The sequence below is a fragment of the Triticum urartu genome, chromosome 7A, assembly GCF_056163025.1.
Source record: "Triticum urartu cultivar PI428250 chromosome 7A, HENAU_Tu73, whole genome shotgun sequence".
NCBI classification, from domain to species: Eukaryota; Viridiplantae; Streptophyta; class Magnoliopsida; order Poales; family Poaceae; genus Triticum; species Triticum urartu.
In genome coordinates, this window is record NC_141879.1 from 98,619,093 (window position 1) to 98,762,735 (window position 143,643).

The 143,643-nt window shown below is 46.0% G+C and overlaps 6 protein-coding genes, 1 long non-coding RNA gene and 5 other non-coding genes across 12 annotated transcripts; 10 read left to right on the forward strand and 2 right to left on the reverse strand.

Annotated features, from left to right (window-relative positions):
• Positions 1-36,605: 36,605 nt before the first annotated feature.
• On the forward strand, positions 36,606-39,227 carry LOC125518405 (uncharacterized). Its single transcript, XM_048683258.2, has 3 exons — positions 36,606-37,621; positions 37,748-38,075; positions 39,118-39,227. The coding sequence occupies exons 1-3, from the start codon at positions 37,154-37,156 to the stop codon at positions 39,225-39,227; spliced, it is 906 nt and encodes a 301-aa protein (XP_048539215.2). The 5' UTR covers positions 36,606-37,153.
• A 1,233-nt stretch (positions 39,228-40,460) lies between these two features.
• LOC147958226 (uncharacterized) lies at positions 40,461-44,590 on the forward strand. The gene is made up of 3 exons (XR_015610362.1): positions 40,461-40,632; positions 41,424-42,639; positions 44,131-44,590. It is a non-coding gene; the product is annotated as an uncharacterized LOC147958226 (long non-coding RNA).
• A 17,342-nt stretch (positions 44,591-61,932) lies between these two features.
• LOC147958227 (uncharacterized) lies at positions 61,933-63,493 on the forward strand. The gene is made up of 3 exons (XM_087531999.1): positions 61,933-62,521; positions 62,645-62,972; positions 63,480-63,493. The coding sequence occupies exons 1-3, from the start codon at positions 62,024-62,026 to the stop codon at positions 63,491-63,493; spliced, it is 840 nt and encodes a 279-aa protein (XP_087388125.1). The 5' UTR covers positions 61,933-62,023.
• Positions 63,494-65,562: 2,069 nt separating this feature from the next.
• On the forward strand, positions 65,563-65,634 carry TRNAP-UGG (transfer RNA proline (anticodon UGG)). The gene has a single exon. It is a non-coding gene; the product is annotated as a tRNA-Pro (tRNA).
• Positions 65,635-66,058: 424 nt separating this feature from the next.
• Positions 66,059-66,130, forward strand: TRNAD-GUC (transfer RNA aspartic acid (anticodon GUC)). Its single transcript has one exon. It is a non-coding gene; the product is annotated as a tRNA-Asp (tRNA).
• Positions 66,131-68,083: 1,953 nt separating this feature from the next.
• On the forward strand, positions 68,084-68,155 carry TRNAP-UGG (transfer RNA proline (anticodon UGG)). The gene has a single exon. It is a non-coding gene; the product is annotated as a tRNA-Pro (tRNA).
• A 4,239-nt stretch (positions 68,156-72,394) lies between these two features.
• TRNAD-GUC (transfer RNA aspartic acid (anticodon GUC)) lies at positions 72,395-72,466 on the forward strand. Its single transcript has one exon. It is a non-coding gene; the product is annotated as a tRNA-Asp (tRNA).
• A 110-nt stretch (positions 72,467-72,576) lies between these two features.
• On the forward strand, positions 72,577-72,648 carry TRNAP-UGG (transfer RNA proline (anticodon UGG)). The gene has a single exon. It is a non-coding gene; the product is annotated as a tRNA-Pro (tRNA).
• A 568-nt stretch (positions 72,649-73,216) lies between these two features.
• On the reverse strand, positions 73,217-75,991 carry LOC125522270 (2-oxoglutarate (2OG) and Fe(II)-dependent oxygenase superfamily protein). Its single transcript, XM_048687345.2, has 3 exons — positions 75,434-75,991; positions 74,511-74,832; positions 73,217-73,645 (listed from the first exon to the last, which is right to left on the reverse strand). Exons 1-3 carry the CDS (start codon positions 75,901-75,903, stop codon positions 73,397-73,399), a joined length of 1,041 nt encoding a protein of 346 aa, XP_048543302.1. The 5' UTR covers positions 75,904-75,991; the 3' UTR covers positions 73,217-73,396.
• A 2,213-nt stretch (positions 75,992-78,204) lies between these two features.
• Positions 78,205-82,971, forward strand: LOC125519726 (TOM1-like protein 6). The gene is made up of 6 exons (XM_087535120.1): positions 78,205-78,350; positions 78,520-78,659; positions 78,769-78,850; positions 81,202-81,287; positions 81,682-81,933; positions 82,019-82,971. Exons 2-6 carry the CDS (start codon positions 78,631-78,633, stop codon positions 82,791-82,793), a joined length of 1,224 nt encoding a protein of 407 aa, XP_087391246.1. The 5' UTR covers positions 78,205-78,350; positions 78,520-78,630; the 3' UTR covers positions 82,794-82,971.
• A 9,399-nt stretch (positions 82,972-92,370) lies between these two features.
• On the forward strand, positions 92,371-99,589 carry LOC125522269 (protein NRT1/ PTR FAMILY 2.3). The gene is made up of 4 exons (XM_048687344.2): positions 92,371-92,578; positions 92,664-92,881; positions 92,976-93,535; positions 98,700-99,589. Exons 1-4 carry the CDS (start codon positions 92,380-92,382, stop codon positions 99,508-99,510), a joined length of 1,788 nt encoding a protein of 595 aa, XP_048543301.1. The 5' UTR covers positions 92,371-92,379; the 3' UTR covers positions 99,511-99,589.
• Positions 99,590-105,820: 6,231 nt separating this feature from the next.
• LOC125523532 (protein NRT1/ PTR FAMILY 2.3) lies at positions 105,821-111,778 on the reverse strand. The gene is made up of 4 exons (XM_048688556.2): positions 111,529-111,778; positions 111,235-111,452; positions 110,596-111,155; positions 105,821-106,911 (listed from the first exon to the last, which is right to left on the reverse strand). The coding sequence occupies exons 1-4, from the start codon at positions 111,644-111,646 to the stop codon at positions 106,098-106,100; spliced, it is 1,710 nt and encodes a 569-aa protein (XP_048544513.2). The 5' UTR covers positions 111,647-111,778; the 3' UTR covers positions 105,821-106,097.
• Between the last annotated feature and the right edge of the window lie 31,865 nt (positions 111,779-143,643).

Genomic DNA, 143,643 nt, shown 5'->3' on the forward strand with positions numbered 1-143,643 from the left:
CAGTCCAGCGGAGGCGAGCACCTCTCCGTCGAAGCTCTCTCCTTCGACCGGCGCCCTAGAGCTCGACGCCCAGGGGAGGTTGATGAAGACGCCATCGCCGGCCTTCAAGTAGACGCCTGGCTGGGGCTCTTCGGAGCCTGGCGCTGCGGCAGCGGCGGACGGGTCGGCGGTAGACGTAGCGCCTGGCGCTCCTGCGGCCTTAGGGCCGTCAGTGCGATCGCCAGACCCCTCGCCAGCTGTTGCGGCGGCAGCTTTGGCGGCCTCGTCGCCGGCGGGATCATCAGCGTCGGCTGCTTCTTCAGTGGCAGCGGCGTCATCAGCAGCAACCTCGGTCTCCATCGGCTCCGCAGCAGATGGGTCTGATGGCCGGAAAAGTGAGAAAAGTCAAGCAAATATCCAAAAAAAAGAAGATCAAAAGAAGAAGAACCCAAGGGAAGTTTTGAAGCGAGAGGATTACCTGTACCGGGTTCTGCAGTCGTGGTCTCCGCCGCCGGGGGGCCGCTGGTGCTGTCCCTTGCCGGAGAACTCTCCCTTGCCGGAGACTTCTCCCTTGCCGGAGAACTCTCCCTTGCCGGAGGACTCTCCCTTGGCATTTCGGGGGCGGCCTCCGGGCGCTCCTGGTGAGGCTGCTCTGCTCCTACACAAACCAACAGTCAGATGTCAGCAAAGAAAGAGTATCCATGCGCGCCTAACAGCGGAAAGTGAGCCATATACTTATGCTGGGGGCTGCTCTGGAGAACAGTTGCCGGGTCCGGCAAGGTTGTCTCGGACGCACCCCCTGCTGTCGCGGTGGGTTCATCCTTGATGATAATCACCGGGACCTTGGCCCTCTTCGCTGCTCTCTGGGCCAGAGTCCTAAAAAGGAATAAGTTCAGAGTAAAGCAAATGAGATACAAGACAAAACAGCAAGAATTGAAGAACTACAAGTACAACAAGAGAATCTTACTCTTCTTCTTCCTCGTCGGAGCTGAACGCGGAGAAGTCGGAGTCCGGCTCACGTCCGGCGCGAGGAGGCGGAGGAGTAGTTTCCCTTGGCCGCTTGGCGGGAACAGTGGCGGTGGTCTGAGATGACCCCGCTCCGGCTGCCGCCGCGGCGTGAGAAGCGGCAGGAGCAGAAGCGGTGGTCCGGGTGGACCCCGCTCCAGTTGCCGCAGCAGCGTGAGGTGCTCCCGCAGCAACAGTGCTTGCCGCGGTGGAGCGTGTCGCGCAGCGCGGCGGCTGTTCACTCGCCCGTCGCCCCGCTACGTCCCCGGCCTTGCGGAGACGCCTTCTTGGTGAGGATGGAAGCTCTGCTTGCGGCGAGCTGCCTGAAGATGAGGAGGAAGAGGAGTTGATCTCCAGCGAGCCGCTCGTATCCTCGGCGGGCTCGCTCGACTCGACGTTATGCCCGGCAAGCTCTTTCTCGCCGACGAGCTCCTCTTGCTCGGCACGGCTTGCCGCCTCTGCTGCCTCTGCCTCCTCCACGGTGAATCCAAATTCGCCCGCGGCTACGGCTGCCGCCGCCTCTTCCAGCCTAGTGGCGATGCGTGTCATCTCCACATCGGTGGTGTCGCGGGTGAGGCTATTCTTTTCGTCGGAGCGGACCGGCACTTCTACCAAGCCGTCGAAGAACTGCTGCACGACGCCGTCTGCAGACTCTTGCCAAGTTGGGACAATTCCATGCGAATCGCACAGCGGCATCATTGCACGGATGCGGTCGAGCGCGGAGTTGTTGCACAGTGGAACGACACCCCTCGGCAACCTGAACACTTCGGGATGTTGAGGGTCGTACTTGAACAGCTCCTGGAGCATCGTGTTAAGCTCCAGAACAGTGAAGTTGAAGTTGAGGCCCGGACGCAGCCTCATGATATCCGCCGCATTCTTGAATTCCCAGGCGGGTCTCCTCCGTTCCTGCAGGGGGGCGATGCGGCGGCGAAGAAAATCTGCGCCAACAGCGCCTACAGTGAGCCCGGCAAGCCTGAGGCGTTGGATCCGGGTGACGGCAATCTTAAGCCTATCATCTTCCGGGGCCACGTCACTCCAATCGCTGCCGCGTGCTACTGGGGCTTGGCGCCGGGCGGTAAATGGCTGCGGGTTCTCCTCGACAATCCAGCCCCAGTCTGCTCTCCATTCCTCCCACTTGCCGCGGAATTCTCCCTCCAGATAAGTTTCCTTCTTGCCGGCCCTCGAGATCCAGGCGATTCCGCCGGATAAAGGCTCTCCTCTCTCTACTCGGGGCATAAAGAAGTGGCGAAAAAGGGCTACATTGGGATAAACTCCGACAAAGTTTTCACAGAGATGTGCGAAAACTGCCATGGTCAGAACAGCATTGGGGGTGAAGTCAAGGAGGCGGAACCCGTAGGTGTTCATAATATCGCAGAAAAACTCAGAGAAGGGCGGGCAGAGCCCGCAGTAGAAGAACAAGGTGAAGAAAGGATATCCGCTTGGAGCCATGTTCCAAGCGGCGGCTGGAAGTACCTCCGTGCGCGGATGCGCTCGCGTCTCCGTCGACCAGAAGAGGTAGTAATTCTCCCTCAGCTCCCTCGCGGCGAGCTTGGGGGGGGGAGATTGCCCGCTCCTTTCGCAGCGCCGCAAGCCGCTGCGCCTCGGTCGACTTCACAACCTTCCCCTTGTCGGCTCTCGGAGCCATGGCGGAAGTGGTGGAGGAGGTCGACGGCGTTGGTGGTGCTGGTGGCGATGGGGGGAGGGGCGCTGCTCTCTTTCAGCTTTGGGAAGACGAGGGAGCGGCGGAGGTTTCTGAGATTGGAGTAGCAACCGGCGAATGGGCGAACTACCCCTGTTTCCCATGCTTATAAAGAGGGAGGGGGCGGACGTTCCACCTTTCCGAATAAAGAAACCACCCATGATCTCTCCCACGACGCCGCATTCAACGCGTGCCGTTCGGGAAGGGCGCGGTGGATACGGGGAGAGATACGGCGTAACCCAGGCCGCGCGTGCCCGTGCCCTGTTTTGGGCCTGGCCCAACAGCGCTCGGCATCGTGTATGGCCCAGGCCCGGGGGCTCCTGTCGGTGTACTAGAGTAGGGGTACCCTAGTATCCCGAACTTGTGCACGGGCAGTCGCAGCATCCCGCGGCAAGGCTTGCCGGGTGACCGCCAAGGTCCTCCGTGGTTCCTTTGGAGCCATTCAAGGACAAAGTATCCAGGCCAAGGAGACAAGACCCCGGCAAGAGGAGCTTGCTGGGAAGGCCAACCAAGGCATCTCAAGGAACTTGCCGCGACGCGCCACGCGTCCCGGCAAGGCCCGGTGAGCGGCGAGCTCCCGGACGCGACAAGACAACGACCGCGGCAAGGCGCTTGCCGCGGCAAGCCACCACTCTGTGTCCGCGCTCCAGCACATCCACCAACATGTCGCTCTGGGACCCTTCCAGGCGTACGTGGCGGGAGGCTGTGCAGCCAGCGGTGCGCGGTGGTAAGTGGCGCTGACAAGATTGCCATCGTGGCGAGCGGTGGCGTCCCTGACGGTCCCTTTTGCACTATTTAGGCGACGCAGACGGGCATTTAATGCCCTTGTCCCCTGCCGTCAGGGTTAGGTATGATACACTGTAGCAGGTAGCTGTACCAACCGCAACACCTTTCCATTTTTACCCTTGTCTACGTTGCCACCTGTCGGTGACCCCTTGAGCATATAAAAGGAGGCCCATGCGCAACGTAGGGAAAGGAGGAAGAGAACACTCACGCTCGGTCTCGTTAGCTGCTGGTGTGTACTGTAGCACTCCGCACTCCCGAGCAAGAACTCAATACAAACCACAAAGCAGGAGTAGGGTTTTACGCATCCGTGCGGCCCGAACCTGGGTAAACTGCTCATGTGCTTCGCCTCGATCCGCTCTTCGTGCGACCCTCGCCCCCGCCGAATCGAAAGGGACTCGGTCCGCCGGTCCCATAGGTGCTCGTGGGTTAGTCCCCCGACAGACTCCGGATGTCACCGCGTGACATTTCCCCAAAGGGACAGACACAGGAACAAAGTGAATCACATGCCGGCCAGTCAAGTGTTCCGGAGCAGTAGTGCTGGGCTAGCAGGACTCCGGTGAACCGGGCTGTAGCGGACTACTATGGCTCAGGAAGCACAAGACTACATTTCCCCATAAGAGAGGCTACCAAGGATAAACAACTAGGTTGTCGGATCCCACACATACCAAGCATTTCAATCATACACACAATATGCTCGATATGTGTAAATACAACATGGCATCACAACATAACTCTATGACTCAAGTATTTATTCAATATGCTTCTACTCTTCTGAGGTGGCGCACACGAGTCCACATATTCACCATATCAATACTCCAATATGGATCCGCTCCCGTCTCCCTACGAGAACGCCATCCATAGCACTCACACTTATCTTGCGCATTTTAGAGTATCCACTTCCACTTGTCTATGAACTATGCAAGGGGTCCAAGTTTCCATATCCGAGGAATTCGGCTATTCGAATAGATAATGATAACCCTGCAGGGGTGTACTTCTTCACACACGCTCTCGCCACTTATCTCCATGTACACGTCATGTACCTCGGCAACCTTCAAGCGGAAGCCGGGTGAGGGTGTCGGCCACGACCTGACTAACCACACAAGTCTCTCTTCCAGGTTTATCGCCTATTCGGGTTCCATCCGCAAGGAGATCCGGCCGGGGTGTCTCTCACGGCCCCAAACAATGTGTGCAGGGTTCCCAAGCCCACCATCCGGGTGCCACTTGGTACACCGTGCCACTGTGCCTAGTCTGTCCCAAGCCCACCTGTACCGGGTGCCACTTGGTAGACTACTAACACTACCTACAAACACCAGAAACTAGTTGCAACTCCTGGACAGAGATCGAGTTGATTAATAAGCCGAGAGGAGCCGAGTTACCGGAACCCAATGTGTGGTAGTAACAGTTCATGGATCACAAACAAAGAACTCAGTTCCTGAGAACGGCTGCAATGAGACAACCCACCATGTACTCCTACATGGCCTCTCACCGCTACCTTTACCAAATTGTGTTCACACACTTAGCTCTCAATAGTAGGACATCACTAGTGCAGAACCGGGCAATAGCACCGGTTCGTAAGGCCCTTTAGTGCCAGTTTGGTAACCGGCGCTAAAATGTAGGCACTAAAGGCCCCCTCCTTTAGTATCGGTTCAGCACAAACCGGTGCTAAAGGGCAACCACGTGGCACGAGCCAGCTTCGGGGGCAGGGAGCCCTTTAGTACCGGTTGGTGTCACCAACCGGTATTAAAATGTTGGGGGGGTTTTGGGTTTATGATTTCTTTTTCATTTAATTTTGTGTTTTCCATTTAATTCTTTTTCGTTTGCTGGTATTTTATGATACTACATATTGTACACGTTATGCATATATATAAATAGAATTTCTAGTAGAACCGATCATAATATATATATATCATCGAATGTCTCACAACCACCATTAATTAATTCACACATATATACACACATGTATATATATATACAATTTCTCCTAATTGGTGCCTTCGGAGACAGTGGCATTAGCCTAGCTAATTGGTGCCTGAGGGAGTCCTGGATTAGGGGGTGTTCGGGTAGCCGGACTATACCTTCAGCCGGACTCCGGGACTATGAAGATACAAGATTGAAGACTTCGTCCCGTGTCCGGATGGGACTTTCCTTGGCGTGGAAAGCAAGCTTGGTGATGCGAATATTCAAGATCTCCTACCATTGTAACCGACTCTGTGTAACCCTAACCCTATCCGGTGTCTATATAAACCGGAGGGTTGTAGTCCGTAGGACATCAACTCCATATACAACAATCATATCATAGGCTAGCTTTAGGGTTTAGCCTCCTTGATCTCGTGGTAGATCTACTCTTGTACTACCCATATCATCAATATTAATCAAGCAGGAGTAGGGTATTACCTCCATCGAGAGGGCCCGAACCTGGGTAAAAACATCGTGTCCCTTGTCTCCTGTTACCATCCGGCCTTGACGCACAGTTTGGGACCCCCTACCCGAGATCCGCCGGTTTTGACACCGACATTGGTGCTTTCATTGAGAGTTCCTCTGTGCCGTCGCAATCAGGAAGGATGCCTCCTCCCGTCTTTAAAGACGGCGCCGTTGCTAAGGGAGCCTTGGTTGTCGGCCAAACTCTCCGGCTAAGTGGTTTCCTCATGACCGCCTGTTCGGCTGTTGCACCGACGGTGACCTCTTGGGTCATCAAAAGCAACCTACACGTCAGCTCGGAGCTCGTCGAGCAGCTAGATGCAATGGAGCTCTCTTCCGTAAATGAGCTCTTGGATCGCATCGCCGCCCTGGGGGTCGCTACGGATTACGACCAGGTTGGGCTTAAACCCAATCTAAGAGAAATTAACTCTCCCCAAGTCACCCACCACGTTGCCGTGGTAGAGGCGCAGTGCGGCGACCCTTCATCTATTTTAAGGACTAGCTACGTCCGAATTCCCGACCCCTCCAAGCAGGATACCCGCGAAGGGGAGGATGTAACTCAAGGCCTGAGCTTAGGATCAGGCAACGGGCTAGATTCATTAGACAACATCCAAGAATCCGAATTTCAGAGTTCGGAAACTCTTCGGCCTCCGAATCTTGGATTGGGTGAGGTTTCAGATTCAACGACACCCGCCCACCCGAACATAAGCGATCTCTCCCAAATCAGGCAAAGGCCCGAGGAAACAGTACATCATTACTGGGCCAGATTCCTCCTGGTTATGAACAGGATAAAGGATTGCCGCGAGGGAGACGCAATCTCAATTTTCTGCAGTAATTTCACGGACGAGGGAATCCTTAACGCCGTAAGTCGTCGTGATATTACACGCTTCACTGACTTGGCGTCCATAGTACAAAAATACTGTGCGATGGAAAGCGCCTGGAAAACCGAAATAAAATTTTGGGATAATCCGGCCTTGAATAGTAATCCCGTCCGAACTAAGAGGGTGCATCATCATAGGACACCCGGGATAAACACCAAAAAGCCAAAACCCTCTACAGGGCATGGAACCGTACTGGAAAGGTGGCTTGATGGACCCTGTAGAATTCACAGTACAGAGGACGCCACACCAACTCACAGCCTTAGAGCATGTTGGATACTCTGGCAGGTGGCCAAAATTGGCGAGGACCTCTTAATTCTGGAGGCCACAGAAAGCCATCCCGAGGACACCAGTACCGTTCTCACAGTCTTCGAGACTTTCGCATCAAACAATATGCGAAAAAGAACACTCCGCAGCCTCGCCGAAGTCTATCAAGTTGCAACAATAAATCCATGGAGCGGCACTGCTATTACCTTCAACGCAAGTGATGAACCTAGATTCCGAACAGCCCGAGCACCAACCGCATTGGTCCTCAGTCCCATAGTTGACGGCTTTCGCCTCACCAAGGTGCTCATGGATGGAGGCAGCGGACTGAACCTCATTTATGAGGAAACCCTTCAAAAAATGGAAATAGACTGGAACCGCATCGAGCGAAGCAGCACAACCTTTAGAGGAATAATCCCCAGTCGGGAAGCGCGCTGCACAGGAAAAATCACACTAGATGTGGTGTTCGGCACGCCGGATAATTACAGGTCCGAAGAAGTCACATTTCAGGTGGCCCCGTTTAAAAGCGGATATCACGCTTTACTGGGGCAGGAAGCATTCACAATCTTCCAAGCAATACCCCATTACGGGTACATGAAGCTTAAGATGCTCGGGCCGAACAGAATTATCACTCTAGCTAGTGATCCAGACATAGCACTCCGCGCCGAAAACAAGACGGCCGCATTAGCCCTTGAGGCACTATCCGAAGCCTTAGCGGCCGAGGAACTGACTGCGCTGCGCTCCACGGTTAACAGGGATGATGTGATACTCGACAAGAGATCCAAATCCACATCCTTCAAGCCAGCTGACGAAATAGTCAAATTCCAGGTCCATCCAACGGACCCCAATAAAACAGCTTCCATCGGGGCACGACTGAACCCTGATGTAGACGCCGCACTATGAGAGTTCCTACGAGAGAACTGGGACATTTTCGCCTGGCACCCTTCAGACATGCCAGGGATCCCACGCAGGCTGGCCGAACACAGCTTAAATATCCTAAAAGGATTCAAACCTGTCAAACAAGCCCTTCGGCGTTTTTCCGAACCCAAGAGACAGGCTATGGGAGAGGAGCTAGCCAAGCTATTGGAGGCCGGATTCATTAGAGACATAAAACATCCGGACTGGCTAGCAAACCTGGTGATGGTACCAAAGAAGGACAAATCCTGGCGCCTGTGTGTCGATTTTAAAGACCTTAATAAGGCTTGCCCATAGGATCCCTTCCCCCTCCCCCGTATCGATCAAATTATCGATGCCACCGTAGGACACGATTCGTTGTGTTTCCTCGACGCATACTCCGGTTACCATCAAATCAAGATGGCAGAATCAGACCAAGCCGCAACAGCATTCATCACACCATACGGCCCATTCTGCTTCAACACAATGCCCTTCTGGCTGAAAAACGCCGGCGCAACATATCAGCGCATGATCCAGACATGTCTGGCAAACCAGATCGGTAAAACAGTGGAGGCGTATGTGGATGATGTGGTCGTCAAATCAAGACATGTCGAATCTCTAGTAGACGACTTGAGGCTTGCATTCGATAACCTCCGAAAATATGACATCAAGCTCAACCTGAAAAAATGCGTCTTCGGCGTTCCAGCTGGAAAGCTCTTGGGCTTCATTGTATCCGGTAGAGGAATTGAAGCAAATCCAGCCAAGATCCGAGCTTTGTCACAATTGGATATCCCAAAGGACCTCAAACAAATACAAAAATTAACCAGATGCGTGGCGGCTTTAAGCCGCTTCATCTCCCGCTTGGGAGAAAAGGCACTACCCCTCTATCGCCTCCTTCGGCGCACCGAACACTTCGAGTGGACGGATGCCGCCACGGCCGGACTTGATGAAATAAAAGCCATATTGGAAACAAACCCAGTCCTGGCCGCGCCGAACACTGGCGAACCAATGTTATTGTACATTGCAGCAACACATCAAGTTGTCAGCGCAGTGCTCGTTGTCGAGCGGGAAATGGATGGACACAAATTCCCCCTTCAAAGGCCGGTCTACTACGTGTCCACTGTCCTCACTCCATGAAAATCACGGTACCCGCATTATCAAAAGATTGCATACGCGGTATTCATGGCATCCCGGAAGCTACGACACTACTTTCAAGAGTGTTCCATAACAGTAGCCTTGGAAGTACCACTCAACGATATTATCAACAACCGCGATGCAACGGGCCGGATTGCAAAATGGGCCATCGAGCTTCTCCCGTTCGATATAACCTATAAGCCATGGCGATCTATTAAATTGCAAGTTTTGGCCGACTTCGTCGCAGAATGGACGGAGGTCGAGCTCCCTAAAGAGTACGGCACATACTCAAACTGGATTATGCATTTCGACGGCTCCAAAATGTTGGCCGGACTGGGGGCTGGCGTCGTCCTGACGTCCCCCACAGGAGACACGGTCCAATATGTGCTCCAGATCATGTACACGGATTCCAACAATGCAGCCGAATATGAGGCCCTCCTACATGGTCTCCGGATAGCAGTATCCATGGGTATCCAGCGCCTAGAGGTATGCGGGGATTCAAACCTCGTGATATCCCAAATAAATGGAGACTTCAACGCCAAGGACCCAAAAATGGCAGCTTACCGCAACGCCATCCTAAAAATGTCAGCTCGGTTCGAAGGGCTGGAGTTTCACCATATAGCCCGAGAAAACAATCAAGCAGCGGACGTCCTGGCACGCATCGGAGCAAAATGCGATGCAGTCCCCCCCAACATCTTTTTGGAAAGATTGTTCAAGCCATCCGTAGCATGGGAGGGGGAACCCGCAAATAACAGCCCGGACCCAGCCGCACCACTCGACGCCGAACAATCTGACATAATTGGAGGCTCTGCCAATGAAATTACACCTTCAGCCCACGTAATAATGGCCGTTATCGCCCCGTGGACAGAACCACTCCTAGCCTACCTTACTAGGCAGGAACTCCCGGAGGACCAAAACGAGGCCCGCTGCATAGTGCGGCGATCTAAAGCCTATAGAGTCCATGAGGGAGAGCTTTATAAGAAAAGCACTACCGGAGTCCTTCAAAGGTGCATCTCCGAAGAGGAATTGCAGAACCTTCTGGCTGAAATTCATGCCGGACTCGGTGGTCACCACGCCGCTGCTCGGTCCCTTGTTAGCAAGGCTTTCCGTACAGGCTTTCATTGGCCGACGGCCCGGGCAGACGCTCAGGACCTAGTCCAACGATGCGTTGGTTGCCAACTTTTTGCCAACCAAAGCCATATGCCACCCACCGCACTCCAAACTATACCCATCACCTGGCCTTTTGCGGTCTGGGGGCTTGACATGGTCGGACCCCTTAAAGGTGGGACCCATAGGAAAAATACTTACTGGTCATGGTGGATAAGTTCACCAAATGGATAGAAGCCAAGCCTGTTAAAACGGCCGAATCCAGACCTGTGATAGACTTCATATCCGGGGTTGTACACCGTTATGGCGTCCCCCACAGCATCATAACCGATAACGGTACAAACTTTACCGCCGACGAGGTAAAACTCTGGTGCAAAAACATGGGCATCAAGCTCGATTATGCTTCCGTCTATCACCCACAAACCAACGGCCAGGTCGAACGTGCAAATGGTCTTATCATGAGCGGCATTAAACCCAGACTGGTGCGGTCCCTCAAGGAATCTAACACGCACTGGGTAGAGGAGCTCGACTCCGTGCTATGGGGGTTGCGGACCATGCCAAATCGCACCACCGGATACACACCATTTTTTATGGTGTACGGCGCAGAGGCAGTTCTGCCCTGCGACATAATTCATGACTCACCTAGAGTGCGCATGTACGAAGAAAGAGAAGCCGAGCTCGATCGGCAGGACAACTTGGACGCCTTGGAGGAGGAGCGTGACGTGGCAAAAGCCCGTTCCGCATTTTATCAACAGCAGGCCCGAAGATATCAAAGCAGAGAAGTACGAGCCAAAAATTACAATGTTGGCGAACTAGTTCTACGCCTGCCGGATAAGAAAAAGGGCAAACTCAAGCCCAAGTGGGAAGGTCCATTCATAATCGACCAAGTCCTGACTGGTGGGGCATACCGCCTGCGAGATGCGTCGGATAACCGACTCGAGCCGAATCCGTGGAACGCCACCCGTCTCCGAAGATTCTATGCCTAGCGCCGGACTCTGTGTTCGTCTCCTTCCTCTGTCCATTTTTTGCATTTTTCTGTCTTACATTTCTCTCCTTCCCCTCTTTTCTTTTATAGCCCTTAAAGGCTCATCTAGTGACGCGCCACTCGCGCTCATTAAACCTGGGGGCTTCTTTAACAGAAGCTTATTTATACGGGCTTCACGCCCAACACATGCGTCAAACTTCCGCATGTACCTTTTTCTTCACCATTATATGCATCGATATGACTTAAATTTTGGCCAAGCTGGGTTGCCTGGCTCCTGTGCTTACCCCTACGTCCCCGATTGTTCGGCTAGGCGGTAAAGGGAGCACCTCTGCGATTGTTACTGCCGGGTCAGCCGGATGTGTACCTCAGACTGGGTGAAGCCGAAAGCTAGCGTTCTTAAGGGAATATTCGGTCGGTGAAATAAAAGATGATCTTTTTACTCATTTTATGCGCCCCAGATGCTTTTTTCTATGTCTTTTCACGCAGTCCGGACATGCACTTTAGGGCATGCCTCCCAGCGAAAGGAACCCCTAAAGGAACTATTCTCTCTGGAAGATGTTTCTTACTAACCATGTAATATAACATAACTAGTTGGGCACTTGTCTAATAAAGCACTAATGACCCCTACGCCTGGTCTCCACGCATACCCCGGTTCTTATATAACCGCTATGGTATTCGGACACACTCCGGACCGTCAGGTCCCGAGGTTGAAGCGAAAAGGTCGGCAACGACAAACGATCTACAATCCGGCTAGAAGGCATTACACATGTCAATTCAAAATTACATAGTCATTCTAACTGATTGTATTCCTCTTCTATACCATCTAACAGGCTGTCTAATTTACAGTCCTGCTGGGAATACTTTGCGGCCAACTCTACTTGGCCGTATACTAAGCTTACAGGGATCTCCTTCCCATCAGGCCCGACTGGTCCGACCTCGGCCATGTGGTTTGGGTCAGACTTCGTAAAACGGGTCTTCACCATGGCCCAGGCCTCCCTAGCGCCTTGTCGGCAGGCCGATATCTTCCACAACCGGAAGCGCCACCGAGCTCCCTTCAGCTTCTCCGCAAGCTCTCCAAGGCCCTCGGGCATGGAGTGGGCAGGCCATAAGGCTTGGGCAACGCCTCACATCGCTTGCCGAATTCGCTCGTGCAGTTGCAAGAGTTCGGGAAGAAGGTCACCCGTAGAACCGAGCATCTCCTCTACAAGAACGACCTGTGAGCATACCTACAAACATTACTCTGTTAGTCGACTTCCTCGCCGAACTCTTTTTACAAAGTTCGTTCAAGCACTTACTAAATATGCCGCGTCGAAGCCGCTGATTCTCCTTCGTGGAGTCCGACAGCTGGCCACGAACATCTTTCAGTTCGACGTCCAGCTTGGTGTTGGCATCCTGAAGATCATTCTTCTCTCGCCTCACCTTTGTCAACGTACTCTCACCGGCCTTTAGCCGGCGTAAGAGTTGTTGCTTTTCCGGATCGAGTCCGGCACCATCTGCAATATGATTTGTCAGATTTGCACCCACACCGCACAATACTAATCTTTCGAAGTGTATCTTACCTGAGGGGGTCTCTTTGGGCTCCCCTGCTGCGGCTAGTGCGGCCTCTAGTTGGGCCTTGCACTTTTCCAGCTCCTGGGACAGTACGGTATTCTTCTCTATAAGAACCTGCATATTAAATGATCCTTAAATCAGTTGCTCTAACTGTTTCAAGTCTCGGGGGCTACTGGTATATATATATTTGACCAAAATTTTCTTACCCGTATGTCTTTTACATACTGCTCCGTGGCTCTGGCTAAACCATTTTGAGCGGCATGGAGGTACGCATCTCCCGAATTAAAGGCATCTAAAGCCTCTTGGGAGAAACAAGCGTCGCGTAGAACTGTCCGGTGACGCCTGTGGTTCATGGCACTCTCCACTTCAGAATTTGTGGCAGACAGCCTGTCCGCATCCTCTATCGGAGGAGCGTCCGGTGCGTGCCTTGTGCTCGCCTCCGCTTCCTGGCCAGACGTTGGAGCCTGGCTGGTGGAGGCACGATTGGCAACCTCTCCGGATGTAGTCCGGCGAGGTCTCTTCGTTCTGAAGATAGCACGAGCATAAATATGCCCTGACAGAATAACACCAGGGAAACAGAGGGTGCGCTATACCTTTGCGCCGGCATCTCAGGACTACATTCCTTTTGCCCCACGGGGCCCTGCGGCCCCTCGTTGGCTAGCCGCCGCAGGTTCGGCCTCCTGCCTCGAAAATCTCCCCTGCAAAACACGGTTGTCGTCAGAAACACCGGAATACGCGAGAATGGAATCTCTCTCAAGGGAATGAGACTCCGGTTTCTGTCACCTGGGACGCCGGGATTAACCCTGGGTAATCAGCCGTAATGGCTACCAAGGTATTGTCCTTGCTTAGCTGATGGAACACCCCGTTGATAAGCTCCACCGATATGTCAGGATCCTCTTCGGAGTCCGGATCGAGGGACCGTTCTGGGTCCTCGGGCTGTGGAGGGCGGCTGTTTATATCCTTTACCTCCTGTTGCAGTTCCTGCATTGAAGTCGTTAGACTACATTTCTAACCATGGGAGTATAAAACAAACGGGCAAGCGCAATTGTTCACTTACCCAACTTGGAGGATCGTACATAGTAAATCCGGCCCGCGGGTTGACGCGGAGGAATTCCTCCTTTTCTCCCTTGTACAAAGAGGATAAGATCTTTACTAGGGCGGCGGCTGAGGCCGGCCCCTTACGACCGTAACGGGTGGCGTCATCCTCCCCGTTGAAATCCCACATGGGGTGGCCTCTATATTGAAGCGGTTGCACCCCCCGCATAATGCATGCGGCCATGACTCCAATCATGGTTAGTCCGGAATGAGCCAACAGTCTTATCCGGCTCATCAGGTAAAGGACGTCTCTGTCGCTTTCTCTCTGAGAGCTCCGCGGACGCCAGCTCAAGCGTTTCTTCAATGGAGCACTGTTGAACTCAGGGAGACCGACCCGGATAGGGTCCGGTAGCGGGACGTCATCTATGTAAAACCATTCCGAAGGCCAGTCCTCGGACGCCTTCTTTGGGGTTCCGGATAGGTATCCGGTCCCGGCGATGCGCCATACTTCGGCTCCGCCCACTTGGTATATAGACCCCTCTTGAGAACGGGGCACCAGGCAGAATAACCTCTTCCACAGCGCGAAATGAGCCTCAACACCTAAAAATAGCTCGCAAAGGGCGACGAAACCCGCAATATGTAATACGGAGGCGGGCGTGAGATTGTGCAGCTGGAGGCCGTAGAACTCCAGAAGCCCGCGGAGAAATGGATGAATTGGAAATCCCAGTCCCCTTATTAGATAGGGGACGAGGCACACCCGCTCTCCTTTAGAAGGATTGGGGGTGCTCTCCGCTTGTTTTCTGCCATTGTAGGTGGCGAGACCGGCTCGGACCGGGACCATGTATGCCTGGGGGAGAAATCCCTTGGCCTGAAGCGACACTAACTCGCTATGCGGGATGGTGCAACTCTCCCAGTCTCCGGGTTTGGGACCGGAGGGGCGAGGGGAGGAGCTGCGATGGCTGGTCATGTTGGAATGGACCTTTGCTGGAAGCGCTCTGATGATAACTCGCGGAGAGGAGAAGAGGTGGTTTGGACCTAAATCCCCATCCCGTTAAATAGGTGGCTCGTTTATACGGCTAGGGTGTGGATGTAAAAACGCACTGGCTTTTCGCATTCGTTTGACATGTGGAAGACGGCCATTATTGGGCGTGGAAGCCGAGGAGCACTACATTACAAAAATCGGACATTATTCCTACAGGTACACAGGATTTGGAGAAGAACCCGCCTTGCAATGCCGAACAATCTGCGCGCCGGACTCGTCATCATTGAAGCCTGGTTCGGGGGCTACTGAGGGAGTCCTGGATTAGGGGGTGTTCGGGTAGCCGGACTATACCTTCAGCCGGACTCCTGGACTATGAAGATACAAGATTGAAGACTTCGTCCCGTGTCCGGATGGGACTTTCCTTGGCGTGGAAGGCAAGCTTGGCGATGCGAATATTCAAGATCTCCTACCATTGTAACTGACTCTGTGTAACCCTAACCCTATCCGGTATCTATATAAACTAGAGGGTTGTAGTCCGTAGGACATCAACTCCATATACAACAATCATACCATAGGCTAGCTTTAGGGTTTAGCCTCCTTGATCTCGTGGTAGATCTACTCTTGTACTACCCATATCATCAATATTAATCAAGCAGGAGTAGGGTATTACCTCCATCGAGAGGGCCCGAACCTGGGTAAAAACATCGTGTCCCTTGTCTCCTGTTACCATCCGGCCTTGACGCACAGTTCGGGACCCCCTACCCGAGATCCGCCGGTTTTTACACTGACAGTGCCTTCGGAGCACGATAACAATTGGAAGTGGTTCATGGGGGCGGTAGCGGGTAATAGTATTCTCCTTTGGGATCTATGACCTGGTCGAGCAAAAATCCCACTATTTCCTCTTGAATTGCTTCTATGTGGTCCTGTGCTAGGAGCTTGTCCCGCACCTCTTTGAACTGTTAAGAAGGAGATCAATATGCATGTGTATTAGTTGTGTGACTAGATATCGATAATGGTGTAAAAATTGTGAATAGTGTTCTGACAATCGATATCGTACCCACTCCTGTCTTTGAGATTTGCTCCTTTCGGACGCCATCATGCGAATGTTCTCGCAAACGTAGTATGCACATAGATCATTCCCCGGCGCCTGCTTCAGGGCCTTTACGAGAATGGAATTTTGATCAGATAATAATTAATCAAGCATGATAATTAAAGAGATGGCAGCTAGCTAGTACTACTTAATTACTTACCTTGGGTCGATACCATTTCAGACTTTGTTTCCATGGGCCTGGAGTGACCCTGATGAACTTTGCCCAAGCCCTGCCCGCCGACAAAGCAAATGAATAAATGGGTTATTAAATAGTTGTTATCAGGAAATAATGAACTAATTAAATAGGCCAAGATATAGTTAATAATGATTGAAATTACCTGTTGACTATCCCCTTCACGATGTTGTAGTCACTTGCTTTCTTAAGTAGCGAGTCTAGTACTTCAATTGTTCCTTCATCAACTTTAATGATTAACAAGATCCAGTGAAATCTGCATGCACACACGTTTGCATGTCTTAATTAAGCGGGCATATATATGTAAGCAAAAACATGTAGCTATAGCTAGTAGGGAAAAACAGAATTTGTAGTACAAGACAGTGTGACTCACTGGAAGTTGTAAGGAAGTAGTATATCTTCATTGTATTTGAGTTCCTTGAAGAACTATAGCATGCTTTCCTCTACACATTTTGCGTGATATGGATCTATTTTCCATGTGTATTCATTAATGGTATTTGGGTCAATGAACCCAATGCCATAGCGTCCACCTTTTTTCATTTCATAAATCTTCATCCTGCATAATACCACAGAAAAGAATATAGTGAGGATAATTACAGGTAATGATTGATCAAAATGATCATCTAGCTTGAGACTTAAATTACAGAAAGAAATCACTTACAGACAATAGCAACTGACGATAGATTTGTCGAGTGCGTCTTTATTGTATAGCTGAAAAAGTTCTGAATACTCAATGGTCACAACTTTCTTAGGGTAGTAATGCTCCTCGTTGACATTCACCATGAGGGACTCTCGATTGGAAATCTTGGTAATGTCCATGTACCATTAATGCAATGCATACATTCTCGTTGGGAGCTTATTGACCTCCTCTGGCTCGACCAAAGGTTGGCCCCGGGCATATTTCCGTTTTATTTCCTCCTCTCTAGTCGGAGACATGGGCTCGATATCGAGGAGTTGTCCAACAGTGATCCCGATCGATTCAGCCTGCGCAATATGCTCCTCGGTTATTACCACATTGCCCAGCCCGGGAACGTTAACGGTTTGCCCACAATAATATTGGGCGCGCCTACTCTCATGTGTTGTTGGCACAACAAGCGGGGGGATTGATTGCGCCGCCTGTTCTCCCATCCGGGGAACGGTTTTACCGCATTTTTTGCCAGCTGATTTGCTCGAGCTCGAGCTCGCCTCTTTCTGTAGACGTGCTCGATTTAACTTCCTGAGGTGGCGCTCATAGTCTGTGTCAACAGGCTTGGGAGCTGGTGGTCTAGCCATACGAATGAAGTGGTCAATCTTTTCCACAGGCACTTTCTCCCTTGGTGGCGGTGGCGGTTTCGGTGCAAAATGGGCTTCCACCTCGGCCTTCGATATGGCTACGTTTTCCTCCTCGGACTTGTCGTAAGGCCTCTACGGAAGAGGCGCGAGGCTTGGACATATTGAAATCGCTTGCCTCCGCCTGTACCTGCAGTACTACCTCACTTGTACCGCTATGCACCATAGCTGAGGCGGCTCTCTTCCGTGATTGCTGAGGCGGCAAAGACGGCTGACGTGGCTGAGTTGGAGGAGTAGGAGTGGCCTGAAGCTGTGCCGGACTTGGAGGAGGAGTGGCCTAACGCTTTGCCGGACTTGGAGGAGGAGTGGCCTGAAGCTGTGCCGGACTTGGAGGAGGAGTGGCCTAACGCGTTGGTGGACTTGGAGGAGCGGGAGTCTGCTGACTCGGTGGCGGACTGCGATGAGGAGTCGGATGACGCGGTGTCGGTGGCCTTCGAAAGATGATGCAATCCTTTCTCCATAGGATGATACGATGGTTGGCCTCTCCTAGTGTGTGCTCATCGTCACCTCCAGGAATGTCAAGCTCTAACCCCGAATATTGGTCCACCACATCATCAACCAAGACACGAGCATAGCCCGCTGGAATCGGGTTGCAATGGAAGGTTGCCCCGGGGGGATTTGTAAAAGCAAGGGCGTCCGCCACCTTCATGGATATGTTCTTCATTTTGAAGTGTAGCTCGCAGTTAGTGTTCTCCATGATGTCATCCACTGGGTAGCTATCCAGCAATGCGTCACCCGGGGCGGAACCCACACTGCTTCTCGGCATGGATGGGACCGTGCTATCCATTGGTGGATCATCCGCTAGCTGCTGAGACCCCCTTTGCTGGCTAAGTGAGTCGATCTGCTCCTGCTGCCGCTGGAATTTGATTGCCAAGTCCGCGTGCGCTGATTCTAGGCCTTGAAGGCGTTCATAGTCTAGCTTCCTCTGCTCCTCCATCTTCCTCTTCTTCTCCTCCGCAATCTTCTTTCTCGCACGGGTTCTGTAGTCGGTGTTCCAGTCCGAAAACCCCTCATACCACGGAATAGCGCCCATGCCTCGTGTTCTTCCCGGGTGTTCAGGATTTGCCAGGGCACGCGTAAGCTCGTCGTTCTCTCTGTTGGGCTCGAACAACCCGGATCGAGCCTCTTCTATTGCAACAAGTAGCTTATCTTCGGCTCCGTCCAGACATGCCTTCTTGGAAACTTTGCCTGTCTTCGGGTCCAACTCCCCCCCATGTGCATAGAACCAAGTCCTGCACCTGGGGGGCCAGCTCAATGTTTCTGGAGTGACACCTGCATCCAGCATCTCTTTCTCAGACTTATCCCACTTAGGCATTCCCACCGCATAGCCACCTGGCCCCAGCTTATGGAACTTATCCTTTTTGCGGCATTGGCCTTGTTTATTCTCGACCGTTCCTTAGATAATTCCGAATCCTTGAATTTCACGAAATCGTCCCAATGAGCACTTTGGTTCTCTAGTGTTCCCTCGAATACTGGAGTCTTCCTTCCTCCATTGACGTACTTGGCCCATTCACGAATCTTGTGGTTCTTGAATGCAACCGCCATCTTCCTAAGAGCAGCGTCCTTGACTTTCTCCACATCTGCTTTTGTGAAATGATCTGGTAGGGTGAAATGTTCCATGAGCGTTTCCCAAAGCAACTGTTTTTGTCTGTCGTCGACAAAAGTAACTCCTGGACGTGGCTTTGATGGCTCTCTCCATTCTTGAAGGGAGATCGGGAGTTGGTCCTTCACAAGAACTCCGCACTGACGAACGAACTTGTCCGCAATCTTCTTAGGCGCGAATGGTACGCCATTAGGTCTGATTGCCTCGATATTATACTTTACGCCCTCCTTCAACTTTTTGTTTGGGCCTTGTTTCGTCCTGTTGCCTGAAGATTTGCTTGATCCGGATGGCTGAAAGAAGAAAGATCGATTCGTTAATATATCTTCAAGTCATTTAAAACATGTGATGATCACCAGATGCCTGCTTATATAAATATATATACCTCGCCGGTCTTTGTTGTTTCAAGATCAACATTTTCTTCGTCATGTTCATAGTTCACGACTTCATCAATTCGGTCATCGCAATTGAATATCATATCACCCTCCCCGATGTTGTTTAGATATTCGGAGCCGTCATAATCTTCTTCATTCTGATCATCATCTGGCCCGCGAGGATTGCGTATGATATTGAACAGGGCCTCTTCTTCCTCTCTGCCAGTATTGTCCACCATAGGTTTTGTTTAACTAATCCAAAAGAAATATATTCAAATTACAATGCATGGATGAAATCAATTAATAAGGAAAAACTGAATCAATCATAGTACATAATAAGCATCATCGAATATAATCTCGAATACGTCGTCTTGAATAATAGATATAATCTCGAATACATCGTCTCGAATAATATATAATCTCGAATACATCGTCTCGAATATTATATATCGAGTACATCACTGGCTAGGTAGCTAATAAAGATCGAATACTACAAAAGAATCTAGGACACTCGCGGTTCCTGCGGCGCGGGCGGTGGACACCCAAAGAGAAGGAACCCTCACGGGATCATAGCTGAAGTGAGATCCCTGAAGAAACTGCCAGGTATTGGAGAACCTGCCGCCCTCTAACGCAACCATGTAGCGATAGACGTGCTCGTCCTCCTCCCTGACACGGCGACGTACCACCTCCGGCGGGGTCGGCTCCCTCCGCATCGAAACTGGCCCACGCGAATGCCACCAAACGAGATCAGGGTCGACGACGGGACCCGGGGCCGGGTTCCTCATCAAGCGGCGCGCCCCTCCAGGCAGCACCTCCCAGTGCCAGCCCGGCGGAACCCAGTCCCGGACATGGGTCAGCCGGACGTCGTCGCGGACGGGTCGATGGCGAGGATGCGGGCCGGGCATCGTCGAGAACAAATACTAGCTATATGCCCGCAAAAAGTAACATTTTTTAATGATTGGATTTTGATAACTAAAATTTCTAACATTTCTATATAACTAACATTCCTATAACATTTCTAACAATGCTATATAACTAACATTTCTATAACATTTCTAATATTTCTATAACTAAAAAACAGAAGAAAAAAAATTATAACAATTCTATATATATAACTAACATTTGTATAACATTTCTAATATTTCTATAACTAAAAAAAGAAAAATTTCTAACTTTTTTATAACTATTTCTATAACTAAAAAACAGAAAAATTTCTAACAATTCTAACTATTTTATAACTATTTCTATAACTAAAAAACAGAAAAATTTCTAACAATTCTAACTATTTTATAACTATTTCTATAACTAAAAAACAGAAAAATTTCTAACAATTCTAACATTTCTATAACATTTCTAACAATGCTATATAACTAACTATTTCTATAACTAAAAAAGAAAAATTTCTAACAATGCTATATGTGTGTGTGTGCTCACCGGCGAGGCGAGACGCGACGGGGGGCGGCGACGGGGACGGCGACGGGCGCGGCGACGACGGGGACAGGGACGGGACGGCGACGACGGGGACAGGGCGGCGATGACGGGGACGGGGATGACGCGGGACGGGCCGGGACGGCGCGGCGGTGACGACGGGGACGACGGGGATGGGGACGACGGGGCAGCGACGAAGGGAACGGGGGCGGCGACGAGGGTTATGGAGACGGGGGCAGCGGGCGACGGGGCAAAGGAGAAGCTGAAATTTTTGAAGTGTTTAGTTATATAGGATGGACCTTTAGTACCGGTTGGAGCCACCAACCGGTACTAAAGGCCTGTTTCGGCCAGGCCAAGCGGCGGGAACCGCACCCCTTTAGTGCCGGGTGGTGGCTCCAACCGGTACTAAAGGCCCCCCCCTTTAGTACCGGTTGGTGCTACCACCCGACACTAAAGGGGGTGCGCTGGCGCAGGTGCGGTGCGAAATGTTTAGTCCCACCTCGCTAGCCGAGGGGTGTCCGCACTGGTTTATAAGCCCCAGTGCGGTAGCTCCCTCGAGCTCCTCTCCAAAGTAGGCCTACTGGGCCTAAATGTTCTGTGTTGCCCTGTGGGCCTACTGGGCCTTTGCGGGCCTGCATCCTGGCCCAACAACATGATGGGTTTCTAGTCGTATGCAGGCCGCTGTGGCGCAATAGGTGGGCTTTTTTCTTATTTTTTTGCTTTATTTATTTTTGTTTGAGTTGTTTTTTTTGCTGTATTTAGAGTTTCTTTGTGAATATTTTTGCTTTAGGTACAAAAAATTACAAACTTTCTGTTAGTACCGGTAGTTTACAAATTTGAATAGTTTAAATTTTGATTTATTTGAAATTTGTGTGAATCACTAGTTTGTGAATAACTTAACTTTGAGAATAGATTTTTCAGTGATTCTTTTTCTTATGTTTAATATTAGTGTGTTTTATCATTATATTCAATTTGGTAATGCTTATGTTATTTAAAAAAATGAAATGCCTTTTGTAACGGATGAGTTTTCGTCCGAAACCCTGATACTTCGAAAGAGATTGTCCATTTAGTACACGAAGTGCATCCAGTTTTTGCGGTAACCCTCTCTACTTTTTTGCACATGCTATGTGGGTGAAATTATGATACCATGCCAACTTTCAACCTTTTCTGAGTTCATTTGAAATGCTTTTCAATTTCAGGGTCATTTAGCTTAAAAAATCAGTAAAGGCATGAAAGAATTTGTTTGCACATAAAATTTCTTCGCGTTTCAAATGCCAAAACACATAACTACCCTAACTATTACAGAGATTCCCTCCTGGGTGTGAAACACAGAAGAAAGTGATGATAGTGAAGCCGATCACATCCCAGATCTTTGGGTGTGAAACTTTTTCTTCGCGTGTGTCCCTTTGCGCCGTAACCATGGAAAATCTTCATCATTTAACGGGATGCTCGGGTCAATATTCACTGTGAATGGAGCAATTTCATCAAACTTTTCATAATCTTCTGACATGTCTGTCTTGTCATCCACTCCCACGATGTTTCTCTTCCCAGAAAGAACTATGTGCCGCTTTGGCTCATCGTACGATGCATTCTCTTCCTTATCTTTTCTTTTTCTTGGCTTGGTAGACATGTCCTTCACATAGAAAACCTGTGCCACATCATTGGCTAGGACGAATGGTTCGTCTGCATACGCAAGATTGTTGAGATCCACTGTTGTCATTCCGTACTGCGGGTCTTCCGTTACCCCGCCTCGTGTCATATTGACCCATTTGCACCGAAACAAAGGGACCTTCAAACCACGTCGATAGTCAAGTTCCCATATGTCCTATATATAACCATAATATGTTTCCTTTCCTGTCTTGGTTTCTGCATCAAAGCGGACACCACTGTTTTGGTTGGTGCTCTTCTTATCTTGGGCGATCGTGTAAAATGTATTACCATTTATCTCGTACCCTTTGAAAGTCATTATATTCGAAGATGGTAACTGGGACAGCAAGTATAGGTCATCTTCAATAGAGGTGTCATGCATGGTACGTGTCTGCAACCAGCTGGCGAAACTCCTGGTTTGTTCACGTGTAATCCAGTCATCAGACCGCTCCGGGTGTTTGGAGCATAGCAAATTCTTGTGTTCATCCATATACGGAGCCACCAAGGCGGAATTCTATAGAACTGTGTAGTGTGCTCCAGTGAGAGAATGTCCGTCCATACATATTATTTGTTCCCCTCCTAGCGTGCCTTTTCCATCCAGTCTGCCCTTATGCCGCGATTCAGGAACACCAATCAACTTAAGGTCAGGAATAAAGTCAATACAAAACTCAATGACCTCCTCATTTTCATGGCCCTTGGAGATGCTTCCTTCTGGCCTATCACGGTTATGAACATATTTCTTTAAGACTCCCATGAACCTCTCAAAGGGGAACATATTGTGTAGAAATACAGGACCCAAAACGTTAATCTCTTCGCATAGGTGAACTAGGACGTGTGTCATGATGTTGAAGAAGGATGGTGGGAACACCAACTCGAAACTGACAAGACATTGCACCAAATCATTCTCTAACCTTGGTATGATTTCTGGATCGATTACCTTCTGAGAGATTGCATTGAGAAATGCACATAGCTTCACAATGGCTAATCAAACGTTTTTCGGTAGAAGCCCCCTCAATGCAACTGGAAGCAGTTGCGTCATAATCACGTGGCAGTCATGAGACTTTAGGTTCTGGAACTTTTTCTCTGCCATGTTTATTATTCCCTTTATATTCGACAAGAAGCCAGATGGTACCTTAATACTAAGCAGGCATTCAAAGAAGATTTCCTTCTCTTCTTTGGTAAGAGCATAGCTTGCATGACCCTGATGTATGCCGTCTTTTCTGTGCATACGTTGCTGGTCCTCCCGTGCCTCAGGTGTATCTTTTGTCTTCCCATACACGCCCAAGAAGCCAAGCAGGGTCACACAAAGATTCTTCGTCACGTGCATCACGTCGATTGCGGAGCGGACCTCTAGGTCTTTCCAATAGGGCAGGTCCCAAAATATAGATTTCTTCTTCCACATGGGTGCGCGTCTGTCAGCGTCATTCGAAACAGGTTGTCCACCAGGACCCTTTCCAAAGACCACCTTCAAATCCTTGACCATATCATGTACATCAGCACCAGTACGGTGGCGAGGCTTTGTCCGGTGATCCGCCTCACCGGAGAAATGCTTGCCTTTCTTTCTTACGGGATGCCTGCTCGGAAGAAATCGACGATGTCCCAGGTACACATTCTTCTTACAATTAGCCAAATATATACTGTCGGTATCGTCCAAACAGTGCGTGCATGCGCGGTATCCCTTGTTTGTCTGTCCTGAAAGGTTACTAAGAGCAGGCCAATCATTGATGGTCACGAACAGCAACGCCTTTAGGTCAAATTCTTCCCCCATGTGCTCATCCCACGCACGTACACCTGTTCCATTCCACAGTTGTAAGAGTTCTTCAACTAATGGCCTTAGGTACACATCAATGTCGTTGCCGGGTTGCTTAGGGCCTTGGATGAGCACTGGCATCATAATGAACTTCTGCTTCATGCACAACCAAGGAGGAAGGTTATACAAACATAGAGTCACAGGCCAGGTGCTATGGTTGCTGCTCTGCTCCCCAAAAGGATTAATGCCATCTGCGCTTAGACCAAACCATACGTTCCTTGCGTCATCTGCAAACTCCTTCCCGTACTTTCTTTCGATTTTTCTCCACTGCGACCCGTCAGCGGGTACTCTCAACTTTCCGTCTTTCTTACGGTCTTCTCTGTGCCATCGCATCGCCTTGGCATGCTCTTTGTTTTGGAACAAACGTTTCAACCATGGTATTTTAGGAGCATACCACATCACCTTGGCAGGAATCTTCTTCCTGGGGCGCTCGCCCTCGACATCACCAGGGTCATCGTGGTTGATCTTATAGCGCAATGCACCGCATACCGGGCAAGCGTTCAAGTCCTCGTACTCACGGCGGTAGAGGATGCAATCATTAGGGCATGCATGTATCTTCTGCACCTCTAACCCTAGAGGGCAGACAGCCTTCTTTGCTTGGTACGTACTCTCGGGCAATTTGTTGTCCTTTGGAAGCATATCCTTTATCATTACCAGCAACTTTCCAAATCCCTTGTCAGATACACCATTCTCTGCCTTCCATTGCAGCAATTCCAGTGTGGTGCCCAGCTTTTTCTTGTCACCTTCGCAATTCGGGTACAACAATTTTTTGTGATCCTCTAACATGCGCTGCAACTTCTTCTTCTCCAAATCACTTGCGCAGTTTCTCTTTGCATCAGCAATGGCCCGACCTAGATCATCAATGGGCTCATCCGATGCCTCTTCTTCAGCTTCTTCCCGCATTGCCGGCTCAGCTTCTTCTTGCATTACCGGCTCAGCTTCTTCCCTCATTGTTGTATCATCGTATTCAGGGAACCCATGGCCAGGATAGCTGTCGTCGTCCTCTTCTTCTTCATTGTCTTCCATCATAACCCCTCTTTCTCCATGCTTGGTCCAAACATTATAGTGGGGCATGAAACCGGACTCAAACAGGTGGACGTGAATGGTTCTTGATGTAGAGTAATTGCGACCATTCTTACAGCCAGCACATGGACAATGCATAAAACCATCTGCTCGCTTGTTTGCCTCAGCCGCAAGCAGAAAAGCACGCACGCCATTAATGAACTCGGGAGAGAATCGGTCATCGTACATCCATTGCCGGCTCATCTTCAATACACAGCACCAAAAACATCAAATTAATACAATACATAAAGTTCATACATAAAGAGCATACAACACTTCAATGCAACAAACAAATAACTCTCTAGCTAAAGAATTTAAATGCAACAACAAATGCGATCAAGATCGCAACTAAGGTAACAATTGATCCAACAGCATAATGATACCAAGCCTCACTATGAATGGCATATTTTCTAATCTTTCTAATCTTCAAGCGCATTTTCTCCATCTTAATCTTGTGATCATCGACGACATCGGCAACATGCAACTCCAATTCCATCTTCTCCCCCTCAATTCTTTTCAATTTTTCCTTCAAATCCTCATTTTCTCTTTCAACTAAATTTAACCTCTCGACAATAGGGTCGGTTGGAATTTCGGGTTCAACTACCTCCTACATACAAATATCTATGTCAACTTGATGGGCATAATTTGTCATAAACACGAAATGCAATGAATAGTTTTAAAAGAGAATATACCACATCTGAATCATAACCCGGACGAGGGCCGACGGGGACGGATATCAAAACCATGGCACTATGCATAACAAAAAAACGTATGGGTAAGATAATTATACGAGTAACTATATATCCAAATCACACAAACATCATTTTTTATATAAAACTTCATGAACAAGAGGCTCACCACAAGGTGGTGCCGGCGACGGGACGTTGCGAGCGATCGACGGTGGTTACGACGGAGATTTAGAAGGTACTAAGTAAACCACACCTACATATGCAAAACTAAGTGTTATTTTTGACCTCAAATTGCATATAAATCAAATACTAGCACATATATATAATTCCTCCCAAATTACTAAACTCAAAAATCAATCACTATATAAAGCATTGCATGAGCTAATCTAGCAATGAGAGATGAAAGGAAAGAGTTGCTAACCTTTGTGATCATTTGAATGGATGGGGGCCTTCAAATCTTGGGCAAAATGTGTGATGAGTTTGAGAGGAAGAGGGGAAAGAACAGAGAGGAGAGGGGAAAGGGGAAGAACAGAGCGAGCTCGGGTGGACGAAGGGTCTATGTAGGACGACCTTTAGTACCGGTTCATGATACGACCCGGTACTAAAGGTGCTGGAGGGGCCCCGGACTGACAACATCCTGCCACCACTCACTTTAGTACCGGTTCGTGGCACAAACCGGTGCTAAAGGTTCGCCACAAACCGGTACTAATGAGAGCGGCCCGGCTAGCCGTTGGAACCGGCACTAATGTACACATTAGTGTCAGCTCAAATTCAAACCGGCACTAATGTGCTTCATGTTTGACCCTTTTTCTACTAGTGCATGTTCGCCACGTTCCAATTCATTCCCGATGAATCAGACCTGACTAAACTCTAAGCAGTAGCAGGCATGACAACAAGCATGAATGAGTAGGCACATCAGGGCTCAAACAACTCCTACTCATGCTAGTGGGTTTCATCTATTTACTATGGCAATGACAGGTCATGCAGAGGAAAGGGGTTCAGCTACCGCAGCATGTAACCATTGAATCGTTGTTGTCCTAATGGAGTAAAAGAGAGCAGGAGCGAGAGAGTGGGATTGTATCGGAATGAATAAGGGGGTTTTGCTTGCCTGGCACTTCTGAAGATAGAATAGTTCTTCATCGGTGTCATCGATCTCATCGTCGGAACGTCGTCTACTGAGAGGGGACAATTACCGGCAAACAAGAGGGAACACAATCAATGCAATGCAACAAACATGATGTATGATCATGGCATGTTAAGGTACTGAATTCACCTAATGCAACAGTTAGTCATATTAATTGAAGTGGAATTCAAACATATAGCAAATTCTAACTCCAAAACTACATACCATATATTCCATAAACATGAATTGTCCTAGTTGGTGATGTTAACTTGCTCAAACATGCATGAACATGGCATAAACAGATTCTTCATATTTTTCTGATAATTTTTCATATATAATTTATTTCATTCTGAGCTACGGTTGAATTTCTATGATTTTTTGAAGTTTATACTATTTTCTGAAATTTCCTGGATTATTTTTAAACCAGAAAATTATTAACTTAGTCAGCATGACGTCATCACTGCATCAACAGGTCAACGTGGTCAGCCCAGGTCAAACCTGACCACTAGGCCCCGCAATTCAGTGTCTCGGGTCTAATTGGCTTTAACTTTAAACTAAACCAGAGATTAAAAGGGGCTGGACCCACGTGTCAGTGGCGCAGGGGAAGTCAAATCCCGGTCAACCGGGGTCAAACCCACGGGCTTGGCCCACGGCTCGTCGCCGGCGATGACAGAGACGGCGGGGCGGCTCGGAAATGCTCCTCCGGCGACCAAAACGGCGGCGGAGAGGCTCTACGTGATGCTGGAGCTCGTCCGCGTCTAGTGCAGCAAGCGGCAGTAGCTAGGGTGGCCGGGGTTGAGCGCGGCGGCGGCCGGAGTTCAGGCGCACTCAAGAACGGGGCTGCGGTGGCCGTGGAGTGGGTGCTTAGCTCCTACGGCACCTACGCGGCGCGGTGAGCACGTGGGTGTGCTAGGTTGGGAGCTACGACGACTGTGGCCACGACGGTGAGAAGCTCGGGCGGCGGCGCGGTTCGGTCTCCGGCGGAGTGACGGCTACAGCGTGCAAACGGAGCGCAAAGGAGGGGGGTTCGGGTCAGTGGCTCGCGGCGAGTCGGACGAGCAGGTCCGCAAGCTCGGGGGCGTGGAGACGGCGACGAATCGACGGGCGCGGCCTTCGGCGACCGAGGAGGAAGAAGGTGGAGTAGACGGTGATGCAGGTCGTCCCAGCACTTGGGGCCAGGGTAGGGCGAAGCAGCGATCGTCGGCGGTTCTTGTGGACTCAGAGTGGTGGTGAGGGGAGCACGGTGGGCGCGGCTATGGCGGCAGCAAACTCAAGCACGCAACGGCCATGGCGTCAGGGGGGTGAAGGAGAGAATAGGGAGGAAGGGGTCCAGGGGGAGAGGGGAGCGGTGCAGGGGGTGCGTGGCGTCGTCCGGGCGCGTCGAGGAGTAGCCAGGCAGGCAGGGAGGAAGGAGGTGGTCGGGCGCGCGGCGACCATGCGCCCAATCCTTCTGGCGCGAGCTGGAAGAAGACAATGGGAGGAGGTGGGCTAGGCCAACAGTGTTGGGTTGGTTGGGCTGCACAGAAGCTGGGCCGCAGGTGAGGTTAGGTAAGTTTATGTCTCTGTTTTATTTTCTTCTGTTTTGTTTTTTTTCTTTTACTTTGCCACTGTTTTCAAGTTTAAATAAATTCAAAACAGTGACAAATATCCTCTGAATAATTTATGTTGCTAGATGGACTTTTCCAACAGCACATAAACATTTCAAAGTTATTTGAAAATATATCCCATATAATATGAATATAATTCCAAATTCAAATACAATAATGATTTAAATTCAGTGCCAAAATAATACCTTAAAAATGTTCACTACTTTTGATTTGGATCAAACCCTTGCCAAAATTATCAAACATTAATGAAGGCCATTTTGGTTTTACTGAATGCAAGTTTAAGGGTTCTTGCCCCTTTTTAAAAAAGGATTTTTCTGAGGCTTGAGAATTCCCTCAATTCAAATTTCACTGGAATTTAGACATGATGCATGATGCACTCTGATGCAACTAATTATAGGCAGTAATCTAGGGCTGTGACAGCTCTTCCTGAAGTAGTTGATCCCTTTTGGTGATGCCTTCATTTCTCTGCTTGAGGTCATCATGATGAAGTGGCCATCCTTCCTTCGGAGTCTTCATCATACTAACGAAAGATTTAAGGGGGTACACCGGAAGAATGGACCTCTGTAGGGTAGACTATCTGGTAGACAATAACGAGGAAGGTGGCGGAAAGTAACTCTCGAATTGAAATTTAAGTCAATATCGAGAGCAAAGTAAAAAGGTGTAAAATAGAAGTTTCAAGCGCATAGGCAATCGTTCGTTGCCTGAAGCGAAGTGCGAAAGGGGTTCAGAGCAATGGGAATAAGTTTGCGTCTGATACCAGATTGACGATCTCATCGGAAGGTGGCTCGTGAATTACATATGAGGCCACGCGCGAGGAATATCTTTGGGAACAGGGGTGTACAGGAGAGTCGGGTTTCGATCCTGGGACCTGTGGGTTATGGGCCCACCATGTGGGTTGAAAGCAGGAAAGCGCTATCAGATGCACGGTCAAGATAACAAGGTATGTCAGAGGATAGCCTGTCAGTTATGTTGGCAACAACGTTGCTACCAAGGGCGAGGGACAAAGAGAACCATTTCCCTGCTCGTTGAAACGAGGCGGACCAATAGGCAAGGTTATCGTCCATCGGTGGTTACTGGAATGTCATCAACAATAGTAACAGGCTCTTGCTGACAGAATTTTACACCGAGGTGTTTACATACACTAATCATACACGCAAACGTGTACGATCAAGATCAGGGACTCACGGGAAGATATCACAACACAGCTCTACAAATAAAATAAGTCATACAAGCATCATATTACAAGCCAGGGGCCTCGAGGGCTCGAATACAAGAGCTCGATCATAGATGAGTCAGCGGAAGCAACAATATCTGAGTACAGACATAAGTTAAACAAGTTTGCCTTAAGAAGGCTAGCACAAACTGAGATACATATCAAAAGAGGCGCAGGCCTCCTGCCTGGGATCCTCCTAAACTACTCATGGTCGTCGTCAGCGGGCTGCACGTAGTAGTAGGCACCTCCAGTGTAGTAGGAGTCATCGTCAACGGTGTCGTCTGGCTCCTGGGCTCCATCGTCTGGTCGCAGCAATCGGGTATAGAAAGGGGGAAAGGAGGGAGCAAAGCAACCGTGAGTACTCATCCAAAGTACTCGCAAGCAAGGAGCTACACTACATATGTATGCATTGGCATCAAATGGAAAGAGGGTATCAGATGTGGACTGAACTATAGAATGCCGGAATAAGAGGGGGATAGCTAGTCCTTATCGAAGACTACGCTTCTGGCCACCTCCATCTTGCAACATGTAGAAGAGAGCAGAAGGTAAGTTCACCAAGTAGCATCGTGTAGCATAATCCTACCCGGCGATCCTCTCCTCGTCGCCCTGTTAGAGAGCGACCATCGGCTTGTATCTGGCACTTGGAAGGGTGTGTTTTATTAAGTATCTAGTTCTAGTTGTCATAAGGTCAAGGTACAACTCCAAGTCGTCCTGTTACCGAAGATCACGGCTATTTGAATAGATTAACTTCCCTGCAGGGGTGCACCACATTTCCCAACACGCTCGATCCCCTTTGTTCGGACACGCTTTCTTGGTTCATGCCCGACCTCGGAAGATCAACACGTCGCAACCCTACCTAGGCACAACAGAGAGGTCAGCACGCCGGTCTAAATCCTATGGCGGAGGGGTCTGGGCCCATCGCCCATTGCACACCTGCATGTTGCGAACGCGGCCGACGAGCAGACCTAGCCTCCCTTATACAAGAGCAAGCGTTCCAGTCCAACCCGGCACGCGCCGCTCAGTCGCTGACGTCACGAAGGCTTCGGCTGATACCACGACGTCGAGTGCCCATAACTGTCCCCGCGTAGTTGGTTAGTGCGTATAGGCCAGTAGCCATTCTCAGATCAAATACCAAGATCTCGTTGAGCATGTTAATTGAAGTATCTGCGAATGCCGACCAGGGCCAGGCCCACCTCTCTTCTAGGTGGTCTCAACCTGCCCTGTCGCTCCGCCTCAAAGTAACAGCCGGGGGCCGTCGGGAACTCAGGCCCACCACTACCTGGATGGAGCCACCTGCCCCTTCAGCCCCCACATCAGAATCACTTGCCGGTACTCAACGAGCCGACCCGACTTTAGTCACCACCTGAATAGTATGTATATATGTATGTATTTACCCGTGATCAACACCCGACGTGATCACGGCCCGATAGTATAGCATGGCAGACTAACAAGAATGTAGGGCCACTGATGATAATCTAGCATCCTATACTAAGTATTTAGGATTGCAGGTAAGGTATCAACAGTTGTAGCAACAATGACAGGCTATGCATCAGAATAGGATTAACGGAAAGCGGTAACATGCTACACTACTCTAATGCAAGCAGTAGAGAGAAGAGTAGGCGATATCTGGTGATCAAGGGGGGGGCTTGCCTGGTTTCTCTGGCAAGAAGGGTCGTCAACACCGTAGTCGACAACATGGGTACCGGCAGCGGTCTCGGGGTCTACCGAAAAGAAGTAATGGAGGGGAACACAATAAATAACAATGCAATCAAAGCATCACAAGGCATAACATGAAAATACGCGACGCTAGGGGTGCCCTAACGCGGTATGAGGTGGTACCGGCAAAGGGGGGGAAACATCTGGGAAAATATCCCCGGGGTTTCGCGTTTTCGGACAGATGAAATGGAGGGGGAAAGTTGCGTGTTCGCTATGCTAGGGATGCGTGGCGGACGAACGGGCTGCATATCCGGATTCGTCTCGTCGTTCTGAGCAACTTTCATGTACAAAGTTTTTCCATCTGAGCTACGGTTTATTTTATATTAATTTTAAGAGATTTAAATCAATTTAGGATTTATTTAATTATTTAAATCAACATTATCCAGAACAGTGTTTGCTGACGTCAGCATGACGTCAGCAATCAACAGGGGTGTTGACTGGTCAAACTGACGCGTGGGTCCCGTTCATCATTGACTAGACTAACTAATCCTGATTAATTAGCTTAATTAGTTGTTTAGTTTAATTAATCAAAATTAATTAAGTTAATTAATTCTTTAATTAATTGATTGATTAATTATTTTTATTATTATTGTTTCAGTTATTTTTAAATTAATTTTTTAAATCGTTCCAGGGCGGGCCCCACGTGCCATAGGCACAGGGGCCATAGCGGGCACGCGGGTGGCGGTTACGGGCGTGTGCGCCCGCGTGCCGGCACGAGGCCACCAGGGGAGGCGCCGACTGCAACGGCTGCCTGAGCAGCGCCGCGAGCGGGGAGGCCATTGGCCAGGGCAGCCGGGGTTGGGAGCGGCACGGAGCGGGGCGATGGTCTGGGGCGGCGGCCGGAGGAACCGCCGGAGTCGTGCTAGGGCGGCGGCGCGCTAGCAGGCGGCGGGGAGCAGAGGCGGGAGGCAGTCCGGCAGGTCCAGGCAGGCTCCGGGCTGCGACGGCATTCGGCGGCGTGTGCTCTCCTCCCGATCCCGATACAATCGGGAGAGGGGGAAATATATTTCGGGTGGGGACGAGTGGGGTGGTGTCGGTGGGAGAGCGGGGGAGTGGGGGAGGTTATGGGGTGCGGGTGGGCTCGACTGGTTGGGCCTTTTGGGCTGGCCGGCCGGCAGCTGGGCCGGTTGGCCCAGGGGTTAGGGGGTTTCTATTTGTGTTGTTTTCTTTTTACTTTTTATTTATTTCTCTTTTTTGATTTATTTCTAGTTTCTTTTTCATTTAGTTTTTATCTAATATTAAAATGATCCCTAATTTAGTAATACATTAAAACCCACTACAACAAAAGGTTTTACCCCAAAACAATTTAGTTTAGTATTTTGTTAATTATAAAAGTATTTAAATATTGGGTTTTGCTACTGTTTTATTCACCTAAGGGTATTTAAACATTTTATAAAGGTGTGGTTTTTTCACCATAATTATCTATGCAATAGTTGGTTCACTCCGAACATTTTAGTTTTAATAATTGAAAACTTTTATTGTTTGGCTGATTTTGAATTTGAATTTGAATCGGTTTCGAACTAACTCGAGATTAGCAACTATAATCAAGGTGACGTGGCATCATTAGCAAAGGATCACTGTAGCTTAATTACCCGGGCGTCACATCTATAGAGATAGATCAAGACGCTTCATTGGACTTTCACAAAGCACATACCTTGATAAAGTTGTGAAGAAGTTCAAAATGGATCAAGCTAAGAAAGGGTTCTTGCCTGTGTTACAAGGTATGAAGTTGAGTAAGACTCAATGCCCGACCAGTGCAGAAGATAGAGAGAAAATGAAAAGTGTTCCCTATGCTTCAGCCATAGGCTCTATCATGTATGCAATACTGTGTACCAGACCTGATGTGTGCCTTGCTATTAGTCTAGCAGGAGGTACCAAAGTAATCCAGGAGTGGATCACTGGACAGCGGTCAAGAACATCCTGAAATACCTGAAAAGGACTAAGGATATGTTTCTCGTTTATGGAGGTGACAAAGAGATCATCGTAAATGGCTACGTTGATGCAAGCTTTGAAACTGATCCAGACGATTCTAAATCGCAAACCGGATACGTGTTTATATTGAACGGTGGAGCTGTCAGTTGGAGCAGTTCTAAGCAAAGCGTCGTGGCAGGATCTACATGTGAAGCGGAGTACATAGCTGCTTCAGAAGCAGCAAATGAAAGAGTATGGATGAAGGAGTTCATATCTGATCTAGGTGTCATACCTAGTGTATCGGGTCCAATGAAAATCTTTTGTGACAATACTGGTGCAATCGCCTTGGCAAAGGAATCCAGATTTCACAAGAGGACCAAGCACATCAAGAGACGCTTCAATTCCATCCGGGATCAAGTCCAGATAGGAGACATAGAGATATGCAAGATACATACGGATCTGAATATTGCAAACTCGCTGACTAAGCCTCTTCCACGAGCAAAACATGATCAGCACCAAGACTCCATGGATGTTAGAATCATTACTGTGTAATCTAGATTATTGACTCTAGTGCAAGTGGGAGGCTGAAGGAAATATGCCCTAGAGGCAATAATAAAGTTATTATTTATTTCCTCATATCATGATAAATGTTTATTATTCATGCTAGAATTGTATTAACCGAAAACATAATACTTGTGTGAATACATAGACAAACATAGTGTCACTAGTATGCCTCTACTTGACTATCTCGTTCATCAAAGATGGTTATGTTTCCTAACCATAGACATGAGTTGTCATTTGATAAACATGATCACATCATTAGGAGAATGATGTGATTGACTTGACCCATTCCGTTAGCTAGCACTTGATCGTTTAGTTTACTGCTATTGCTTTCTTCATTACTTATACATGTTCCTTTGACTATGAGATTATACAAGTCTCGATTACCCGAGGAACACTTTGTGTGCTACCAAACGTCACAACGTAACTAGGTGATTATAAAGGTGCTCTACAGGTGTCTCCGATGGTACTTGTTGAGTTGGCATAGATCGAGATTAGGATTTGTCACTCTGATTATCGGAGAGGTATCTCTGGGCCCTCTCGGTAATGCACATCATAATAAGCCTTGCAAGCAATGTGACTAATAAGTTAGTTACGGGATGATGCATTAGAGAATGAGTAAAGAGACTTGCCGGTAACGAGATTGAGCTAGGTATTGGGATACCGACGATTGAAACCGACGATTGAATCTCGGGCAAGTAACATACCGATGACAAAGGGAACAACATATATTGTTATGCGGTTTGACCGATAAAGATCTTCGTAGAATATGTAGGAACCAATATGAGCATCCAGGTTCCGCTATTGGTTATTGACCGGAGACATGTCTCGGTCATGTCTACATAGTTCTCGAACCCATAGGGTCCGCACGCTTAAAGTTCTGTGACGATCGGTGTTATGAGTTTATATGTTTTGATGTATCGAAGGTAGTTCGGAGTCCCGGATATGATCACGGACATGACGAGGAGTCTCGAAATGGTCAAGACATGAAGATTGATATATTGGAAGCCTACATTTGAACATCGAAAGAGTTCCGGATGAAATCAGGATTTTGCCGTAGTGCCGGAGGGGTTACCGGAGCCCCCCGGGGGTTAATGGGCCTTGTTGGGCCCTAGTGGAGAGAGAGAGGGGCCGGTCAGGGCAGGCCGCGCGCCCCTCCCCCTCTGATCCAAATTGGACTAGGAGAGGGGGGGTGGCGCCCCCTTTCCTTCTCCTTCTCCCCCTTCCTTTCCCCTCCTAGTAGGAGTAGGAAAGAGGGGAATCCTACTCCTACTAGGAGGAAGACTCCTCCTCCTGGCGCGCCCTTTAGGGCCAGCCGGCCTGCCCCCTTGCTCCTTTATATACGGGGGCAGGGGCACCTCTAGACACATAAGTTGATCGTTGATCTCTCCCAGCCGTGTGCGGTGCCCCCCTCCACCATAATCCACCTTGGTCATACTGTAGCGGTGCTTAGGCGAAGCTCTGTGACGGTAGCTTCATCAACATCGTCACCACGCCATCGTGCTGACGAAACTCTCCCTCGAGCTCTACTGGATCGTGATTTCGCGGGACGTCACCGAGCTGAACGTGTGCTGAACGCGGAGGTGCCGTATGTTCGATACTGAGGATCGGTCGATTGTGAAGACGTACGACTATATCAACCGCGTTGTCATAACGCTTCCGCTTAACGGTCTACGAGGGTTCGTGGACGACTCTCCCCTCTCGTTGCTATGCATCACCATGATCTTGCGTGTGCGTAGGATTTTTTTTGAAATTACTACATTCCCCAACACCTTTAGTCCCAGTTTCAGAACCGGGACTAAAGGCCCTCTGGAACCGGGACTAAAGACCCGTTTTCTACTAGTATCCATCTAGTAACAGAAGAGGAGGTTGGAATACATAGTAATTCTAGGGCCAGGTCTAGGTTTAAGTTTGCTTATGTGGCATCTGATGTTATGCTACGATGGAGCTTCACTCCTCTACTTGCGAGTGGCATCAGGTGGTTGCCTCATTCTTCACCCGGTCGACTTCCATGGCTGACAACAACTCTGCCAAAGCAGGCTAAATCCAGATTCCTCGTCCTTTTTTCATCGGCATCATGGGTGAGGAAGGAGAAAGGGATCCGCGTTCTGGTCCTTAAGGTCTGGAGCATTGTGGGGATGATATAGGTGTGCTTTGTCTGTCTTTGATCACTACAACATCCTCAAGCATTGGAGTAGAAGGGAAAGTCAACAGATGTCTCTGATGTGCTTGTTGGCTTGTTAGGGTTGATCACCACCTACAAGTCGACCTATATCACTAATCCCCTTTGCGACCATCTTCAACATTATTTGTGCCTCTTTTCCTTGCCGCCATCAGGGTTATCTTCAGAAACAATGGCTCAAGCATCTCCGACAAGGCCGTTGTTTGCCTCACGACTCGATTGTGCCTTTTGTATCGTCTTTGAGGTCATATCTACTAGTAATTGATTGTAACTTTTTACTTTTTTGGGCACAAACTGCCCCCCTCCACGGTCTGACAAACGTAGAAACACTCGGCCATTGCCCGAGCAGAGGGGGGCAGCGCACACCATGTCACAAAACACTCAGGAATCCAGCTGCAAGCAGCAGAAATTAGCGAGAGCACGCACGCCATGGCAGCTTTGCTGGATCTCATGGTGGTTCACTCCTCGCCGTCGCCTCGCTTCGCTGGTGCCCCGCGGGCGTGCGCCGCGCTGGTGATCGACTCGAGGCATCCGGGCAAGGAGAGGGAGCAATGCCGCCGGCCGTTCCATGCCCCCGCGCCGGCGTTCTGGGGACGCGTGGAGGAGCGGCGCTGCCGACCACGGCCGCCGCCGCCGCCGCCGTGCGTGGGCCTGCGCGGGAGGAATCGGGAGAAGGACGACCGCCATGGTCGGAATTGTGGGCTGGACCGTGAAAACGGCCCACAAGCCCATCTCCTGCCCAAAGCCCGCTACGGCGGTACTTTGAAATACCCCGCCTTGGCGCCCGAGCGTAACCGTCTCAACCAACAGCTTCTCCTCTTCTCCCCGTCGCCGGAGCGCCGACAAGAAACCAAGAACCCATCTCCTCCGCTCTCCAGCGATCCAACGCCGGCGGCGACCGATGGACCAGTTCCACGACAGGCAGCACGTGCGGCTGCGGAGCCGCGTGCTGGGCACCTACGTCCACGCCGACCACGACGGGGAGCGCGTCTCCCTCAGCCGGCGCCGTGACTCGCTCAACACGGCGTGGGTGGCGCACATCCACCAACGCGCCGACGGCCCGTACCTGCTCCTCCACAGCGCCGCCTACGGCCGCTACCTCGGCACCACGTTCAAGCCGGCGCCGCTCGGCCACCACGGCTGCCGCACCGAGCAGCGCGACTACGACGACGAGCCGGACTTGATGGCCGTCATGTGGAAGGCCGCCGGGGCGGGCTTCGATGACGTCGTCCTGCTCCGCAACGCCGCCGGCCGCTACCTCTCCTGGAACACCGGCGTCACCGTCGACAACATAGGCAACATCAGCGCCATGATGTACTGGACCGTTGAGCACATCCCCGCCAGAGAGGGTCCGCCTGGCCCGATCCACGTGAGTTCGCCATGACCAGACCTGCTTCTTGAATCTTGATAACTCTCGAATTGCTTGTTGAATCAATTGAGCGAATTCTTTGATCTCCTGAACCTAACCATGGTGGTTCTTTTGGCTCAACTGCAGACCCCCAGCCCCGGATACCACTCTCTCATGCTCTGGCGCAACCCGGTGGTGTCACGGCTGATCCGGTTCATGCTGTCCGATCCCCACGGCCCCATCTACACCCAGCACTGCTGGACCACGCTGCGGTTCAGGGGGAGGTCCGTGTTCCACCTGAGGGACGAGCTGGCCAGGCGCATCGCCTTCGTCCTGGACGGGCGTCAGTCCTGCGACCTCGTAATGTGCGTCCGAGCGGGCCGCCGGGGGCGTCTGACCCCACTCGTCGTCGACCTGCCCAGCAGCGGCTATGGCGAGACCCTCTGGATTGTCGTCTTCATGTCCGGGACCCCAGGTGAGAGACACTCTCCATGTCCCAAAATTGAGCCGGTAGTCTTGACTGAATTTGCTATGCAGGCTGTACAGATTTTGGTGCAGATGATATTTTAGTCTTGACTGAATTTTCAACCAGTTTGCTGAAAATGTTATAGTCCGAGGAAAAGTTTACTGAAATTGTTGTAGTCTAAAAAACAGTTAACTGAAACTGCTGTAGTCTGAAACTGTCAGGAGTTGGTAATTGTCTGCAACTGTTGTAGTCTTGTAGATAAGTGAAAGATGATTACACACAACCTTGGTATGGAAAGTATTGATTTCATACTATTCTGCTCGATTCAGATAATGCAGTACCTCCATTTGATACTATTTTTTGCCATCAGTAAAAAAGATTTGTGTAAAGCCATTGAAAAATATAGAACTTAAAAAGCCAAATCAGCTCATTAATCACTTTTTAGACTTAGCATAGAAAAGGATATATCCGTTTGAGCTTGCCTATTTTACTTGGGTTGAATAACCTCTGAACAAAATTCAGGTTCCTACAATACTAAATTAAATCTAGTTTCTGCAAACCATATTGTTTCCAGGTTTTGCACCTGAGCTGTATTTCTAGTCTTGTCCTTTTTTTTTGTAAAACTCTGAGATTTGGATTGCTGATCTGCTTCCTACAAATATTGTTTGGCCAGAAGTGTGTTGGTGTTCTTGAAATCTTTTATTGCAGAATGCACAGATATTTGAACTCTTACTTAGTGTAGTGCTAATCTGATCCTTCTTGGAAAAATTACTTTATGATAGGTTTTGTTAGGACTTTGACTTGTCTGAGAAGTAAAAGTAGCTGAACAGAAATAGTACTAGGTGCCAAGTAGATTTATCAGTCTGTGCACACATGGCAAAACGTGGTCTGAAGCTAGTAGAAGCTACTGGTTCCACATTACTGTTCTTGATTCAGATAATTCAGTTTGTCCATTTCGTAACATTTGCGCTAGTTGAAATTATGAAACCTAAAAGGGAAATCATTTTTGTAACATTTTCTGCTTAGTTCCTTGCACATTATATTATCTCAGGTTCTGTCCTGTTGGTCTTGTTTGTTTCAGTAAATTTGGATGAGCTGGCCAGGCGCATCGCCTTCGTCCTGGACGGGCGTCAGTCCTGCGACCTCGTAATGTGCGTCTGAGCAGGCCGCCGGGGGCGTCTGACCCCACTCGTCGTCGACCTGCCCAGCAGCGGCTACGGCGAGACCCTCTGGATTGTCGTCTTCATGTCCAGGACCCCAGGTGAGAGCCACTCTCCATGTCCCAACTTCCTAATGATCTCCTTCGTAATAGTGGCAAGAAGTGAACTGGTAGTCTTCACTAAATTTGCTATGCAGGATGCAAAGATTTTAGTGTAGATGCTATGATGCGTGTCCATGATCTTTTAGTCTTGACTGAATTTTGAACCAGTTTGCTGAAAATGTTATAGTCCGACGAAAAGTTTACTGAAATTGTTGTAGTCTAAAAAACAGTTAACTGAAACTGCTGTAGTCTGAAACTACTGAAATTGTCTGCAACTGTTGTAGTCTTGTAGATAAGTGAAAGATGATTACACATAACCTTGGTATGGAAAGCATTGATTTCATACTATTCTCCTCGATTCAGATAATGCAGTTCCTCCACTTGATACTATTTATTGCCATCAGTAAAAAAGAATTGTGTAAAGCCATTGAAAATTATACAACATAAAAAAATCCAAATCAGTTCATTAATCTCTTTTCAGCCTTGGCTGAGAATACTGATGTATCCGTTTGATTTCGCCTATTTTACTTGGGTTGAATAGCCTCTGAGCAAAATTCAGATTCCTACAATACTAAATTAAATCTAGTTTCTGAAAATCATACTGTTTTCACGTTTTGCACATGTGCTGTATTTCTAGTCTTGTATTTTAATTATTATTTTTAAAAACTCTGAGATCTGGATTGCTGATCTGCTTCCTACAAATATTCTTTGGCGAGAAATATGCTGTTGGTCTTGAAATCTTGTATTGCAGAATGCACAGATATTTGGAGTCTTACTTCAGTGGAGTGCTAATCTGATCCTTCTGGGAGAAATGATTCTATGATAGTAGGTTTTATTAGGACTTTGGAACTTGTCTGAAAAGTAAAAGTAGTTGAATGGAAATAGTAGGTGTCATGTGGATTTATCAGTCTGTGCACACATGGCAAAACGTGGTCTGAAGCTAGTAGAAACTGCTGGTTCCACATTGCTGTTCTTGATTCAGATAATTCAGTTTGTCCATTTCGTAACATTTGTATAGTTGAAATTATGAGACCTAAAAGGAAAATCATTTCGTAACATCTGCTGCTTAGTTCCTTGCGCATTATATTGTTTCAGGGTTTGACCTATTGATCTTGTTTGTTTCAGTAAATCTGGGCGAACTGGCCAGGCGCATCGCCTTCGTCCTGGACAGGCGTCAGTCCTTCGACCTCGTAATGTGTGTCCGAGCGGGCTGCCAGGGGCGTCTGACCCCACTCATCGTCGACCTGCCCAGCAGCGGCTACGGAGAGACCCTCTGGATTGTCGTCTTCATGTCCGGGACCCCAGGTGAGAGACACTTTCCATGTCCCAACTTCCTAATGATCTTGTTCGTAAATGGTGAAGTCGGTAGTCTTGACTGAATTTGCTTTGCACGATGTACAGATTTTGTTGTAGATGCTATTTGCTGCATGGCCATGATCTTGTAGGTTTTATTTTAAGTGGGGTGCCTGATCAATTTCCTGAAAATGTTATAGTCTGAGAAAAAGTTTACTGAAATTGTTGTAGTCTAAAAGAAAACAATTAACTGAAACTACTGTAGTCTGAAACTGTCTGCGTGAGTTAGTAATTGTCTGCAACTGTTGTAGTCTTGTAGATAAATGAAAGATGATTACACACAACCTTTGTATGGAAAGCATTGATTTCATACTATTCTCCTCGATTCAGATAATGCAGTACCTCCACTTGATACTATTTTTTGCCATCAGTAAAAACGAATTGTGTAAAGCCATTGAAAATTATAGAACTTAAAAAAAAATCCAAATCAGCTCATTAATCTCTTTTTAGACTTAGCATAAAAGAGGATATATACTTTTGATTGAATTTGCTATGCACGATGTACAGTTTTTGGTGTAAATGCTATTTGCTGCATGGCCATGATCTGCTTGTGCTTGAATCGATTTACTGAAAATCTTATAGTCTGAAGAAAAGTTTACTGAAATTGTTGTAGTCTACAAAATAGTTAAATTCAACTGCTGTACTCTGAAACAATGAAACTGTTAGGAGGAGTTGGTAATTGTCTGTAGCTGTTATAGTCTTGTATAGATAAGTAAAAGATGCTATGATGCCTTGTCATACAGATGTTGCAGAGGTGGGCATGCCTTGCGATACAGATCATGATAGGGCCGATAAGTCACGTCGCCTGGATTTTGCTCTTCTGCCTGAGGAAATTCTGTGCGCAATTGCTCAGTCCGCGGCAAGGTGCAGATGCAGTGTGGTGGCTATGCGCGGCGTTTGCCGCTCCTGGAGATCCGCAGTTCCTGCTCCTACCCGAGCGCCGTTGCTGATTCTGTCTTCTGTGAGATCTGACCAGCCAACGGTCTTCTTGGCTGTGGTGGCAGGTTCATTGCAGCTTCAGCAGAACCCTTTGTTCTTTCCACCAAGAGGTTCCTGATGCTGGGGAAGCTGCAATGGACTGCTCAGCCTTCGTGTAGCAGCAAGAACTGGATTGACCCTCTGCCCCAACTGTGGACTGAGTTATTCTTTGCCGGAGGTAGACGAGAACATTGATCTGAACAACTTCTGTGAGACCCGTCAGTTGGTCTGTACTTTTCCCGCAAATCATCCAGCAACAACATGGTGGACGAAACTAGGTGATGAACAGCATTGGACAGGATTTAACCATGGATTTGGAGTATCTCCCAAATCAATATATTGGGACAATGAGGAGAATGCGGCATGCATTGCTTCTGCACCCTCTAGTTTGATTGTGGACACCGTCTTTGAGCAGCGTGTACTACCTACATCGGATGAACTGCAGCAAGAACTTGATGACCTGGGCATTGAGCTTGAGTATCCGGCGGCGCACGTCATTCACATTATCCTTGAAGAAGACCCTTTGCTGGAGTTATGGAACAAAAGAGGACATCATGTGTTCCGTGTTGAAGAGGATATATATATGTGCATCTTATTGAGGAACACAGAAAACAATAGCATACATGCTCGTCTGTATGTCCTCAATGTGGATGAAGAAGCCTCCATGATACCAGCTGGTGACATCGGAAATAACGCGCTATTCCTAGGAGCAAATCAGGCGTTCGTTACAGCTGCCAATCAGAATTTGCTTCCCAATACTGCTTATGTGGTTGACGATGACGGTGCAGTTCGAGCCCCCCAGGTAGTAAGAATCAACTTTGCCACTGGGCAACATACGGTCATGGAGTACCCAGCAAACATTGGACCAGTAAACTCATACATGTCGCCCAGTTGGATCGAGCCACTGCCAGCTGGTCATTGCAACTAGATCTTACCCCACTTGTCGTCGACCTGCCAGCAGCGGCTACGGCGAGACCCCAGGTGAGAGCCACTCTCCATGTCCCAACTTCTTAATGATCTCCTATTGGTGGCAACTAGCAAGAATAGCCTTCATTGAATTTGTTATGAATTATTTGCTGCATGGCCATGATCTTTGAGGTTGTATTTTATTGGGGGTGCTAATCTGCTTGTGCCTGAAACAGTTTACTGAAATTGCTGTAGTCTGAAAAATAGTTAACTGAAGCTGTTAGGACATAAATGTCTGAAACTGTTGTAGTCTTGTAGATAACTGCTGTAGTCTGTGGCTAGATGGTTACTGGGGGAACAGATCATTTGATAACCTTGATATGGAAAGTGTTGGTTTCATGCTACTCACAATCAACAGATCAATTTCAGTACTTCCGTTTGGTACTATTTGCCACCAGTAAGAACAATTGTGTGTAAAGCTAGCAAAAGTTATGGAACTTAAAAGGCCAAATCTGTTGATTAATCTCTTTTTTCAGCCTTAACAGAGAAGATGGAGTTAGCCGTTCTACTTAGCCCATTTTTACTTGGGTTGGATTAACCTGTGAACAAAATTCAAGTTCCTACAATATTAAATTAAATCTAGTTTCTGCACACCGTATTATTTTCTGGTTTTGCACATGAGATGTATTCTCGGTCTGCTTCCTAATCTGATCATGCTTGTTATTTTTCTTACTTCCGTATGATTTTCTTTGGCAAGAAACTTAATGCAAAATGCACAGATTTTGGTGTAGAGACTATTTGCTGCATGAACTTGATATCTGGAGTCTTACTTTAGTGGAGTACTATTCTGATCATGTTTGGAAAAAGGATTTTATGATAGGTTTTGTTAGGATTTTGGAACCTGTCTGAAAATTAGAAGTAGTTGAATGGAAATAGTAGGTGCCATGTGGACTTATCAGTGTGTGGACACATGGCAAAAGATGGTCTGAAGCTAGTAGAAACTACTGGTTCCACGTTTCTGTTCTTGATTCAGATAATTCGGTTCATCCATATCATAACATAGATGATACCCCGCACGTTGTTGCGGGAATATTTGCAATACATTTTGATGATGTGTGATTTTTATGGAACATGAATAGTGATACTACGAAAACTAAAATTGCAAATCCATATGCTTTATTGTGTTTGATTAATGTATTGTAAAATATCTAATATATGTTTGCATGTTGAGGTGGACATTTTCATGTGCATGAATGCATGTTGTGGTGGGCTTTTTGCCATGCATGTTGCTTGATGATGTGGCATGCTTGCATGTTGAGAGAAATATGTTAGTGGGGGCTAACTATTTAGATATAGAAGATTTGCCGCTAGTAGAAATTATGGAACCTAAAATGCGAGTAATTTTGTAACATTTGCTACGTAGTTCCATGCACATTATATTGTTTCAGATTTTCTCTTTTTGACCTTGTTATAGGTTTTCAGGTTTTGTCATCTTGATCTTATCATCATATTGTTATTTGTTATCGGCCTACTGCCTAACTTACTCGTTTATTTCTGCTAATTCAGCCTATGATGTGCTGCGACACCCGAATGTTGATGCGGAGTAGAGCAAGATCAGAGCAGGAGTCCTTTCAGTTCACCTCTTCTTGAGTGTCATCACCCTGGACACAATGACAGCAGAACTGGAGCCTACTTTTGCATGTAGATAGATATGGGTTCAGAAAACTCAGCAGCCCTCGTGCTTCTTCTGCTAGCTAAACTTGCTCCGATCTCCTGACAGGACAGGGGGAACCCCTGTCTGTCTGTTTTGGCTCCGCTCTCCTTTTGGATGATGGATGCATTTTGCATTAATGGAGAATGCAGTGGTTCTTGCACTGAGATGATGGTCCTGTATTTCTTTTAGATGATGCATTTCATATATATAACAAATGCAGTTGGTTCTTCCAGTGAGCTGACGATACTGTGTTTCGTTGCCCCCGTTTTCATTTTGCTTTTCATTGTAGGGGTTCTTGCAATGAGTCGATGATCCTGCAAATTTTTTTAGAGATGCATTTTGCTTGAATGGAAAATGCATCCTGCAATGTGTTTCTTTTACACTATGCATTCGGTATGAATGAAAAATGTAGCGGGTTCTTCATGTGAGCTGGTGATTGTGTTTTCAGTTGTGCTGTTTTTAGTGTCTCGTGTGTTGTTGTGATGCCGAGCACCTGAATTCTGAACGAGGGAGGCCACAGATGACACCTACATTTTGCCGTTCATTGATGTCCTCACTTCTTAGGCAACCGACTCAGTTGGATCGAGTGCAGTAGTATTTCACTGTACAGAAGTTAGATGCTGTACATGTTAACTGAATTCGAGTAGAATTCTTAATCACCACTCCATTCGTTCCTAAATATAAGTCTTTCTAAAGATTTCAATGCGGATTACATACGGAGCAAAATGAGTGAAACTACACTCCAATATATGTCTATATACATAGGAACGTAGTTCTTATTGAAATCTCTAGAAAGACTTATATTTAGGAACGGAGGGAATATTTTATATGAACGTAGGAGACTTTACATCTAACTGAATTAATCTCTTTTCAGTCTTAACCGAGAAGATGGAGTTATCCGTTCTATTTAGCCCATTTTTACTTGAATTCAAGTTCCTACAATACTAAATTAAATCTAGTTTCTGCACACCATATTATTTTCTGGTTTTGCACATGAGATGTATTCTCGATCTTGTTATTTTTCTTACTCCGTATTATTTTGTAAAACTCTGAGATTTGGATTGTTGATCTGCTTCCTACTGATGATATTCTTTGGCAAGAAATATGCTGGTGGTCTTGAAATCTGTTGATGCAAAATGCACAGATGTTGGTGTAGAGACTATTTGCTGCATCAACATGATACCTGGAGTCTTACTTTAGTGGAGTGCTAATCTGATCATGCTTGGAAAAAGGATTTTATGGTAGGTTTTGTTAGGATTTTGGAACTCGTCTGAAAAATAGAAGTAGTTGAATGGAAATAGTAGGTGCCATGTGGACTTATCAGTGTGTGGACTGTGGACACATGGCAAAAGATGGTCTGAAGCTAGTAGAAACTACTGGTTCCACATTTCTGTTCTTGATTCAGATAATTCAGTTCGTCCATTTTGTAACATTTGCTGCTAGTAGAAATTATGGAACATAAAAGGCTAGTCATTTTGTAACATTTGCTGTGTAGTTCCTTGCACATTATATAGTTTCAGGTTTTGTCTTTTTGACCTTGTTATAGGTTTTCAGTTTTGTTGTCTTGATCTTATCATCCCTTATATTATTATTTGTTTTCGGTCTTCAGCCTAACTTACTCATTTATTTCTGCTAATTCAGCCTACAATGCGCTGCGCCACCTGAATGTTCACGCAGAGTAGAGCAAGATCAGAGCAGGAGTCCTGTCAGTTCACCTCTTCTGAAGTTTCGGCACCTCGGACACAATGACAGCAGAACTGGACGCCTACTTTTGCATATATATATATATAGATATGGGTTCAGAAAACTCAGCAGCCCTCGTGCTTCTTCTGCTAGCTAAACTTGCTCCGATCTCCTGACAGGACAGAGGGAACCCTTGTCTGTCTGTCTGTTTTGGCGTCGCGTTCCTTTTGGATGATGGACGCATTTTGCATTAATGGAATACACAGTGGTTCTTGCAGTGTGATAATGATCCTGTGATTCTCTTAGGTGATGAATTTCGGTTATACAAAAAATGCAGCTGGATCTTCCATTGAGCTGCCGATATTGTTTTTCGTTGCGCCCGGTTTCATCTCGTGTTTCCAGTTTCTTGCAATGAGTCGATGATCCTGGAACTTTTTCAGTTTCTTTTAGGCTACTCATTCGGCGTAAATGAAAAATGTAGTGGGTTCTTCCTGGGAGCTGGTGATCGTGTTTTCAGTTGCGCTGCTTTTAGTGTCTCGTGTGTTGTTTTGATGCCTAGCACCTGAATTCTGAACGAGGCCACAGATGTCACCTGAATTTTCTGTCTGGCCGCCAACTATATATGAACGTATATAGGAGACTGAATTCAGGTGCAACTATATGAGACTGTACAACTAACTAAACTGATCACTCCACGTATGCATATTCAACTCTATTTCGGATAGAAAGAAACTGTCGGCGCAGGACGCTGCTTCGGTGCCTTAATTGCACATGCCTTTGGGTCAGTGACATGTGGGCCAGCCGGCTGTTGGACCCACTTGTCAGTGGCCCAAAGACACCTGCAGTTATGGCAGGGAAGCTCAGTCCGTCGGCGCGGTATACCTTACAGGCGTGCTGCATACCGAGTCCATATGATGGTAGACATTTGGGACCCGCACCCAGTCGTGCAAGAGTAAACACTGGAAGGAGATAAGGATGTACTCTACTCGCTAAGAACAACTCCAACAGATCCAGTATCCGTAAAAAAAAATCTACCGTTTAGAGGAAGTCTGTGCCAAAAATCGTACCCAAGATATGCCATAAACGTGGAATAATTTATCAATTTGACTAATTCACATCTGGATGTTTTTTAAGGATATCACATCTAAGCTATCACAAATATATAATGCAGCAACAAGAAACAAAAAAAAACTAGCACAAAAAAAAGATCACAAAAAGATGTGGCATAGTTATGTCACATCTAGATGTGTCCTAACAGACCCATAATTTATAGGATCCTGTAAACTTGGCTACTACTTCCCTCGGGTTTAGGGGAAGTTTTTCTTTCCAGTAAACTTTTGTCCCCCCCCCCCCCCCGGCAGCCCCGCCGCCGCCACTACCCCCCACCCCACCGCAGACGCGCCGCCAGGACGCCGCCCCGCATCACCACACCACCTCTCGCCGGCGGCAACCGCATTGCCTCGTGCCGCCCTCGCCGGAGGCCATCACACGTGTCACTGACCGGCGGGCCATAGGCCATTATCTAATTTTGTTTAATAAAAAAATAAAAATAGATTTAGGGGAAGAAGTTTTACGGGAGCTGACAAAATTAGCTTTAGAAAACTTTCCCTAAAATTATAGGTATCCTTATAGGAGATATTTAGAGGAGCTGTTGGAGTTGCTCTAAGTTCGGGATTGTGTTGTTATAGGAGATATTTTCATCATGTCTCCCCGAAGATAGCTAGCTTATTACCGCAGATATTAGCCCATACAAAGGTCCCGACGGCCGCCGCCAAAGGATCACCCGCTCTCTTCGTACATCCAATGTACCCATTCCAATCTCAATAGGAAAGAGTTAATTGCAAAAAACCACCACATTTGGGGCATCGATTGCAGAAAATCACCTAGTCCCTAATTTTGTGCAAAAATCATCGCGTTTTCAATAAACTTTTTGCAAATTGCACTGATCGGGTGATTTGTTCCATTTAACCACTTTCTGACAAGTGGGGCTAGATTGTAAGAGCAAAATTTTTACACACACACCCCTCGATCTAAAACAGAAAAGCAATCAGCCCCCACCCCCCGGCCAGAGGCGCGCTGGCCGTCGGTTTCCTGCCGCCGGCCACCGAGTGCTCGTGCTCCAGCGGCTTCGGAGGTCAACGTCCAAAGACGCTGCTTGCTCCAGTCTTGTGCTTTGTGGCCGCAGCTTGCTTGTGCCCCGCCGCTGATGCTTGCGCCCCGCCGCTCCTATTCGTGCCTGAGCTGCGCGCTGCTGCTTGCGGCCCCGCTGCACGCCGCCGCGCTGCTGCTTGCGGCCGCGCTGCACGCCGCCGCGCTGCTGCCGCCAGCTGAAAGGAAGCGGCAAGCACCTTGGCCCAGGCCGCAGCGGTGGTGCAGTTGGGCGGCGAGCACCTTGGGCCAGCCGGCCAGGGCGCCGGCCGTGGCCCTGCCGTCCAGAGCTAGCAGCGCGAGCTCGATTGCTGCTCGTGGTCTTGAACGCCGGCGGCGCCTTGCCCTGCCGTGGCCGCGCCTCCAGCCCCCGACCACGGACGAGGCCGCCGTGATTCTCTGGGCCGCCATCGTGACCCTTCCGCTTCGGCGAGGCGAGGCGCGACGTAGAGATGAGGAGGGATGCCGCCCCGCCCACGAGGCAAGGCCAGGGAGGAGGGAGGCCGTCCCGCCGGAGGCTGCCTCGCCGTGGCCAGCCACCACCTCAGAGGAGGAAGGCGGCGGGGGTGGGAGGGGGGCTGATTGCTTTTTTCATTTTTTGAATAAGGGTGTCTTTGTGAAATTCAGGGAGGTGTAGGTCAACTTTTTACTAAATCATCTCCTTATAATCCGGCCCCACTTGTCAGAAAGTGATCAGTCAGGCTAAATCACCTGGTCAGTGCAATTTGCAAAAAAATTACTAGAAACGCGGTGATTTTTGCACAAAATTAGGGACTAGGTGCTTTTCTGCAATCGATGCCCCAAATGTGGTGGTTTTTTTGCAATTGTCTCCAATAGGAAGACTACAAGCATTACATAGTGCTATTACACATCTGAAGCCTGGACCTTGGTAAAACCACCATGTCTTTGATTTTAGTTACAAGATTCCTTCGGAAGCTTCCTCGTTAGATCGGCGATGAATCAATCATTGGCATTTGGAGCCCTTGTGGGGCCCAAACAGATCTTGCCCGTGGTGTCACTCTTGAACTATGTGATCTTTCCCACCTTGGTGTTTCCAAGCAAGGCATCTACTTTGACTCCGTTCGTGCCCAAGAAAGGGAGGTGGGACAACTCGATGGTGGTCTTGTGACATTACCTCATGTCCCTACCGACTTGTTCTACAGCTCAGATGAGCCAGTTCTCCTGCACGGTCTTTATGGGAAAAAAGGCTAAGGGCTCGAGCTAGCATTTGGAGATTGAGAGTGGAGCTGTAAAGATGGAACAAGAGCGACAAAGAGGTCGTAAAGGCCTCGATAGCGCCCACCCACTTTGAGGTTCGAAACTCCAACACACAAGCAAGCTTGCGAAGGGGAGGGGGTACTCGAACGCCCCCATGTGTCGGCCCTCAAGTTCTCCTTTAGTGTGGTGATTGGTCGCTGATTACCTTTACTCCAGTTGTTGCCATTGTTGGGTTTCGTAGTAATTTCAAAAAAATTCCTACGCACACGCAAGATCATGTGATGCATAGCAACGAGAGGGGAGAGTGCTGTCTACGTACCCACGCAGACCGACTTTGGAAGCGTTGACACAATGTAGAGGAAGTAGTCGTACGTCTTCACGATCCAACCGATCAAGCACCGAAACTACGGCACCTCCGAGTTCGAGCACACGTTCAGCTCGATGACGATCCCCGGACTCCGATCCAGCAAAGTGTCGGGGAAGAGTTCCGTCAGCACGACGGCGTGGTGACGATCTTGATGTACTACAGCAGCAGGGCTTCGCCTAAACTCCGCTACAGTATTATCGAGGACTATGATGGCTGGGGGCGCCGCACACGGCTAAGGAATAGATCATGTGGATCAACTTGTGTGTTCTAGGGTGCCTCTGCCTCAGTATATAAAGGACTAGAGGGGGAGGCTGGCCGGCCAAGGTGTGGCGCGCACGGAGAGTCCTACTCCCTCTGGGAGTAGGACTCCCCCCCCCAATCCTAGTTGGAATAGGATTCGCGGAGGGGGAAAAGAGAGAGAGGGGGCCGGCCACCTCTCCTAGTCCTAATAGGACTAGGGGAAGGGGGAGGCACGCAGCCCATGTAGGGCTGCCTCTTCTCTTTTCCACTAAGGCCCATCATGGCCCATTTAGCTCCCGGGGGGTTCCGGTAACCTTCCCGGTACTCCGGTAAAATCCCGATTTTACCCGGAACACTTCCGATATCCAAACATAGGCTTCCAATATATCAATCTTTACGTCTCGACCATTTCGAGACTCCTCGTCATGTCCGTGATCATATCCGGGACTCCGAACAACCTTTGGTACATCAAAATGCATAAACTCATAATATAACTGTCATCGTAACCTTAAGCGTGCGGACCCTACGGGTTTGAGAACAATGTAAACATGACCGAGACATGTCTCCGGTCAATAACCAATAGCGGGACCTGGATGCCCATATTGGCTCCTACATATTCTACGAAGATCTTTATCGGTCAGACCGCATAACAACATACGTTGTTCCCTTTGTCATTGGTATGTTACTTGCCCGAGATGCGATCGTCGGTATCCCATACCTAGTTCAATCTCGTTGCCGGCAAGTCTCTTTACTCGTTCTGTAATACATCATCCCGCAACTAACTCATTAGTTGCAATGCTTGCAAGGCTTATGTGATGTGCATTACCGAGAGGGCCCAGAGATCCTCCGACAATCGGAGTGACAAAACCTAATCTCGAAATACGCCAACCCAATATGTACCTTTGGAGACACCTGTAGTACTCCTTTATAATCACCCAGTTACGTTGTGACGTTTGGTAGTACCCAAAGTGTTCCTCCGGTAAACGGGAGTTGCATAATCTCATAGTTATAGGAACATGTATAAGTCATGAAGAAAGCAATAGCAACATACTAAATGATCGGGTGCTAAGCTAATGGAATGGGTCATGTCAATCAGATCATTCTCTTAATGATGTGATCCCGTTAATCAAATAACAACTCATTGTTCATGGTTAGGAAACATAACCATCTTTGATTAACGAGCTAGTCAAGTAGAGGCATACTAGTGACACTTTGTTTGTCTATGTATTCACACATGTATTATGTTTCCCGTTAATACAATTCTAGCATGAATAATAAACATTTATCATGATTAAAAGGAAATAAATAATAACTTTATTATTGCCTCTAGGGCATATTTCCTTCAGTCTCCCACTTGCACTAGAGTCAATAATCTAGATTACACCGTAATGATTCTAACACCCATGGAGCCTTGGTGCTGATCATGTTTTGCTCGTGGTAGAGGCTTAGTCAACGGGTCTGCAACATTCAGATCCGTATGTATCCTGCAAATCTCTATGTCTCCCACCTGGACTAGATCTCGTATGGAATTGAAGCGTCTCTTGATGTGCTTGGTTCTCTTGTGAAATCTGGATTCGTTTGCCAAGGCAATTGCACCAGTATTGTCACAAAAGATTTTCATTGGACCCGATGCACTAGGTATGACACCTAGATCGGATATGAACTCCTTCATCCAGACTCCTTCGTTCGCTGCTTCCGAAGCAGCTATGTACTCCGCTTCACATGTAGATCCTGCTACGACGCTTTGTTTAGAACTGCACCAACTGACAGCTCCACCGTTTAATGTAAACACGTATCCGGTTTGCGATTTAGAATCGTCCGGATCAGTGTCAAAGCTTGCATCAACGTAACCATTTACGACGAGCTCTTTGTCACCTCCATATACGAGAAACATATCCTTAGTCCTTTTCAGGTATTTCAGGATGTTCTTGACCGCTGTCCAGTGATCCACTCCTGGATTACTTTGGTACCTCCCTGCTAGACTTATAGCAAGGCACACATCAGGTCTGGTACACAGCATTGCATACATGATAGATCCTATCGCTGATGCATAGGGAACATCTTTCATATTCTCTCTATCTTCTGCAGTGGTCAGGCATTGAGTCTTACTCAATTTCACACCTTGTAACACAGGCAAGAATCCTTTCTTTGCTTGATCCATTTTGAACTTCTTCAAAATTTTGTCAAGGTATGTTGAATTAAGCGTTTTGATCTATCTCTATAGATCTTTATGCCTAATATGTAAGCAGCTTCACCGAGGTCTTTCATTGAAAAACTCTTATTCAAGTATCCCTTTATGCTATCCAGAAATTCTATATCATTTCCAATCAGTAATATGTCATCCACATATAATATCAGAAATGCTACAGAGCTCCCACTCACTTTCTTGTAAATACAGACTTCACCGAAAGTCTGTATAAAACCAAATGCTTTGATCACACTATCAAAGCGTTTATTCCAACGCCGAGAGGCTTGCACCAGTCCATAAATGGATCGCTGGAGCTTGCACACTTTGTTAGCTCCCTTTGGATCGACAAAACCTTCTGGTTGCATCATATACAACTCTTCTTCCAGAAATCCATTCAGGAATGCAGTTTTGACATCCATCTGCCAAATTTCATAATCATAAAATGCGGCAATTGCTAACATGATTCGGACAGACTTAAGCATCGCTACAGGTGAGAAGGTTTCATCGTAGTCAACCCCTTGAACTTGCCGAAAACCTTTTGCGACAAGTCGAGCTTTGTAGACAGTAATATTACCGTCAGCGTCAGTCTTCTTCTTGAAGATCCATTTATTCTCAATTGCTTGCCGATCATCGGGCAAGTCAACCAAAGTCCATACTTTGTTCTCATACATGGATCCCATCTCAGATTTCATGGCTTCAAGCCATTTTGCGGAATCTGGGCTTACCATTGCTTCTTCATAGTTCGTAGGTTCATCATGATCTAATAGCATGACTTCCAGAACAGGATTACCGTACCACACTGGCACGGATCTCACTCTGGTTGATCTACGAGGTTCAGTAGTATCTTGATCTGAAGTTTCATGATCATTATCATTAGCTTCCTCACTAACTGGTGTCGGTGTCACTGAAACAGTTTTCTGTGATGTACTACTTTCCAATAAGGGAGCAGGTATAGTTACCTCGTCAAGTTCTACTTTCCTCCCACTCACTTCTTTCGAGAGAAACTCCTTCTCTAGAAAGTTTCCGAATTTAGCAACAAAAGTCTTGCCTTCGGATCTGTGATAGAAAGTGTATCCAATAGTTTCCTTTGGATATCCTATGAAGACACATTTCTCCGATTTGGGTTCGAGCTTATCAGGTTGAAGCTTTTTCACATAAGCATCGCAGCCCCAAACTTTCAGAAACGACAACTTTGGTTTCTTGCCAAACCACAGTTCATAAGGCGTCGTCTCAACGGATTTTGATGGTGCCCTATTTAACGTGAATGTGGTCGTCTCTAGAGCGTATCCCCAAAACGATAGCGGTAAATCAGTAAGAGACATCATAGATCGCACCATATCTAGTAAAGTACGATTACGACGTTCGGACACACCATTGCGCTGTGGTGTTCCGGGTGGCGTGAGTTGCGAAACTATTCCACAATTTTTCAAATGTACACCAAACTCGTAACTCAAATATTCTCCTCCACGATCAGATCGTAGAAGCTTTATCTTCTTGTTACGATGATTTTCAACTTCACTCTGAAATTCTTTGAACTTTTCAAATGTTTCAGACTTGTGTTTCATTAAGTAGATATACCCATATCTGCTTAAGTCATCTGTGAAGGTGAGAAAATAACGATATCCGCCACGAGCCTCAATATTCATCGGACCACATACATCTGTATGTATGATTTCCAGCAAATCTGTTGCTCTCTCCATAGTACCGGAGAACGGTGTTTTAGTCATCTTGCCCATGAGGCACGGTTCGCAAGTACCAAGTGATTCATAATCAAGTGGTTCCAAAAGTCCATCAGTATGGAGTTTCTTCATGCGCTTTACACCGATATGACCTAAACGGCAGTGCCACAAATAAGTTGCACTCTCATTATCAACTCTGCATCTTTTGGCTTCAACATTATGAATATGTGTGTTACTACTATCGAGATTCAACAAGAATAGACCACTCTTCAAGGGTGCATGACCATAAAAGATATTACTCATATAAATAGAACAACCATTATTCTCTGATTTAAATGAATAACCGTCTCGCATCAAACAAGATCCAGATATAATGTTCATGCTTAACGCTGGCACCAAATAACAATTATTTAGGTCTAATACTAATCCCGAAGGTAGATGTAGAGGTAGCGTGCCGACTGCGATCACATCGACTTTGGAACCGTTTCCCACGCGCATCGTCACCTCGTCCTTAACCAATCTTCGCTTGATCCGTAGTCCCTGTTTCGAGTTGCAAATATTAGCAACAGAACCAGTATCAAATACCCAGGTGCTACTGCGAGCATTAGTAAGGTACACATCAATAACATGTATATCACATATACCTTTGTTCACCTTGCCATCCTTCTTATCCGCCAAATACTTGGGGCAGTTCCGCTTCCAGTGACCAGTCTGCTTGCAATAGAAGCACTCAGTTTCAGGCTTAGGTCCAGGTTTGGGTTTCTTCTCTTGAGTAGCAACTTGCTTGCCGTTCTTTTTGAAGTTCCCCTTCTTCTTCCCTTTGCCCTTTTTCTTGAAACTAGTGGTCTTGTTGACCATCAACACTTGATGCTCCTTCTTGATTTCTACCTCCGCAGCTTTCAGCATCGCGAAGAGCTCGGGAATAGTCTTGTTCATCCCTTGCATATTATAGCTCATCACGAAGCTCTTGTAGCCTGGTGGCAGTGATTGAAGAATTCTGTCGATGACGCAATCATCTGGGAGATTAACTCCCAATTGAATCAAGTGATTATTATACCCAGACATTTTGAGTATATGCTCACTGACAGAACTGTTCTCCTCCATCTTACAGCTATAGAACTTATTGGAGACTTCATATCTCTCAATCCGGGCATTTGTTTGAAATATTAACTTCAACTCCTGGAACATCTCATATGCTCCATGACGTTCAAAACGTTGTTGAAGTCCCGATTCTAAGCCGTAAAGCATGGCACACTGAACTATCGAGTAGTCATCAGCTTTGCTCTGCCAGACGTTCATAACATCCGGCGTTGCTCCTGCAGCAGGCCTGGCACCCAGCGGTGCTTCCAGGACGTAATTCTTCTGTGCAGCAATGAGGATAATCCTCAAGTTACGGACCCAGTCCGTGTAATTGCTACCATCATCTTTCAACTTTGCTTTCTCAAGGAACGCATTAAAATTCAACGGAACAACAGCACGAGCCATCTATCTACAATCAAACATAAACAAGCAAGATACTAATCAGGTACTAAGTTTCATGATAAATTTAAGTTCAGTTAATCAATTTAATTAAAGAACTCCCACTTAGATAGACATCCCTCTAATCCTCTAAGTGATTACGTGATCCAAATCAACTAAACCATAACCGATCATCACGTGAGATGGAGTAGTTTTCAATGGTGAACATCGTTATGTTGATCATATCTACCATATGATTCACGCTCGACCTTTCGGTCTCCGTGTTCCGAGGCCATATCTGTATATGCTTGGCTCGTCAAGTATAACCTGAGTATTCCGCGTGCGCAACTGTTTTGCACCCGTTGTATTTGAACGTAGAACCTATCACACCCGATCATCACGTGGTGTCTCAGCACGAAGAACTTTCGCAACGGTGCATACTCAGGGAGAACACTTCTTGATAATTTAGTGAGAGATCATCTTATAATGCTACCGTCAATCAAAGCAAGATAAGATGCATAAAAGGATAAACATCACATGCAATCAATATAAGTGATATGATATGGCCATCATCATCTTGTGCTTGTGATCTCCATCTCCGAAGCACCGTCGTGATCACCATCGTCACCGGCGTGACACCTTGATCTCCATCGTAGCATCATTGTCGTCTCGCCAAGCTCGTGCTTCTACGACTATCGCTACCGCTTAGTGATAAAAGTAAAGCATTACATCGCGATTGCATTGCATACAATAAAACGACAACCATAAGGCTCCTGCCAGTTGCCGATAACTCGGTTACAAAACATGATCATCTCATACAATAAAATTCAGCATCATGTCTTGACCATATCACATCACAACATGCCCTGCAAAAACAAGTTAGACGTCCTCTACTTTGTCGTTGCAAGTTTTACGTGGCTGCTACGGGCTTAAGCAAGAACCAATCTCACCTACGCATCAAAACCACAACGATAGTTTGTCAAATAGACTCCGTTTTAACCTTCGCAAGGACCGGGCGTAGTCACACTTGGTTCAACTAAAGTTGGAGAGACAGTCGCCCGCAAGCCACCTATGTGCGAAGCACGTCGGGGGAACCGGTCTCGCGTAAGCGTACGCGTAATGTTGGTCCGGGTCGTCTCAACCAACAATGCCGCCGAACCAAAGTATGACATGCTGGTAGGCAGTATGACTTATATCGCCCACAACTCACTTGTGTTCTACTCGTGCATATAACATCAACATAAATAACCTAGGCTCGATGCCACTGTTGGGTTTCGTAGTAATTTCAAAAAAAATTCTACGCACACGCAAGATCATGTGATGCATAGCAACGAGAGGGGAGAGTGCTGTCTACGTACCCACGCAAACCGACTGCGGAAGCGTTGACACAACGTAGAGGAAGTAGTCGTACGTCTTCACGATCCAACCGATCAAGCACCGAAACTACGGCACCTCCGAGTTCGAGCACACGTTCAGCTCGATGACGATCCCCGGACTCCGATCCAGCAAAGTGTCGGGGAAGAGTTCCGTCAGCACGACGGCGTGGTGACGATCTTGATGTACTACAGCAGCAGGGCTTCGCCTAAACTCCGCTACAGTATTATCGAGGACTATGGTGGCTGGGGGCGCCGCACACGGCTAAGGAATAGATCACGTGGATCAACTTGTGTGTTCTAGGGTGCCTCTGCCTCAGTATATAAAGGACTAGAGGGGGGAGGCTGGCCGGCCAAGGTGTGGCGCGCCAGGAGAGTCCTACTCCCTCTGGGAGTAGGATTCCCCCCCCCCAATCCTAGTTGGAATAGGATTCGCGGAGGGGGAAAAGAGAGAGAGGGGGCCGGCCACCTCTCCTAGTCCTAATAGGACTAGGGGAAGGGGGAGGCGCGCAGCCCATGTAGGGCTGCCTCTTCTCTTTTCCACTAAGGCCCATCATGGCCCATTTAGCTCCCGGGGGGTTCCGGTAACCTTCCCGGTACTCCGGTAAAATCCTGATTTTACCCGGAACACTTCCGATATCCAAACATAGGCTTCCAATATATCAATCTTTACGTCTCGACCATTTCGAGACTCCTCGTCATGTCCGTGATCACATCCGGGACTCCGAACAACCTTCGGTACATCAAAATGCATAAACTCATAATATAACTGTCATCGTAACCTTAAGCGTGCGGACCCTACGGGTTCGAGAACAATGTAGACATGACCGAGACATGTCTCCGGTAAATAACCAATAGCGGGACCTGGATGCCCATATTGGCTCCTACATATTCTACAAAGATCTTTATCGGTCAGACCGCATAACAACATACGTTGTTCCCTTTGTCATCGGTATGTTACTTGCCCGAGATTCGATCGTCGGTATCCCATACCTAGTTCAATCTCGTTGCCGGCAAGTCTCTTTACTCGTTCTGTAATACATCATCCCGCAACTAACTCATTAGTTGCAATGCTTGCAAGGCTTATGTGATGTGCATTACCGAGAGGGCCCAGAGATACCTCTCCGACAATCGGAGTGACAAAACCTAATCTCGAAATACGCCAACCCAACATGTACCTTTGGAGACACCTGTAGTACTCCTTTATAATCACCCAGTTACGTTGTGACGTTTGGTAGTACCCAAAGTGTTCCTCCGGTAAACGGGAGTTGCATAATCTCATAGTTATAGGAACATGTATAAGTCATGAAGAAAGCAATAACAACATACTAAACGATCGGGTGCTAAGCTAATGGAATGGGTCATGTCAATCAGATCATTCTCTTAATGATGTGATCCCGTTAATCAAATAACAACTCATTGTTCATGGTTAGGAAACATAACCATCTTTGATTAATGAGCTAGTCAAGTAGAGGCATGCTAGTAACACTTTGTTTGTCTATGTATTCACACATGTATTATGTTTCCGGTTAATACAATTCTAGCATGAATAATAAACATTTATCATGATTATAAGGAAATAAATAATAAATTTATTATTGTCTCTAGGGCATATTTCCTTCAGCCATTGCGGGGGCCATGGGCACCAATGCATCACCGGCCATTGCTTGCGCTAGTAACACACCTTCAGCCACTTCTTGCCAGGTGGTCTTTGGCGGGAAGCTGGCGACGCTTGAAGATTAAAAAGCCCTCGGGCTTGAGGCCTTCATCGGCAAGAGATGAGGGTTGAAGTGGAGGTTGTGGCCTATTCAAGTCAAAGAGGAGAATGACGGTATAACATCCGGGTTAATAGGATTGATAGACTACTCATATCAACAAGGTGCATCTTCTTTCCTAGAAGATTGTCTCCAAAGAAGCTCCAAGTTAATCGTGCTTGCCTTGGGGTAATTTGAGAATCGTTGAACAACTTAGAAGTTGATCCGGTCCGCACTAGTGAGTACAAAGTTGGCAAAAGACTAGTATTGGTCTATGGGGCCAGTCTAAATCCCAGGTGGTAGCCACGCAAAGTGCGTAAAAAAGACTAATTTTGGTCTGTGAGGCCTAGTCTAAATCTCAGGTGGTAGCCAGGTGTAGCGGCCTTAGACCCGGTAGCCAATCCGAGGCATTACAGGCTGGCTAGCGAAGGTTCGGGAGACATAGAGGTTGCATTAGTCTCCGGTCACACGATTGCCATAACCAGGGAGGCTCTCCTTTATCAGTGACCTTGTTCATGGAACTATATATCTAACAAATCAGGAATGAAAGCCAACATGGCAATTATTGGGAAGTTCTTAGGTGACTTTTGTTCTGTAAACTTTGTGGGTAGGCTCTGATGCATCATAGTGAGCACGGGTGTGGTGTCTCCGGTCAGAGGAAGGTTCAACACATGTGTGCATGTATAGGCAAGGCGTCATCAAACAATTATGGTGACATCCTCTCAACAATCGAGATTACTCGGGGGGGTCGAATCATGGAAGTCGGCACTCGGATGTGCTCTAGCTTTGCCATGCCCTTGGGTATCCCCTTGTTATGGTCAAGGTCAGGGGCAAAGCCCATGGCAAAGAGGTGGTCCTACATAGAGGAGAACGGTCAATAACCCCACCCATTATAACAAAAAAGGGTGATGGAAGTTTGACCATTGGCCAGTGTAGACCCGAAAGAACGCCTCATTCTCAAATTTGAAAAAGTCTTCAATCTTAGGCACACTCTAGTCCAATAGTGACATGTTTTACAATAATGCAAATGAAATTGACATAAATGTAGTAACGATGATTGGAAATGCATGATATATGAGAAAAATTGTCTTATGACATAGTGACGCAAAATGCACATATCAGTGAGGACCGATTGAGATTCGGGAGTCACTCAGTGGTTGTGCTCAAACCTGTCGATGGCCTCGTAGGCGCGCGGCTGCTCGCCCCCCTCCCCCCCCCCCCCCCCCCCCGGATTGTTGCCCTTGCTAGTTGTTTCCTGCAACAAAAGGTCCTCAAAACCAACGAGAGATTCAACCGAGCGAACTCTGTGAAGCCTCCAGACTGAGAGAAACCACAAAAAATGCCATTAAGGACAAAACCTAGCAAATATACTACTCCCTCCATTTGGTTTTATTGGTCCAAATAGTTGAAACATAAAGACCAAGAAGGTGCACGCGGGCAGATACTTGGGTAGTAAATCTGATAATTGTGCTCCTTAATGTCCTCGACTTATTATCCTATGAACTAAACTACACCCAAAACAGTTACCATGCACGTGCGGCTTGGATTCATGTCCAGTTAGGAAAGCGCATGTGTGGGCTTTCCAGCAAGTGGCGTAGGAATTGAGTGGTTGGAGAAATAACTAACACATTATTAATGCAACGGCCTAAAAAAGGTACAACATTTGGTGGTCCTCCGGCCCAATAATCCTGGACATAGGAATACGAAGCTACATGAATAGGTGGGATCCACATCCTACTTGTCATGAACTAAGGCTTGTGAGAAGAGGCGAGGAGCCGATAGGTGGAGATACGTAGGGGTCTAGGGGAGGAAACATGGCAGAGTGAACATGTAAGGAAAATGTGGTATCTGGCAATACTAGTTTAGGAGTGTAGACTGTAGTACGCCGTGCAGGTTGGGCCTTAGGGTCTTCTTCGTATTTTTCATTTTTCATTTCGATCTATCTACAATGAAGGTTAGCTAACTGCTACCTAGTTACATGAATATGTGGGATCCTCACCCTACTCGCCGTCGGCTTAGGATGGAGAGAAATGGGGGGGGGGGGGGGCAAAGGATGAAGATCTGGAAGGATGTAGGGGAGGAAATGGGAGTGGAGGGAATGAGAGTATTCAATAACATTTTAGGAGCATAGACTGCAATACACCATACAAGTTGAGTCTTAGGAACTTCTTTGTGTTTATTTTAGCGAATCCATTGCTTTCCTTGGCATATGAATACACTCCCCCTCCCAAGAATGCTCTCATTCCCTCCTTTATCTCTCATCCCTCCTTCTCTTACGAGTCACCCATAGATATAACTGACTCATCTCTCCTTCAGTTGCAGAAGAGGAGGTTGGAGTACATAGTAAGTCTAGGGCTAGGTCTAGGTTTGCTCATGTGGCATCTGGTGTTATACTACATAACTTCACTCCTCTACTTGCGAGCGGTATCGGGTGGTTGCCTCGTTCTTCTTCTGGCCGGCTTCAATGATGAGAGCTTCTCTAGTAAGCTTGTAAGTCTATGAAAGCAGGATAATACAAATTAATCATCCATTTTTCATCATCGTCGTGGGGAAGGAAGATCAGAGGCATCTGCATTTTGGCCCTTCAACTATGGAGCATTGTGGAGTGACATGGGTTTGCTTTGTCTGTCTTTGATCACTGCAACGTCCTTGAGCATCGGAGTTGAAGAGCAAGTCAACATATGTCTCTGAGGGCATCCATAGTGTCGAGAGGCAACCTTGCCTCTATGTTGGGGCCCATTAGGTGCCTCCAAGTTTCATAGAAAAGTACGTAACGTATAGAGGTTGTGGTTGCCTCTTAGATGGACCCTACAACATACTAAAAACAGAAGAAATTTCAGCCTATTTTATTCTGCCAAACATCTCACACAACTGATCCTAGAAATTGCCATCAGTTTTCTTCACAGATGTCACTTTTCTCCACTGATGGCGGGTTTGTCGCCAGAGACAATGGCGTGTCACAACTTGTCCCTTGTATCATCTTTGGAGACATGTCTACAAATTTAAGAAAGAGCTTGGTTGTATTTTTATTTTTTTTGGCGCAACTGCCCACCTCCTCGGTCCACACACACTCCTGATCATCCGGGCATTGCGCGAGCAGAGGGGAGCAGCACACACCAGGTCACAAACACTTTCAGGAATCAAGCTACTGGCAACAGAAATTAGCGAGATCACGCACGCCATGCCAGCTCTGCTGGATCTCATGGTGGTTCACTCCTCGCCGTCGCCTCGCTTCGCTGGTGCCCCGCGGCCGTGCGCCGCGCTGGTGGTCGACTCGAGGCATCCGGGCAGGAGAGGGAGCAATGCTGCCGGTCGTTCCATGCCTCCGCGCCGGCGTGCTGGGGAGGCGTCGAGGAGCGGCGCTGCCGATCACGGCCGCGGCCGCCGCCGCGCGTGGACCGCCACGGTCGGGAGTGTGGGCTGGGCCGAGAAGATGGCCCACAAGCCCATCTCGTGCCCAAAGCCCGCTACGGCGGTACCTTGAAATACCCCGCCTTGGCGCCCGAGCGTAACCGCCTCAACCAACAGCGCGCGCCTCTCCTCTTCTCCCCGTCGCCGGAGCGCCGCCGACAAGAAACCAAGAACCCACCATCCCCGCCTCCTCCGCTATCCAGCGATCCAGCGCCGGCGGCGACAGATGGACCAGTTCCACGACAGGCAGCACGTGCGGCTGCGGAGCCGCGTGCTCGGCACGTACCTGCACGCCGACCACGACGGGGAGCGGGTCTCCCTCAGCCGGCGCCGTGACTCGCTGAACACGGCGTGGGTGGCGCACATCCACCAACGCGCCGACGGCCCGTACCTGCTCCTCCACAGCGCCGCCTACGGCCGCTACCTCGGCACCACGTTCAAGCCGGCGCCGCTCGGCCACCACGGCTGCCGCACCGAGCAGCGCGACTACAACGACGAGCCGGACCTGATGTCCGTCATGTGGAAGGCCGCCGGGGCGGGCTTCGATGACGTCGTCCTTCTCCGCAACGTTGCCGGCCGCTACCTCCGCGCCAACGGCAGGTACCTCCCCTGGAACACCGGCGTCACCGTCGACAACATAGGCAACATCAGCGCCATGATGTACTGGACCGTCGAGGACATCCCCGCCAGAGAGGGTCCGCCTGGCCTCCCAGGCCCGATCCACGTGAGTTCGCCATGACCCTGCTTCTTGAATCTTGATAACTCTCGAATTGCTTCTTGAATCAATTGAGCGAATTCTTTGATCTCCTGAACCTAACCATGGTGGTTCTTTTGGGCTCAACTGCAGACCCCCAGCCCCGGATACCACTCCCTCATGCTCTGGCGCAACCCGGTGGTGTCACGGCTGATCCGGTTCATGCTGTCCGATCCCCACGGCCCCATCTACACCCAGCACTGCTGGACCACGCTGCGGTTCAGGGGGAGGTCCGTGTTCCACCTGAGGGACGAGCTGGCCAGGCGCATCGCCTTCGTCCTGGACGGGCGTCAGTCCTTGGACCTCCTAATGTGCGTCCGAGCGGGCCACCGGGGGCGTCTGACCCCACTCGTCGTCGACCTGCCCAGCAGCGGCTACGGCGAGACCCTCTGGATTGTCGTCTTCATGTCTGGGACCCCAGGTGAGAGCCACTCTCCATGCCCCAACTTCCTAATGATCTCGTTCGTAATAGTGGTAGTCTTGACTGAATCTTGAACCAGTTTGCTGAAAATGTTATAGTCCGAGGGGAAAGTTTACTGAAATTGTTGTAGTCTGAAACTGTCAGGAGTTGGTAATTGTCTGTAACTGTTGTAGTCTTGTAGATAAGTGAAAGATGATTACACACAACCTTGGTATGGAAAGCATTGATTTCATACTATTCTGCTCGATTCAGATAATGCAGTACCTCCATTTGATACTATTTTTTGCCATCAGTAAAAAAGAATTGTGTAAAGCCATTGAAAATTATAGAACTTTAAAAAGCCAAATCAGCTCATTAATCTCTTTTTAGACTTAGCATAGAAGAGGATATATCCGTTTGAGTTTGCCTATTTTACTTGGGTTCCAGGTTTCTACAAACCTCTGAACAAAATTCAGGTTCCTACAATACTAAATTAAATCTAGTTTCTACAAACCATATTGTTTCCAGGTTTTGCACCTTAGCTGTATTTCTAGTCTTGTAAAACTCTGAGATTTGGATTGCTGATCTGCTCCTACAAATATTGTTTGGCCAGAAATGTGTTGGTGTTCTTGAAATCCTATATTGCAGAATGCACAGATATTTGAACTCTTACTTAATGTAGTGCTAGTCTGATCCTTCTTGGAAAAAAGATTATATGATAGGTTTTGTTAGGACTTTGACTTGTCTGAAATGTAAAAGTAGCTGAATGGAAATAGTACTAGGTGCCAAGTGGATTTATCAGTCTGTGCACACATGGCAAAACGTGGTCTGAAGCTAGTAGAAGCTACTGGTTCCACATTACTGTTCTTGATTCAGATAATTCAGTTTGTCCATTTCGTAAGATTTGCGCTAGTTGAAAAGGCAAATCATTTTGTAACATTTGCCGCTCAGTTCCTTGCACATTATATTGTTTCAGGTTTTGTCCTGTTGATCTTGTTTGTTATTTGGTCGTCCCCCTAACTGACTCGTTATTTCTGCTATTTCAGCTTATAACGCACTGCGACACCCGGATGTCGATGCAGAGTAGAGAAAGATCAGAGCAGGAGTCCTGTCGCACCTCTTCAGAAGTTTCACCGCCTCGGACATTATGACAGCAGAACTTGACCCCGTGCTTTTGCATGTAGATAGATATAGGTTCAGAAAACTCAGCAGCTCCTGTGTTTCTTTTGCTAGCTAAAACTTGCTCTGTTCTCTCGACACGACAAGGCGAACCTGTCAGTTTTGGCCTTGCGGTTATGTGATTCAGAATTGCTCAAGGCGTTGTGACCAGTGGTTTAAGTAGTCGTTGGAGTGTCGCTCTTCTGAAATTCATTCATCTCTATGATGTGGTTGGTACTTGCAATTAGTTGATCTTGCGTTTCTTTTGGATGATGGATGCACTTGGTATAAATGAAAAATGCAGCGGTTCTTGCCAGCAATGAGTTGATGATCCTGTGTTTCTGTTAGGCACTTGGCAGAAATGCAAAATGTAGTGGGTTTGAGCTGGTGATTGTGCTTGTAGTAGACCTGTTTTGAGTTTTGGCCAAGGGGCGTGAAAAGGAATTTGTCTCGTGTGTGCCGAGCATCTGAGTTCTGAACGCGGCCACATCTGTACTACAATTCTTTGCAATATCTGTACTCCAAGTGCTCCTATAGGATCTGGAACTTTATTGCACAACCTGCGATTCCTTTGTAAAATCTGTACTGCAATTTTCCCCAATTTGTGTGTACATCTGGAGGTTGCTTGGCCGATTGCTAGCTCTGTGCACTGATGTGCCTTTCCGCAGTCTGTTTCTTGTCCTATGAACACTTGTAAGTTGTTTAGTCCATAAACCATGACCCCCCCCCCCCCCCCCTCCCTCACACCCACCCACCCATTGTTGGATTATCATAATTTTTTGAAATAGGGTGATTTTCTCAAGGTTGGTATCGGTATATCCATTATTTGTCCTACCATCCCATAACCTGAAACTGTTTGACAGTGTTCATATGTTTTCTAGTCAAATTCAGTCTGTTATAACGACTTGTCCTGACAGTATCAGGTCATTGGGGGTAGAACCTACTGAAAATAGGTTGATTTTTGGCGAAAACCAAGGTAAGTTAAATATAATAGCACATAGCAATTGAACACTCCGGAGCCCTACTCTTTTTTATCAGTCAAACACCTTTTGTGCAAACTGAAAGCAGTCCAACCTAACGACCACACATCGATTAATCAACAGCGAATGAAGTCTACTGGAGACTAAACGATCTATACAGCCACTTCTACTCCGCGTGTAAGGAAGATCAAATGTAGCACGCCATGGTGATTTCTTGGTGCTAAGTAGTCTTTGTTACGCCTGCTTCTGCTGCAGCAGGAGCCTGAAGAGATCGCTTCCGAGGCAGCGTGTACAAGAGAAGTGCAGAACGCTTGCCTGTCACATGTCATTTTGCGCATGTAAAAAGTTGAAGGACGTTTGCCCTTCCATGACGTTCTCCCCCGTTATGCGATCGATTTGCCATAATTCAGTGCAGGGGTTTTTCTGTGTGCGGATAGGATTTATAGAGTGAGCAAAGGAAATGGACATCAATTGGGCGTTTGGTCTAGTGGTATGATTCTCGCTTTGGGTGCGAGAGGTCGCGAGTTCGATTCTCGCAACGCCCCATAAATTTTTCGTTTTTATTCACTTTTTTTTGTAAAAAAAAAAAGTGTGCTCTCTCATCGCAAGATAGTTTGCCATAAGATGAGCTGCTTAGCTTTGCCTTCAGCAAATCTCCTCAAGGTGAATTCTAGGCGGAAAAGTTGTCTGCGCTCTTCAATAGCATTAATATATTCTCAGTAAGCTACTGAATATTTGTGTTATTACGAGCCCATTTTCTGATTGCAGCTCTGATCCGTCTGAACTTGATATTGATTGAAGATGCAGACTGTATGTGGCGGGTTCCTCTGAGCCATCCCGCCGAGATGATACTTTTAACCTCTCCAGTCTGAAGGCAATGGTTTCTCAAACCTCAACAGGTTTACATCGAGTAATCTCGGAGCTGAGCTCAACTATGATAAAATTAGTGCCAATAAAATTATCAACCAAGTCGTTGTAGTATAGTGGTAAGTATTCCCGCCTGTCACGCGGGTGACCCGGGTTCGATCCCCGGCAACGGCGAGTTTTTTATTCCCTCTTATTTTCTTTCTACACTTACATTTCCATGCAAACTTTTGCTGGTTCAATCTTTTTTTTGAACTCTCCAAATCCCTTTATTTATTCAGTGGTAAATACACAAAGAATCTTTTACAATAAAAGGGACCAAGGCACTAGGGCCTCATCAAACCAAGTACTAGGGGGAGAGAACTTAGTTAATCTTGCTAACTCATGAGCAACCGAATTTGCTTCACGATGGCAATGCTCGAACCGGGCTTTGCGCCAAATTGAGCACCCATAGCTTTGCACCAAATTAACTTTTTTTTAAAGGAGGATTACCCCCGGCCTCTGTATCAATCGATGCATGCAGCCATATCTATACCAATATAAAAAGACTCAAAGAGGCAGATCGAAACCATCTCAACCGTCAAATCTTGTGATCGAGCGGTTCAAATCGCTCTAATGTTGAGCACCAAACACGTTTAATGCTTTAATTATCCACCAATGTCATTGGTTATAAACATGTCTAAACTCAACCCTATCCCATGAAATATGCCGGGGGTAATCCTCCTTTAAAAGAATTTCCCAGAGTTGTCCCGCAATACAACACCAACAGTACCTTGCAGCGAATCAGGGTCAAACGCCGCATCAACATTGAGCGTTACTGTCCTGACAGGCGGCGGTCGTACCCATGGGTTTCTCTGCATTTTTGCTTTCGGCTTTGAGGCAGCGATGAAGTTTGCTGCAAGGCCCCCAACCGATGTAACTATTTCAGAAGGCTGTTTTGTCTGCTCCTTGTGAACTACGTAGCTTTCTTCGTTCCCACCACAAATACTATGAAGCAATTGCCACCAAAAGGTATGATCTTTTCTTTCCCAACATAGTTGTTTCATTTGCAGGTAGGTCTAATAGATGCTCAAGCACAGCCTCACCTGCATGGTCAACAGCACATGCCCGACAGATAACTTCCTTATGACATTGTTATGTTTTTATTTAATAACTAGTAATTATGTACGTGCAATGCACGTATTAGGTAGGATATTAGTGACACGTTATATTTGGTAAGGTATATTTGTGGCACATTGATATTTGGTAAGATATTAATTCCTTTCTTCGCAGGAATGATAAGATATTAATTACATGGCATATTTCATGGGATAGGGTTGAGTTTAGACATGTTTATAACCAATGACAGTGGTGGATAATTAAAGCGTTAAACGTGTTTGGTGCTCAACATTAGAGCGATTTGAACTGCTCGATCACAAGATTTGACGGTTGAGATGGTTTTGATCTGCCCCTTTGAGTCTTTTTATATTGGTATAGATATGGCTGCATACATCGATTGATATAGAAGCCGGGGGTAATCCTCCTTTAAAAAAAATTAATTGAGTGTGTGCTGCAACGTGGCGATGGGTGGTCAACCGCGCGGTTATTATTCATTCCCTTGCCCCGGACTGAGGAAGGCCGCTTATGCACTGATGATCACCTGAACGGTCGCATGTAGGCTACACTACATCTAACACGAGTCGCTGTTGTCCCGCTTGGAGTCATTGTTGCTAGGATTAAAGAGGAGGCGTCACTTTGGAGCATGGCGGGGGCTAGGCACTTGAGTAATATAATGCCGCGAGAGTGATTGTTGTAATTCGGCCATGGGCCTTAACCTTTTAAACTTCTTTATTAATCAATGAAAATGACAAATCTTTTGCCGCATTTAAAAAAAAAATAACACGAGTCGTTGCTAGGGTTCTTCAGCCATTGACCTGAACATAATATTTAGCTGGCAATTGGGTGATTTCTTTTCTCAATTTTTCTGAGGGAGCAATTGGGTGATTTCTTGGGCGTACCGCCTTGTTGCCAGATCCGGTTGCTTCATCGAATTTAGACATTGATGGATATATGTACACAAGGTACGGGATAAGCTTGTGGTTGATCTCCTGATTATGTTTTATACAATTCTGTCTAATTAATGGAATCAAAGGGCGTTTGGTCTAGTGGTATGATTCTCGCTTTGGGTGCGAGAGGTCGCGAGTTCGATTCTCGCAACGCCCCCATTTTTTTATTTCTTCTGTACAAAAATCTACATGTAAATCATTTTTTTATTCTGTTTTTCGCTTCTTCTGTAGAAAAATCTACATATAAATCATTTTTTATTTATTTTATTAGAAAAATCTACATACGATGGGGAGCATTACAGTCATTCAGAAGAATGTCACAATGATACTTATTATTTTAGAAGTGTGATGCAGATAATGCTGAATAGAGGAAGGAGAAACTATAATAAGATTTGCCCTCTTTTAGTTAAGAGATTATCTATTAAAAAATATGTCTCACCACATTTAGGAATATCCCCGTTTTGCACGTATTTATCCTTTTTCTAACAAAAAATCTCATAGACGTATAACATCACAGTCATCCATAATTGTAAGACTAGAAAAACACATTGTCACATGCAGGGGCGGAGCCAGGATTTGGACATGAGGGGGGCGAAAAGCCAATGCTAATAGAAGTGGAACATCATAATATATTGAGTCTCATGATGGCACTGATAAGAAATCTTTAAAACATATGTTTGAAACTACAAAAGAATGTTACAATTCTATAAACTTAGCTCTACGACAGCCACCAGCGTTGAACAAGTTGATAACGTGAATTGGCTATTTTCCTTATTACCAATATACTCCCTTCGCTTAAAATAAGTGTCTCAACTTTCAACTAACTTTAATATAAAGTTGTACTAAGCTTGAAATGGGCAAGTTGATAACGTGAATTGGCTATTTTCCTTATTACTAATATACTCCCTCCGTCTCAAAATAAGTGTCTCAACTTTCAGCTAACTTTAATATAAAGTTGTACTAAGCTTGAAATGGGCAAGTTGATACTCTAATTGAACCCTTTCTTAACTAGAAAAGACTACAGGATAATAAAAATCCACCAGTGTGCATATGGTAGGCACGTCAAATAACTCATATCATGGATCCAAAAATGCCCAAAATGTCAAAAGCTCTATTGTAAATACAATGCTAATAAATCAGACTAAGATCATAATTCATGAAAAAATATACTAATAATTAATAGCTACTGGTGCGTCGTGGTACCTGCTGCCAATATATTCAATCTTGGTGACCTCGCTAGCGGCATCAAGCTGTATTCGTATGATGTGATCCGCCTCCATCTAATTGTATGCGGACAGCGAACTGTGGTGTAGAATGGTGGAGGGAATTGTCGTCAAGGCGACCAATGGATGGCCGCCACGGCAATGACAAACGCCCAAGCAGGACACCAGCGGCGGCGGGTGGCCTAGGGGCAGCCGGCGACAACGGCGAACGCCCTAGGTCGTCCAGAGAATACGCGTGTACACCAATCGATCAGATCGATCACATTATCCATACACCAGAGGAGCCAGCCACGACCGTATGCCTACATATGTATGGGCTATTGGGCTTTGGTCTTCTATATTCGGTGTAGCTGGTTCAATGAATATAATTTATATGGGCTAATGATGCATTTAGCTGCGGCCATTAGCAATGTACAGTATGCAGCCTGCTAAAAACCGTTGAGGGGGGCGAGCGATTGGCAGGGGTCTAGCCCCTGCTCGCCCCCCCTTGTCTCCGCCCCTGGTCACATGGCAGCAAATGCGAGGCAATACAACTGCCGTGCTACCTTACTGAAATTGACATTCATGCCACTATCACATGTTTGGCCACGTCATCCGTGGTGGCGGCAAGCGAAAACCACCATTTGCTTGATCTCCTTCATGCTTTGTTTGATAGAAGTGGATTGGAGAGGTTTGGAGAGGGAGGGGGGGGGGGGGCTGGGGATTGGGTGGATCCCTCTCTTCCACCTAATCCCCTCAAAACCCTTCCTTTCACAATCCTATTTGGTATAACATTTAAAAATCCAATCTTTATAATGTAACTAACTCCCCTTATATCCTTGCTACAGAATTGAAAAGGTCACCTAATAAAAATGACTTGAAATCACTATCTCATAATTTAGCAGCAGTTTTTCCAACAACAACATAATTTTACATGACTTGAAATCAATATCTCATCACAACAACAACATAATTTATCATAACAGCATGACTTTGAATCCCAAATCCCAGCATTCATAATTTATCATAACAACATAATCTTTCGCAACAAACAGTTCATCACAGCCACAACATCATTTTGAAACAAAGATATTGCAGACAAATGTATCCATCTTTTGGTGTCATGGTCATCTAGCATTGAGAACCTGAGAGAAATTTATCCATCCGGCTTGTTTATTGTGGCTTCTTTTGGTGCTTGAGAACCTAATAAAACAAAAAGAGATGAATATTAGAGTGCCTTGAGAAAAACTGTTACAGCAAATAGCTTTGCTAGATAGATGAACGATTAGTTCTATTTACAAAGCGAGTAATACATATGAAAGTATAATAGTAGATTTCGTCAAGTATCGCCGGAACATAGTAAGCAATTAAGCATAATAAATGCAAAACAAGTCCTACTACTTGCAGATAATAAAATACAAATGCAAAGATACGGCAGTATTCAGTTTAGATGAATAGAAAAGCCAGTGTTGGTAAGATCATCACTGATATAGATATAGTATTACCACAGAAATCACTACTACTACTTCTACTCGCAGATAAGCAGCAAAGATACATCAGCCAACCACAATTGTCATAGCAAAACTAGTTCAGTACAATACTAAACTGAACATGTAGAAGTCTTTGGCCCTGGAATAAATTTACTCTTAAAATAAGAAGATATCCAAGCGGCAGGATTCTGTCAAAATAAGAACATGTCTAAGTTGAGAACAGAGGGAGTAGATGGCACAAGGCCATCCTATCCTGTACACTGTTGCATGCATGTTCCTCCGAGAGCATGTTCATTTTGATTGTATCCTGTACAATGATTGTTTATCCAGGATAATATATATCACTACCATTTGAGCTGCATTTTAAGTACTGAGAAAGCTAAGAGGTAAAAAGGCACAACCATGTAAGCTGCAGTTTGAGAGCTAAAAAAAATGTGGTTGTACTAAAGAAAAAGAAAAGGTGCTCAGCTACAACACCGACTGTTGTACTATGTCACAGAAATATGCAGGTTACGCACAACAGTTTACAATCACCGCACATACGCACAACAGTTACAACATCAGACTATCACCATCACCATCACTAATTTACAATCTGCACCACACTGCCATCAGCATCAGCATCAGATCATCACAAATGAGCACTATTAATGCTACTATATATCTCTAGATAGGAAGGCAGATCGACCGCGGGATCAACAACTGTCACCAGGAGGGGGCGAACTTGGTTTAGAATCAGCCAATTTATCCTCCTAGATGCATCATACCATCACCAACACAAATTTATGGCAATCTCGCCGGCTAGGGTTAGGGTATAAGAGGGGCTAGAAGAGGACGAAGTCCTTGGCGAGCTAGCCGGGTAGGGTTAGGGTCCATGTGGAGCTGGGGGTAGGATACGTCGTTCTTGGCGTGCTCGCCGGTGAGGACGAGGCGGACGGAGGGCGTGCGGGAGGTGGCAGCCATGGCGAAGACTTGCCTCCCGGGAGAGGAGGGGGAGGGGAGGGGCGGCGATGACTTACCACCGGGGAGAAGTCCAGTATGCCGGAGGAGATCGCCGGCGTCGAGGCGTTGAGCGGCGCGACGTCTTGGGGAGGAGTCGGCGGTGGCGTCTCGAGTCGAGCAGCCAAATCCTCGAGCCCCCTCGAGGGTTCTGAAGCGCGTGGAAACAAGTGGATCGAAGGGGAATCGAGGGGGTTGGGCCGTCGAAACCCCGCGTACCAAATGGACCAACGAGGATTTGCGAGGATTCTGGGTGGGGTTAATCCTCTGAAAACCCTTAATCCTCTGGAAACCCCTCCGACCCACGCGAAACAAACGAGGCCTTAATGATAATTTGCCACTAGCGGCTTGAGCCAGCTCCAACAACATTTGCTCTAGCTCTCTCCTTCCCGACGCAGGCTCATAGTGTGCCCTTGCGACTCCCCTCAACACTCATCAGTGTTGTGCCCAGCCGTCACCACCTCTCCCCATGCCTCCGCTACCGCTCCACTCGTCGCGCCTCCTTGCGGCGCCGGCCAATTGATGTCCGACCTCCACTGCTCGCCACCGGCACCAGTGCTCCTCCATGGCCTCTCTCTATATATCCATTTGAAGGAATCCTCATGGCCTTGATCTCTTTTTTTTTCCTTTTCTAAGCTGGGTGAGGCTTTGAGTTCTCAAGATTCAGCCCTACATATAGTGTCCGCAAATAAAAAATACATCCAAGTCGTTGTAGTATAGTGGTAAGTATTCCCGCCTGTCACGCGGGTGACCCGGGTTCGACCCCCGGCAACGGCGGAATTTTTTTAATCTCTGTTATTATTATCGCCTGAACGCATTGCTCATGTCGTTGTGGCTGATTTTCTGATTATGTTATATAATTTTCCGTTTAAGTATTATCACCAATTGGGCGTTTGGTCTAGTGGTATGATTCTCGCTTTGGGTGCGAGAGGTCGCGAGTTCGATTCTCGCAACGCCCCACTTTTTTTTTTAGTTTTCTTCTCACCCCTGATATTTTTTCCCAGTGAACGCCGGTGCCACTGTTGAAAAAAAGGGCTTTACTTACCCTAGATAGATCTCACATTTGTCCTCCGGAAAAAATTACACGGTGGCATCTTAACTTAATAAAACCACTCAAAAAAATAATCTGAACTTAAAAAAAGAGAGGCTCACTGGCAGATTGTACCTGCATTTTCTTTCATTATTAGGGATGAAGAGAACTTGTGTTCTTCATTCAATTAACCAAAGAAAGGGTTGTCCCGTCAAAAAAAAAAAGAAAGGGTTGTCCAATAATCCCTCTGTCTCAAAAATAAGTATCGTTGATTTAGCACAACTTTGTACTAAGTCAGCGACACTTACTTTGGAATGGAGAGAGTACTACTCCCTCCGTTCCTAAATATAAGTCTTTGGAGTGATTTCTATGGACCACATACGAAGCAAAATGAGTGAATCTATACTTAAAATGCATCTATATACATCCGTATGTGGTTCATAGTGGAATCTCTACAAAGACTTATATTTAGGAACGGAGGGAGTACATAACACAGGTCGACCAAAAGAGACATGAATTATTGATCATAGCATTCAACTACACGGAGGCTAGAGTAAAATTTCACACAAACAAATCACATTATGTACAACCTTGTTTTCCACCTCTTTATTGATCAAGTTTGTCAGGTTCGCGCTGTGTGTGTAACAAATTTTTGTGGTACATTTCAATGGCCCTGTCTATTGCTCCATCAGGAGGGCGTCGATATTGCGCTTGCCCTCTGGGCCTTTGCTGTACCAGGATGAGACATAGTCGCCGTAAACCACATCCCGATACTTCTGCGGATGGTCCTTGCTCACGAGCTGGGGGGCAGTACATATTTTCTGAGATTTAGGTGGATCGTAGAACGTCGCCACTGACAAGCGGGCACGGTCGGCATTGACCACAGCTCGATGCACGGCGCTCTTGTATCTTCCGTTGGTTATGATCTGAATCATGGTAGAAAACATGAGCAACATATGAAAGAACCATTTAGCAACTATGCAGGAGGAGATTTTCAGCTTAAGTTTAGGATCAACGGTTTGGTCAAAGACCATGTCAATCTAATGAAAGATAACAAAATGTACATGCAGACGTCAATCTAGTGAAAACATAACAAAATGTTCATACGGAAGAAGCGTGGCCATATGATAAGATTTGCACTTATTCACCAAAACATTGAACATGAAGCATAAAAAAGAACGCTAAATAAACTGGGATTAATTAGCATTCTGCATGTAAACAGAAGAAAGAAAATTGTGTCATGATGCACAATCAGTACATTATGTGCTGCCCCGCCAAACAATTGTAATGGTTGGTGTAATGAAGTTTACTGACAAATTGTTTCTGACAGTTTACTAAATTTTAGCTGATGGAATATCAAGCAGCACATCCTTGAACTAGTAGTAGGTTTTATTCCTACCAGTATTCCAGCATCTGTTGATTTTGATCAGATTCATACAAGCTATCGAGAAATATTGAATTGAAGTCGTCCAAAATAGAACAGGGTATTGTAAGTATATATGTTAGACAGACCCTAGAAGTCATATCACTGATTGATTAGAGGGGATGGGAGTTTAAGTGGGAAGGGGAATGGGAGTTGAGAAAGCCAATTCCCACCATTTTCTTCCGACGGGATACCCTGTTAATTCGTGGGCAGAGTTTCCTCCCACACTAATTCCAATCATATACCAAACAAGGGAATGGAAGTAAAAGTCTACTTCCCATTGCCTAATCCCTCCACAAACTCCCATTCCCCTGCCCAAGTGATTACCCAACAGGCTGTTAAGTAATAAAGCATGTGGAGGTATTTACCTCTGTCTGGTCAGACAGAATTACAAGGATTGCATCAGGCACAGGATGCACAGGTATCCACATCCCATCCTTGAATACCTCGAGCCCACCCACATCATCTTGTATTAGAAGTGTTATTGCGCCAAAGTCAGAATGAGATTGCAATCCGAGAGCAAGATCTGGCTGTGGACAAGGGGAATAGTAGCTAACGGTGATGTTCTGATAAGCTTCTCCCACCGCTTCTTGCAGGTAGGAGGGTGGCAACTTCAGACTTTCAGAGATGATGCACAGCAATCTTTGGGCAAGGACTTTCATGCTGTCACTGTATTTTACAACAGTGTCCCTGCAAACGTTGCAGATATATTAGGCTATTTGTTCTTGTAAAAACATGTTAATGTGATAGAAATTGTAGCAACATGAGCAATAATGATACAAGGTATCCCATGAGATTTACTCCCCTGTAAAGAAATATAAGAGTGTTTAGATCACTAGAGTAGTGATCTAAATGCTCTTGTATTTCTTTACAGAGGGAGTATTAATGAATCTCAGTAGCGACCGTGTTACAGTAGCATCTGGCTGAATTTCTACTCAAAATCATACTCTGAAAGAACCTATGTAGACAATTAGAAAATCACACTGAAATGGTCATTTCTAGATAGTACTAGAAATTAAATCGCACGGAAAAAAATGTGTGTGAAATTCTGGTCCAATAGAGAGTCGGCGAGATAAAGTTTTTCCTGAACCTAAACATGAATCTAAAACAGAGACAGTGTGTTTTGTCAACATTTTTTTTACTCAATCCTGCATCTGAGCATGTAATTCATGTTTTTGTTATTAGTGAATTGCTCATAAAATGGCCAAAGCAGTCCAAAAATTCTACAAAAGATATGGAGCGTGCACATTTAACTCGTAGGAGCTACCAGGGCAAAAAAATTTACTCTTACCTGTATCCTGGCACGAAGTCGGGCCACCGGGCGGGGTCCCGGCGGGACTCGGGGAGGGTGTGGTGGTCGAAGTAGTCGCGCCAGTCGAGCACGGAGTCGTCGTTGGCGAGCATGCGGCTGCCGTACCCCTCGGCGGCGGCGCCCCTGGCCGGGTCGCAGCCGAACCGGAGCTTCTCCGCCATGGGCGCGCGGAAGAAGGCCAGCCCGGCGGCCCGCATCGCGTCGAGCAGCCCCGGCGGGGCCCCGTGGTTGAAGACGTGGAAGGCGCCCCACTCGGCGCACGCGCGGCCGACCGCGTCGGTTGTTGCGGCGGCGGCATCCGAGAGGTCCACGACGGGGACGGAGAGGGGGGCGGCGAGGGAGGGGGAGGGGCCCGCGCGGAGGTCGGGCGGCTGGATGTACTGCGCCGGGAGGTGGGGCACGCCGGCGTCGGCCAGCGCCTGGACTCGGGGCGCCGCGGCGGTTTCCATCGGTGGAGCGGTTGGGCAACTCTCCGGTGCCGTGGTGGTGACTGCTACTGTGCTGTGCTGGTAAGACCGACCGACCGACTGACGAATGCAGTTCTTTTTTTCCTTCTTCAGATTCAGAATTTCTATTTCTGCCAAACCAGGAGTACAAACAACTTGAAAAATACGGAAATTACATTGGAGTCTTTCCGGCAAAAAAAAAATGGAGTCCTTGGGACACATTGTCTTCTCCTTGGTAGGGGCGATGGCCTGCCTTCGCATGACTCTCCATCCTCGGAGTAAGCCTGTCGTTGTTGATCACATAAGAGTAGTCATGAAGGCCATAGTTTCGCTGACCTAACACCTTTAAGAATAAGTCATCATAATTGAAAGAGTTGAAAATCCAAGAGCATACCTCATTATTTCTTCTAGGCGTCACACCGGCATGAGATAACGCACCGACGTGATAAAGATGAGTTCGGAGCACCAAACCACATGGGGTGGGAGGGGGGAGTGGTTGTGAGCGCGTCGCATCGACATACCCTGTAAACCTTAGCCTCGTTGTCCTGAAAGATGGCAAGAGTCAACGAGGATTTATGCCCGTGAGTCGTTGGTGCCGCCAAAGACGACATCATTGAGATGGACAAGCCGGAGAGAAAAAATGTATTCACCAGACTGGCATTGCTACCACAATCAACAATGTGCCACCGAGAAACCCTAATCCTTAACTATGTACGGATCGACCCCGAAACACTAGGGTTGCCCACCCATCGAACCGCTGGGGAAGCCGATGGAGAAAGGGGTAACCAACAGGCTCAACACCGATGATGATGGGTGGCGAGGAATGACGAATCGCCTTGATTGCCTCTCATGACAAAGGGGAAAGATGAGGAAAGATAGACTACGATAAATTGTTTGATTCCACATGGGTAACGAAAATGATTCCCTTCATGAAATTTTGTTAAGTTACACTACTGTATCATATATAGAGCACACAACAAATCAATGTGAACTACCCATAAGAATGAACATCTCTTATGGTATTAAACCCCCTTGGAACGGAGGTCCTAGTGCATCCAGGTAATATGCAATCGTGGCCCCACATGTTAGGAAGTGGATTGGTTGTTGGTTGCGGTTGGGCTTGTTTACACGTGGACGTGACGCTTTTATGATGATCGGTGGACAAATATTTAAATTCATGAACACTTTTTAATTTCATTAATATTTTAAAAAATCATGAGCATTTCTGAAAATCAAGAACTACTTTGAAATCTGAGATCATTTTCTAAATTCATGATCATTTCTAAAATTTGCAAAAAAAAATTATCGCGGGGAACATTTTTTCACATTTGCTAAATTCGTGAACATTTTTTACATTCACAGGCATTTTTCAAATACGTATATTTTTAAATTAATGGGCATTTTTTTACATGTTTTTAAAATCATGAAGATTCCTTCGTTTTATGAACATTTTAAATATCGTCTCTACTTTTTTCTGTTTTCCTTCCTCTTTATTTTTTTTCCTTTGCTTCTTTGGATGGGCTGAGGCCCATCGGGGGACCGGTAGCCAACCAAAGTGAATGTCCTGGGGTGTGTGTGCCTGGTCATCCTCCGACGCGTTGCGCATTGAATAGAATCTCCCGCGTGTTGAGTTATTTCGTTGTCGGGAAAGGGGCAAACTAGTTATCTGCTTCGTGTGTTTGTGAGGGGGTGGCGCCAGCTTGCTGGTTCTGCGGTGAGCGAGCGGGTCGCCGCGTTCTCCATCTTCCCCGCCAGGCTTCTCTGAGCGATGCATTCACGGTGGAAGACCGATGTTGTGCTAGTGCCGGGGAGAGGTAGAACGACAAAAGTCAGACGCTGGAGAGCCGAGCCAACATGAGCACATATCGGAGAATCGTTGTAGCTAGGCCCTGTGGCTGTAAATCCAACCTCAAGGCTGAGAGGCGACTAGATTGAGAGATTCGAGCCCTTTGAGGATGAAAGTCAGCGTAAGAAGAATGATTTTGAGAGCAGAGGCATGAATAGATTGGCTTGTATGGGGTCGTGCATGGTACATGGGCCTAGGGTCATGCTTACATGTGCCAACAAAGCAGGGTAGTCAGAAAAAATAAATGTATATTTTGGTGTATAAGGTCTGATAGTCTGTTTGGTTTATGTAGGATGAAAACTGGCTATACATCATAAATTTACTCTGGCTCTCTGTCCAATCTTTGCTCTTACAGTCAGTAACTTCCTAAACATTACATTTACTCTGGCTCTCTGTCTAATAAATTCTAATTACCATATGTATCATAAATTTTTTGTTCTCTAAAATTTTGTTTTTGTGGTATTGATTAAATTCTTCAGTATAACCACAGGCAAATGTGCAAGTGAGGGACAAAATTTTGACACTCCTTGATTCTTGGCAAGAAGCATTTGGTGGGCCTGGTGGGAAGCACCCTCAGTTCTACTGGGCATATTCTGAACTTAAGGTATTTTTATTGTCTGCTAAACCGTTCAGAACAACCTAGACTTCATGACACACCCTTTTATTCGTCAACTTTCGAAAGTCACCCATCAGATAAGTGAATCTGGTACATATAGTTGTTAAATCTTGGATCATTTTGTTTGGCATGTCCCAATGAGCCTCTTTAATTGCAGCAATCTGGTTTAGAATTTCCTAGGCGCTCACCTGAGGCAGCAACAATATTCGCCCCTCACCTTCAACCAGGGATCGGGAGTCCAGTCAATTCGTCCTTGAGAGCTGATGGGATGATTTCATCAAGTGGCTCTCCTCTGAGGTAACCATTTATTTTATATTTTTATGCATCTTTTGTGTGCTCCATGTTAGTGTCTGAGAAAACGGATGAAATGTGTTCCATGTTATATGACATATTTTTATCTGTTTAGTTTGTCAGACCTGCAACGCATTTTAAGTGCCGCGGAGCTACTAAGTGAGATGCTGAGAGAAGTAGATCCAAATGATCATGAGGTATATAGATTTATTATGTTTTTTCTTCTATTTATTTATTTTTTTGCAGAAGAAAGAACTTTATTGATTTAGAACAGTACTATTACAATGGTTCTGAAGCAACTCGAACACACACATCGGAGCCGTGAAACACAGAATGCATAGTCCACTTGGCTAGTTCAGCCAACAAATGAGCTACTCCATCAGTCCATGGTTCACTTGAACTTCTGGTAACAAGTGCATAGCAGATTTCGCCAATTCTAAGTATGCTTGAGTCCAATTTGGCTATTCTCTAGCAACCGCTATGAAATTCTCACTCTTGTACTTTGAGCTCTTTCCAAAAAAAAACTTCCCAACATTGATCGGATTGAACTTTCGACTCCTTGCTTCTCGCTCTTCACTCTTGCCCTTCCAGCTAACCCTCCTGATCGACCTGGGCTGGGGCCTGGGGGTGACGCGGCCTGGCATTCCTGGGCATCGGGCGGCGGCTGCCGGCAGCGAGGTGACCGGCGGCTCTTCTCACGGGTGGGTGGAGGCAGAACAGCGGGTGGTCGGTGGAGGCCTAGGCCTCGGACGGTGGTGGCGGGGTGATGTGTGGAGAGCCGATGGGGCGCGGGCTGGCACAATGGTTGCGGCTGCTCGGCGGCCCCCCATCTGGATCTGGGATGCCCAGATCTGATGGGGCGTCGCCCGCCCTTCCCAGGTGTGTTGGATGGCAGTAGGGCAGCAACGTGGACTGGCCGCTGGTGTGGGAGTTTGATGTGGTCCTCCTGCGCAGGGTTCGTTGCTCCTCGCGCGACGTCCGGCGCTCAGTCGCCCTGGAGTCGATGCACGGCTTTGGGCCGCCTCTGTTCCGGCCAAGGTAGGAGCTTGCGTTCAATCGGGGGGCGTCGTCTCGTTATGGCGTTGGTGGTCGTGACAGTGCTGTGCGGCAGTCAGATCAGTGCTGTAGGCCACGGATTTGGCGTCATTTGAGTTGATGGCTTGACAATGGCCATCGGCAGCTACTAGGTCATGTCCCCCTGGTCCACCGGGATTGGTGGGGACTTCAGGCGTGGGTGCCCCTACGGTGGCGGCGCTGGCCCTGGCCTGGAGGCTGATGCCGGGCTTTTCCAACCACGGCTTGTGCACTGTAAAGTGGACGGCTGGCAATTTCTCATGGCATGGATGCCGGGGCGGCGGCCCTGGAAGGTGGTCCGCATGGTTGGCTCTCCGGAGGGCACCATGGCGGTGGTGGTGGCATTGTCTCTTGGTTGTGTGGGTGGCGAGAGGCATAGCGCAAGGTGGCCCGGGCGCGCTCTCGGTCTCCGTGGTGGCGCCTCGATCAGGAAGGATCTAGGGATGTGAGATCATCATGCTTCTTCTAAAGACCTCATGGTGGCATGCGGGAGCTACCGGGCGAGAGCTCTGCGCTCTGGCGCCAATGATGGCGATGCTTGTGGGCGCCGCTCTCTTCTTGAAGACGTCGTCGTGGTGTTCCCCTCCGTGTCCGGGTTTCAGGTGAAAACCTTTGTCCATTGTGGACTCGACAGCAGTGATGCATGGCGCCGACATCCCTCCTCTGTTCTTTTCCGGTAGCATAGTCGCGTGCGGTGTACGTGATCCGATCATCCTGGGATCGACTTTGTAAGAGGGCTACCTCTCTACCTTGTATCATTCGGCCGTGTACTTTGTTCGGTTGTTGCTTTATATATAAAGCGGGGCGAAAGCCTGTTTCGAGAGATTTGACTAGAAAGTAATGTTGAAATCCAAGTCTACGTCGCAAGTTTCTCGCCCTTTACTTCCACTGTCTTGTTTCGCAAAGGAAGAGCAGTTTGGGATTTTTTGTGCCCCCACAAGGCAGAGTAGCTCCTGAACTGTCCAAAGGCAGCACAATCCTCAACAGCTCTACCCAAGAAGATTCATTGCCACCGTGGATCCTGCATCAGTGAGGAAGCAGGAGGGTCGTTGCTGGTGTTGCCATATTAGAGAAAACCATGAATACAGAGGTAGAATAACCACCACCAAGGTGGGAAAAGAAACCTGTCGCCACCATTCCGTATGTGAGAGGGACGATCAAGGTAATGAGATCCACCAAGGAATCCACCTGCTGACATGTAGTCTTTCCCGAGCGGTCGTCCGCATGGGTCACGGCGCAAGTCACTGCCGTGTACAACCCTATTGTTTGTTCCTCTATATTGATGTTTGTAAATGTCATAATATTTAAAGTTTTCACTAATTTGTTTAGTGTGGTACTGTTGTATGCTCAAGAACACTTGTTTGCATCCAACGTAGATGAGTCTAATCTTGAGGGTTTGAAATGATTTATTGTTGCCTTGTGTTGGTCACTACACATGCAAATTTCTAAATCACTGACATGCTTGTCATTTTAGGCTGTGAATGATGAAATTATCGCGGAACTTGTGAACCAATGCCGATCATACCAGAAAAAGATCATGAGTTTGGTTAGTTCAGTGAGGTACGTGCTGTATGAACATTGTCTCCTACATTCTCGCATCTTATTACCTTTTATTAAGGGATAAATATGTGGCAACAGTCATATCATCTTTTGCTATGAAGGGCATACTTGGTTTAAAGGATTTCTGTGTGTAACTAGTGTGTAAGAATAATCCGATGTTTCTCCACGCAACCTTTCACTCAGATTGTAATTCTGTTTCAAATCAATAACAATTAAGATTCTCCATCGAAAAATTAAACCCAGACCGAAGTCAAGCTTATTACCTGGACACTTCCCTTGTATAACATGACAACGTTAAGTAGTGGCAATCATTGTTCAGAGGCAGGGATCATTTTTACAGAATGACAACCGCAATTCCATATAAATTATCTGACGTTCCTGTGCTGCATTACAGTGATGAGGACCTCTTGAGCCAAAGTCTCGACTTAAACGACAGATTGCAAATTCTGCTTTCCAAACACGATGCAATTGCATCAGGTTCCCCTCTACCGGGTGAAGAAACGGATGTGTTGAGTGAATTGCCCAGAGGGATCACTACACCCCCTGCAGTAACAGTTGTTCCAGAAACTGCCATTGTACCAACTTTTGTCTTGGATGATGAAGAGGAAGAGGAGGAAGATGATGAGTTCTCTCAGTTAGCTCGCAGGTCCTACTGATGACCGATCTTTATTGTTTCATACTTTGTTCAGTCTATCTTGCATGGTTCGTTGCTGATGAATAATTGTGATCAGGAATTCGAGATTCAGGTCAGCAAATGACAAGAGCGCCTCTTCAGGCGTAGGCGCATCATCGTCGTCCACGCAGGATGGAACAGCAGGCTCAGCAGCTTCTGTGACCACTACAGCATCACCATCTACTTCAAGCAGTGCATTAGCATTGCCTGATCATCTAGCTCCTATAAGGACTTCTCCAGAAGACAAGATTATGAGCGACCTCCTTGCGCTCACCATAGTGTCAAGCCCATCACCTGAACCTGCCTTGCATCCTGGTGGTTCCCCAACCAGCTATCATCCACAGCCTCATTATGTAGACCCAGAGCAAACAGCTGCAGCGCACAATAGCTACGTCGCTCCTTGGGCTCAGCATCAACCTCAAACTGCACCCATTAAGCAGCAGCAGCAGCCACCACCTCAACCTCAACCACAATTTCCTTACAACCCATCTCCTTACCCGCCACCACCATGGGCCCCACAGGACAACACCGAGTCAAACCCTTTCGTGGCATCTTCGTCGCAGCATCTTTCTACCTCCAGCTCGTCTCTTAAAGTACCGCCGAACATGAGGCCCCTACAGCAATCGCAATCTTTTGGCATACCGCTTCGAAGTGCCGCGTCAGATTCACCGACAAACAAGAGCCTGAAGCAACCAATGTCTGCAGGGTCTCGCAGGCCGTCTTATGTTCCTTCTAACAAGTTCTTTGATGATCTGCTCGAGAGAAATGCGGATGGCACTCTGAAAACGGGCAGCACGGTAATTGGAGGAATGTCCAGTCCATACAAACCGTAGTGATGCTAGTGGAATCATACATACCAAAATAAACTGTAGCGATGACAGCGGAATCAAAATACTATGAAAGACTTGCATTTTTTGTCTTGATAACTGCTACGATTTCAAAATACGAGCCAATAAACCATGGTGATGCCAGTGGAATCAAAATATGAAAGATTTGCATTGTTTGTCTTGATGACTGCTATGATTCCATTTGGCCCGCAAACTTTGCTGCCTTGATTGGTTTGCTTGATGCTTCTGGGGGACATTAGTAATTTATGCGAAAACAGAGCATGTGAAATCCCCAATCTCTTTAGTTCTGGAGTTAAAATTGATTGTGCACTTCGATTAAGATGCCATCGAGAGGTTGATGCAATTTGTGGAGCTGATTTCTTATTTCCTTGCACTGGACAACCGCAGAAAGAAAGTTGGTGTGATCTTGAACTCTGAAGGCAGTCCTTTTCATTTAGATTCAAATCACCCCTTCAATCTCCATTGATTTTTTAGACTGAAGTCATTACGCTCAGCTTCAGTTTGGCTTCAGATATTCACCTTCATCACTCTGATCCAGATTCCATCTTATAGAAATGGACTTCCTCAGGCACTTGCTCGGCTAGAAAATGTAGTTCAAATAATTTTCAGTTAGATTTTCAACTAGCCTTTTTCATTGCTACCATTGTCCGATGGCCCATATGAAGCAGGAACGGGCTTGTGTTCAGGTGCTCGTTAGTCATTAGGTACACAAATATATTACATAGCATAGGAGTATATGAACTTTTGTACTCCATAACTAAATCCACGTCAAGTATTTTGGAACGGGTGAACACTTCTCATCTTTTATAATATTTCCCCATTTAAAAACTGTTTTGACAATATCATTTAAAAATTTAAGCAAAATATATTTTCCTACGATATGTTCCTATTATTTATACTATTTTTTACAATCGTTCTTAAATTTTTTTGAGGGGTACAATCATTCTTAAATTTGTTAAATATAAAAAAACACTAACACCATATGGGCTAGGCCAGAGGTGCGCAATAGACTAACACCCACAAAGAACTACCTTAAAAAAAGACTTGCTTCGCCGCGGGTGCTCGATCGGTGCGACGTGGACTCGGTGGAAACACTTTATGAAAATGCGGTGGTGGCCGGGCCGGGCGGTTTTCTTTTCCTGCTTCATTTTTTCCTTTGCTTTTTCTTATATGTTTGTTTTCGTTTTCACTCTACATTTTCGTATATATGAAAAAAAAAGTTTCTATACAAAAGTGCACAATTTTTATGAACAAATTACAACATCTAAATTAACTACACATCTAAATAAATATAACTACACATCTGAAATTTTCCTAATCTTAAAACTAAACTAAATATAAACTAAAATAATCTAAAAAATATGTAAAAACATCTAAAAATAGCATCTAAAAACATCTAAAAAAACATCTAAAAATCTAATAGCACGGTGCAGGGGCGCAGCGGCACGGCGGAGGGAAAAAAGGAAAAAAACTTCCAGGTTACGACAAGTAACGCATATACAGTGTGCCACTTGTCACAACTTGAGAAGATGAGAGTGATCTTTGCAAGCAATACTCCTAGTGATTTCAGAAGTTCTCTTTTTGTTTTTTGAGGGAATTTCAGAAGTTCTCAGGAAGGTAACGCCCGCATTAGCAGGCGCTCCGAAAAAGATTGCTGGGCCGTGGCCCATGCACAGCGGTGACTCGCGATAGACACCCAGCGCTGGCCGCTTGTTTGCTTCCCCGGTGGGCCCTCCCGCTTCACGAGAAGCCAGCGAACAGACGGACCACGATGTTCTGCCTCGATTCGGAGTAGGAGGATACCTGGCGATTCGATCCGGCCTATATATATATATATGGGTCTGTCTATGTTACATCTAGATGTGAGATATTATCTCACATCTAATATGATGTCACATTTTGTTTGTGGCTCTTTCATTGACAACTTTCTACAGCTGGTTCGTTTAATTTTTGTTTGATGGTTGTCCAGCCGAGTTTCTCCGTTGGTGCTAAACAAGCTGAGTGCGTCTCGACTGGCCGGTATGCACAGCTAGGGACCGAAGCTTCTTGGTTTGTAGCACACAGGAAAAAAATATCTTAAGTGTGTTGTTTCGTCTCAGAAAAAAACAAGAAAAAGTTGCAAGACAAAAGCCACACTTAAGAAGGAATCGAACTACCATGCTCCAACTACTTAACGCGTGTCTTCTAGCCACTAGAATAAATGGATGTTTGCGATAATTAATCAGCGTGAATATTTAGGAACTCACTACATCGTCAGATTTGAAACCTGTTTGAACATTTATTGAAAATTTGTGAACAAATTTATAGATGCAGAATATTTTAATAAAAATGTGAACAATATTTGTAGTTGCAAACATTTTTGAAAACACAAGCAATTTTTGAAAACATGAACAATTTAAAAAACTCAAAAAGTTTTTAAAATGCATTTTTTAATTTTTTTGAATATTTTCTGAAACACTAACACTTTCCCAAAAACACGGACAATTTTTTTTGAATAGTTATGTCACATCTAAGTATGACATCATCCCACGTATTGTCTCTTGTTTGTTTGTCCAAAAAAAATCACAATAGCAGGCGAGTGTGCCTGGGCCAGTCCCTCCGCACATGGACAATTGTGAGTCGATAGTTGACATGTAATTGGGCCCCTACAAAATATACGCCCCCTAGTTGCGAGTCGAAGGTTGACTTGCAATTGGGCCCCTAAGAAACTACATGCCTCGAGTTGCAAGTCGGGGGTGGACTTGCAACTAGGGTGAAAACAAAACAACACCCTGAGTTGCGAGTCGATGGTGGACTTGCAATTGGGCCGACAGAAACCCCTAGTTGTAGGTCCAGGGTCTAATCGTAACTACCATGAAGAAAGAACAAAAAAACAGGACCCCTCCCCCTCCCCCCGAGTTGCGAGTTGAGGGCAGACTTGCAACTAGGGCAACTACAAAACTACATACCCGAGTTGTGAGCATATATATGGTTGACTTGCAACTGGAGCAATTACAAACTACATCCATCGAGTTGCAAGTCGGGGTGGACTTTTAACTTGAGTGAATACAAACTACATCCCCCAAAGTTAAGAGTTGAGGATGGACTTGCAACTAGGGTGCGAGCACAAGGTGAACTTGCAACTGGGCCGAATACTAAAACTATATCCCTCGAGTTGCAACTAGGGGTGGACTTTTAACTTGAGTGAATACAAACTACATCCCCCAAAAGTTAAGAGTTGAGGATGGACTTGCAACTAGGGCAACTACGAAACTACATCCCCGAGTTGCGAGCACATGGTTAACTTGCAACTGGACGAATACTAAAACTATATCCCTCGAGTTGCAAGTCGGGGGTGGACTTGCAACTAGGCCGACAAAAAACCCTAGTTGTAGGTCGAGGGTCAAATTGCAACTACCATGAAACAAGAAAAAAAACCCCGAGTTGCGAGTCGTGGGTAGACTTGCACCTAGGGCAACTACAAAAACTACACCCCGGAGCTATGAGCACATGGTTGACTTGCAACTGGGGTGATTACACACTACATTCCCTCGGGTTGCGAGTCAATTCTGGACTTGCAACTGGGCCGACAGAAACCCCTAGTTGCAGGTCAAGGGTCTCAATTGCAACTATGATGAAACAAGAACCAAAAACCTACACCCCCTGAGTTGCAAGTCGGGGTGGACTTGCAACTAGGGCAACTACAAAACTACATCCCCAAGTTGCGAGTCGAGGGTGGACTTGCAACTGGGGCGATTACAAAAACTGCATGCCTCGAGTGGCAAGTCGGGGGTGGACTTGCAACTGGGGCGATTACAAACTACATTCCCTCAAGTTGTGAGTCGATTGTGGACTTGCAACTAGGCTAATAGAAAATCCTAGTTGCAGGTCGAGGGTCTAATTGCAACTACCATGAAACAAGAACAAAAAAAACACCCCCTGAGTTGCGAGTCGAGGGTGGACTTGCAACTAGGGTAACTACAAAACTACACCCCCGAGTTGCGAGTATATGATTGGCTTGCAACTGGGGTGATTACAAATTTACATGCATCTAGTTGCAAGTTGGGAGTGGACTTGCAACTGGGGTGAAAACAAAACAACACACCCGAGTTCCGAGTCGAGAGTGGACTAGCAACTGAGAGAAAAGAGGTGTGGACCGAGTTGCGAGTCGAGGCTAGACTTGCAGCTGAGGCAAAAAGATGTCTAGGCCTAGTTACAAGTCAAGGGTGAGATCACAATTGGGACAAAAAGGTGGAGCCCGGTTGCGCATCGAGGGCCGAGTTGCAAAATCGGATAAAAATAGTTTGACCCTAGTTGCAAGTCAAGAATGAACTTGCAACTAGGACAAAAAGAAGTGGCCCTTCAATTGTATGTCGGGGTGGAGTTAGAACTCGAAAAATGAAATGGTTGGCCTCCCTGTTGCGTGTCGATAGTGGACATTTAAAATGGGGAAAAATGAGGTCGGGGCCTGTTTCGTACCATGGGTGGACTTGCAAAAATGGGACAAGAAAAAACGGCCCCCAATGTGACAAAAATGGATCAGTCCAGTTGCGTATCGAAGGTGGACTGGCAAATGATAGACAAATTGGTCGGGTCTATCGAAGGTAGATTTACAATTGGTAAAAAGAATGCATTTTAGGGTTGGAGTTCCAAGTAGAAGAACAAATTGGTGGCACTCATTTTGTGTTCAAGATGGACTTAAAACTAGGACAAAAAATTGATCGGACCTAATTGCATATCGACCGCAGGGCAAAGCATGTCTTTTTTACAAAGCAAGTATCGTCGGCATCGAACTTAAAAGAAAATAGAAATACGCAATGACAAACGACATAGCATGTTTTTTCCACTTCTACAACACAGAAGAGATGAAATAAGGCCACAAGAGTGCAAGAAAAAAAGTCCAACAAAAAAACACACATGCACCGTGAACAGGTCAACAGGTGGAGACAACAGAACATGCAACGCATGAATACATTAGCCGACGATGCGAGATCGAGAATTTGCGTTAAAATTATCCAACAGACAGCAACTTAGATGAGACATTACTAAATCTTATCTTCATGAAGTTTAGAAGGAATGAGGGACAGTGTCAAAATAATCCGGAAAGACGACGACGTCACCGACTAAAAACAACACAAGAAATAGATTGCTAGTGTGCAGTGATAATGGGCCGACAAAAGCGAAGCTAAACAGGCCTAGGCCAACAAAGAGGATATGCAACAAACAAACAACGACAAGCGAGACAAAAAAGAGGGCTTGCATAAAAAGTTTGAAAACTGAATTAAACGATGACAAATTTAGATGAGACATTATTTAAGAAACAGTTGGAAATTTAAAAATATGCTTATAAAATTTTAAAAATCATGGATTATAAATGATAAAAATATAAAAATACATATAAAAACCAAAAGAAAAATAGGGGAAAAAACAAAAGAACGAAAAAAACAAGAGTCAGGTTCCAAAAGACCGAACAAAAAATACGAGTTGGCAACCTAGCTTTCTATAACTCACGGAACTACATTCAAAAATAAAAATCACGGACCTACCAGTACCTTGTTTTGCCTTTCTCTACTTTAATATCACATTGCTTCAAAAAATTATACAGACAACAAATACGCGGACAATCCATAGTCCAAAAAATGATAGAAAAGAGTTCACAATCGAAACAAACAACGACTGCGAGCCTGAGCCCACGAATTAAAAAGGATCAACAATGGCCCACCACCACTTGCATGGCCGGGACAGGCCACACAGGCCGGCTGCGGCAGACAATGCAAAGCGAACGGGTGCGCCAGACGAGACGATCATGTTTGCGCGAAAATTAAAGACAAACAGTATCAACGGTTCTGGACTTAGATGTGAGATAAGTATTTTATATCTAGATGTGAAATAGCAAACTCGTATATATATAGATCACTTGATCCCATAGAGATTGGCCTGACCGTGATCGACCGACATACGAGCCTTACAGTTCGGAGATTGATTGACGATTGAGGACGACGAACGACGATCGATGGGGTCCTGGCTCTCTTCCCCGGCCGCCGGCGCCGAGGCCGACGCCGCCGCGCGTGCTGCCGGCTTCCGTTTCCGTGCCCGCCAGGCAAAACAGTGAGTAGTTTACTCCTCCCGGCTTGTCGTATGGCCGAATGGAATGTGCATGCGCTGATGCATGTCGATGTTTATTTATGGTGACAGGCGCCGCGACGCCAGCCATGCTCGCATATACACCCTCCTCGCCCTCCGCCATTTCAACTCCAGGAACCAGGTATATATGTACCTTGTTCACTTAGTATTTCTTTATCAGAACAAGACGGCAAACCAATCCAACTGTGTTAGTTCTTAGATCATCAAACCCACCGGGGACGACGAAGGGTTTGGTTCTTTACTTAGCTTCTACTCCCTCCGTTTTTAAATATAAGCCCTTGTAGATATTTTAACACGGTCTACATGCGGATGTGTATAAATATATTTTAGAGTGCATATTTACTTATTTTGCTTTGTATGTAGTTCATATTGAAATCTCTAAAAATGCTTATATCAAGGAACGGAGGTACTAGTCTTTTAGCATGGCATGGTAAAGAAAAGAACAGAAGAGTGGCAGTGTGTGTGTGTGTGTGTGTTTGGATTTGCTTTTGGATCTCTGTTGCGACCGTGCAATGAAAATCCGGAGACCAAGCTCAATAATTAAATTTTACATATGGAGTATGTGTGTGTCTGATTTTGAGATGCATATCTGCAGGATGCTATGTTCGAGCCTGCCGCGGAGCCCATGGAAGAACCCAAGGCCGCATGCGTCGGTTTCCGACAAGATTTCTGGTATCATGTCAGCTTTTGTGCTAGCCGGAGGGATGCCGCCACCAATGAAGAGCAACAATATTTTTTTGCCGAGCTACGCTTTGAGTGCCGCACCAGACGTTTAGTCGTCGAAACATGCGCTCTCTTGGGTATTTAATCTGACCTAGTTAACTTTCCTATAAATTACCTTCACTCATGGACGCATACACGCATGCATGCTAACTCATTTTTTCTATGTATTTTTGTGTTTGGCAGAAAAGCCCCTCTGTCGTTTCAAAAGCAGTTGTGCGTTTTGCCCAGATAAATTTCAGATTTTTCACCCGAGCTGCACGGAGTTTACATGTGGAAAGAAGAGGCACAAAAGGAAATTCTTTAGGGAGAGTGAGATGCTTGGCAGGGCTTTCATGCGTAGACACGCTTAACAAGACAAAACCTTTAGCTAGGATGGAAAGATTCAACTCTTTGTTAGGCTTGGATATAGCTATGTATTGTCTTTTTTTTCCTGCAACTAGTAACGTGTATATCATTCAATGTGGGATATTACAATCTACTCCCTCCGTTTTAAAATAAGTGTCTCAAACTTAGTACAACTCTGTACTAAAATTAGTACAAAATTAAGACACTTATTTTAGGACGATGGGAGTAGTTGACAAGCTCCTTCGAAATACCCGGCCTCAAACCCAGCCAGCCCGTATGAAGCAGGACCGGGCTTGTGTTCAGGCGCTCGTTAGTCATTAGTCAAATATATTACATAACATATATGAACTTTTGTACTCCCTAACTAAAACCACGGCAAGTATTTTGGAACAAAGGAAGTACTACACAAATTTAATTTTTCATATAAGAACAATTTTCAAATACACGATGACATTGTGTTTCATAGTCTGACATATATTCACATGTACATGATTTATTTAAATCATCGCACCTTTGAAAATACATGAACTTTCTAAATACTGAAACATAATCTTTTATTCAAGAACATTTCTAATACGCGGTGAACATGTTTGAAGTTTTGCACGTGGTAAACATGTTCTTTCATACGTATGAAGTTTTATTTGTAAAAATGTGAACAGTTCTCATCTTTCATAATATTTCCCCATTTAAAAAACTGATTTTTGACAATATCATTTAAAAATTTAAGCAAAATATATTTTCCCAATTTTTGGAAAAAATGTATGATAGGTTCCTATTATTTATACCATTTTTTTTACAATCATTCTTAAATTTGTTAAATAAAAAATACTAACACCTATATGGGCCAGGGCAGGGGTGCGCGATAGCGCAAGTGTCAAAAGGCGCTCTCGTGGTTGAGCTGTGGTGACTCGAGGGTGAAACATTGGCCCTACAGTCACCCTCTCCCTCACCTCTCCTCACTATGCCACTCCTAGAATAGGTCGCCTAGTAAAACTATTCATCTACGATCAAGGCTGCATTTAGGATGTTGTTGTTCCTCCTTTGCACGGAGGGCTTCGAATCGGGGCATTTCTGCAACGAGTGACATGCTTGAGTGTTGTCCAGCTACATCGGTCATGCTAGCAGGGTGGTGGCGGATTGCATTGGTCGTGGCACGGAGGTCGTTTAGAACTTGCTAGAAGGTGAATATTCCATGAAAAAATGTTCATCGAATTCAATTTTCTTTTCATCAAATTAAAATAAAGCATCGAATTCAAATTTTGTTCATCAAATACAAAAAATATTCATTAAAATTCCAAAATTGTTTCTCATACACTACAAAATTCTCATGAATTTTTAAAATATTAATCATATATTAAAAAATATCATGAATTTTTAGAAATTAGCGACCATTTTTGAATCAGCATACATTTCATGAAATTCATGAACCATTTTTTTATTTCACGAACATTTTCCCAAAGTGGCGAACAATCTTTAGAATTTGGAACAATTTTTCTTCAAATTTGTGATTTTTTTATAAATTTTTTCCATAAACACGTTTTAAATTCATGAAAATTTTACATTTTTCAAAAACTTCTAAACTAGTTTCTAAAATCATTAACGTTTGATGAAATCTTGAATTTGATTTAAAGAAGAAAAAATGATAAAAAAAATGGAAGAGAAAAACAAAAAAAGGGCGCCTCACCTCGCACATGGGCTGACCAAAAAGTACGCGCGGGGGAGCAGAGGGTGCGGGTTTCATAGCTTCCCATGGCACAAAAAAAATCTATATAGAGTCCTGTTTGTTTTCTTGTTATGAAAAAAAGGATCCGAATATCTAGCGAATGTCAGATTTTTAGGTATGACAAAGGAACCATTTTTCATGGCAAATTATGTTTGTCAAGGATGACAAATTTAGTTGGCGAGGATGACGAATCCGCCTCAATTCAGTTTTTTTTTTGCCAGAAACTTGCCGTGCTTGCAAATTAAATTTGCCATCATCGCGGCAATATAAATTGCCATGAAAATGTAAGATTTGTCATGCCTAAAAACCCGACGTCAGAATTTTAGCGTTTTCGAAAAAGAATAATGAAATCTATATATATTAAAAGTTTGTATTTTCGAATTGCTCGTATTTTGTTTCCTTTTCTGAAAAGCACAAGAATGATGAATCTATTATGAAAGCTCATCAGATGATAAACCACCATCCAATTATTAATGTATTTGATTTGAAAAGCGGGGTCACTTGACACTGAGTCACTGACGGACTGTACGTAGACAAGTCAGACCTGGAGCTGTAGCGTGCTCTCGTGCCTCTTTTTTTTTGGCTCGTATCAAAAGAGATAGCTGGCCAACTCCACCGTCTACCGATCTTGCTAGATATAAGTATGACATAATAGCCATGCCACCTAGTTTCTCACTGCACATAAACACTCACTTACGCCTGCCTTCTCAGCTCAATCATTGCAGCAAGACTGCAAGAGAGACCATAGCCATGGAGGCCAAGCAGGAGGAGCCTCGGCACCTCAGCGTTGATCACGAGTCCCTCAAGGAACCCAGGAACAGGAAGGGCGGATGGATCACCTTCCCTTTCCTCGCAGGTTCGTTCGTGCATCCTGCTCATGTCTAGCCCGTGGAGCATGCTTACAGTTTGTGTCCGGCCGTGTGATCGATCGATGTTTGCAGTGGCCATACTGGGCCTCGGGGTGGCGACCGGCGGCGCGACGGCTAACATGGTGGTCTACCTGATAAAGGAGTACAACGTGCCTAGCGTCGACGCGGCGCAGATCTCCAACATCGTCTCCGGCTCCATTAGCGTCGCCCCCGTGGCCGGCGCCATCGTCGCCGACGCCTTCTTCGGCTGCTTCCCCATCGTCGCCGTCGCCATGGTCATGGCCGTCCTGGTAATAAGTCTATGATCTGCGCGCGCGCCCACATGTAAGTCAAAGCTTCTGCTCCACTGACCAGTGACCACTCCGATCCGTGTCGCGCGTGCAGTCCTTGGTCATGTTCACGCTGACGGCGAGCCTACCGGGCCTCCGGCCGGCGGCGTGCCAGCTCGGCGCCGGCCCGTGCGAGCAGGCGTCGACGGGGCAGATGGCGGCCCTCTACGCGGCCGTGTTCCTGCTCTGCCTGAGCGCGGCGGGGGCGCGGTTCAACCAGGCGACCATGGGCGCCAACCAGTTCGAGGCGGCCGCCGACCGCGACGTCTTCTTCAACTGGTACTTCATCTTCTTCTACGCGTCCTCCGTGCTCGGCGCCACCGTCATCGTCTACCTCCAGGACACGGTGTCCTGGACGCTCGGCTTCGGCGTCTCCTGCGCCGCCAGCGTCGTCGGCCTCGCGGCGCTGCTCCTCGGCGCCCGGTACTACCGGCAGCCCCCCGCCCAGGGCAGCCCGTTCACGGGGCTCGCCAGGGTGGTCGTCGCCGCCGCGAGGAAGAGGAAGGTCAGCGTCGTCGCGTCGGAGGAGTTGAAGTTTTACTACGGGCAACGTAGGGGCGACGAGGACGTCAAGTCTGGCGGCGACGATGTCGTTACCCCCAGCGACAGCTTTAGGTAAGAAAAAAGATCTCGTATGCACTTGTTTATATTGCTGCGGTTCCAAAATAATTGAAGTTCTACTATTGTCCTAAGTCAAACTACAATATGTTTGACCAAGCCTATATAAAAATAATATTATCTAAAAAATTAAATTTATATGTCCTCACGGAGGGACTATTTGCATATTATATATATATATATATATATTTGAAACTGTAGATCTTTGTGGATTTTTCTACGGGCTTGGTCAAATTTAGAAAAGTCATAGAACTTCAAATTTTTTTTTGCGGGATTACTAGTTTGGTTCCTCATGCATAAACGGACTTTATAAACGCTTAAACTTAAACCTTCTAAAATGGCAGGGAATGTGCAAGTAAATAATGATTCATTTATTTTGAGTTGATTTTCTTTTGTTAATAAGTGCTTTTGTAGTATACCCATGGTTTCGAATTTTGGTTTCAGAAATATTTCAGCTATAGCGAAATTCATTTAATTTTCAGTTATTTCCAGACAAAAAGACCAAATTTCTCACATAAATTTAATTGAATCCAATCAAATATTCCGAGTCTAAAAAAAGTTAAACAAATTAGTAATGGCTAAAATATTTTGACCGATACACAACAAATTGGTTTGTAGTACTACGTGAACTAGGTAGCTACCACGTCGACTCACAACAATTAATGTTTGTTGAATTAGTTAGGGTTCCTTTCTGTGTCTGGTCATATAACATGTGCTAAAAATCAGTTAGGTTCCTCGGTATAAATACCCTTGTACTACAAGAAAACAACGTACGAAGCTATACATGCAACACAAAAAGCCCTTTTAGCACAAGACCATACTGATCTTAACCGGTTTTCATTTTTATTTTCATTTTCATTTCTTCCTCGCAACAAATTTGTGTGTGTGTGCCTAGCTTTGTACCAAAACAGTGGACTGTATGCTAAAATTGGGTCATATGGATAGAAAATCCACACTCTTCCTTTGATCTGACCCAGGCAACTTACTCACTGTAGATCTGCCACACACAAACAAGTAATTGTGCAAAGCGGTGAGCACTATTATTCAGTTATTTGCTACCTCGGCCTTTTTGTCTCCCTTTCTTTTGTGCTCGCTTAGAATGAAGATCTCCTTTTGCTGCAATTTGTATGTTTGTAGTTTATTCCCATTCATACCCACTCACCTTAGGGCTTTCGAAAACACGAGATTACTATCTACGATATTCTAGTTTAGATTTTTTTAAAGACATTACAGATGCAAGCGCTCATATATACGCGCATACACTCATCCTATGAACGCACACATGCACACCCCACCCCCTATGAGAACCTTCGAGAGACCGAGCCGGCATATTATCTTCAGATTTTACGAAGTCACTGTAGGCGCCTCGCAGTCGACGGGAACGTCTCGTCCCATTGAACGCGCATCACCCGAAATCCTAAAATAAATCCAAGATAAATGCGAGCATCAGGACCTGAACACTGGTGGACTGGGGATACCACTGTCCACATAACCATCCAACCACAGGTTGGTTCGCTATTCTAGTTTAGATTGCACATGCGTTAAGTCTATACATAGTTAACAAAGAGAGTACTGGTCGCTGTTGGGTATGTAGGACTATGTGGCAAGGGTTGTCTTCCTGTCCATGGCAACTTAACTCCCACCTCCACACTATAATTATCATTATCGGTGATTATTGAAGCAATGACATGGACATATTACCTCATGGTTATGCGAACAAAATGGTGATTTCCTAGTTTGTGTGTGTGTGTGTGTGTGTGTGTGTGTGTGTGTAGACCAAAGAGAAATATTGGCTTTACAATTAGATAAACTTTTAGCGTCCTTATCATGGATATCTAGATTGGTGAACACATTGAAATGGTAAGTATAATTTGTCTCCATATTAATACTGCAGTTTTACTACTTCCTCCGACCTATATTAATAATTGATGATTTAGTATGATTTGTATTAAATTTATGGATGGGGGGAGTAGGTTTTGTCGGTTTATAACAGTATACATCAATGGTTGATTGCATTTTTCAAATGCCATGTCCATGTACAAATCAACTCCTTTTTGCGTATTTATTCTACTTCTTTTCAATATTCAAACCATCAGTGGCCACGCCACCTACTAGCTTTGGCTGTCCAACTTTTTGGTAGAATCAACATATAGTTAGGATCAACTATTTTACAATCAGATAAAATTTTAGCGTCCTTATCATGGATATCAAGATCGGTGAACACATTGAAATGGGAATTATAAATTATTCTCCATATTAATACTACAGGTTTACTACTTCCTTAGATCCATATTAATAACCGATAATTTAGTATGATTTGTATTGAATTAGTGACAATTAATATGGATCAGATGGAGTAGGTTTTATCGGTTTATATCAGTATACACCATTGGTTGAGTGCATTTCGCGTACCATGTCCATGTCCAAATCAACTCCTTTTTGGGTATTTATTCTACTTCTTTTTCAATAATCAAACCATCGGTGGCAATGCCACCTACTAGCTTTGGCTATCCAACTTTTTGGTAAAATCAACATATAGTTAGGATCAACTATTTAAGTATAGTAGATTAGTTTGCATGTTAGGCAAAACTACTACGTACTAGCAACTACTCCATCCGTTCCTTTATGTAATGTGTATTTGTTGTTCACAAAAAAAAATTCATAATATAAGGTGCATTTCTCCCTTTTCATCTATTTTCCGGTTTTGTCCCTCCACCATTCCCTACATGACTTCCATATAAAGTAGTACGTGATACCTAAGGAAGTTATTTAAAAAAAAATCTCTATCTGATTGCATGCACTCACAAATCTCTCTTTCCTAGCCCACTGATTGATTTTATTCCGGTGCGGTGCGATTCAGCTCTATGTTATTAGGTTATTTAGTTGTTGTTAACTACCTAATTTGTTCAGGGTATTTTTGCCTAATATTCTCCTCGATTCTGTGTCTTGGTTACCGTGCTAAAAAATACACCTTACATAAAGGAACAGAGGGAGTATATAGCTATCTATATTTTGCAAAATACTATATAGGTCCTTACAAACACACATATATACTGAAAAATAAAATTACATTCAAATCCCGAGGAGCATCGAAGACTTCTTTCTCCTACATCCACCGGCGACGCGCCACGAGTATAGCTCGATGCCATCTCTGGGCCTCCACCTTGACGGAGCAAACTTTTTTAAACCCAGAAGCTTGTAAGAGCAACATGTTAGTGTCTTGAAATTTCAGCTGAGAAAATTAGTCTCATCCACAAACTTACATACGACGCGTCTAAAAAAACTTAAATATGACAGATAAAATATATAGTTTAGTTGACTAACAAAATTTGTCACGACAAATGGTACAATGGTAGCGATTAAGTTGTGCAAAAACACAAAAGAGAATCATACTATTAAGATGGGTGGAACGACGTACAAATTGTAACGGAAACTAATGGCACTCTTGTAAACATCACCACTGCCTGGTATATGTATATGAGAAGTCATGGACGACCACTAGTAGAAAATGGAGCTTTAAAACCGGTTTATAAGGGCCTTTAGTGCCGGTTATGGAACCGGCACTAAAGCCCCCCCCCCTTTTAGTACCGGTTCGGCACGAACTGGCGCTAAAGTGCCACCACGTGGCGTGAGCTCGCGCCCTGGTATGGGGGACCTTTAGTACCGGTTGGTGTTACCAACCGGTACTAAAGGTTTTTTTTTTAAAATTTTGGAAAAGTTTTGATTTTTTTTTGATTTTTAATTTTTCTGAATTATTTGATGATTTAGTCTCTAATCACCTCTTTTAACTGCTCAAGTGTGGATCACTCATTCCAAATCATCTAACTTCCCGACCGGTCACCCATCACTCTCACTACTCCAGCCCTTAACTTTCAGGTTCTATTCTCCTTTGTTTCCGAGTCTGCACTTGTTGTTTTACTGACAATAGTAAGATGTCAATCCTATTAACCCCTCAGGAGTTTAGCTTGAGCATGAAGTCACACATTTCACCGTTTGAGTTTGAAACTATTATTCTAAAAAAACAGTAATTATTTAGTAACGCTAATATTTCTTGAATAACTTTGACCATAATTTGGCCACAGTTTGATCATAGTTTGAACATATTTGACCAAAATTTAAAAAATTGAAATAATTATTTAGTAACACTAATATTCTTGAATAATTATGTAGTAACACTAATATTTCTTGAATAAGTAGTTTCACCATAGTTTGACCACAGTTTGACCAGATTTGACCAAAATTCAAAAAACCTGAGATACTTAAAACGTAATTATTGCGTAATTATTTAGTAACACTCTATATTTCTTGAATCAGTTGTTTGACCGGTTTGACAAGATTTAACCAAAATTCAAAAAAAACATAAATTAGAGCATATCTTTTTTTCCTTTCACAATTTTGTCATTTCAAAAATTGTCCTAAACCCTAAACCCGGGACTTAAAACGTCGGAAACTCTATGCTAAACAGTAAAAACTAAGGGTTTAAACCATAAAACCTAACCCTAAACGCTGAAATCTAAACCCTAGCACTAAACGCTAAAAACGTCTAAAACGCCCAAAAACTCTATTTTCCCTTTGGAATTTTGCAATTTTAAAAAATTGTCAAAACGAAAAAATGGTTGTTTAAGCGGATCAATCTCTTTGTTCTGCAAATTTTGATATATTATATGTATTTTTCCGAATTAGGATGATTTAGTTATGATTTTTTCAAGTTTGAAAATTGCCATATAGTCCCGGTTTGTGTCTCCAACCGGTACTATAGGTCAGACACCTTTAATACCGGTTCATGGCACGAACCGGTACTAAAGGTGATCGTGGGGCCCCGGCCTGACGCCAGCCTGCCACCACCCCTTTAGTACCGGTTCGTGCCACGAACCGGTACTAAAGGTTGAACACGAACCGGCATTAATGCAAATCTGTTCGAACAGGCACTAATGGTACCATTAGTACCGGGCCAAAATCAAACCGGCACTAATATGCTTCACGTTTGACCCTTTTTCTACCAGTGGACAATGACATCTACTCCCTCCGTTCCGAATTACTTGTCGCATGTATGGATGTATCTAGATGTATTTTAGTTCTAGATATATCTATTTCTACGACGAGTAATTTGGAACGGAGGGAGTTGTAGTTAACTCCACGTTGCTCGATCGCGTGCATGCAGCTTCCTGAACCGTGCTGCGGTGATCACGGACGGCGACGTGGACGACACGAGCGGCTCGGTGCTCCGTCCATGGCGCGTGTGCACGGTGCAGCAGGTGGAGGACTTCAAGACGGTGCTGCGCATCATGCCGCTGTGGAGCGCGGCCATCGTGCTGAGCGTCGCCATCGGCGTGCAGATCAACTTCACAATCCTGCAGGCGCTTGCCATGGACCGCGCCGTTGGCCGCTTCACCGTGCCGGCGGGCTCCATGTTCGTCGGCAGCCTCATGGCCGTGGTCATCTTCCTCGGGCTTCTCGACCGGGTCCTACTCCCACTCTGGAGGCGGGTGACCGGCCACACGCCGACGCCGCTGCAGTGCGTGGGCTTGGGCCACGCGCTCACCGTGCTGAGCATGGCCACGTCCGCCATCATCGAGCGCCACCGCACCGCCACGGTGCGCGCGCACGGCGAGGAGGGCAACCCGGCGTGGGTGTCGCCGCTGTCGGCGATGTGGCTGCTCCTGCCGTTCGCCGTGGCCGGGGCGGGGGAGGCGCTGCACTTCCCGGCGCAGGTGACGCTGTACTACCAGGAGTTCCCGCCACTGCTCAAGAACACGGCCACGGGCATGATGGCCATGATCGTCGCGCTCGGGTTCTACCTCAGCACGGCCCTCATCAATGTCATCCAGCGCGCCACCACCTGGCTGCCGGACAACATGAACGCCTCCAAGCTGGAGAACCTCTACTGGCTGCTCACTGTGCTCGTAGCCGTCAACTTCGGGTACTTCCTTGCGTGCGCCAAGCTGTATACGTACCAGAACATCGGCAAGTAGCTGAAGGGCAGGAATGTGATAGCCTGGCTTAATAAAGATGATAAATTATTCATATCAATAAGGAATTTTTTCGTTTTAAGTGCCTATTCGAAAAGAACTCTCAAATTAAACATGCTTGGCTTAGAGTAATTCTACTATGGGTGAACCCGACTGGAAAGTTAGTTTCAGGTGCTCACGAGTGAGGACAAAATGTGTAGAAAAGATTAGTATTAATCTGTGGGGCCAGTCTAGATCCCGCAAGAAGTAACGACCGTCGGCGAGTGTGTCTGGGCGTCATAAGGACGCAACACACTGCTTGCTATATAATATATGCACGGGGTGTGTGCTTGCTTTGGGTGTGACGAACGATCAGTTTGGCAGGAGAGATATATGGCGATCCAAAACAGATTCGGTGACCCGTTCAAAATGTTTGTGTCCGTCATTCTTTTCTTTGATGGCTGCTATGATGGTGTTGGAGGCAGTTGACGGGCGTTGGTGTCAAGCTCAGAGATGTTCTGCTGCCTTTTTAGTTTTGTCATGTAGGTCCTTACGTGATTTGTATTTTAATTTTTATAATATGAATGAGACACGCATTACCATGCCAAACTTCGTTCTGCAGAAGGGCTTGATCCAAGCCAATATCCTCGTGGAAAAAAACTTCGTTGTCAAATGTGTGGTGTGGTGTCATATGTTGCTAATTAATAAGCTCCACTAACGATGGATGATACTGGTGGGAACGCGCGGATGACTGAATGATTGAGCAATAAGCATTGAACTAATGGCTTACATATCACCCAGATAACTTTGCCAGCAATGTGGAAAGCAGGATATATGCAGCTCACCAGCCAGAGACGTGCATGCGACCGGATGGGTATGTTAGGATATGTTCTCCACCAAGCAGATACCTCACTCAATTTTAATTTGTCAAAGCAAGAGCTTTATGTAAGAGTGGAAGACCCAAAAGGTGAATTAGAGATTTGTCTAGTGGGAGATGATAGCCTTTTGCCCCGGAGATGAAAAATTCACCATGTGATTATATTGTTGCGACATGCAAGTGCGCCACCATAGCACGTACTTCCGCCAATCCAAAATAAGTGTCGTGTTTTTACTTCAAGTGTTGGAGGTAGTACAAAAGTTGAGGGCATCCCTGCCATCTGCCTTGGCCATGCAGTTCAGACTGCAGACCGAATGTATAACCATTGATGCATAGTCGGGGCATTTGAGGATGTTCTTTGGTTTGAAGAAAATCAAGCAAACTATTCCTTTGATCTATGTTATAGGGTCTCATTGTCGACGTCCCCTAGTTTTATTTTCATCTTGCACACTACCGTTACGAGCAATAGACCCATGTATGCATGCTTCTCCATCTTCTCTTGTCATCGGATTTCTCATCGTGCTCTAAAGAAAAGGACTGGCCTATGTGGCCACACATCCTAGTCTTAGTATGGGATGTGACATCTTCTCCCTTTTATGCGTGGATGTAAGAAAACACCAATGTGAGCAAAGCATATCACAAGGATTCTTTTATTATTGAATGAAATATATTATCTTTGCATCCGCTAACTGTTTTTTCGACAGCATCTTTCCATCCACTAACTAACCCGAGTGTCGACCTTCTTTCATCGATTTCCATTCAAAGAGATATTTCAAACTACTCCCTTCGTTCCAAACTAAATGTCATGGCTTTAGTTAGTAGCTAAGTTGAGATATTTTGGCGAGTTTTTTTGTTAGTAGTGGCAACAGCCACTTGGTTGTCAGAATATAGAAACTTGGTTACCAAGATATTAAACATGGAGCCACTGTCGGGCACACCAATGTCTTGCTTATAGCAAGACATAGGGTCTTTCCTGCATTTCAAAATATATTTATGTGAATTTTTCAAAAACAATTATACAATGTAAAATGTTTTGTGTAATATAATTTTTTTATTTTGTACCATTAAAAATGTGAAGTTTGATAGAATTTTTCTCACATTTATAAAATTGTTTGTAACATTTAAAAATATATTTATACCACGTAAAACATATTTGTATAGAATTAGAAAAATAATTATCGCCATAAAAAATCTCAACAATTATTTGAAGAAATGTTGACCATGTATTCAAAAAAGGGTTCCAAACATATATTAAATAAAAATGTATATCCTTTATTTTTGAAAAATATTCAACATGTATCAACAAAAATGTTTCGCGTGTGAACTAAAAATTATATTGTGTACAGAAGAAAAGTAGATGTGGGAAAATGGAGAAAAAAAGAAAGACAAAATAGTAAAACACAAGTAATAAACAAAGAAAACTGGTGAAAACAAAGGAAAAAGGAAAAGAAAAGAAAAAACCAATGAAACCCAAGAAACACATGAACAAAACAAGTGAAAACACAAAGAAAAACAGAAAAAAACTGAGAAAACCATTGAAGAAACATAAAAAAGGGGGAAAACACTTAGAGATAGAAGCACAAAGAATGAAACCAGTGACCTCAACCAAAACCAGCGAACGAGAAAAAAAATGAAAATAGGCCGGCCCAGTAGCTCCACATGTGGGTAAAAACCTCCAACGAGATGTATGTTAGTTTCGTTATAAGCGAGATATAACATTTACGGCCACTACCGCCTTGCGTCCGAGCATATGCCGCTCGGTGGGCCTCAAAACCTTAGTTAACCACGGATTTCTCTGGACCGGGAAGATGGAGTATCTGAATGACGAGCCAGCCCCCCAACCCTGGTCTTCGCGGACTTCTTCAAGTGCAGGTTAGATCGTCCACAATCTCGCTTCCTCAAGTAGGTGTAGGAGGTCTACCAAATTAACTTGGTTAAATATTGGAGCCCCAACTCAACTTCAATCTTGGCCACCGTCGCCCATCTTCGCGAGGCCTGCAATATACAATAAACTTGTTAATCTTTGATGGATTTCTCATGATGTGACGGTTTTCAAAAATCTTAATAGAGGGCATGGTAGTCAATCTATGAAGCGGTATACATGACGAATTGTCAATCTTTAAGGGTGCACATCTGTGCCGATTTTACGCTAATTTGTAACAGATTGAAACTTTCATGGATTAACATGTATCTTGTACTGTTGGTTGGGTCGAAGACCGCCCCTAGAGGTGTTCTGAGGTGAAAATTTCATGAAGGTGGTAGGGAATGCCAGAATCCGGCAGAAGTATTGTTCTATTGGGCGGGAGACAATAACAGGCAGAAGTATCATATGGTTAGTTGGCCCGGCATCTGCAAGCCTCGGGACCAGGGAGGCCTTGGCATCATGTGCTCTAAGCGCATGAACATTGCCCTCCTTTCCCGCTGGCTCTGGCGCATCTCTCAGGGACATGGCGGTCTGTGGTTAGACATCATCCGGAACAAATACCTGCGTGGTCAATCCTTGGCCTTCTGCCAGCGGTCGGGCGGGTCTCAGTTCTGGCAGTCGGTCATCCAACTGCTTCCCGTCCTCCGCATTGGGACCTCCATATCGGTTGGTTCCGGAGCCGCGACCTTGTTCTGGTTTGACTGCTGGGCTGGGGACGCCCCCTTCGCTGCCCGCTTTCCCGACCTCTTCTCCATCGCTGTCGCCCCTACAATCTCAGTTCAGCAGGCCCTTATTGACTTAGGGCGCCTCGCGTTCCAGAGGCCATTTGGGCCTCCGAAAGTGGCCGCCTGGCATGAGCTGCTTGATTGTATTGCGCTCCATGAACCGACTGTCGATGTTGGCCCGGATGAGGTTCGGTGGCACCTTGAGCCTTCGAGACAATTCTCCACCAAGTCCCTCTATGCGGCTATCGCCCCCTCCTCCGCCCCTCCCCCCTTCAGGCGGTTTGGTCCATTCGACTGCCCCTTAAAATCCGGATCTTCATGTGGCAGTGGATCCGCGGTCGGCTTCCGTCGGGTGTTGAGGTCCGCAAGCGCAATGGCCCGGGCTCTGGCCTCTGCCCCCTCTGTGATTCCCCCGAAGACTCGAACCACATTTTCTTCTCCTGTGTGTCTGCGCAGTTCGTATGGAGCTGCTTTAGGGAGGCAATAGGTGGGAATTGGTGCCACTCCAACTTCCCCGACCTCTTTGCCGAACTACAGGCCTCCCCGCTTCCATCTCGCCATATTAGGTGGCTTGAGATTGGGGTTCTCGCGTGGACGCTTTGGACCATTCGCAATAAACTTGTGATTCAGCGCTCCCCTCTCCGACGCTCTACTGACGCCCTCTACAAATTGTCTGGTTACTTGCAGCTCTGGCGGCTGCTTAGCCGCCCTCGAGACCAGGACGCCATCTCCGCCTTCATCGCCGACCTCCGCTCGATGGCCGTCCGTCTGTCGCCGCCCCCTCCGCCGCCTCCTCCTGAGCCTGATTAGTCGTGTGTTGCTATCCAGCTCCAGCTTCGGCCTTGGCCCTGGCTGAGTTGTATTTTTATGTTGTGTTGCGTTTTTGGGCTTGTTGAGTTGTGCCCTCAGCAAAACCTCTGGACCTTATTTGTGCGTCTTGGGTGTGTGTGTTGAACTAGTCTTGTATGTGCTCCTGGCTGTTTGCTTTATTTATAAAGCGGGGCGAAAGCCTTTTTCGGTAATGCCAGAATCCGGGCTTCGCTTCGCGAAGCACATCCTTCTAAGAACTCCTAGTATGACTGGAAACAAAAGCGCTTTTAAAGTTTTACCTTCACTGGTCTACATGAATTGAAATGCACTTCTGAGGTAGACAATCAATTGTGAGGGATTGCTACACTTCAACTCCTGGCATGTTGCGGGAGGGCTATGAGCTGGTGAAGGAAATAAAGATCCTTGCTATCAAAGGTCTCACCAGGATGGGATGTGACTTTTGACTGCCTACAATGATGGATTCGTTCCTAAGGGGCTCGACTTATTACTCACTCCAGATTCAATCCATATGTCAGGTCCAAAGATGGATCTCGCGAGACCGGCCCTCGCGTCGAGCAAAGGTCTGGGCCAGTGATTTGTACTCCAAACATGATCCAGACAATAGAACCTCGCCCTCGCTGGTAGATAGGACTGAGTCTATTTGGCTAATTTTTAACTCGTTCAGTTGGGTTTTATTTCCAGTAATATCCCAACACATGTCATTACACTTGAATGATTTTGAATTCTTCATTCAAATTTGTTTCTAGTCAAAACCTGACACATGGCTTGGAGAAAAAGGCCAGACCTCTGATCAAGTCATCACATGCTTTTTAGGTTGGTTGTTACTTCACTTTGCTACTTGAAATTAGCAACAAACAAAAATATAAAAATGCATCCATGAGAGTCCATTATCCAAATTAAATAAAGAAAACAATAAGCTACTAAAATCCACCCACCCGAATTATCAGTACCCAAAATATGGAAATAAAGTGAAAAGGAGACTTACCAGTAGGGATCTGTTTCACATGATTTTAAAACCTAAACACAATGGTTTTTGTCCTGATTTACAAGTTCCAAATCTTGTATTAACAAGTCTAATGAATCTCTCTTTGCGGGTGAAGTATAATGTATCATAACTTGTTACACACAAAGAGTCTGCACTAAAAGCATTAGGAAAATTCAGTCTACATGATCTCAAAACTAAAATTCTAGTTATTTGTATCCTGATTCACATGTTCCAATACTCGTGAGAATCTAGTGTGGGTTGTTCTTAGATAAAGAGCCGACAACAAAAATGAAAGTGATATCCATTAGACACATACACAACACGCATCAACGACAAAATGGGTGATGGAAACTTCGTATGAAGTCTAAAATAATATCATTCTATTGAATTCATACTTTAGCTAATTCATTCAAAAGTCCGAACTGATGGAGAGAGGCGGGCAACATATTTCAACACCCCCTCTAGGCCTTTTTAGTCCTTAAACACGGGATTGATGTCAGGGACAAAATGGAAGGTCGAAAATTCGAATGAAGTATGAAATAAAAATCATTCTATTCAATTTATGCTCCAGCCAATTCATCCAAAAATCTAAACTGATGAAGAGAGACAGACAATATAATTCAACACTCCCCCTCATGTCTAGACATTTTTAGTCCTTATACATGGGATCGATTTAGGTTGTAGAATCTTTTATTTTTAATATTGCATTGACAGAGTCTGGAATGTGACACCTCTTGGCTCGGATCCATATTAAATTATGCTCCATCCAATTTATCCCAAAGTCCAAATTGATGGAGAGAGACGGACAATATATTTCAACATATTCGACTGAAAAATAAGAATTTTATAAATCTAATAGTGTTTCTCTAGGATGATGTATGTTTTGGCTATTAACTTTTCCATACCTTGAATGATACATCAATGCAAATTGAGTCGCGGATTAATTAAAAGAAGCTATGTGTGAGAAAAGGATTTTTTTTCTTACCAAAATATATTAACATATAAGATATTTATATTAAATCTAGCCGTGCAAAGGCACGATTTATCCAGCTTGTTGCAGAAACGACCATACAGACAATGGAGATGGTAGCATGCTTTTAGTTGGAAGCTCATCAAAATCCACACAGTAATAACATCTCTTCGCAAACCAGGCAAACCGCACAGAGTTGGAAGCTTCATATCTCTGCCAAACTGATCGTTCATCACACCCAAAGCAAGCGCACACTATGCATACATATAGATCAACGAGTGTTGAGTCCTGAGCTTGAGCTACTTGCCGATGATGTTCTGGTAGGTGTACAGCTTGGCGCACGTAAGGAAGTAGCCGAAGTTGAGGGCGACGAGCAGGGTGAGCAGCCAGTAGAGGTTCTCCAGCCGGGACGCGTTCATGTTGTCCGGCAGCCAGGTGGTGGCGCGCTGGACGATGTTGACGAGGGCGGTGCTCAGGTAGAACCCCAGCGCCACGATCATGGCCATCATGCCCGTCGCCGTGTTCTTGAGCGACGGCGGGAACTCCTGGTAGTACAGCGTCACCTGCGCCGGGAAGTGCAGCGCCTCCCCCGCCCCGGCCACCGCGAACGGCAGCACCAGCCACATGGCCGACAGCGGCGACGCCCACGCCGGGTCGCCCTCCTGGCCGTGCGCGCGCACGGTGGCGGTGCGCTCGCGCTCCACGAGGGCCGACGCGGCCATGCTCAGCACGGTCAGCGCCTGGCCCGCGCCCACCAGCTGCAGCGGCGTCGGCGTGTGGCCCGTCACCCGCCTCCAGAGCGGGAGCAGGGCCCGGTCGAGGAGGCCCAGGAAGATGACGACGGAGACGAGGGAGCCGACGATCATGGAGCCCGCCGGCACCGTGAAGGGCCCCACGGCGCGGTCCATGACGAGCGCCTGCAGGACCGTGAAGTTGATCTGCACGCCGATGGCCACGCTCAGCACGATGGCCGCGCTCCAGATAGGCAGGATGCGCAGCACTGTCTTGAAGTCCTCCACCTGCTGCACAGTGCACACGCGCCACGGCCGGAGCGCCGACCCGCTCGCGCCGTCCACGTCGCCGTCGGTGATCACCGCAGCACGGTTCAGGAAGCTGCACGCGATCTGGATCAGTTAGCGTGGAATTAAGTGGAAATCATTGTGTGGATGTCATTGTCGTGTATGATTTCTCAATTAATGCTAAGATGAGGTGCTAAGCACATTAAATAGCTAAGCAACTAAAGTCCTCGATGCAAAGGTGCTTAACTTGTTGTAGTTAAGCATCCTTCATTTAATGATTTAGCAACTTAAGTTATCCATGCATTGGTGGGCTTTTTTCATTTAAGTGTTTTTCTAGGTTCCCGCGCTTAGCATTGTTTCTTCCCAGGGTCACTACATCCATCTCTCTCCTCTTAATTACCTTGCCACATTATCTTTTTTGCCTACATGACAGACTTAGCACCTGTACAAGATGGAGCATTGGGAGGGGCCTTATATGGCCATGCATGTTTACAAGAGTGCCATCCACTAGTTGTTAAGATCTTCATTTCATCCATCTTAATTAATCACGACCATTTGTAGTTGCAGTCGTTGAGATTAGGGTGATGTCACACTTGATGCTTTCATTTCGAAATGTTATAATCATACCTCCATAACCTTGCTTTCATTATATTACTTAAGTTTGTGGGTGAGACTAATTTGTCGAGCTGAAATTTCAATTATAGTGACATTTTGGTTCTATAGAACACACGCGAGCTTAAATTATAAATTTATGATTGTTTAAACTCTTGGTCCTGACTTTTCTTTTATCACATAGAACTCGTAGCATGTATTCTGACCTCATCCAGTGCATAGATGCTTAGAGATGAGGTGCTAAGTGCACATAAGAGCTTAGCAACTACTCTATACTCTCCAATACATAGGTTATTAGCTTTCTGTTGCTAAGTTTTCTTCATTTGGTGAGTTGTAAACTGTAAACTGTGCTTTGATCTAGGTACACCGTACTTATAAACAGTAGTTATATTTGTGGGTGTACGTGAGACTAATTCGCTGAGTAGAAACTTTAGTGACAATGGCATTTTGGTTCTAGGATGTACGTGTAAGCTTAAATTATACTACCTCTATCTCAAAATAAATGTCGCGGTTTTAGTTCAAATTTGTTCATTTATTTTAGGATGGAGGGAGTAGTCTTTTAGGCTCTCTCTGGTCCTACTTTTTTATTTTATTATCTCTTTAGAACCGATACAACATATATTCTAACTGATGTGCTAGTGCATTCCTTTACTAGCTACCGCCTAGTAGCTAATACACTACTTCTCTGAACGCAATCTTGCTATCCAGGATATGGACGGGCTAAAAGTTTGATGGGCTGTAAAGTCAATATTTTTCGTGCCTGGAGAGTTCATTATAATCAAGAAAATTAAGCACTATTAATTTGTGTAGCATGGTCGTGTGATAATATGTCCATGTCTTTGTTCAATGATCACCATATGATAAGATTATTATAGCGCGAAGGTGGGAGTTAATTTGTCACAGGGACATCGAGGCAAACCCTTGCCCCACACATACCCAACACTGGACCCATTATGCTCAAAACCAAATTTGTGTAGATTTAATTGTGGATTTATGTCATGTTTTAGAAAACTCTAGATAACCACCAATAGGGACAGATGAAAAGTAGACTACAAACCTACAAATAGTGACGAGAATATTTCCATTTTCAGTTTGCATGAAGATGAGTAAGAGAGGCTAATATTGCAATAACAGTGATGTGTCTTTTTCCATGGAGGTTATAAGCTTCTCACAATATTGTGATGTTCTAACGTATGCTATTTGCTCCACAACCTCTTTAGCCCTTCCTCTAAAATTTAATCTCCTAAACTTATCCACACACCTTAACTCCCCAAATTGAAGGAATAAAAAACTAGGCGCACCTATTCCTTCCCGTGAACTTAACTCCTCAAACGAGCTTAACCCCACATGGAAGTCTCTCTCCATCTTGTTCTTCCTTCCTTTCTTCTTCTTCCTTAAGGCATGGTCTTGAGTTTACGCGGTCAATGACGACTTATGGCCAGTAGATGTGCAGGAGCTAGCTAGGACCTAAATGTACGCTCGCGAGGAAGGAGTCGAGAAATTCAGTGAAATTTGTCATACAAGAATCACAATTTGAGCACTCTTTCATTTGAATGGGTTCTTCTCCTCTATGTTCTCCTGTCGGCAAAAAGGTGTGATCTGGGATGTAATGATTCGTCAAAATTGGAGACGATGCCCGACGACCATGTTTTCACTATACGTGCTTCTCTTTGTAGGTGTTGCTCTCTAGATGATGTCATGCCAGTGGCTGGGGACATTGGGGACAAGAGAGACAGTGGTCGGGGATGGCATGGAGGAGCGCGGCGGCAGTGTTCAAGTATGATGTAGAAGACGAGAAATCAAAGAAAATCCTTGTTGGAATCTCGCCGGAGGTTGGAGTGGGTGCATGGGCGTTAGGACCATGACTAGGGAGGGCGGGTAGGAGTGCCATCATGGAATTGGTGGAGGAGAGAAAAATTGCTGGTAGAAAAAAATTTAAGGGATTAAAAGATTTTAGGGGAAGTGTTAGAGATGGTCTTATAGTACACAAAAATGAATATCTAACCTACATATAGTGTTTTCATGGGCAAAAGTATTTATATCGAGGTTCCACGGATGTTGAAAGATATGGCACCACGGGTATTTATATATGACAGAACCTATTCTCAAGTATTGTGTTGTGGGGCTGATGGGACATGGAAAGGGAGCCGCAGCTACTCCAATTGGAAATATTAATATTCTGAGTGGACGTGGTAGCTATAGCATTTTTGAGCAAAGGTGTCGGGGTTGTGTACGATCGAACAAGGTCCATGCGTGCAATCGTTGAAGATTAATTGTGCGCCATCGGTTGTGGCACAATCGTGCTAAGCAAATGGCAGGAATATATGTATGTACATGTCAGAAAAGATGGCAGGCATATATGCTAGTAGTAGCTAGATGCCCGTGAAAGGCTAAGCACGGTTGGTACACTATGATTTTAGCCATGGAGAGTATGTGCTTATGATCGTGGCCTTGCTTGTTTTATTTACTTGTATGTCAAGCTACGTAGGTGCAGCCGGGCCCTTCTGCACATACTTTTGTTACTCGAGGATGGGCCAGTACAATACAAAAGCACCTCCTAACAGAAGAAAAAAAAAGTGTCTCAAAAAAAATCAACATGAGCTGCACTATCCTCTCATTAGTTGGTCAGCCTTTTATGGTGGAATCTGCTCATCCAAATTCAAGTTCTAGAGTCTAGACTTAGCGTGCGTGTTTCCTGGATTTATTTCAGAATTTGACAGTTTTATTTTTCAGTGATTAGTGATGTGCCATCAACAATGACGCATTTGTGGGGCTTCGTCAATCTTAAGACTTTGACTTCGACAATGATAAGATTTGTTGAACATTGCTCATACAAAGTATTATGTGCGTGCATGACTTCATTGAGGTGAATGTATGCACTTCGTGAGCGTCCATTTCTATGTTTTTTGTGTAAGAAAATCATCCCGGCGAGGAAAACCCAAAATAAATTCATGCTGTTCTTTCATATTTCTCTAATTATGAGTAGATATTATTCCCTACTCCAATCATTTGCCTGGAGAAACAATATAGGTTTCCAAAACTGGCCACGATCTATTAAAATTTAATTTCTGACGTAGAGGGGTGGATTATATAATTATTACTTTTGTTGGGGAGTAGATTCCGCATATAATAAGCACATGCATGTGCATGTGAAATCTTTTCTTACCTAAAGCTGTCGCTCGGAGGAAGGACACCGTCGCCGCCGGTCTTGCCATCGTCGTCTTCCCTACGTAGCCCGTGGTAAAACTTGAGCTCCCCCGGCGCCACGACACCGACCTTCCTCTTCCTCGCGGCGGCGACGACCACCCTGGCGAGCCCCGTGAAGGGGCTGCCCTGGGCGGCGGGGTGCCGGTAGTACCGCGCGCCGAGGAGCAGCGCGGCGAGGCCGACGACGCTGGCGGCGCAGGAGACGCCGAAACCGAGCGTCCAGGACACCGTGTCCTGGACGTAGACGATGACGGTGGCACCGAGCACGGAGGACGCGTAGAGGAGGATGAAGTACCAGTTGAAGAAGACGTCGCGGTCGGCGGTCGCCTCGAACTGGTTGGCGCCCATGGTCGCCTGGTTGAACCGCGCCCCCGCCGCGCCCAGGCAGAGCAGGAACACGGCCGCGTACAGCGCCGCCATCTGCCCCGTCGACGCCTGCTCGCACGGGCCGGCGCCGGGCTGGCACGCCGCCGGCCGCAGGCCCGGAAGGCTCGCCGTCAGCGTGAACATGACCAAGGACTGCACGCGCGACACGGACTGGTCAGTGGAGCAGAAGCTTGAACTTACATGTGCGCGCGCGCGTAGATCATAGACTTACGAGGACGGACGTGGCCATGGCGACGGCGACGATGGGGTAGCAGCCGAAGAAGGCGTCGGCGACGATGGCGCCGGCGACGGGGGCGACGCTGATGGAGCCGGCGATGATGGTGGAGATCTGCGCCGCGTCGACGCTGGGCACGTGGTACTCCGTTATCAGATAGACCACCATGTTGGACATGGCGCCCGCGGTCGCCAGCCCGAGGCACAGTATGGCCACTGTAAACATCACACAAACTTGTGAACTCTCGGTTCCTCGAGGAACTCGTGATCATCAGAGAGTTGAGGCACAGACCTGCAAGGAAAGGGAAGGTGATCCATCCTCCCTTCCGGTTCTTGGTGTCCTTGAGGGACTCGTGATCACCGGAGCTGAGGCGGCGAGGCTCCTCCTGCTGCGACCCGCTGGCCTCCATGATGTCTGTCTCTCTTGCTGTTCCTTTGGCACAATGATTGAGCTAACTCGGCCAGCTGCACATACAACTGCCACAAAACAGTTATATATAAGAGCACTGGGCGTAGGTGAGCGTGTGCAGTGAGAGTGAGACACTAGCTAGCAAAGCTTATTATATAGTCACACACTCACACTCACACTATCTCTAGGAGGGCTGGTGATGGATGTTAAAACTTAGACTGGTAGACGGTGGAGTTGGCCAGCCATCTCCTATAATAAGACAAAGACAAGAAAAATCGAGAGCACGTTAAAGCTCCATGTCTGACTCGTGTGGACAATAGTCTTGTCTACCGCTACAACCAGTCAGTGACCCTGCTTTTTCAACAAGATCAACTATTGAATAGTACTAGTATATGTTAATTTGCTGGTAGCAAATAGGGGGCAAATAAAAAAACAGTCTCATTAAGTCTTGGTTGACTGAGACTTCGTTAAGTCTCAGTCAATACTATGAAGCTGTTCGATGATCCACTAGCTCCATCAAATTTGAGAATCTGCAGAGCATCTATTCTCCCACTTCGGCACTTTTAACTAGTGCTCCGCCAACTCCCGAAGCAAGAGTGTGGAGGAGGAGGGCCGAACATGCCCTATATCTGTAAGATCTTACATTAAGATCCATGCAAAAAAAACATTTTTTTCTCTCTTGCATGTTTTGTCATTTGACTGAGATTTGGTTAATAAATCTCAGTCGACTAAAACCTAGCCACACCCATAAAAGAAAAAACAAAAAAAAATTGCCGAAAAAGAAACTTGCAATAATCAAACAAGATGATTACCTTCAGACTTGACTATGCTAGCTATCTCATCATGGAAGTTTTGAAGCCAGCATACAGTTCACTGTTGCGAACAACCCATACAAGCGAGGGTGTGACTCGCCTCATGCAAATTTGCATGTCGGCTGATCTTAGCTAGACTAATGTTTCTTTCTTTAGTCAAAATCCTTCTGATCTCTCTCATATGCTATATGTACCGCGGTCCCTTGATTGAATCATTTGCAACAACTCGGTGCAGTCAAATTTTGAAGACTTATTTGGTTTGATTTAAGTCAAATTTGTTTAAATTTGACCAAGTTCATAATATTAACATTTACAACCTCATATAAAGTTATAAACACCATAAATATATATAATTCATTTCAGATCGGGTGGCATATGTTTTGTGTTTTAGACGTTAATGTTGATAACTTCTAGATACACTAGTGCAGGACCGGTCAATAGCACCGGTCCGTAAGGCCCTTTAGTGCCGGTTCGGTAACCAGCACTAAAGTGTGGGCACTAAAGCCCCCCCCCCTTTAGTACCGGTTCAACACGAACCGGTGCTAAAGGGCAACCACGTGGCACGAGTCAGCTCCGGGGGCAGGGAGCCCTTTAGTACCGGTTGGTGACACCAACCGGTATTAAAAGGTTGGGGGGTTTTGGGTTTATGATTTCTTTTTCATTTAATTTTGTGTTTTCCATTTAATTCTTTTTCGTTTGCTGGTATTTTACGATACTACATATTGTACACGTTATGCATATATATAACTAGAATTTCTAGTAGAACCGATCATATATATATACATATATATATATATATAGAGAGAGAGAGTAGCACTATTATGATCATGGGATCATAATAGTTATTCTGATCACAGCGCTCTATATATGGCCCGAAGAGGCGTTCCCGAACTCAGAACCCGCAGAGAAAAAAAAAGCCCACTCCAACCCGCTCGTCCACCACCTCTCCCGATCCCCAACTTCCTCCCGATCTCCCCGCTCCCAGCCACGTCCACCTCCCCTGAGCCCGCCTTCTTTCGGCCAGCCGCCGCCCCCGCTTCCTCCCAGCGCGAGGGCGCCCCCACCTCCTTCTGGCGCCACCGTTCTTCCTCGCCCCCATATCCACATTCTTCTTTAGCGAGCTCCCGACCGCCGCCACCGTTCCCCACCACCACCGGCCCACTCCCGCCCCGCTGGCTAGCCGGGAGCCGCCATGCCCACCCTTCCCTTCAACCAACCTCGTCCTTCCTCCCTGTCGACGCCGTGGGAGCTCCCATCCCGCGGCGCCGACAACCACCTATCTCTCCCAGATCCGTTGGTGGTGCATCGGATATCGGCTCACAGCCAGTTCCCGCGACCCAGGCAACCGCCGGATTAGTAAGGCGCAACCCCTGTGATCCAGCGTCGCTGCCAGGACCGACCTCCAACTGCTCGCCGCTGCCGCTGAGGTCCACTGTTGGCCCACCACCTACAGCCGCGCGCTGCGGCAACCACTCCTCACCACAGCCATCCACCACCAGATGTGTCGGCCACCACGGGCGCCGCCTACCCCTGCCCTGCACTCCGCCGCGCCCTGCCTTCTTCCCCCTGCCGCTAGCTGCTACTAAAAAACTTGCCGACAACGCTGCTTGCTAGCTGATATTGGTCTGTGCCAGGCGTACCGTTTTTTGGGTGTTTCAATGGATAGTCCAATTTCAACAAAAAGCTCAGTTCAAGGAGTTATGTAAAAAATACAAAATACGAGCCATTTTCAGCTTAAGAGAGATGTAGCACAACTGCTTGTTTTGCTTGCCTGCCGGTGATTGTCTTTTTGATGTACCTTTTGCGCTAAGTGTTGTACAATATTTGCTTGTTTCTTCCTATCAGATGCACTTTATTGGCTTGATGGATTCATCTGTGTTGGTGGTTAAGGACTATATATGCCTAGTAGACCAGTGGCTGTTAGAGAAGTTTGTTTTAAAATGTACCAGAACAGAAAATGCTAGGGAAAGAGGACAAGAGGGCGCCATGATACTACACCTTTTTGTATAGTGCTACACATTGTTTAGAAAGGGCTTGGGGCGTGCACCCACAACTCCATATGCACATCCATTTTGGCGAAACTTTCCTGCAGAATGATGAAATCTACAGAACAAAAACATGATGAAATCTACAGAACGAAAATTGCTCTTACATATCCTAGAAAAACGACGATAGAAAAACAAACCAACAGAAGTTTACCAAAAAGAAACTACAAAAGTACATTAGAAGTTTAGGACGACACATGGAGATTTCGGACCAAAAGAAGAAGTTCAAACATAGAAGATGGGAAGTTCACGAGCAAAAAAATGTGAAGTAAAATGAAATCGAAAAAATGAAGTTAATGAAATTCACTAAAAAAATTGTTCATTGGAACAAGTTTGAATAAAAGAGGAACACACCATCAAAATATCCCACAACAGAAGGCCAAACTAAAATAACAAAAATAAATCAAAAATGTTTAGTTAGAAAACAGATTTCCCCGTTTCTCAAAAAACCTAGAAGTTTAAATAAATAACGAAGCGGTTCAATGCTTATTACTACATTAGGATTTTTTTCGTTACTAAAGAAAAACACAGGAAGGCCAAAAAATTAAAAAATAGAGCAGCTCAAAATTTATAGAGAAAATGGAATTTCCCCGTTCTACAAAAAAAACTAGAAGTTCAAATTAAAATAACAGAGAAGTTCAAACTTTATAAAAAACTCAGATTTTTTCTCGTTACTAAATAATAAAATGAAAAAAAATTCAAATTAAAGTAAAGAAAGCACTAATTATTTTAAATAGAATATGAAAAGTGCGATATTACATTTCATTAAAAAAAGTGGTTTACAAAAACTTATGGGGATGCTGATATTTTAAAAATCTGAAAGTTTTAGAAAAATGAGCGAGAAGTTCAAATAAAAAAGGTACTTAAAAAATCTCTATAAAAACGATTTCCCCTTTGTAAAAAAAAATCAGAGAAGTTCAAATTAAAAAAAGAGGAGCATTTCAAAATAACTTATATTTTTTTCCTTCCCCAAAACATTAGAAGTTCAAATTAAAATAACGGCGTGGTTCAATGTTTATAAAGAAAAAGGATTTTCCTCATTAATAACAAATTAAACCAAGAAGTTCAAATTAAAATAACGATGCAATTGAACGTTTCTTCTTAGTGGCCACTTACTGTGTTTTCTTTTTGTAAAAAGTGTGTATTCCCAATTAAAAGACATAGAGGTTCAACTTTAAATAATCAAGTAGTTCAATATTTATTACATAACTAGGACTTTTCCCGTTACTAATGAATAACACCAAGAAACCCTAAATTAAAAGTTTGAAGTAGTTTGATGTTTATAAAAACTCAGATTTTCCTCAAAAATATTAAAACCAAGAAGTTCAATTTTGAAAATTGAGTAGTTCGATGTATATAAAAAAACTCAGGTTCTCACATTACTAGAGAATAAAACCAAGAAGTTCAATTGTAAAAAAGCAGAGCAATTTGATATTATATTTGAAAAATTGGATTTTTATAGTTACTAAAGAATAAAATCAATAAGTTTAATTTCAAATAAGGAAGTTCGATGTTTCTAAAAAACCTCCAATTTCCACATTTCTAAAAATACACAATAAAGTTCAAATAAAAAGATAGATCAGTTCAATACTTATAAAATCATCGAATTTGTTGCAAGAAGTTCACGTACACCTTCATGCACGGTTTATAATTTATATTGCGGGACGTCCGACCTCCAATTACATGTTTTAAAATGGCAAGAAAATGGCGTCCGACTTTCAATTGCTTGCAATTCGATGTACACACAAAATTGCGACAGAAGTTCATAGTCAAAACAACGAGAACTTCAAGTACCACAAGGAATGCATTTCAGGTGAGAATAAAAACATAGAAAAATAAAAGCATAAAAGGTTTGTTGAAAGAAGTTCAAGTGCTCTGTCCAGGGAAGTTCAAAAATTCTTGCGAGAGAGGTTCACCTCGTATTTCCATGTTTGATTTTTTCCGTATAAAAATCGAATACAATTATTTACTCAAAAATATGAAAAGGGGAAGTTCAAATTGAAATAACAGAGAAGTTCGGAGTTTATTGAAACCTAGGATTTACCTATTCAAAAAATAAAAAACACAACGACATTTTTTGCACTTTTAAAAACAACTCATAAACGAAAAAAGGTTGCTAGAAGTTCAAGTGCTCGATGAGTAAAAGTTCAAAAAAATCTTGCAAGAGAGGTTCAACGTGTATTTAGATGTCCAAAATACATAAAAAATATATGTTGTTTTTTGTGTTTTAAAATAATTCTCTCAAACCATAGAGAAGTTCAAAGTGATAACATCCGGAAGTTCATGTACTACATGATGTGTATTTCATATAAGAAAAATACAATAAAGTGAAACAGAGTGAAGTTCAACTACTTCACGCACTGCAAAAAATAGCACGTCAAAAACAGAGTGAGGTTCAAACAGACATGCTCCAAAAGTTCAACTACTTCATGCAGTGCGTTTCCGTTCACGATGAAGGCAGAAATCATGATCTCGTCATTTTCTAATTTACTTCAAAACGGCAGGAATATCATTTGTGTAAGTTCAAGTCCTCGGTTGGAGAAAGTTAAAAAATATGTTGTGAGAGAGGTTTGTACAAAGAGAATATCATTTGTGTAACACTGACGAAAATGATGGGAAAATTAAAAACAAAAATACGTCACAGAAGTTCAACGTGAAAACAACACGAAGTTCGACTACTATAGTGAATGAATTTGAGATGAAAAACTTTTAAAATTGTCACGAGTATGAAAAAACGATCAACATGGGAAAGTTGCGTGTTTACAGCAGTTTTCCATCGGTATATCACTTGCTCAATTCCGGTGAGTGGATGGAGAGCTACGAGCAGTGGATGGAGAGCTACGAGCAAAAAAATCACGTGAAAAACAGAGTGAAGTTCAGGTACACGCGCCGAGAAGTTCAGGTTCTTCACGTAGTGCATTTTCGAAGAATCTGTTTCGCGATAAAGGCAGAACGCATGATCCCACCGTTTACGAAATTACTTGAAAACGGCTAGGAATCAGAGAAAACCATCAACATGAAAAAGTTTCGCATTTGCCATAGCTTTTCAGCGGTATATTATTTGCCCCATTCCGATAAAGTTTGTAGAAATTACGGCGAAAATACCTTTTTCGCCATTTTCGAAACTGACTTAAAATCGTAAAGAATTGGGAGAAAAAATATATACCAAAAAGTTTCGAATTTGTTCAAGCTTTCCAACGCCATATCATTTGCTGCATTCGGACGATCGGTTAAAAAATTAGCTCGAAAATACGAACTCGGTAGGACTTGGACCATTTTCTAAATTACTCTTCAACCATTCAAAATTAGAAAAAACATTCAAGATGAAAAAGTAGCGCAATTTCATAAGCTTTCCAACGCCGTATCATATGCCTCCATTGGATTAGCCGTTTAGAAATGACACCGAAAAAACGAACTCAGCTGTTCGGTTTATGAAATTTTACTTTTTTTAAAATTACTCTTTAACCATAGGGAATTATAGAAAACTTTCAACATGTGGAAGGAGCGGTTTTGCAGCAGCTTTCCAACGCCATATTATATGTCTCATTCCGATAAACGGTTTAGAAATGCGATCAAAAATACGATTCACGTTTTTTGTGTGAAGAAAAAACGGTTTCAAAACTGCTCTTAAACCGCTTATATTTTGCCAAAAATTGAAGTTGGGTCATGATATGGGTGTCCATAGCTTTCCAACGGTATATCGCAAGCCCCATTTGGGCAATGTTGGCGGAAGTTCAACCTAGTTCATAGGAAAGTTCAACGTACTACTAGCGGGGTAGGTCAGGTTGTGATCAGAATATTATTCTGATCGCGTGATCAGAATAATGTTTATGTATATATATATATATATATATCATCGAATGTCTCACAACCATCATTTATTCACACATATATACACACATGTATATATATATATATACAATTAGCTAGCTATATACAATCTCTCCTAATTGGTGCCTTCGGAGCCAGTGGCATTAGCCTAATTAGTGCCTTCGGAGCACAATGACAATTGGAAGTGGTTCATGGGGGCGGTAGCGGGTAATAGTATTCTCCTTTGGGATCTATGACCTGGTCGAGCAAAAATCCCGCTATTTCCTCTTGAATTGCTTCTATGCACTCCTCTGCTAGGAGCTGCTCCCGCACCTCTCTGAACTGTTAAGAAGGAGATCAATATGCATGTGTATTAGTTGTGTGACTAGATACCGATAATAGTGTAAAAATTGTGAATAGTGTTCTGATAAACGTACCCAATCTCTGTCTTTGAGATCTGCTCCTTTCGGACGCCATCATGCGAATGTTCTCGCAAACGTAGTATGCACACATATTATTCCCCGGCGCCTGCTTCAGGGCCTTTACGAGAATGGAGTTTGATCAGATAATAATTAATCAAGCATGATAATTAAAGAGATGGCAGCTAGCTAGCTAGTACTACTTAATTACTTACCTTGGGTCGATACCATTTCAGCTTTTGTTTCCATTGGCCTGGAGTGACGCTGATGAAATTTTCCCAAGCCCTGCCCGCCGACAAAGAAAATGAATAAATGGTTATCAAATAGTTCATATCAGGAAATGACGAACTAAATAGGCCGAGATATAGTTAATAATGATTGAAATTACCTGTTGACTATCCCAAACAAGATGGTGTGGTCACTTTCTTTTTTAAGTAGTGAGTCCAGTATTTCAACTGTTCCTTCATCAACTTTAATGATTAACAAGATCCAGTGAAATCTGCATGCACACACGTTTGCATGTCTTAATTAAGCGGGCATATGTAAGCAAAAACATGTAACTAGCTAGTAGGCAAAACCAGAATTTGTAGTACAAGACAGTGTGACTCACTTGAAGTTGTAAGGAAGTAGTATATCTTCATTGGTATTGAGGCGCTTGAAGAACTCTAGCATGCTTTCCTCTACACTTTTTTTTTCATAATATGCATCTAATTTCCATGTGTATTCATTAATGGTATTTGGGTCAATGAACCCAATGCCATAACATCCACCTTTTTTCATTTCATACATCTTCATCATGCATAATACCACAGAAAAGAATATAGTGAGGATAATTACAGGTAATGATTGATCAAAATGATCACTACAGCTAGCTTGAGACTTAAATTACAGAAAGAAATCACTTACAGACAATAGCAACTGACGATAGATTTGTCGAGTGCGTCTTGATTGTATAACTGAAATAGTTCTAAATACTCAACGGATACATCTTTCTCATGGAAGTAATGATCCTTCTTGACATTCACCATGAGGGACTCTCGATTGGAAATCTTGGTAATGTCCATGTGCCATTGATGCAATGCATACATTCTCGTTGGGAGCTTCTTGACCTCGTCTGGCTCGACCAAAGGTTGGCCCCGGACATATTTCCGTTTTATTTCCTCCTCTCTAAGCGGAGACATAGGCTCGATATCGAGGAGTTGTCCAACAGTGATCTTGAGCATTTCATCCTGCTCAATATGCTGTCGGTTATTACCACATCACCCAGCTGGGGAATGTTAACGGTTTGCCCACAATAATATTGGGCGCGCGTACTCTCATGTGTTGTTGGCACAACAAGCGGGGGGATTGATTGCGCCTCCTATTCTCCCAGCTGGGGAACGGTTTTACCGCATTTTTTGCCAGCTGATTTGCTCGAGTTTGAGCTCGCCTCATTCTGTAGACGTGCTCGATTTAACTTCCTCAGGTGTCGCTCATAGTCTGTGTCAACAAGCTTGGGAGCTGGTGGTCTAGCCATACGAATGAAGTGGCCAATCTTTTCCTCAGGCACTTTCTCCCTTGGCGGCGGTGGCGGTTTCGGTGCAAAATGGGCTTCCACCTCGGCCTTCGATATGGCCGCGTTTTCCTCCTCGGACTTGTCGTAAGGCCTCTGCGGAAGAGGCGCGAGGCTACTTGGACCATATTGAAATCGCTTGCATCCGCCTGTACCTCCCGTCCTACCTCGACTTGTACCGCTACGCACCATAGCTGCGGCGGCTCTCTTCCGTGATTGCTGAGGCAGCGGAGACGGCTGGCGTGGCTGAGTTGGACGAGGAGGAGTGGCCTGAAGCTATGTCGGACTTCGAGGAGGAGTGGCCTGAAGTTGTGCCGAACTTGGAGGAGGAGTGGTCTGACGCTGTGTCGGACTTGGAGGAGGAGTGGCCTGACGCTTTGCCGGACTTGGAGGAGGAGGAGTGGCCTGACGCGTTGGTGGACTTGGAGGAGCAGGAGTCTGCTGACTCGGTGGCGGACTTCGACGAGGAGTCGGCTGACGCGGTGTCGGTGGCCTTCGAAAGATGATGCAATCCTTTCTCCATAGGATGATACGATGTTTGGCCTCTCCCAGTGTGTGCTCCTCGTCACCTCCAGGAATGTCAAGCTCTAGCCCCGAATATTGGTCCACCACCTCATCAACCAAGACACGAGCATAGCCCGCTGGAATCGGGTTGCAATAGAAGGTTGCCTCGGGGGGATTTGTAAAAGCAACAACGTCCGCCATCTTCATGGATATGTTCTTCATTTTGAATTGTAGCTCGCAGTTAGTGTTCTCCATGATGTCATCCACGGGGTATCTATCCAGCATTGCGTCACTCGGGGCGGAGCCCACGCTGCTTCTCGGCATGGATGGGACGGTGCTATCCAATGTTGGATCATCCGCTAGCTGTTGCAGCTGCTGAGACCCCCTTTGCTGGCTAAGTGAGTCGATCTGCTCCTGCTGCCGCTGGAATTTGACTGCCAAGTCCACGTGCACTGATTCTAGGCCTTGAAGACATTCATAGTCCAGCTTCCTCTGCTCCTCCTCCATCTTCCTCCTCTCCTCCTCCGCAATCTTCTTTCTCGCACGGGTTCTGTAGTCAGCGTTCCAGTCCGAAAACCCCTCATACCACGGAATAGCACCCTTGCCTCATGTTCTTCCCGGGTGTTCAGGATTTCCCAGGGCACGAGTAAGCTCGTCATTCTCTGTGTTGGGATGGAACACCCCCGATCGAGCCTCTTCTATTGCAACAAGTAGCTTATCTTCAGCTCCGTTCAGACATGCCTTCTTCGAAACTTTGCCTGTCTTCGGGTCCAACTCCCCCCATGCGCATAGAACCAAGTCCTACACCTGGGGGGCCAGCTCAATGTTTCTGGAGTGACACCTGCATCCTCCATCTCTTTCTCAGACTTAGCCCACTTAGGCATTGCCACCGCGTAGCCACCTGGCCCCAGCTTATGGAACTCATCCTTTTTTCGGCATTGGCCTTGTTTATTCTCGACCGTTCCTTAGATAATTCCGAATCCTTGAATTTCACAAAATCGTCCCAATGAGCACTTTGCTTCTCTAGTGTTCCCTCGAATACTGGAGTCTTCCTTCCTCCCTTGACGTACTTGTCCCATACACGATTCTTGTGGTTGTTGAATGCAACCACCATCTTCCTAAGAGCAGCGTCCTTGACTTTCTCCACATCTGCATCTGTGAAATGATCTGGTAGGGTGAAATGTTCCATGAGAGTTTCCCAAAGCAGAAATTTTTGTCTGTCGTCGACAAAAGTAAGATCTGGGCGTGGCTTTGCTGGCTCTCTCCATTCTTGAAGGGATCGGGAGTTGGTCCTTCACAAGAACTCCGCACTGACGAATGAACTTGTCCACAATCTTCTTAGGCGCTAATGGTTCGCCATTAGGTTTGATGGCCTCGATATTGTACTTTACGCCCTCCTTCAACTTTTTGTTCCGGCCTCGTTTCCTGCTGCCTGAAGATTTGCTCGATTCGGATGGCTGAAATTAAGAAGAAAGATCGATTCGTTAATATATCTTCAAGTAATTTAAAACATGTGATGATCACCAGATGCCTGCTTATATAAATATACCTCGCCGGTCTTTGTTGTTTCAGGATCAACATTTTCTTCGTCATCAATATCATAATCATAGTTCATGACTTCATCAATTCGGTTGTCGCGATCAAATATCATATCACCCTCCCCGGTGTTGTTTAGATATCCGGAGCCGCATAATCTTCTTCATTCTGATCATCATCTGGCCCGCGAGGATGGCGTATGATAGTGAACATGGTCTCTTCTCCCTCTCTGCCGGTATTGTCCGCCATAGCTTTTATTTAACTAATCCAAAAAGAAATATAAAACAATTTAGTATTCAAATTACAATGCATAGATGCAATCAATTAATAAGGAAAAATTGAATCAATCATAGTACATAATAATCATCATCGAATATAATCTCGAATACATCGTCTCGAATAATAGATATAATCTCGAATACATCGTCTCGACTAATATATATCAAATACATCACTAGCTAGCTAGCTAGCTAATAAAGATCGAATACTAAAGAGTAATCTAGGACACTCGCGGTTCCTGAGGCGCGGGCGGTGGACAACCAAAGTGAAGGAACCATCACTGGATCATAGCTCGGGTGATCTCCCCAAAGAACCCGCCAAGTATTGGAGAACCTGACGTCCATAGCAGCCATGTCGCGATGGACATGCTCGTCCTCCTCCCTAACACGGCGACGTACCACCTCCGGCGGGACCGGCTCCCTCTGCACCGAAAGTGGCCCACGCGAACGCCACCAAAGGAGATCAAGGTCGACGACGGGACCCGGGGCCGGGTTCCTCACCAAGCGTCACGCCCCTGAAGGTAGCACCTCCCAGTGCCAGCCCGGCGGAGCCCAGTCCCGGACATGGGTCCTCTGAAGTAGGACGTCGTCGCGAACGGGTCGACGGCGAGGATGCGGGCCGGGCATATCATCGACAACAAATACTATATGCCGCAAAAGTAAAGTAACATTTTTTAAATGATGGATTGTGATTTCATATATGCAAATTCTAAATTTTATAACTAAAAATATAAGAAACTAAAAAACATCGATCATCATCTAACAATTTGAAATTAATCTAATTCATGTAGCTAAAACTAACATTTCCAAATTTTCTAACATTTCTATAACATTTGTATAAAAAACAGAAAAAACCTTTGACATTATATATATTATAACTAACATTTCTATATACTATTTGACATTAATCTAATCTAATTAATTAATTCATCTAAAACTTTGTATAAAAACATAAAAACAGAAAAACTAAAAACTAAAAACAGAAAAATTGTGTGTGTGTGTGTGCAGTAGCTACGGCCGGCGCCGGCGGTGCGGTGGCTTTGATCCATTGGAGGGAGGAGAGGGGGCGGGGGAGGGGCACACAGCGCGCGCGGGCGAGGTCGAGGCGACGGCGACGGCGACGGCGAGGCGAGGTCGATCCAAGGCGACGGCGACAGCGAGGCGAGGGGACGGCGACGGGCCGGTGCGGCCACGGGGACGGGCCGGCGACGGGGGCGGCGCGGAGTCGACGGGGACGACGCGACGAGGACGGGGGCGTCATGGAGTCGACGGGGACGGCACGACAGGGGCGGGGACGACGCGACGAGGACGGGGGCGTCACGGAGTCGACGGGGACGGCGTGACAGGGGCTGGGACGACGCCACGAGGACGGGGGCGTCACGGAGTCGACGGGGACGGCGCGACAGGGGCGGCGACGGCGCGGGACGAGGCGGCGGCAGAGAGAAGTGGGAGATGAGAAACTGAAATTTTTCGAAGTGTTTGTTATATAGGGGACACCTTTAGTACCGGTTGGTGCCACCACCCGGTACTAAAGGCCTGTTTTGGCCAGGCCAAGCGGCGGGAAGAGCACACCTTTAGTACCGGATGGTGGCTGGAACCGGTACTAAAGACCCACCCTTTAGTACCGGTTCCAGCCACCAACCGGTACTAAAGGTGGTGCACTGGCGCAGGTGCGATGCGGCAAGTTTAGTCCCACCTCGCTAGCCGAGGGGCGCCCGCACTGGTTTATAAGCCCCAGTGCGGTACCTCTCTCGAGCTCCTCTCATAAGCAGGCCTTCCGGGCCTACGTCTGCTGCTATGCCCTGATGGGCCTATTGGGCTAGCGGGCCTGCATCCTGGCCCAATTAGAATTTGGGTTTCTAGTCGTATGCAGACCGTTGTGGCCCAGTAGGTGGGCTTTTTTCATTTAGTTTTTTCTTTTCTACTTTATTTATTTTGTTTTATTTATTTTTAGTTGTTTTTTGCTGTATTTAGAGTTTCTTTGTGAATATTTTTGCTTTAGGTACAAAAAAAATAGAAACTTTCTGTTAGTGCCTGTAGTTTTCAAATTTGAATTGTTTAAATTTTGAATTATTTAAAATTTGTGTGAATCACTAGTTTGTGAATAACTTAACTTTAAAAATACATTTTTCAGTGATTCCTTTTTATTATGTTTAATATTAGTGTGTTTTATCATTATATTCAATTTGGTAATGCTTACATTATTTAAAAAATGAAATGCCTTTGTAACATATGAGTTTTCATCCGAAACCCTGATAGTTCAAAAGAGATTGTTCATTTTGTACACGAAGTGCATCCAGTTTTTGCCGTAACACTCTCTACTTTTTTGCACATGCTATGTGGGTGAAATTATGATACCATGCCAACTTTCAACTTTTTTGGAGTTCATTTGAAGTGTTTTTCAATTTAGCTGAAAAAATCAGTAAATGCATGAAAAAATTTGTTTGCACATAAAATTTCTTCGCGTTTCAAATGCCAAAACACATAACTACCCCTAACTATTACAGAGATTCCCTCCTGGGTGTGAAACACAGAACAAAGTGATGATATATAGTGAAGCCGATCACATCCCAGATCTTTGGGTGTGAAACTTTTTCTTCGCGTGTGTCCCTTTGCGCCGTAACCATGAAAAATCTTCATCATTTAACAGGATGCTCGGGTCAATATTCACTGTGAATGGAACAATTTCATCAAACTTTTCATAATCTCCTGACATGTCTGTCTTGTCATCCACTCCCACGATGTTTCTCTTTCCAGAAAAAACTATGTGCCGCTTTGGCTCATCGTATGATGCATTCGCTTCCTTCTCTTTTCTTTTTCTCGGCTTGGTAGACATGCCCTTCACATAGAAAACCTGTGCCACATCATTGGCTAGGACGAATGGTTCGTCTGCATACGCAAGATTATTGAGATCCACTGTTGTCATTCGTACTGCGGGTCTTCCATTACCCTGCCTCATGTCATATTGATCCATTTGCACCGAAACAAAGGGACCTTCAAACCGCATCTATAGTCAAGTTCCCATATATCCTGTATATAACCATAATATGTTTCCTTTCCCGTCTTGGTTTCTGCATCAAAGCGGACACCACTATTTTGGTTGGTGCTCTTCTTATCTTGGGCGATCGTGTAAAATGTATTACCATTTATCTCATACCCTTTGAAAGTCATTATATTCGAAGATGGTAACTGGGACAGCAAGTACATGTCATCTTCAATAGAGGTGTCATGCATGGTACGTGTCTGCAACCAGCTGGTGAAACTCCTGGTTTGTCATGTGTAATCCAGTCATCAGACCGCTCCGGGTGTTTGGAGCGTAGCAAATTCTTGTGTTCTTCCATATACGGAGCCACCAAGGCGGAATTCTATAGAACTGTGTAGTGTGCTTCAGTGAGAGAATGTCCGTCCATACATATTATTTGATCCCCTCCTAGTGTGCCTTTTCCATCCAGTCTGCCCTTATGCCGCGATTCAGGAACACCAATCGGCTTAAGGTCAGGAATAAAGTTGATACAAAACTCAATGACCTCCTCATTTTCATGGCCCTTGGAGATGCTTCCTTCTGGCCTAGCACAGTTGTTACGGCATATCTCTCTCAAGGTAGTTTTGGTGATTGATGACAACATGTTTGCGGTCTAATCATGTGCTTTGAATAGTTCACAGATTCACCCCTGGCACGAGACGTTTTCTTCCCTTCGGAGTGTCCTTCAAGACGGTGTAGCTCTTTCGTTTCTCTCTCGGTGGACTAGTTGCGTAGAGGGCACCGTACTATCAAGAGGAGGTCCGCTGGGGTATTGCATGGGTGGAATCATCACGTACACATCAGCTTCTCATCCTCCGAGCTTTTCCATTCCATTGAAGAGATCTCTCCGCTTTTCTTTGTCCTGTCTGGGTCCCAGCGGTAGTACCGCGCGACCCAGCCGTAGTACCGCTGAGGAGCCACAAGTGGCAGTACCGCTCCACAGTGGTAGTACCGCCCGTGACTCCACAGCAGTAGTACCGCTGGGGTGCCTGGCACCACTGCCTCGTCCTCAGCCTCTTTGGAGAGATTCTCTCTCTCTCTCTCTTCAGTGTCCCAGCGGTAGTACCGCACTACCAGTGGTAGTATGGCCGAAGGGTCATAAGCGGCAGTACCGCTCCACTGTGGTAGTACTGCCCATGACCCTGCTGTCGTAGTACCGCTGGGCTGTCTGGCTCCTACCGCCTCGACTCGAGGGGTCTTTTTCTCGTGTCAGGTTTTGCGGCACTAGTTGCGGTTGTAGAGGCGGTAGTACCGTTTCAGGAGCGGTAGTACCGCCCCTACCACCCCGGTAGTACCGCATTGGGTCCTTTTCCCTACTAGTCTCCTCTGCGCGGCAGTGCCGCTGGCTGGTGCGGCAGTACCGCTGACCTAGCGGTAGTACCGCCCCCTCTTAGCGGTAGTACCGCCCTGTGCGGGGCTGGTTGGTGAGGGGCAACGGTTGGGTTGTTGCCCCCACTATAAAAGGGGGTCCCCTTCTTCCCTTTGACCTACCCCTTCCTCCCCCAAGCTCCATTTATTGCTCAAGCTCCATTAAATGCTCCAAGCTCCATTTTCGCCCGATCTATCTCTCTAGCCAATCAAACTCGTTGATTTGCTCGGGAGTGGTTGAGAAGGCCCCGATCTACACTTCCACCAAGGGATTTTCGATTCCCCCACTCATCCCTAGCGGATCTTGTTACTCTTGGGTGTTTGAGCACCCTAGACGGTTAAGGTCACCACGGAGCCATAGTCCATTGTGGTGAAGCTTCGTGGTTTTGTTGGGAGCCTCCGATTAAGTTGTGGAGATTGCCCCAACCTTGTTTGTAAAGGTTCGGTCGCCGCCTTCAAGGGCACCAATAGTGGAATAATGGCATCTCGCATTGTGTGAGGGCATGAGGAGAATACGGTGGCCCTAGTGGCTTCTTGGGGAGCATCGTGCCTCCACACCGCTCCAACGGAGACGTACTTCCCCTCAAAGGGAAGGAACTTCGGTAACACATCCTCGTCTTCACCGGATCCACTCTTGGTTATCTCTTACCTTTACTTGTGCAAACTCTTTAGTGTTACTTCTCTTGCTTGCTTGGTTGCTTGTTGGTATTGCATTATATAGGTTGCTCACCTAGTTGCACATCTAGACAACCTACTTTGAAGCAAAGTTTAATTTGATAAAGAAAAGTTAATAATTGGTAGTTGCCTAATCACCCCCCCTCTAGTCAACCATATCGATCCTTTCAATTGGTATCAGAGCCTCGTCTCTTTATTAAGGACTTTACCGTCCAAAGAGTATGGTTGATACCGTAGACGGTGTGGAGGAACACTCCGGTGTGAATCCGATCTCGTCTACGGGCGATGGGGGAACCTCGGTCTCTCGTGAGGAGTTCAATGTGGCCTTGGAGACATTGAAAACCTCCATGACGACCGAAGTTGAAAGCATGTTTACTAAATTTCTTGAGGGGCTTAAACTATCCACCGCACCGTTGAAAGTGGGTGACCCCGCCAACAAGGTGACGGATGCTATCCCCGACAAGGGGGAAGCTAGTAGTGAAAAGGCTCCTTCTTCTAGTGGTAAGAATGGCACCGACATCTTTGCCCATGTGGAACCACCACTTGTTTATGGTGGACCGGTTCCTTCCACTCATTTGAATCATGCCGGTCCTCCCCTAAGATTGTGAAAAATGAGGATTTTGATTCTTGGGTTTACCGCTTTAAATGTCATTTAAATCATGTGAACACTAACCTTTGGAGAATCATTGAAGAAGGTTTATATCCACATGATCCAAGCAACTTCACTCCTCGAGAAGCCGCGGACAATCAATTCAATGAGAATGCTCTCTTCATCATTCAAGATGCAATTCCACCCGAAGACCTACCTCATCTTCGTCCCTTTGCCTTGGCCAAAGATGCATGGCATTGTGTTATCTCTCTCTACTGGGGAAGCGCAAGCATTCAACGCTCCAACTATGAAGTGGTGCAAGATGAGGACGATGAGTTTGCTATGAAGGAAGATGAAGAACCTCGTGAGCTTTATCGGAGAGTAACCAAACTCCCGGACTCACTACGAGATCACGGGAGCAAGGACACGGATGACAATTGGATCAAGCACAAATTCCAAGGCAATGATGCCCTACCACAAGGCCATGTCCTCCGTCATTCGTCAAAGACCGGACTTCCACACTTTGACCTCAAGCGAAGTGTTGGATGAGTTTGTGGCCATGAACATTTTGGACAAGACCGCCGACAATGCGGTGCTCCGTTCTCAACGGGCAAAGAAGCCTAACCTTGCATTGAAGGCCAAGCTCATCGTTGAAGAAGAAGAAGAGGAAGAAGAGGAGAGCAACCCCGAAGATACGAAGTATGCATATCATGAACACATGGCACTTGCTTCAAGGCAATTTTGGAGCAAGAAAAACTCGAGGCCAAACTTTAGCAAAAACAACTCGAGTGGCACGAGGGGCAAGCAACGTGTAAGGACTTGCTACAATTGCGGCAACGTGAGTCATTTTGTTGCGGAATGCCCGTATGAGAAGAGGGAAGACAATGGTGGCAAGCTCATCCGAAAGGACAAGGCCAAGTCATTCCCCAACAAGAACAACTTCACCAAGAAGACTCCTCCCAAGGCATTGGTGGTACAAGAAGAGTACAATGAGGATGATGACGATGATGAAGATGATGAGTCGGTTGCCATGGCCTCCGTTGCCATTGTGACGACTTCACGGGTGTCTCTCTTCGACTCACCCAATGAGAGCATCACCACCAAGTGCCTCATGGCTAAAGCCACCAACAAGGTAACCCCCAACACCAAAACTACCATCATTAATCATCCTTCTCCAATGGATAACATTAATGAACTTGAGGGAGCTAATGTGGAGGCTAACGAGTTTGAGGCCTTTATGGGCAAACTCAAGGGAAAATCCAAGAAGCACTTTGTTGCTCTCTTGGAACAACTTGGTGAAGCCAATGACATGATCGAGGTTCACGAAGACACCATCACTAAGATGGAAGGGCATAGTCGTGACTATGCCGATGAGATTTCGGATCTTTCCAATGCTCTTGAGGAAGAGTGTGGTCTTAGTTTGGCTCTTGAGGAGTCACACAACGTTGATCATGCTAAGTTAAAGAAAGATTATGATCATGTCCTCATAGTTTCTCATGTGCTAAACTCCGAGAAGGCCGAACTTGAGGTTGATCTTGCTAGACTCAAATAGGAGTTTGATCTACTTGACAAGGCTCACAAGGTCTTGAAGGGTGCTCATGCTAGCCTCAAAGAGTCTCATGATCAACTTCAAGTAAAGCTAACCAAGGAAAAAGCCACTTTCCCTTGTATGATGTTAATTGATAATGCAAATGCTACTAACCCGTGTTGTGAGCATGTGCATCTCCTTGAGGAGAACGCTAAGCTAAAGGGGCAACTTGAGAGAGGTCTTGCGACTTGCATACAAGGCAAGAAGAACCTCAACGATCTCTTGATCAACCAAAAGGGAGTTGTGGCCAAGGAAGGGGTTGGGTACGTGCCCGACTCCAAGAACAAGAAGAAGAATGACAAGACCAAACGACCTCCTCCTCTCATGCAAACCTTTGTGAAGGAGGGAGAGAGTGCCTCCGAGGAGAAGAAGAAGAACAATGTCAAGAAGGGCAATGTCACCCCTCCCAACAAAGCCGGCGATTTTAATCCTTCTTATGTGTTATGCCGTGCTAGTGATGGGCATGTTTATGCCAAATTTGTTGGTTCTCCTCATTAATACATTGAATGGTCTATTTGGGTTCCAAAGACCCTTGTTACTAACATCAAAGGACCCATTACAAAATGGGTACCTAAAACCAAGCATTGATCTCTTGTAGGTGTTTGCTTCCGGTGGGGGATCATGGTTGCTCGATAGTGGAGCTACAAATCACATGACCGGAAGCAAGGACTTGGTGGTGGACGTGCACAAGGTTCCATCTATGCCCACCAATGGTGAGTGGGGTGACGCCTCATCTTCTAAGGTATTGGGACTTGGCAAGGTGGTCATCTCTCATGATCTCACGATCGAGAAGGTCATGCTTGTTGAGTCCCTTGCATACAATTTACTTTCCGTTCGTCAACTTGCAATCATGGGCTTTGCCACTTTATTTGATATCGATACCGTGGCCCTCTTGTGGAGCAAGACTCTTAAAGTAGCCTTTGTTGGGCATGTCAAGAACGGTCTATATGTGATTAACTTTTCGGAGCGACCCACTAAGACCGCGACATGTCTAATGGCTAAAGTTGATGTGGGATGGCTTTGGCATCGCCGTTTAGCCCATGTTAATATGAGATCTATGCAAAGTCTCCTCAAGGGGGACCATGTCTGTGGACTAACGAATGTTAGTTTTGCTAAAGATCGTGCTTGCAGTGCCTGTATCGAAGGAAAGCTACATGAGAAGGCTCACCCTCCCACGACTATCATTTATTCGAAGAGGCCTTTGGAGCTCCTTCACATGGATCTCTTTGGGCCTCCATCCTTCGATAGTCTTGGAGGTAGGAAGTATTGCTTGGTGATTGTGGATGACTACTCAAGGTACACGTGGGTGTATTTCTTCAAGAGGAAGAGCGAGACCCAACAAACCGTCATTGACTTTGCAAAAGAAGCACAACGTCAACACAATGCAAAGATCTTGACAATAAGAAGTGACAACGGCACCGAGTTCAAGAACTACACCTTGGATGAGTTTCTTAGTGATGAGGGAATCAAGCATCAATATTCCGCACCCTACACCCCTCAACAAAACGGTGTTGCGGAGAGGAAGAACCGGACGTTGATGGATGCGGCAAGGACCATGATGGCGGAGTTCAAGTCTCCTTACAACTTTTGGGCCGAAGCCATCAACACCGCGTGTCATGCATCCAATCGGCTCTACCTCCGCAAGGGCTTGAACAAGACTCCATATGAGATACTCACTGTAACAAGCCCAACCTCAAGTACTTCCGGGTATTCGGGTGTAAGTGTTTCATTCTCAAGAAAGGTGTTCGGTTGTCTAAATTTGAGGCTCGAGCTTATGAGGGCATATTTGTTTGCTATGCTACAAACTCTCATGCTTACCGTGTCCTCAATAAGTCCACGGGACTTATTGAGGAGACGTGTAACGTGGAGTTTGATGAGAATAACGGCTCCCAAGTGGAGCAAAGTGGCACTTATGATGTAGGTGATGAAATTCCTCCCCAAGCCATAAGAAGAATGGGTGTTGGCTTTATACTACCCATTGAGGAACCCCTTGTGGCCGAAGGAGAAGGACAGAGCTCCACTCAAGTGGAGCCATCACCAACCCAAGGCCCACACGCTTCCGAAGAACAACATGAAGGCCCTCATCCTCAAGAACATGACCAAGGGCAAGATCACGCTCAAGACGGTGTTGACACATCAAGTGATGCCCAAGGTCAAGTTCTCTCCTCCGAGCAAGTTCAAGAACAAGAACAAGCCCAAGACGACGCTCAAGATGATCAAGCGACCACTCCTCGTCTCACCCCTGAGGAGGAATTAGAGCGCCGTGCCGCCAAGGTTGCTTCCAAGCTCTCCACCAAGGATCATCTCATTACGAATGTGCTTGGAAGCTTAAGAAAGGGGGTAAGCACTTGTAGACAACTAGCAAATTATTGTGAGCATCACGCGTTTGTCTCTTGTTTGGAACCCCACAAGGTCTATGAAGCGCTAGAGGATCCGGATTGGCTCAATGCCATGCATGAAGAACTCAACAACTTCGAGCGCAACAAAGTGTGGAGATTGGTGCCAAGACTGACCGGGAATCACAATGTCATAGGAACCAAGTGGATATTTAAGAACAAGCAAGATGCCCATGGGATTATGATTCGCAACAAGGCTCGTTTGGTAGCACAAGGCTACTCCCAAGTCGAGGGTATCGACTACGGTGAAACCTTTGCTCCCGTTGCTCGTCTTGAATCCATTCGCATGTTGATTGCATATGCTTCTCATCATAACTGTAAGTTACAACAAATGGATGTGAATAGTGCTTTTTTAATGGTCCTATTAATGAGTTGGTTTACATCAAGCAACCCCCCGAGTTCGAGGATCCCTACTTTCCCGATCATGTGTATCAACTCGATAAGGCACTCTATGGCCTTAAACAAGCCCCACGTGCGTGGTATGACCACCTTACCGAGTTGTTACAAGACCGTGGTTTTGAAGTTGGGCTAATCGACCCCACTCTTTTTACTAAGAAGGTCAAAGGGGAGTTGTTTGTGTGCCAACTATACGTTGATGATATTATCTTTGGTTCTCCTAACAAAGCTTTCAATGAGGAATTTGCCGCTCTCATGACCTCAAAGTTCGAGATGTCCTCCATGGGAGAGTTGAAGTTATTTCTAGGGTTTGAAGTGAAGCAAAGAAGAGAAGGAACCTTCACCAATCAATCCAAATACACTCAAGACATGCTCAAGAGATTCAAGCTAAGTGACGTCAAGCCGGCTTCCACTCCAATGCCCACCAAGTGCCAACTTGACTTAGATCCCAAAGGTAAAGTGGTGGATCAAAAGGTATATCGTTCCATGATTTGATCCTTGCTTTACCTTTGTGCATCTAGACTGGACATCATGTTGAGTGTGGGAATTTGTGCATGGTTTCAAGCCGCACCTAAGGAAAGTCGTGGCGGTCAAACGAATCTTTCGATATTTGGCTCATACCCCAAACTTTGGCTTATGGTACCCAAGAGGATCAAACTTCAAGCTTGTAGGGTACTCGGATTCCGATTGGGCGGGAGACAAAGTGGATAGAAAGTCCACTTCCGGAGGGTGCCAATTCCTTGGCTGCTCTTTGGTAAGTTGGTCTTCCAAAAAGCAAAGTTGTGTGTCTCTCTCGTCCACTGAGGCGGAGTATGTTGCCGCCGGTAGTTGTTGTGCACAACTCCTATGGATGAGGCAAACTTTAAAGGATTATGGTGTCACTTGTGACAAAGTTCCTCTTTGGTGTGACAATGAAAGTGCCATCAAGATCTCTCTCAACCCGGTGCAACACTTCAAGACGAAGCATATTGAGATCCGGTATCACTTCATCCGGGATCACATTAGGCGAGGGGAGATCGAGCTCAACTATGTCAACACTCATGACAACCTTGCATATATTTTCATGAAGCCCTTGGATGAAGCAAGATTTCGCGAGTTAAGGCATGAGCTAAATATCATTGATTCGAGCAATGTGGCTTGAACCCTTGCACACCCCACCACGCTCAATTTGCTGTCTAGTTGAGGTGTAGGCATGGACATAGGGGGAGTGTTGTTCTCTCAATGAACTCTCCCTCCCCCCATTATGCATAAATTGATCAAGTCTTTCACTTTAGCCATTGTTGATGGTACTTGTGTTTCAAAGACGAGTTTTGGTCATGGGCCCAAGGTTAAAATCTTCGCGGCACCATACCTCTTGACTCAAACATAGGTGGCCTCGGCCACCGCCCTCTTTTGAAGAGGTGTGTCTTGGTCGTTTGCTGGTGTGATCTCTTTTCTTGCCGTTCTTGTCTTTCCTTCGAGCAAAAGCCATGTTGTTTGGTTGCCGCAGCGTGCTGGGCGGTACTACCGCTGGTGGTGCGCGGTACTACCACTTATAAGCGGTACTACCGCCCCCAGCACGGTACTACCGCTGAGGGACGGGACCAGGGGGTTATATCGGGGCAGGGGGAGGTTTCTTCTCCCCCATACCCATTCGCTTCGCCCCCTCTTTCCTCTTCCTCTCTCCAGCCTCAACTCGCCGCGGGAGGGCTCCGGCGGATCTCTGTCTCCGGGGCGTCCCTCTCCATTTCCTTTGGTGGAGTCGATCCCCACCCCGTTCTCTTGCCATGGATGTCGGTATTGCCCCCGTTCCTTGTCTCCTTTTGTCTCTTTTTCAGATCTTGTTTCTTAGGGGCAATGGTGGTAGCATCTCTAGATTTTTGGCTAAATCTAGGCTTGAGTTGGTTGGAGAAGGCAACTAGACTATCTCGATTAGAGTTTGGTAGGAATATTTTTGAATTTGGCAGGCCGGTAGTGCCGGATCTGACCACGGTAGTAGGAAACTGCTGTTTCTCCGCCTCGTGCTATAGGAAATTGTTGTTTCTCCGCCTCGAACAGCACTACCGCTCTCGTTGGAGCGGTACTACCGCTTGACCTCGAGCGGCACTACCGCTCTCTTTGGGGCGGTACTACCGCGGGCATGTCACGGTACTACCGCTGCATGCCAAATTCCATTATATTCCTGCCTTACCTTGATCCTTTTGTTGTGTTTGTTGGCTTATGCTCGTTCTTTCTGGTTGTTTTGCGTGTTCTTGTGTTTGGCTCCAGGTGATGATCATTCTGAGCATCAAGCTCGCCGTATCAACCCCGGGCGCGCTACATCAAAACGCTACCGCACCTCTGAGCCAGCCGGTGGTTCCTCGAGCACCCAACCGCCTCCAGCAAGTGCATCCGCAAGTGTTCCTCCACCTCCTCAGCACACGAAGAGATCCGCCAACAAGCCAAAGGGGAAGGCTGTGACTGAGATGACCAACAAGGAGTTTTGGGAAAAGCATCGTCGTAATCCCTATGAGGTGGACCAAGAACCCACTTTGGTCAACCGCCCGTTCTGGAACCGATTTCAGTTTGCCATCTATTTTGATGTGATCAAGGCCAAGAAGAATCTCTTTGTTGATGTTCGCTCCATTGACACTGATGCTATGGAGAAGGACCCGGAGTACTTCGGCGAAGCCCTTCAGATGTGCACTCAGCTGAACATTCTCAGGATCATGCAATTCAACAAGGATTTTGATGCAGATTTGGTGGCTCAATTCTTTGCCACCATTCATGTTGGGACAAATGCCGACAGAACTCTGACATGGATGACCAATGGCAAGCTGCTTTCTGTCAAGTGGAAGGCTTTCATGGAGTTACTTGATGTGGTGGATCATGGGCTTGAGACTCCAGTCGGTTTCCGCCCTCACCGCAATGAGACGTCCACCCACAAGCAAGCCCTTTGGCCCTACTGCACTGTGAAAGTTCACCCAGTGACTAAGAAGAAGACCTATGAGCTGTCTCCGTATCTGGAAATTCTTCATCGCATCTTCCGTGAGACTCTATTTCCTTGCATCGGGAATCTGGATATGGTCCACTCTTATCTCGTGGACATGCTTCTGTTCTGTCAGCATGAGAAGGACACAAACACTAAGAGAGCCTGGATATTTCTCATGTCATGTGGTCTGAACTTCTATCTGTCGTGTCTGAGCGCAAGTGCCCGATATATTTTCCATTCATCATGAGGCTCATTGAGAGGGCCTGGGCACAGACCTATCCCAAAGTGTTGCTAGAGACTGGAGACTTGGTTTCTCATGAGATCAAGCGTCTGAGGAAGAAGGACAATTGGGTCACCCCAGCACCTCAAACAGGGGGTCCGTCTGCTGCTGCTGCTGCCATGGAGACCGAGGGTGGGGCAGCCACTGATGATCACGAGGAGGATATTGGACCTCTAGTGCTGAACCCTCGTGGGCAAAGAAGCTTAAAAACAAGTTGAAGAAGCTTTTCTGCATGGAGTCTCATGGTCAGTACATGACTCATGTGGCGGAGAAGCATGCCAGGATGCGCCACAAGGAGCTCATGCATCAGTTGGGAGCGACAGTTGCAAGTGGATCTGAGGGTCAGATCACAGAAGAGGAGGAGTGGATTCATCAGCACTGCCCTTGGACCGACTCCGACGCTGAGCAGTTTTCGACCAACGACGGAGATGCAGACGATCACGCTGAGATATGATGATTCGAGATCTTCAGTTTGCCATCACCTGGAGTCGTAGCGTCGCTCTTTTCCCTTTTTGGTGTCTCGCTGCCAAAGGGGGAGAGAGTGTAGGGATTTGTGTTCGTGCTTTGAGTTTGTCGTCTTGTGTTTTCGTGTGTGTTCTCTAGGTGTCTTTGTTTGGTTTGGTTTGGTGCCCGTGAGACCTAAGTTCTAGACATATGGTGTGAGACATATGCTCCCTATCGCTTCCTTATTACTTATGTCTGTTGGGTTTCGTAGTAATTTCAAAAAATTTCCTACGCACATGCAAGATCATGTGATGCATAGCAACGAGGGGGAGAGTGTTGTCTACGTACCCAACGCAGACCGACTGCGGAAGCGATGACACGACGTAGAGGAAGTAGTCGTATGTCTTCACGATCCAACCGATCAAGCACCGAAACTACGGCACCTCCGAGTTCGAGCACACGTTCAGCTCGATGACGATCCCCGGACTCCGATCCAGCAAAGTGTCGGGGAAGAGTTTCGTCAGCACGACGGCGTGGTGACGATCTTGATGAACTACAGCAGCAGGGCTTCGCCTAAACTCCGCTACAGTATTATCGAGGAATATGGTGGCAGGGGGCACCGCACACGGCTAAGGAATAGATCACGTGGATCAACTTGTGTGTCTAGAGGTGCCCCCTGCCTCCGTATATAAAGGAGGAGAGGAGGGGAGGCTGGCCGGCCAAGGGAGGAGGCGCAGGAGAGTCCTACTCCCTCTGGGAGTAGGATTCCCCCTCCAATCCTAGTCCAACTAGGATTCCTCGGAGGGGAAAAGAGGAGGAGGGGGCTGGCCACCTCTCCTAGTCCTAATAGGACTAGGGGAAGGGGGGGGGCGCAGCCCATCTAGGGCAGCCCCTTCTCTTTTCCACTAAGGCCCACTATGGCCCATATAGCTCCCGGGGGGTTCCGGTAACCCTCCCGGTATTCCGGTAAAATCCCGATTTCACCCGGAACACTTCCGATATCCAAATATAGGCTTCCAATATATCAATCTTTATGTCTCGACCATTTCGGGACTCCTCGTCATGTCCGTGATCACATCCGGGACTCCGAACAACCTTCGGTACATCAAAATGCATAAACTCATAATATAACTGTCATCGTAACCTTAAGCGTGCGGACCCTACGGGTTCGAGAACAATGTAGACATGACCGAGACATGTCTCCGGTCAATAACCAATAGCGGGATCTGGATGCCCATATTAGCTCCTACATATTCTACGAAGATCTTTATCGGTCAGACCGCATAACAACATACGTTGTTCCCTTTGTCATCGGTATGTTACTTGCCCGAGATTCGATCGTCGGTATCCAATACCTAGTTCAATCTCGTTACCGGCAAGTCTCTTTACTCGTTCCGTAATACATCATCTCACAACTAACAGATTAGTTGTAATGCTTGCAAGGCTTATGTGATGTGTATTACCGAGAGGGCCCAGAGATACCTCTCCGACAATCAGAGTGACAAATCCTAATCTCGAAATACGCTAACCCAACATCTACCTTTGGAGACACATGTAATGCTCCTTTATAATCACCCAGTTACGTTGTGACGTTTGGTAGCACCCAAGTGTTTCTCCGGCAAACGGGAGTTGCATAATCTCATAGTCATAGGAACATGTATAAGTCATGAAGAAAGCAATAGCAACATACTAAACGATCGGGTGCTAAGCTAATGGAATGGGTCATGTCAATCAGATCATTCAACTAATGATGTGACCTCGTTAATCAAATAACAACTCATTGTTCATGGTTAGGAAACACAACCATCTTTGATTAACGAGCTAGTCAAGTAGAGGCATACTAGTGACACTTTGTTTGTCTATGTATTCACACATGTATTATGTTTCCGGTTAATTCAATTCTAGCATGAATAATAAACATTTATCATGATTATAAGGAAATAAATAATAACTTTATTATTGCCTCTAGGGCATATTTCCTTCAGTCTCCCACTTGCACTAGAGTCAATAATCTAGATTACACTGTAATGATTCTAACACCCATGGAGCTTTGGTGCTGATCATGTTTTGCTCGTGGAAGAGGCTTAGTCAACGGGTCTGCAACATTCAGATCCGTATGTATCTTGCAAATCTCTATGTCTCCCACCTGGACTAGATCCCGGATGGAGTTGAAGCATCTCTTGATGTGTTTGGTCCTTTTGTGAAATCTGGATTCTTTTGCCAAGGCAATTGCACCAGTATTGTCACAAAAGATTTTCATTGGACCCGATGCATTAGGTATGACACCTAGATCGGATATGAACTCCTTCATCCAGACTCCTTCGTTCGCTGCTTCCGAAGCAGCTATGTACTCCGCTTCACATGTAGATCCCGCTACGACGCTTTGTTTAGAAATGCACCAACTGACAGCTCCACCGTTTAATGTAAACACGTATCCGGTTTGCGATTTAGAATCGTCCGGATCAGTGTCAAAGCTTGCATCAACGTAACCTTTTACGGTGAGCTCTTTGTCACCTCCATATACGAGAAACATATCCTTAGTCCTTTTCAGGTATTTCAGGATGTTCTTGACCGCTGTCCAGTGATCCATTCCTGGATTACTTTGGTACCTCCCTGCTAAACTTATAGCAAGGCACACATCAGGTCTGGTACACAGCATTGCATACATGATAGATCCTATGGCTGATGCATAGGGAACATCTTTCATATTCTCTCTACCTTTTGCAGTGGTCGGGCATTGAGTCTTACTCAATTTCACACCTTGTAACACAGGCAAGAACCCTTTCTTTGCTTGATCCATTTTGAACTTCTTCAAAATTTTGTCAAGGTATGTGCTTTGTGAAAGTCCAATTAAGCGTCTTGATCTATCTCTATAGATCTTAATGCCTAATATGTAAGCAGCTTCACCGAGGTCTTTCATTGAAAAACTTTTATTCAAGTATCCCTTTATGCTATCCAGAAATTCTATATCATTTCCAATTAGCAATATGTCATCCACATATAATATCAGAAATGCTACAGAGCTCCCACTCACTTTCTTGTAAATACAGGCTTCTCCGAATGTCTGTATAAAACCAAATGCTTTGATCACACTATCAAAATGTTTATTCCAACTCCGAGAGGCTTGCACCAGTCCATAAATGGATCGCTAGAGCTTGCACACTTTGGTTGCTCCCTTTGGATCGACAAAACCTTCCGGTTGCATCATATACAACTCTTCTTCCAGAAATCCATTCAGGAATGCAGTTTTGACATCCATCTGCCAAATTTCATAATCATAAAATGCGGCAATTGCTAACATGATTTGGACGGACTTAAGCATCACTACGGGTGAGAAGGTCTCATCGTAGTCAATCCCTTGAACTTGCCGAAAACCTTTTGCGACAAGTCGAGCTTTGTAGACAGTAACATTACCATCAGCGTCAGTCTTCTTCTTAAAGATCCATTTATTCTCTATTGCTTGCCGATCATCGGGCAAGTCAACCAAAGTCCATACTTTGTTCTCATACATGGATCCCATCTCAGATTTCATGGCTTCAAGCCACTTTGCGGAATCTGGGCTCACCATCGCTTCTTCATAGTTCGTAGGTTCATCATGATCTAGTAGCATTACTTGCAGAACAGGATTACCGTACCACTCTGGTGCGGATCTTACTCTGGTTGATCTACGAGGTTCAGTAGTATCTTGATCTGAAGTTTCATGATCATTATCATTGGCTTCCTCACTAACTGGTGTAGGTGTCACTGAAACAGTTTTCTGTGATGTACTACTTTCCAGTAAGGGAGCAGGTACAGTTACCTCATCAAGTTCTACTTTCCTCCCACTCACTTCTTTCGAGAGAAACTCCTTCTCTAGAAAGGATCCATTTTTGGCAACGAATGTTTTTCCTTCGAATCTGTGATAGAAGGTGTACCCAACAGTTTCCTTTGGGTATCCTATGAAGACACATTTCTCCGATTTGGGTTCGAGCTTATCAGGTTGAAGCTTTTTCACATAAGCATCGCAGCCCCAAACTTTAAGAAACGACAACTTTGGTTTCTTGCCAAACCACAGTTCATAAGGCGTCGTCTCAACGGATTTTGATGGTGCCCTATTTAACGTGAATGCGGCCGTCTCTAGAGCATAACCCCAAAACGATAGCGGTAAATCAGTAAGAGACATCATAGATCGCACCATATCCAGTAAAGTACGATTACGACGTTCGAACACACCATTACGCTGTGGTGTTCCGGGTGGCGTGAGTTGCGAAACTATTCCACAGTTTTTCAAATGTACACCAAAATCGTAACTCAAATATTCTCCTCCACGATCAGATCGCAGAAACTTTATTTTCTTGTTACGATGATTTTCAACTTCACTCTGAAATTCTTTGAACTTTTCAAATGTTTCAGACTTATGTTTCATTAAGTAGATATACCCATATCTGCTTAAATCATCTGTGAAGGTGAGAAAATAACGATATCCGCCACGAGCCTCAATATTCATCGGACCACATACATCGGTATGTATGATTTCCAACAAATCTGTTGCTCTCTCCATAGTACCGGAGAACGGTGTTTTAGTCATCTTGCCCATGAGGCACGGTTCGCAAGTACCAAGTGATTCATAATCAAGTGGTTCCAAAAGTCCATCAGTATGGAGTTTCTTCATGCACTTTATACCGATATGACCTAAACGACAGTGCCACAAATAAGTTGCACTTTCATTATCAACTCTGCATCTTTTGGCTTCAACTTTATGAATATGTGTATTACTACTATCGAGATTCAATAAGAATAGACCACTCTTCAAGGGTGCATGACCATAAAAGATATTACTCATATAAATAGAACAACCATTATTCTCTGATTGAAATGAATAACCGTCTCGCATTAAACAAGATCCAGATATAATGTTCATGCTCAACGCTGGCACCAAATAACAATTATTTAGGTCTAATATTAATCCCGAAGGTAGATGTAGAGGTAGCGTGCCGACCGCGATCACATCGACTTTGGAACCGTTTCCCACGCGCATCGTCACCTTGTCCTTTGCCAGTGCCCGCTTATTCCGTAGTCCCTGTTTCGAGTTGCAAATATTAGCAACAGAACCAGTATCAAATACCCAGGTGCTACTGCGAGCTCTAGTAAGGTACACATCAATAACATGTATATCACATATACCTTTGTTCACCTTGCCATCCTTCTTATCCGCCAAATACTTGGGGCAGTTCCGCTTCCAGTGACCAGTCTGCTTGCAGTAGAAGCACTCAGTTTCAGGCTTAGGTCCAGACTTGGGTTTCTTCTCCTGAGCAGCAACTTGTTTGCCGTTCTTCTTGAAGTTCCCCTTCTTCTTCCCTTTGCCCTTTTTCTTGAAACTAGTGGTCTTGTTGACCATCAACACTTGATGCTCCTTCTTGATTTCTACCTCCGCAGCTTTCAGCATCGCGAAGAGCTCGGGAATAGTCTTGTTCATCCCTTGCATATTATAGTTCATCACGAAGCTCTTGTAGCTTGGTGGCAGTGATTGGAGAATTCTGTCAATGACGCAATCATCTGGAAGATTAACTCCCAATTGAATCAAGTGATTATTATACCCAGACATTTTGAGTATATGCTCACTGACAGAACTGTTCTCCTCCATCTTGCAGCTATAGAACTTATTGGAGACTTCATATCTCTCAATTCGGGCATTTGCTTGAAATATTAACTTCAACTCCTGGAACATCTCATATGCTCCATGACGTTCAAAACGTCGTTGAAGTCCCGATTCTAAGCCGTAAAGCATGGCACACTGAACTATCGAGTAGTCATCAGCTTTGCTCTGCCAGACGTTCATAACATCTGGTGTTGCTCCAGCAGCAGGCCTGGCACCCAGCGGTGCTTCTAGGACGTAATTCTTCTGTGCAGCAATGAGGATAATCCTCAAGTTACGGACCCAGTCCGTGTAATTGCTACCATCATCTTTCAACTTTGCTTTCTCAAGGAACGCATTAAAATTCAACGGAACAACAGCACGAGCCATCTATCTACAATCAACATAAACAAGCAAGATACTATCAGGTACTAAGTTTCATGATAAATTTAAGTTCAATTAATCATATTACTTAAGAACTCCCACTTAGATAGACATCCCTCTAATCTTCTAAGTGATTACGTGATCCAAATCAACTAAACCATAACCGATCATCACGTGAGATGGAGTAGCTTTCAATGGTGAACATCGTTTATGTTGATCATATCTACTATATGATTCACGCTCGACCTTTCGGTCTCCGTGTTCCGAGGCCATATCTGCATATGCTAGGCTCGTCAAGTTTAACCTGAGTATTCTCCGTGTGCAAAAACTGGCTTGCACCCGTTGTAGATGGACGTAGAGCTTATCACACCCGATCATCACGTGGTGTCTGGGCACGACGAACTTTGGCAACGGTGCATACTCAGGGAGAACACTTCTTGATAATTTAGTGAGAGATCATCTTATAATGCTACCGTCAATCAAAGCAAGATAAGATGCATAAAAAGATAAACATCACATGCAATCAATATAAGTGATATGATATGGCCATCATCATCTTGTGCTTGTGATCTCCATCTCCGAAGCACCGTCATGATCACCATCGTCACCGGCGCGACACCTTGATCTCCATCGTAGCATCGTTGTCGTCTCGCCAATCTTATGCTTCCACGACTATCACTACCGTTTAGTAATAAAGTAAAGCATTACATCGCGATTGCATTGCATACAATAAAGCGACAACCATATGGCTCCTGCCAGTTGCCGATAACTCGGTTACAAAACATGATCATCTCATACAATAAAATTCAGCATCATGCCTTGACCATATCACATCACAACATGCCCTGCAAAAACAAGTTAGACGTCCTCTACTTTGTTGTTGCATGTTTTACGTGGCTGCTACGGGCTTAAGTAAGAACCAATCTCACCTACGCATCAAAACCACAACGATAGTTTGTCAAATAGACTCCGTTTTAACCTTCTCAAGGACCGGGCGTAGCCATACTTGGTTCAACTAAAGTTGGAGAGACAGTCGCCCGCAAGTCATCTATGTGCAAAGCACGTCGAGGGAACCGGTCTCGCGTAAGCGTACGTGTAAGGTTGGTCCGGGTCGTCTCGTCCAACAATACCGCCGAACCAAAGTATGACATGCTGGTAGGCAGTATGACTTGTATCGTCCACAACTCACTTGTGTTCTACTCGTGCATATAACATCAACATAAATAACCTAGGCTCTGATGCCACTGTTGGGTTTCGTAGTAATTTCAAAAAATTTCCTACGCACACGCAAGATCATGTGATGCATAGCAACGAGGGGGAGAGTGTTGTCTACGTA

Bases quoted from the DNA above. Each gene is read 5' to 3' on its own strand.
- LOC125518405 (XM_048683258.2), top strand. From the start codon at position 37,154: ATGGACCAGTTCCACGACAGGCAGCACGTGCGGCTGCGGAGCCGCGTG. The intron at 37,622-37,747 runs GTGAGTTCGCCA...GCTCAACTGCAG, and splicing joins GTCCGCCTGGCCCGATCCAC to ACCCCCAGCCCCGGATACCA. The intron at 38,076-39,117 runs GTGAGAGACACT...ATATTATCTCAG, and splicing joins CTTCATGTCCGGGACCCCAG to GTTCTGTCCTGTTGGTCTTG.
- LOC125522270 (XM_048687345.2), bottom strand. From the start codon at position 75,903: ATGGAAACCGCCGCGGCGCCCCGAGTCCAGGCGCTGGCCGACGCCGGC. The intron at 74,833-75,433 runs GTAAGAGTAAAT...CAACGTTTGCAG, and splicing joins GACTTCGTGCCAGGATACAG to GGACACTGTTGTAAAATACA. The intron at 73,646-74,510 runs GTAAATACCTCC...ACCATGATTCAG, and splicing joins TTCTGTCTGACCAGACAGAG to ATCATAACCAACGGAAGATA.
- LOC125519726 (XM_087535120.1), top strand. From the start codon at position 78,631: ATGATTTCATCAAGTGGCTCTCCTCTGAG. The intron at 78,660-78,768 runs GTAACCATTTAT...TTATCTGTTTAG, and splicing joins TCAAGTGGCTCTCCTCTGAG to TTTGTCAGACCTGCAACGCA. The intron at 78,851-81,201 runs GTATATAGATTT...TTGTCATTTTAG, and splicing joins TAGATCCAAATGATCATGAG to GCTGTGAATGATGAAATTAT.
- LOC125523532 (XM_048688556.2), bottom strand. From the start codon at position 111,646: ATGGAGGCCAGCGGGTCGCAGCAGGAGGAGCCTCGCCGCCTCAGCTCC. The intron at 111,156-111,234 runs GTAAGTCTATGA...TCGCGCGTGCAG, and splicing joins CCATGGCCACGTCCGTCCTC to TCCTTGGTCATGTTCACGCT. The intron at 106,912-110,595 runs GTAAGAAAAGAT...GATCGCGTGCAG, and splicing joins CCTCCGAGCGACAGCTTTAG to CTTCCTGAACCGTGCTGCGG.
- LOC147958227 (XM_087531999.1), top strand. From the start codon at position 62,024: ATGGACCAGTTCCACGACAGGCAGCACGTGCGGCTGCGGAGCCGCGTG. The intron at 62,522-62,644 runs GTGAGTTCGCCA...GCTCAACTGCAG, and splicing joins GCCTCCCAGGCCCGATCCAC to ACCCCCAGCCCCGGATACCA.
- LOC125522269 (XM_048687344.2), top strand. From the start codon at position 92,380: ATGCCACCTAGTTTCTCACTGCACATAAACACTCACTTACGCCTGCCT. The intron at 92,579-92,663 runs GTTCGTTCGTGC...CGATGTTTGCAG, and splicing joins CACCTTCCCTTTCCTCGCAG to TGGCCATACTGGGCCTCGGG. The intron at 92,882-92,975 runs GTAATAAGTCTA...TCGCGCGTGCAG, and splicing joins CCATGGTCATGGCCGTCCTG to TCCTTGGTCATGTTCACGCT.